This window comes from Pseudophryne corroboree, chromosome 3, assembly GCF_028390025.1.
Source record: "Pseudophryne corroboree isolate aPseCor3 chromosome 3, aPseCor3.hap2, whole genome shotgun sequence".
NCBI lineage: Eukaryota > Metazoa > Chordata > Amphibia > Anura > Myobatrachidae > Pseudophryne > Pseudophryne corroboree.
The window spans coordinates 323,492,081-323,626,926 of record NC_086446.1 but is presented as its reverse complement, the minus strand read 5'-3'; the positions used below and the strand labels follow the sequence as shown (position 1 = coordinate 323,626,926).

At 47.8% G+C, this 134,846-nt stretch overlaps 2 protein-coding genes across 2 annotated transcripts in view; both read left to right on the top strand.

Moving 5' to 3' along the window:
- The first annotated feature begins 30,426 nt into the window (after positions 1 to 30,426).
- On the top strand, positions 30,427 to 90,017 carry LOC135055442 (translational activator of cytochrome c oxidase 1). Its single transcript, XM_063959540.1, has 6 exons — positions 30,427 to 30,554; positions 51,484 to 51,759; positions 53,456 to 53,562; positions 79,428 to 79,561; positions 88,617 to 88,794; positions 88,884 to 90,017. Exons 1-6 carry the CDS (start codon positions 30,434 to 30,436, stop codon positions 89,082 to 89,084), a joined length of 1,017 nt encoding a protein of 338 aa, XP_063815610.1. The 5' UTR covers positions 30,427 to 30,433; the 3' UTR covers positions 89,085 to 90,017.
- A 20,480-nt stretch (positions 90,018 to 110,497) lies between these two features.
- The window catches only part of MAP3K3 (mitogen-activated protein kinase kinase kinase 3), a 117,213-nt gene continuing 92,864 nt past the window's right edge, over positions 110,498 to 134,846 (top strand). Inside the window, exon 1 of the mRNA XM_063959539.1 lies at positions 110,498 to 110,796. Within this exon, the coding sequence (XP_063815609.1) occupies positions 110,793 to 110,796 (4 nt within the window). The 5' untranslated portion in view covers positions 110,498 to 110,792. The remainder of the gene's footprint in view (positions 110,797 to 134,846) is intronic.

The window sequence follows — 134,846 nt, the reverse complement described above, 5'->3', positions numbered from 1 at the left end:
GCGGGAGAATGGCGGGGAGCCACGGGTTCTATTCCCACTCTATGGGTGTCGGGGACACCCATGAGTGGAAATAGTCCCTGTTGGTCGGCATGCCGACCATCGGGATAGTGAGGGGGTGGGATTTTGGGGGAGGTCATGTGACCGTCTGTCTGCTGAGCGCCGGTCACATGAATACCACCCCTTGTCTAGGGATAGATGTCAAATGATGAGAGGGAGGTGATATACTCCTTAACCAGTGTCTTAACTGAAGATATTTATAAAAGTCTCTCTGTGGTATCAAGAATTTAGATTGAATTTGAGAGTACGAATGTAGGGTACCCAGATCCATTATATCCTGCAACTTCACTATGCCCTGGGATGACCAAGAGTCAAAATTTAAATTGGGAATCAAACACGCTAAACCTTTTAATGAGAGCTGCACATAAGGGAGGGAGAACTCCTCTGTTTGTGCACCAGGACTAACCAAGCCTTACGGGATGCCTTTATTGACGTAGAGAGGGCCTCAATATGTTTCCCCTCCGTAAATGGTAGCCATAGGATATCTAGTAGGGGGAAAGGGGAGATGAGGCCACGCTCAAGCTGGATCCATGCTTTAGGGTTATCTGTCTCTGTCCACGCCCCCAAAGAGGAAAGAAGACAGGCAGCTTGATAGAGCTGTAGGTCTGGAAAGGACAAAACCCCATGTGATTTGGGAAGAGCCAATGTACGCCGTGCCAGTCTTGGTTTCTTCCCTTTCCAAACATAACTCACCAGTACCTTATAAAATTTAGCAAGAAGAGAGTTAGATAAGAATATAGGGATGGTTCTAAATAAATATAACAATTTGGGAAGCAGGGCCACTGTATGGCCTAACCATGAGACATTTTGCATCATCCAATCATTCATAAAACAAGAAAATTTGTGTAATAAGAGGGGATAATTGCAGGAGACTAAGTCAGAGACTTTCGGGGAGAGTTGGATTCCTAGATATTTAAGGCTTCTATCTTGCCAGGCATAATCATAACTGGATTTCAGTGTGTCAAATAGACTGGATGGGAAGTTGATATGGAGAGCCTCAGTTTTAGAGTAATTCAGCTTGTAAAATGATACAGAGGAGTATTCTTCTAATATGTCATGCAGTTGCTGGAGGGAAAAACAGGGTTCGTCAGAGTCAGGAGCACATCATCCGCGAGTAGGCAGATTTTGTAAGGGTGGTCAAATAGAATTGGGCCTGTTATCACAGAGTCCATTCTAATGCATTCAGCTAGGGGTTCTAGCGCAAGGGCGAAGACTAAGGGGGACAGAGGGTATCCCTGGCGAGTACCATTCGTGATTAAGAAAGGAGCCAAGAGCATACCATTAACATATACTGAAGCCGATGGATTAGAGTATAATGCAGCGATTGCGAACAGGGCTCTGCCAATAATCCAAAAATTAAGTAATACTGCTTGTAGGTAACCCCAGTGCAACCTATCAAATGCCTTCTCTGCTTCCAATGAAAGCATCAGTAAAGGGTCAGTCGATGCAGAGAAGGCATCCAGAATATCAATCACCCTCCTGGTATTATCCGGGGCCTGACGTCCTCGAATAAACCCCACCTAGTCCTGATGAATTAAAGATGGTAACAGGGACTTCCGGTGGGCGGTGCATCTGGATGGCCGCATTTTAGACCAGCTCCGTTCCCCCTCTCTATAATCCGACTGCATCCCTCCACAATATTGCTGAATAGGGGATATATCCTCCCCAAGAGAAAAGAGGAGACCCCGCTGTTCCAGTGGAGCCAAAAATCGGGAACTTTGGAGCCGAATTGCCACCGGAGTCGAGCCTGCAGTGAATCAGGCTTCCCCAACACCCAGTGGCGTGGCGTGACGCCGGACGTCGCGGTGCTACTTGAAGGGGAGCTGCTGCATCTTTTGCCCTGCCCTACTGCCGCCGAGGCTCGGAGTGGACTGCTGAGGACACAACAGAAGAGGGGTGCCTGTATCGGTGTGCCGCCGTGACAAGAGCGCTGCCTTGCCGGGGACACGACGTGGCTGCGCTGGGTGATTATCTCCCTCTGGGCCGCTTATCCCCGCTTGCCAGACCTTCTACCCGAGACTCACCTGCATCGGAGCCCAGACCTACAGGTGCACACGTCGGCGGGTGCTGTGCGACCCGTTTCTTGCCCCCGTGGTGCCGTGTGGCGTGGTTGGAGAAGCTGGAGGCCTAGGCCGGGGACGACGCCGGAGCTGTTCACCACGCTGCCCCGGAACTAACTTCACGCAAGAAGGAGCTGACGGAGCGGCTCTGTCCCGGCGGCCCTGTGAAACAGCAGTGGAACCTGTGGCGGATGAGAGGTGGCCTCCGGGATCTCTGGATGTATCGTGCTGGTGGCCCTGCAGGCGGATCTTCATGGCGGTCCTAGGACTGTTGGCGTGCTGAAGCGGAGGAGGGAGGCTGCACACCTTTATCCGGACCCCAGTCTGAATTATTCTCCGGACTCGTACCGCTGGAACTCAGGGAGCAGTGCAGCTGGATGCAAGACGGACCCTGATCACCTGGCCGCATCTCCCCCCCTGCAGGGTACTAATATTGTCTGTTTATCCCCACTCTCTCATCTAACACCCTTTCTTTAACTTCCCCATTTCTTTGAGCCTCCCCACCTATTGTGTTTCCCTTACCCCACCCTGTACCCCCCTACCATACATTCTATTTTCCCTCCCTGCTGCCCTTTCCTCTAAGGTCTCTGGATGGTGTGCATTGCTACCACGGGACACATTACAGAATCTGGACACAAACTCAAGCTTTGATGGCACAACTGTGCACCGGAGCTAGTGTGATTGTTAGGCCTTTGGCCCTACTTGTGCTATAGAGTTTGCTTTATAGGTTGTGCAGATAGTGCATATAGTTTATATAACAGTGACATCTAGTGTCCTTTTGACGTATAGCTGTGCATATCACTTAATTCAGATTGAAACACAACACAACTGCGGTGTGATTGCACAGTGTTACTGCTTTTCCATTAAGGGCTATTTCTCACTCAGTGTATCCTTCGCACAGCAGGCAGTCCTGTTTTGACCTATAGAGTGGCCTGCTTCAACAATCCACTCATCATATCACTAAGAGTATCTAGTATGGTTGCAGGTTTGAACTATATTGGTGCTTGGAAACTTTTTATATAGGATGAGCAGGTGATACACTTGGCTTAGGTAACGGTGACATCCAGTGCCTCCCAGACAAATAGCAGGGTACATTGCCTGATTGATCTTGAAACATAACACAACCACAGTGTGATTTCACAGTCTTATTGTTTTAACATTGGGAGGTATTTCTGGCTCAATATATCTTTCATTAGACATATAGGTTTAACTTAATTTTTTGAAGGATCTTTTTCAAGCCTGCACACAAGTGATGCACAAGTGAATAACCTTTTCGCTCAGATCACCAGTAGGTGGTGACTCAACTGTTGTGTGCGGATAATACTTTTTGGGAGACTGTATACAATCTATTTTTCTGTGTACCTAGCATTCTAAGAATTCAGGCAAGCCACTCATTGATTTACTATAGGCTGATGTTAAAAATGTATGCTTGAATTGGAGAAATGCCATAAAAGTGACCAAATAGCATATATAGATAGAGCACGCAGTTTAGGTAACAACGACACCTGGTGCCACTCTGACAAATAGCAGTGTACACTACCTGACTAAGTTTGAAACATAACATAACAGCAGTGTGACCTTACAGTCTTAGAGTTCTTCCACTAAGAGTTTTTCTTTTTTTTCTTTTTTTTTTTTTTTTTTTTTTTTTTTGTGTTTCTCCTACTTAATATATCCTTTAAATAGCATGTAGGCCAGATCCTACCTTTCGAGTAGTCTTTTTCAAACCTGCGAACATCTACTGCAAAGGCAGATACTCTTTTTGCCCAATCTAACAGCAATTAGTGACAGAGATAGAGAAAAATGGACAAATACTATAATAGAACAAATTCCCAAAAATCCCACCAATCCTCTACGAACACAAGGACGGGGAAATCCAAAAATAACCAAGGAAGAGCTACTGCTCCTTCCTCCCCAGTGCACAATTCGGAAGAGGATGATTCTTTAAGCGCCCCCTCCTCTCCCACTCCGGTCCCCAGAGCTCCCTCGGCCATAGAAACGGCCCAGGAAATCTCGAAAATTATCATGCCATTAATTGATAAAAAACTGGAAACCTTACAAACTGCATTCGATGCAGCCTTGGCTAAAATAGATACCAATACTACCCGTATTGCTTCCTTGGAGCAACGGACCAGTGATTCGGAGGACCGTGTAGACTCACTACAACGACTAGTAGATACCCAGACCTCCTCCATCCAAAACCTCCAATCTAAGGTTGATGATATGGAAAATCGCCATCGACGAAGTAATCTTCGTTTCATTGGCATCCCCGAAACAGTTAAGGGCCCTAAACTGCTTGAGTTCCTCACAGTTGACCTCCCCAAAGAATTGGGTACCCACGATTCCCCTTTTCTAGCACATATTGAACGGGCACACAGATTGGGACCAGAAAGACCCGAGTCCGCGGCTAGACCAAGGCCTGTTATAGCCAAATATTTAGACTACCGTATGAAAGAGGCAACTCTGGGTGCTTATCGCAAAATCTCAAGGTTAGAGGTAAATGGGTCAAAGATTCTAATCTTCCAGGATTTTTCGGCCTCTGTTTCCCAAAAAAGGAAAGAATTTGGAGAAATATGCAAACTACTCCATGACAGCGGTACACGATTCCAACTATTGTACCCGGCTAAATTGCGGGTGCAAGATAATGGCCGCGACGTATTTTTCTCTGACCCGAAATTGGCCAAAACACATTTTGACAAGGTATTCCATACAGAGGGTCCATCTAATCGCTAAATATAAAATAGTTGACCCAACCATGTACGTCAAGAAATAATGCCAGCAGATACTACAAGGCTACTCGAGATGATAAGATGTTTGATTTTGATTATGTTTTTGTTCTTATATCCCTCATTTTTTTGTGGTATATGTTCATGGGTGTCAATACTTTAAACGTATTGACTACTCTTAAAATGTTTAGTTATGGAAAATTTAGAAAATGTGAATTGAAGCATTGTTTGTATGTTAAGTCGAAGCTGCCGGGGCCTACACCCTCCCCCTGTCCCCCTAGATACCCGACCCCTTCCGATGGCTGGGACGGAGGGGTCTTTCCAACACGCACATACCACATGGCAAGAAGGTTTCCCAAAATGGGTGTTGGATAATGCAATCTAACCCTCAACCTATCCCTTCTTTGAATACCCCTGCCCCTCTGAAGCTAATATCCTGGAACGTGGGAGGCCTCAACTCTCCCATTAAGAGAAGGAGAGTGGTGAACCACCTACGTAAATTTCATCCAGAAATTATTTTTCTGCAGGAGACCCATTGGGAGACGGGAAGCGAATCGACACTGCGGGCTCCATGGTTGGGCGAGTGCGTCTCATCTAAATATCGCAATAAAACTAGGGGAGTGTCGATCCTATTTCAAAAAGATGTTCAATACTCTATCACTAATTCGGTACTCGACTCAGAAGGAAGATTTATAATCTTAGACGTAATCATATGGGGAACAAATTATACACTAGTTAATATCTATGCACCAAATGTATCAACTTCTGAGTTTTTACAATCTTTAGCTCAAACCCTGGCGCAACGACAAAATGGTCTCCTAATACTTGCGGGTGACTTTAATTCGGTAGATGACCCAAACATTGACAAACAGCCAGTCCCACAGAATCCTTCGTCAGCCTCTTACACACAAAGACATTTCCTCAAGACAACATTACAACTTAGCGACATTTGGAGACTCTTTAACCCTACCGATCATTCCTTTACCTTTTTTTCAGCAGTACATGGCTCATGGTCTAGAATAGACTCCTTTCTCATAGCTGATCCCTTGGTGTCGCGTGTTTTAAAAGTTGACATCCACAATATCCTGGTCTCTGACCATGCCCCAATTACACTTCATCTTACTAGATCTTCGTCAGCTGGGAACTTTAGGCCCTGGAGATTCCCGACTTATCTATACAATTCGGAAGACTTCCGTCTTTTCCTAACAAATAGCTGGATGACTTTCACTGACGACAACATAGACTATTGGGAGAAACCAACTATATTCTGGGGAGCATCTAAGGCTACTATGAGAGGGAGCATAATGGAGTATATCTCCAAACGAAAAAAAAAAGTCTCCGCGCAATATCAAGTTCTTCATGCCTCATTAGCGGCTGCTTTGCGAACATACATAGATTCCCCTTCTCCAGAAAACAGACAAGAATACACACAGGCAAGACAGATGTTAGATGACTTTCTGCTGTCCCAGGCACAGCGCGACTTGACTTTTTCAAAATCTAAATACTTTCGGTGGGGCAACAAAACTGGACGACTGTTAGCCACCATGTCCAAATTGAGCGCCCCAAAGCGATTGATCACCGCCATTAAAGATCCGAACTCGTCTTCCATTGAAACAACAACCTCACGTATCCTAACACACTTTGAAACATACTTTTCTAATTTGTACGATGCACGTCCATTTGATCAGACATTACATGAAAATATCTTGTCTGAAGCAAATCTTCCCAAATTGTCCAGCTCACAAAATGAAGTATTCAAACAAGATATCACTCTTGAAGAAATAACTAATGCTATTTCGAAATTAAAATTACATAAATCACCAGGCCCAGATGGACTATCCAACGAATATTACAAAATACTTCAGGGACACATAGCACCTGCTTTAGGGGAATTGTTTAATGAAATTCTACACAATAACACAATTTTTCCCCATTTCAATGACTCACACACAATCCTGATCCCCAAACCACAGCGTGATCCCCAGCAAATTGATTCATATAGACCAATTACGCTACTCAATACGGACATTAAAATACTAACCAAAATTATGGCGGATAGACTCCAGTTGCTGCTTCCGCAGATTCTCACTGACCATCAGTTGGGATTTGTACGACAAAAACACCTAGTTAAAGGAATTCGAACAGCGATAGCAGCGGTGGTAAAATCTCATGGAGAACCACATACCCAAAATATTCTCTTAAACCTGGATACGACCAAAGCATTCGACACTGTGTTATGGCCACATTTGTTTGGAACTCTTAACGCACGGCAATTTGACCCAATGTTCATTAACCTTATAAAATACATCTATACAAATCCCTCCACCTCCCTACTAATAAATGGATACAGTAGCAACACCATAGTGATGTCTAGGGGTACAAGACAGGGTTGCCCCCTTTCCCCTATTTTATTCAATTTAGCTATAGACCCATTACTTAGACTTCTTCAAGATGGAGATTACTTTAAGGGGATCCAAATTGGTCAAAAAGAAATAAAGTTGACCGCTTTCGCGGATGACATTTTGTTGTTTGTTGGGGATCCAGCAAAATCCCTGGATAGGATATTCTCTCTTCTAACTAAGTATGGACAGGTGTCCGGCTTCGAAGTCAATACGTCTAAATCGGTGGCGCTTCGTCTTGGAACTCCCTCCTCTCGAGTTTCTTTTAAATCCACCATCCCAATAATGTGGTCACATCAACACTTTACTTACCTGGGGGTTAAAATCTCACACAACCCTTTTCTCCTCTACAGTCTCAACTTCTCCAATGTTATTCGCTCTATAGCAACAGAATTGGACGGGTGGAAGGGACTGTGGTTGTCATACTTAGGCAGAGCAAACCTGATTAAAATGATTTCATTCCCAAAATTAATGTTCTTAATACAGGCACTTCCCTATGTGATCTCGAACAAAGACGAAAAGTCGATTAATCGTAGTTTTAGACAATTTATTTGGAAGGGAAAACATCCAAGGATAGGGCTAAACAAATTACAACAGATGAAACATAATGGGGGGATAAACTTTCCTGATGTCCAATTATACTCATATGCAGCTCATACTAGATATATTAAAGATTGGCTAATCGGCCGGGATCTTTATGCGAACACATCACTAGAAAGGGAATTCTTGGAAGGAACTAATCTCACAAGTTTCCTTCATGTACATGACTGCGAAATCTCACAGGAAATACGGGATAACCCATTGCTTTGGCACACTAGGAAAACCTGGCATGTACTAAGACACAAATTTGGATTAAATGCATACAAATCTCTTTTTCTCACCTTTGTAGATAATCCTGAATTTCAGAATGGACAGGCTTCCCACCCATTTGTTAGTTGGCAGACACAGGGTGTGAGGACTGTGAGGGATTTGGTCTCTACGTCGGCAAAGAGGCCTTCCACGTTCCAGGATGCTGGGGAACGCCATCCATGGATGGCGGCTCACCCTATTGCATTTTTACAGGCCCAACACTACATTAGCTCCATTATACGTCCCTTCACAATGTTGGACTGGAACAACCCACTAGACATACTACTCCAAAGTCAAAGCTTGACACAAAAAGCCATATCCTTAACGTACAATTGCATACGGCAAGTGTTTATACCAGACAAATCTTCCACGAACTTAGCTCCTTGGCTTTCACGACTCCCAAACACATCATCAAATGATATACTTCGCTCACATACCAGAGCATGTGCACTATTGCCTTACTCTCCATATATCACTATGTTTCTAAATATACTGCACAGAGCCTACTTGTCCCCTAACAGGAGTTTCTTAATAGGTAATTCATCAAACTCCAACTGTTACAAGTGTGGAGCTAACTCAGCAGATTTATTCCACTGTCTTTGGGATTGCCCCGTAATCCGAGGTTTTTGGACTCAGGTCAGGAAATATGCTACCGACAGCCTGATCAGTTACATCCCCATGACACCTGAATGGGCCCTGTTTGGTATGCTTCCTCCCAATACTCGTACATCACATGGGGGCAAAAGGCTCCTGCTGGCTATAGGAGCAGCGGCCTGCAAAACCATCCTACAAACCTGGCTACAATCCTCTCAGCCACTGTTGGCACTTTTTAAAGCCAAATTACACTACCTATTTAGGATGCAGTGGGTGGAGGTGATACTGGATAGAGAAAATAAAGTTGAGAGGTTCTTTCTAACATGGGAGACATATATAGCTACTTTGTCACTTCCGTTAAGGACCCAAATTCACAATAGCTTCAAGGACACAGTTTGGTATATGTCTCAGATGGTCGCTAATGACCCTCCAATTCTCCTGTGACATTACACTTAGTTAATGTCAAATCTCAAATGGGGCATTTTGGTTATGCGTAAAACTTGAAGTGCCCGGGGGAAGGACGGGGAGGAAGGGTGGGGCTCTGGTGACACGGCAGGCATCCACATACATTAAGTTTAATTTGACTTTCATTCTCAATTAATGTGATTTGACGAATAAGAATATGTTTTACAACATTGATACGAAAACGTTTTATTTACTGATAACATGACAATGTGATGTATGTGGCACTGTATGATGATAGACCATCTTTCAAAAACGTTGTAATGTTTCACCACAATGTTGTTAAATTGACATGATGATGCTTCAATAAAAAACTTTTATTAAAAAAAAAAAAAGATGGTAACAGAGGATTGAGTCTATAAGCTATTAGTTTAGCATATATTTTCACGTCAGTATTTAGGAGGACAATCGGATGGTAATTAGCTAAGATAGTGGGGTTCTTCCCCGGTTTGGGGAAAGCTACTATTCATGCCTCAAGCATTTCCCGGGGGAAAGCACCTCCAGTAGAGGCCTCATCAAATACAGATTTTAGATGAGGAGAAAGAATATCTATAAAACATTTATAGAATGTGTTAGATTAGCCATCAGGACCAGGTGCCTTGTCCACCAGAAGCTTGCTAATGACCTCCTTGATTTCCTCAGTATTCCAGGGGCTTCTAATGATTGGAGGGCAGAAGCGTCTAAAGAAGGGAGATTAATGACCTTTAGAAAGGCTTTGATTCCATCAGCTGCGGGCTGTGGGGTCAAAGGATCATTAGTCAAGTTATAGTCAAGTTATATAGAGCAGAGTAATAATCGGCGAAGGCATTAGCAATGTCCAATGGGTCAGAGACTTTCGCTCCTTTCGAATTCGCTACTTCTCTGATACGCTCTTTAGCTATTTTACCTCTCAACTTCCTGGCCAGCATTCTACCCGCCCTGTCACCCTGAACATAAAATTTCTGTTTAAGTTTAAAAAGATTTTTGTGGACCTCCTGTAGAGTTACAATGTTCCATTTCTCTCTAGTTTTAAGAAGGTCCCTGTAAATCAACTTATTAGAAGCAGAAGACTTAAGTTGGGATTCCAGGACACCTAAACAGGTTTCAATATCCATGTGGAGTTTTCTCCTTGACCTACGATGGCGAGCAGCTGCTTGAATTTTAGAGCCTCGTACCACCGCTTTCAAAGTGCACCAATGATTAAGTACTGATGTATCAATGGGTCATTAGCAGCTAAGTATAGAGAAAGTGATTGGGAAATGCTAGTCCTGGACTCCAAATCATCTAAAAGATACTTGTCAAGGCGCCAATGTCTGGGAGAGTGTTTCACAGGGTTTAAGTTCCATCGAAGACTTAACGCGGAATGATCGGACCATGAGACTGGCAAGATAGAAGCCCTTTTTACTTGCTGGAGAGTCCATTTATCGGAAATGGATACATTAATTCAGGAAAAGGACCTATGTACTGGGGAAGAGAATGTATAATCTCTACAAGTAGGGTTCCTAGCACGCCATACATCGTACAAATCGTATTCGGCCAGGATTTGCCTGAACGATTTGGATCGATCTCCAGCGGTGGGTATCCTATGAGGAGTGCAGGGAGTTGACTTATCTAAATGAGGATCCAATACTAAATTGAAATCTCCTAATATCAATACCGCCCCAGAGCAGTTAGCTTGAAGGACAGTACAAAATTTTCTGATAAACGTGATCTGTTTCGTATTAGGGCCATATACTACTGCTAATGTAACCTGTTTGTCTTCCAATTTACCAATGAGTATTAAGTAACGACCTTCAGAATTGGTCACCTGTTTCTCTAATATCAGGTTGCAGGAGTGAGAAAGAAGAAGGGATCCGCTTGCCTTTTTCTTAGGACCATTAAACATAAAACAATGAGGGAACTTATAATTTGAAAACTGGAGTTGATGAGGATACAAAATGGGTCTCTTGGAGAGCTATGATATGGGACTTGAGTTTGGCAAAGTGGCACAATGCAAGTTTCCGTTTATTTGGCAAATGTAGTCCTTTTACATTAAATGACACAACATTAACCATGAGGCACGAAAAAAATCTTGGCTAATAAAACAACTGGACTTCACACGATTACTGCTGTCAAAATATGTGTACCATGGCTGAAACAGAATAAACAGTCGGATGAGGGGGATATTGAGACGATGTACCCAGAAATGTATCTCTAAAAAATTATAAAAAAGGGGAATAGAAAATAAAAAAACAAAAAAGAAGAAATAATACCTTAGAGGTACTATTTCCAATGACCGCCAACTGCGGAGGCACATATGGGAGTGTGTAATCAGAATCAGAATCAGCTTTATTGGCCAGGTGTACTCACGTACACTAGGAATTCTTTGTGGTACAATGCATCGCCAAGCAGCAACATGAAGGGGGAATACATAGCATACGAAGGGGGAAGAACATAGCATACATTACACACATTACACGTATGAGTTGATACTGCACATTGCAACTGTACAATAGACTCAACATATTAGACATATTATACATGTAAGACTAAACACAAAGGCTACTTGGCAGAGCAGCACCGAGGCAGCCATCCGCGGCGCCAACTAGAACTCAAACAATGCACATAATACAGAAGATTTAAGTATTACATCAAAAGATAAACCACACAGACAATAAAGACAGAAAGCATAATGCAGGGTTGGTGTAAGCATTTTGGGTAATAACCTCCAGGGGTTGTGTATTCCACCCTCACAAGGTACCAGGTGCGGCAGCCATCTTAGGCGCTCTGCGTAGGATTACCCAGGGTGGAATAGTCCACCCCTAGAAGAGAACACAAAACGGGGAGATTGCAGAGTCCTTAGGTTCAGAGTAGGGTTCCAGTAAAACCATGAGGTCCATGTATTTTTCATCCCATCCACAAGTTTACCAGATAAGGCAGCCATGTTGGGCGCACTACGAAGGTTACACAGTGGGAGATGAGCCATACAAGGGCCAAATGCATTCACGGGAAAGCTGACACGAGTGTAGGAGCATGCTATACCCTGCATGGAAAGATCCAAATGAAGCACACCCTGCCCATGGAGGAACCATCCGAGGCAGCCATGTGAGGCGCACTGTGTAGGTTACTGCTGGCAGGGTGTGCAACCAATGGAGGTACACATTACAGGAATAGCACACAGTGGGGGGAAAGTACCCTGTAAGAAGAAAGAAGAGAAAGACACATTTGCAGGAAAACATTAATTTGTGAAAATGATAAATGTCCTGGTCTCATGAGAGCAGTGCGGGGGTGTGTGAGAGTGTGGGGAGCAGTGCGGGTGGGTGTAAGAATGTGGAGTGCACACTAATGTCCAATGGAACTGACCCAGCAAAATCTGGTCCTGATGCGCACGCCCCTCAGTTCCCTGCTCAGCTTGAGGGGTAGTCTTGGGGGCAGTCATGATGTTCTTGGACAGAGAAGTAGCAGGCATTGGTCCTGGTGTTCTCAAGGCAGAGGTGAGGAGAGGCCACATGATGGTCCCGAGTTGCATTGTTTGGGGAAATTGTATTTTTCGAGATTTTAGCGTAGTCCAAATCCAGTTCAAACTCCGGTTCTAACTCCATTCTTAAATCATATTCTTAACAATTGCATTCTTCACAATTGCAAGCATGCATCAACCTCCACTACTCTCTTTATTTTTATTATTATTATTATTATTATCATCATTTATTTATATGGCGCCATGAGGGTTCCGCAGCGCCCAATTACAGACTATATAAACAAATAATCAAAACAGGAAAACAGCAACTTACAGCTGAAGACAATATAGGACATGTACAGGGTAAATAAACATAGCTACATCAGCAGATAACAATGAAATAAGTATCAGGTGGCAAAGGACTGCTGGAGTTGATGCAGTTGAAGATTATTAAAGAAAGAGAAAGGATAAGCACATGAGGGAAGAGGGCCCTACTCGTGAGAGCTTACATTCTAAAGGATCTGAACCTAATGTAACATATTGGGGTATATTTACTAAGGTCCCGATTTTGACCGAGATTACGTTTTTTCTTCAAAGTGTCATCTCGGGAATTTACTAAGCAAAAATCTCGGCAGTGATGAGGGCATTCGTAATATTTTGGAAGTCCTTGGAAAAAATCACGAATCAATACACCATCGGTCAAATACGCCTGGAATTTGGTAGAAATCGGTAGTTTACTAAAAAGTGCAAATCACAAACACTGCCGACAATAGCCAAACACTGCCGTGCTGAAATACAATTCATGAAAAAGTGCTAAAAATAAACAGACCTGCTTTTTCCCCCCGTGTTTGGATAGGCATGCACGGATCCATGAGATCCGTGCATGTTTATCAGTGGGAAGGGGATTGGAAAGTGTTTTTTTTATAAAAAAAAATTGCGTGGGGTCCCCCCTCCTAAGCAAAACCAGCCTCGGGCTCTTTGAGCCGGCCCTGGTTGATAAAATATGGGGGAAAAAATGATAGGGGTTCCCCCATATTTAAACAACCAGCACCGGGCTCTGCGCCTGGTCCTGGTTCCAAAAATACGGGGGACAAAAAGCGTAGGGGTCCCCCGTATTTCTGAAACCAGCACCGGGCTCCACTAGCCAGATACATAATGCCACAGCCGGGGGACACTTTTATATAGATCCTGGCGGCCCTGGCATTACATAATCAACTAGTCACCCCTGGCCGGGGTACCCTGGAGGAGTGGGGACCCCTTCAATCAAGGGGTCCCCCCCCTCCAGCCACCCAAGGACCAGGGGTGAAGCCCGAGGCTGTCCCCCCCATCCAAGGGCTGCGGATGGGAGGCTGATAGCCTTTTTGACAAAAAATGAATATTGTTTTTAGTAGCAGTACTACAAGTCCCAGCAAGCCTCCCCCGCAAGCTGGTACTTGGAGAACCACAAGTACCAGCATGCGGTGGAAAACCGGGCCCGCTGGTACCTGTAGTACTACTACTAAAAAAATACCCCAATAAAAACATAAGACACACACCTTGAAAGTAAAACTTTAATACATACATCCACACCTCCATATACACATACTTACCTATGTTCACACGAGGGTCGGTCCTCTTCTCCATGTAGAATCCATGGTGTACCTGTTGAAAAAATTATACTCACAAAATCCAGGGTAGATGGCTCCTCTTTTAATCCATTTGTAATCCAGGTACTTTGCAAAATAACAAAACGGACACCCGACCTCGCACTGAAAGGGGCCCCATGTTTTCACATGGGACCCCTTTCCCCGAATGCCAGGAACCCCCTCTGACTTATGTCTAAGACGGTTCCATCAGCCAATCAGGGAACGCCACGTTGTGGCATCCTCCTGATTGGCTGTGTGCTCCTGTACTGTATGACAGGCAGCACACGGCAGTGTTACAATGTAGCGCCTATGCGCTCCATTGTAACCAATGGTGGGAACTTTGTGGTCAGCGGTTGACCGAAAGTAACCTCACCGCTGACCACAAAGTTCCCACCATTGGTTACAATGGAGCGCATAGGCGCTACATTGTAACACTGCCGGGTGCTGCCTGTCATACAGTGCAGGAGCACACAGCCAATCAGGAGGGTGCCACAACGTGGCGCTCCCTGATTGGCTGATGGAACCCTCTTAGACTTAAGTCAGAGGGGGTTTCTGGCATTCGGGGAAAGGGGTCCCATGTGAAAACATGGGGCCCCTTTCAGTGCGAGGTCGGGTGTCCGTTTTGTTATTTTGCAAAGTACCTGGATTACAAATGGATTAAAAGAGGAGCCATCTACCCTGGATTTTTTGAGTATAATTTTTTCAACAGGTACACCAGGGATTCTACATGGAGAAGAGGACCGACCCTCGTGTGAACATAGGTAAGTATGTGTATATGGAGGTGTGGATGTATGTATTAAAGTTTTACTTTCAAGGTGTGTGTCTTATGTTTTTATTGGGGTATTTTTTTAGTAGTAGTACTACAGGTACCAGCGGGCCCGGTTTTCCACCGCATGCTGGTACTTGTGGTTCTCCAAGTACCAGCTTGCGGGGAGGCTTGCTGGGACTTGTAGTACTGCTACTAAAAACAATATTCATTTTTTGACAAAAAGGCTATCAGCCTCCCATCCGCAGCCCTTGGATGGGGGGGGGGGAACAGCCTCGGGCTTCACCCCTGGCCCTTGGGTGGCTGGAGGGGGGGGACCCCTTGATTGAAGGGGTCCCCACTCCTCCAGGGTACCCCGGCCAGGGGTGACTAGTTGGTTATGTAATGGCAGGGCCGCAGGGACCTAGATAAAAGTGTCCCCCGGCTCTGGCATTATGTATCTGGTTAGTGGAGCCCGGTGCTGGTTTCAGAAATACGGGGGACCCCTACGCTTTTTGTCCCCCGTATTTTTGGAACCAGGACCAGGCGCAGAGCCCGGTGCTGGTTGTTTAAATATGGGGGAACCCCTGACATTTCCCCCCCCCATATTTTTACAACCAGGACCGGCTCAAAGAGCCCGAGGCTGGTTTGGCTTAGGAGGGGGGACCCCACGCAATTTTTTTATTTTATTTTAACACTGATTTCAATTTTTAAAAAGGTGCACAATGAAGCCCAGCACGGATCTCTCAGATCCGGCCGAGATTCATTGTATTAAAGTCGGCAGTGTTTTACAAGTCTCTCACGTAAAACACTGCAAAAAAAAAACGAATGACATCGACATCGGTAAATCCGAAAATGCAGAATACGACAGCTTAGTAAATTAGTCGTAATAAATTAAAAAAGTTGCAACTTTACACTTTCGATGTCATTCGTGATTGAACTTTGACCTCAGACGGGAAAATACGAATTTTAGTAAATATACCCCATTGTGAGCAACGCATATTAAACACCAAATCTCACCTAAGCATGACATGGAACTATGGGAACATGAATTAAGATATAATGTCACAACTCAAGGGTATCCGAACTGAACGGTAGGAATAACTACCCCCCACGCACTTGCAAAATGTATCATAAAACTCAAAGCACAATAAATTCAGGGCCGTAGAGTGTGTCCTAATAATCCCATTGAACTCTAGAAGTACAGAAGAACCCTTGTTGTGATTAAACAGTGTAGATACCTTAATGAAACATATCTACCATAATTAACGGTGCATTAGTTCATAGTAGACCAGTCATTGGCGAGCTTGGGGCTCCTGGGAGATTTCGAAGGAATATCTTCTAATTTCTAAGCGACCAAAAGTTGAATACCAACAGTGGGCGTAGTCACAACCGTCGTGGTGCCATTTCGGCGTACAAGTAGCTTATTCGGAAAGCTTCACCTGGAGGGCCCTAGCGACTGGTGAGAAGGACCGGCAGAGAGCTAGTGCAGTAGCAGATAAATCACTGAAGATCTGGAGATGTCATAAAATGGGAGAAGCCGTATCCAAAGATCTAGCAGCTTTGGTCACCATTTCAGTAGTCTATGGTCACCATTTCTTTTATGTGGTACTAATGGAACCGTATGAGGGTGTCTCTAGGAGCAACGGAAGGTGCAGCTCTGGCCTTAGGCAGGCGATGTATACGGTCCAAGAGAAGGTCTTTGGCAGGAACATGCGGAAGCAACTTTTTGAAGATGTCCGTGATGTAATCATCCAATTTGGAGTTGGAAACGGATTCGGGAATCCCACGGACTTTAACGTTGTTAAGCTGTGACCTATCCTCCAAATCGCCGACCTTGCTACTTAGTGATACCACTTCCGTTTGAAGGTCCTCGTGCTGTGTTATAAGATCATTATGGTTTCGCACTATTTCTTCAAATTTAGTTTCAAGATAATCGGTTCATTGGCCAATATCGTTGATAGATTGTTTGCAGGATTGTAAAGCAGTTTTGAATTCCATGGAAATGTCAGGTTTTAAATGAGGCAAGTAGTTGTTTCATGGAACCGATGGTTAGTGGTGCATCGTCACCCAAGTCAGGCGCCAAAACAGATGGTAGCATTGAGGGTTGGGATGGTGTTGTTAGCGCTAGCGTAGTTTGTGATTTTTTTCACTGGAAGTAGAAGGTTTAAGCCCCCGTGTGGGAAACAGATTCTTGAAAAAGCTCACTGGGGGAATTCCAGAGTGTTCCTTCTGACGTTTGGGAGGCATGCTGACTCGAGGCAGGCAACCATTCCAAAAGGAGGAAAAGTTGAATTGTAGCTCTTAAATCGGAACAGATCCGTGCTGGAAAACCCTCAAATCATACGTAATTGAGTAGAGTGGTGGGGAGGGATGGGAATATTTAAAGCATGGGTGAACCCTCTATAGATATGGTTGCGCAGCTGTGAAGATGTGCTCTGTAGACCAGCATAAACAGTTGCAACATGGACGCACAAAGCATATAGAAGTTATGTCTCAATGCCACAGGTAAAGACACAAATGAGAGGTGTTGTCAGCTTTGTGTTGTATGTGATACCAGCAATTGAACAGAAGGGGGATCCCCTGCACTGCAAGCACAACTGAGGTATGCAATCCAAGTAGGCAAGAGACAAGAAGGGCAATTCAATGTGGGCTGAGGAAATTACTAAAACAAAATAAACAAAAACTTTATTGCCTTCCACTCCTCACTGACCCCACCTGTGCATATGGCAGCAGAGCACACAATAAACGTCAGTATGGAGCTGTGAGCTTTATGCCAGACTCAACCTCCTGTAATACGTCCTGGGCTCACTGATTTTGGGCTCCCTTGTTGCTGCAATCAGGTGAGGGGCACCGGACACGGACCTGCCACTGACCATGCACCCCCAGTAATCACCAGCCAGCAGCTCAATCCCCACATACAGCAAGTTGAAGCCCCAACTAATATGGCTGCTGGGAGCAGTCGCTAAACTCTGAGGAGGGGAGAGAGTTATACACACCCGCTCCCGCGATGCAGGCAGCAGTGAGCAGCATTCCCGGGCAGCAGCAGCCAGATGATCTTCACCGCAGTTAGAGAGGGAGAGGAGATCAGCCGGTAAATCATTTCTTATTGCCACGAAATTCTAATTATTGGGTAAAAAATCCCAAAATTTATAATTTGGACAGTTAATGCTTTTGCATACAGCCAAAATCAAAGGAAACAAGTGTTCAACAATTAAACATCGATACACGATCATAGAATTGTCAAATCTTGAGTGCAGCCTGGCTGCAAACTTGGGGTAGGATTACCAAAGGATAACGGGCAGCATGATAAGACCAAAAGTGTGAAAGATGATCTGCTGTATTTACTATACTAGATATGTTCTGTAGTTTATGTGAGCCAGACAACTTCTGTAATTGATTTAAGAATAGGACATAAGCTGTAGTCTTACATTAGTTGTGATTACATGTGCTAATGCTGTAGCCGCCTAGCAGTGGCGTAAGTTCGTCGCAGTTGCCCGGAGGCAAGATAAATATTGGTGTCCCCCTATTTCCTATATCAAGATAAGTGTGTGTGTGTGTGTGTGACAGCAGACACTTTACTGATGGAGCTATTTGCTCCTGTAGAGGAAGCATGAGAATTGTAACTATATGAAGTTACGTGTAATTGTCAGAGAAGTATCTTCCTCAGTACCGGATCTTGCCACGGGCAAGCAGTACTTTTGCCCGGGGCGCCGCCTTCCGGAGGGCGCCGGCGCCCTCCGGAGGGCGCCGCACCATGGCAAGATCCGCCACTGTGCCCTCTGCAGTGCCCCCCGCTGTGCCCGCCGCTGGTCCCCCGCTTTGAAGGGAACCAGACACTAAGCGTCTAGTTTCCCTTCATGGAGAGGACTGTGCTGTGCGGTGCGCGATGACGTCATCGCGCACCGCACAGCAAAGGTCCTCTCCATGAAGGGAAACTAGATGAAGCGTCTAGTTTCCCTTCATGGAGAGGACCTTTGCTGTGCGGTGCGCGATGACGTCATCGCGCACCGCACAGCATAGTGGCAGAGACACTAGGGGTCATAATTGACCTCTAGTGTCTATGCTGTGCTATGGGAGAGACGTAATGACGTCTCTCCCATAGATCCGAGGACAGACACAACCATCCGAGTCCAGGAGAAGAGCGGCGCCGGCGGAGGAGGAGGTCTGGAATCAGGAGCGGGGATTGTAAGTATACTTTTATTTATTATTAATTTTTTTTCAGCTGCGCTACAGGGGGCACAAATGGGGGCGTAACTGACCACGCCCCCATATGAAGCCACGCCCCCATTTTTGCCCGGGGCGCCACAAGGGCAAGATCCGGCCCTGATCTTCCTATAGTTAAAATTCTCATATTTCCTATACAGGAGCAAACAGCTTCATCAGTAAGGTGTCTGCTTCCAGTGTAATAGGTTGTGGTTTCTAATCCTGGGTGTGACACTTGTAAAATGTGTATAATAAAGAGGGTGTGATTTGTAAGGTGCAGGGACTAGTGAGGAAGTCGGCCACTGAAAAGATAGCGGCAGCTATCAATTAACTTAATTCACTGGTGTCACAGAATGGGAGCAGAGGTGCCCCCTTCAGAGCAGGAGCCCGGCGGCAGATGACTCCGTTGCCTCCCAGAGTTCTGCCTCTGCCGCCTAGACATGTACTGACAGCCGCCTTAGTTTCAGCGTTTAGTTACGCAGTGGTTGCAGATCCTTCGATGATGGACTCCCCGAGTAACCCTGTGGTGGCGTAGAGTGGCTGCGGGATCTGAGATGCTGGCATCATGTTTTATGCATACGAGATCGCAGTTGCAGGTTGAGACACTGCGTTTTTGCCACTACTCCCCATCAATCACTTTGTGGAGAAATCCTCACTGCGAGCGACATCGCTAAGGTACCTTGGTGCTTGCGTAGTGCGACCGTCACACATGTGAAGTCTGTCAATAATAGCTCAACTCCCTAAATATCAGCATTGATTGTGGTGTAACCCTGGAAGCGCTCATTCCACCCTCATGAGTCACACATAACACAAGTCGATGCAGGGTACTGTCACACTGCACACAGTGTTCCAGCTCACATAAGGGAGGAGGCGAGCATATCAAGCACCAAGTTAAGCTGTGAGAAAAGGGGAGATGGAAAAGCAGTGTGTTCCGGCTTGTAAATAACTAACATCAAAGCAATGCAACAATAGGGAGAAAAGCGGCGTAGAAAAAAACACCATATAAATCACTTTAATGAACTTGTCCTTAAAAAGGAGATTTATGGAAGACTTGCTATGGTTAAATCTCTTTCTGCAAAGTACACTGGATTCCACAGGGAATACATCAGGGGTGAAGAGTTGGATCTTGATCCGAGGCACCAACAGGCTAAAGCTTTGACTGTTCCCAGGATGCACTGCAGACTGCACCGCCTCCTCTATAACCCCACCTCCAGGCACTGAAGCTCAGTTTCCTTAACCAGTCCAATGCAGTAGCAGGTAAAAGAGACGGCAGATGTTAGTCACATAGAACCACAGTCTCACGACAGGGAAGGTACCAGCGGCTAATGCCATACAAACCCAAAGAAGCTAAGTGCGTCAGGGTGGGCGCCCTGTGGAACCCAGTGTACCTTACAGAAAGAGATTTAACCATGGTAAGTCTACCATAAATCTCCTTTTCTGCAACGGGGTACACTGGGGTTCCACAGGGAATGTCCTAAAGCAGTTCCTCATGGGAGGGGATGCACCGTAGCGGGCACAAGAACCCGGCATCCAAAGGAAGCATCCTGGGAGGCGGAAGTATCAAAGGCATAAAAACTAATGAACGTGTTCACTGAGGACCACGTAGCCGCCTTGCACAATTGTTCAGCGGACGCGCCTCGGCGGGCCGCCCAAGAAAGTCCAACAGACCGAGTAGAATGGGCTTTGATAGCAGCAAGAGCTGGGAGTCCAGCCTGCGCATAGGTTTGTGCAATCACCATTCTAATCCATCTGGCCAAGGTTTGCTTATTTGCAGGCCAGCCACGTTTGTGAAAACCAAAAAGTACAAAAAGGGTATCTGACCTCCTGATAGAGGCAGTCCTCTCCACGTAAATATGGAGAGCCCGTACCACATCCAAAGACCGCTCTTTGGAGGACAAACCAGAAGAGATAAAAGCCGGAATCACAATCTCTTGGTTAAGATGTAAAGATGACACCACCTTAGGTAGATAACCGGGGCAAGTTCTAAGAACTGCCCGGTCACGGTGAAAAATCAGAAAGGGTGGACGACAGGACAAAGCGCCAAAGTCTGACACCCTCCTAGCAGAGGCAATAGCCAGCAGAAACAGGCATTTAAGGTCCACAGACTCAAGAGGTTCAAATGTTGACTCTTGTAGGGCATTTAAGACAACAGACAGATCCCATGGAGCCACAGGAGGGACATAGGGAGACTGAATCCGTAAAACACCCTGAGTGAAAGTATGAATGTCAGGAATAGACGCAATTTCTCTTACGTCCTAGAGGATGCTGGGGACTCCGTAAGGACCATGGGGTATAGACGGGCTCCGCAGGAGACATGGGCACTCTAAAGACTTTAGATGGGTGTGCACTGGCTCCTCCCTCTATGCCCCTCCTCCAGACCTCAGTTAGATCCTGTGCCCAGAGGAGACTGGATGCACTGCAGGGGAGCTCTACTGAGTTTCTCTGAAAAAGACTTTTGTTAGGTTTTTTATTTTCAGGGAGCACTGCTGGCAACAGGCTCCCTGCATCGTGGGACTTAGGGGAGAGAAGCAGACCTACTTAGCTCCAGAGGGTCAGAACACAGGTCTCACCCTCGTTGTTGGTCCCGGAGCCGCGCCACCGTCCTCCTCACAGAGCCGGAAGATAGAAGCCGGGTGAGTATAAGAAGAAATAAGACTTCAAAGGCGGCAGAAGACTTCTGATCTTCACTGAGGTACCGCGCAGCGGTACCGCTGCGCGCCATTGCTCCCACATTCACACACACTGACGGCACTGTATGGGTGAAGGGCGCAGGGGGGGGGGGGCGCCCTGGGCAGCAAACACTGGCATAGATATATATATACTGCGGAGGCAGTATATTACAGAAACCCCCGCCAGTATAAAGATTTGAGCGGGACCGAAGCCCGCAGTTGAGGGGGCGGAGCTTGATCCCCCAGCACTAACCAGCGCCATTTTCTCCACAGCACGCTGCAGAGAAGCTGGCTCCCCGGACTCTCCCCTGCTGAACACAAGTACTGAGGCCACAAAAGAGGGGGGGCACATTTATTTGGCGCAGTGAGCGTATTATTATATATATATATCTAAAAGCGCTGTACTGACTGGGATTTTATTCCAGTGTCCGGTGGCGCTGGGTATGTGCTGGCATACTCTCTCTCTGTCTCTCCCAAGGGCCTTATTGGGGGGCTGTCTCCATAGAGATATATATCCCTGAGTGTGTGGGGGTGTCGGTACGTGTGTGTCGGCATGTCTGAAGCAGAAGGCTCATCTAAGGATGAGGTAGAGCAGATGATTGTGGTGTCTCCGTCGGCAACGCCAACACCTAATTGGTTGGATATGTGGAATGTTTTAAATGCAAATGTGTCTTTATTACATAAGAGATTGGACAAAGCAGAGTCCAGGGAAGAAACAGGGAGTCAATCCATGGCTTTGGCTGTGTCACAGGGCCCTTCAGGGTCTCAGAAACGTCCCCTGTCCCATGTAGCAGACACTGATACCGACACGGATTCTGACTCCAGTGTCGACTACGATGATCCTTCTGATCGCAGACAGGAAACTACCTTAAAATCAATTTATACACATACGGGTGCCTTGCTCAGACCGGCAGTAGCGTCGGCATGGGTATGTAGCGCAGTAGCAGCATGGGCAGATAACTTGTCATCTGACATTGACACCCTAGATAGGGATAGCGTTTTATTGACCTTGGGTCACATTAAAGACGCAGCCTTATATATGAGAGACACTGCGAGAGACGTTGGGCTGTTAGGTTCAAGAGCCAACGCCATGGCTATTTCTGCTAGGCGAGCCCTGTGGACCCGCCAATGGACGGGTGATGCCGACTCAAAGAGACATATGGAAATTTTACCTTACAAGGGTGAGGTCTTATTTGGGGAGGGTCTCGTGGACCTTGTTTCCACGGCTACCGCGGGTAAATCTTCTTTTTTGCCTTATGTTCCCCCACAGCAAAAGAAAACACCTCAATATCAGATGCAGTCCTTTCGGTCGCATAAGTCCAGAAGAGGTCGGGGCTCTTCCTTCCTCGCCAGAGGTAAGGGTAGAGGGAAAAGAATGCCTGCTATGGCTAGTTCCCAGGAGCAGAAGTCCTCCCCGGCTTCTACTAAATCTACCGCATGATGCTGGGGCTCCACTGAGGGAGTCCGCGCCGGTGGGGGCATGTCTTCGACTCTTCAGCCAGGTCTGGGTTCTGTCAGACGTGGATCCTTGGGCGATGAAAATTATATCCCAAGGCTACAAACTGGAATTCGAAGAGGTGCCTCCCCGCCGATTTTTCAAGTCGGCTTTGCCAGCTTCTCCCCCAGAGAGGGAAATAGTTTTAGCTGCAATTTTAAAGCTGTATCAACAGCAAGTGATTTACAAGGTTCCCCTAGTCCAACAGGGGAAAGGGTACTATTCAACCCTGTTTGTGGTCCCGAAACCGGATGGCTCGGTCAGACCCATTCTGAATCTAAAATCCCTAAACCTGTACTTGAAAAAGTTCAAATTCAAGATGGAATCACTCCCGGCAGTTATCTCCAGCCTGGAAGGGGGGGATTTTATGGTGTCACTGGACATAAAGGATGCATACCTTCATGTCCCCATATATCTTCCTCATCAGGCGTACCTGAGATTCGCTGTACAGAACTGTCATTACCAGTTTCAGACGTTGCCGTTTGGGCTTTCCACGGCCCCGAGGATTTTCACCAAAGTAATGGCGGAAATGATGGTGCTCCTGCGCAGGCAGGGAGTCACAATTATCCCATACTTGGACGATCTCCTGATGAAAGCGAGATCGAGAGATCAATTGCTGAAAAGCGTGTCGCTTTCCTTGAGAGTGCTGCAGCAGCACGGCTGGATTCTAAATCTACCGAAGTCACAGTTGATTCCAACGACTCGGCTATCTTTCTTAGGCATGATTCTGGACACGGAACAGAAGAGGGTTTTTCTCCCAGTGGAAAAAGCCCAGGAACTCCAGAACATGGTCAGGGACCTGCTAAAACCAAAAAGAGTGTCAGTCCATCAATGCACTCGAGTACTGGGAAAAATGGTGGCGGCCTACGAGGCCATCCCCTTCGGCAGGTTCCATGCGAGGACATTTCAGTGGGACCTTCTGGTCAAGTGGTCGGGGTCCCATCTACAAATACATCAGAAAATAAGCCTGTCCCCCAGGGCCAGGGTGTCTCTCCTGTGGTGGCTGCAGAGTGCTCACCTTCTCGAGGGTCGCAGGTTCGGTATTCAAGACTGGGTTCTAGTGACCACGGATGCGAGCCTCCGAGGATGGGGAGCAGTCACACAAGGAAGAAATTTTCAGGGACTATGGTCAAGCCAGGAGGCTTGTCTACACATCAACGTACTGGAATTGAGGGCCATATACAATGGCCTACGGCAAGTTGAGAATCTTCTTCGCGACCTACCGGTTCTGATTCAATCAGACAACGTCACAGCCGTGGCTCATGTAAACCGCCAAGGCGGGACAAGGAGCAGAGTGGCAATGGCGGAAGCCACCAGGATTCTTCGCTGGGCGGAAAATCACATAAGCGCTCTGTCAGCTGTCTTCATTCCGGGAGTGGACAACTGGGAAGCAGACTTCCTCAGCAGACACGATCTCTATCCAGGAGAGTGGGGACTTCATCAAGAAGTTTTGGCAGAGATAACAAGTCATTGGGGACTTCCTCAAATAGACATGATGGCGTCACGCCTCAACAAGAAGCTTCGGAGGTATTGTGCCAGGTCAAGGGACCCTCAGGCAGTAGCGGTGGACGCCCTGGTGACACCATGGGTGTTTCAGTCGGTCTATGTGTTCCCTCCTCTTCCGCTCATCTCAAACATATTGAGAATCATAAGACGAAAAAGAGGGCAGACAATACTCATTGTTCCAGATTGGCCTCAAAGGGCCTGGTATTCAGATCTTCAGGAAATGCTCACAGAAGATCCGTGGCCTCTTCCTCTCAGGGAGGACCTGTTGCAGCAGGGGCCCTGCGTGTTCCAAGACTTACCACGGTTACGTTTGACGGCATGGCGGTTGAACACCGAATCCTAGCTGGGAAAGGTATTCCGGAGGAAGTCATCCCTGCTCTGATAAAGGCTAGGAAGGAGGTGACGGCGAAACATTATCACCGTATCTGGAGGAAGTATGTATCTTGGTGTGAAGCCAAGAATGCTCCTACTGAAGATTTCCATTGGGGACGTTTTCTCCACTTTCTACAGACAGGAGTGGATATGGGCCTAAAGTTAGGCTCCATGAAGGTACAGATTTCGGCCCTATCAATTTTCTTTCAGAAGGAATTGGCTTCTCTCCCAGAAGTCCAGACTTTTGTAAAGGGAGTGCTGCACATCCAGCCACCTTTTGTGCCCCCAGTGGCACCATGGGACCTTAACGTGGTGTTACAGTTCCTAAAATCTCACTGGTTTGAACCTCTTCAAACGGTTGAATTAAAATTTCTCACTTGGAAGGTAGTCATGTTGTTGGCCTTGGCATCTGCAAGGCGGGTGTCCGAATTGGCGGCTTTATCTCACAAAAGCCCCTATCTGATTGTCCCTTGATGTAGTCAGGGCCTTAAAAATGTATGTAGCCAGGACGGCTCGGGTTAGGAAAACAGAGGCATTGTTTGTCCTGTATGCAGCCAACAAGGTTGGTGCTCCTGCTTCTAAGCAGACTATTGCTCGCTGGATCTGTAACACGATTCAGCAGGCTCATTCTACGGCTGGATTGCCGTTACCAAATTCGGTAAAGGCCCATTCCACTAGGAAGGTGGGCTCTTCTTGGGCGGCTGCCCGAGGCGTCTCGGCATTACAGCTGTGCCAAGCAGCTACTTGGTCGGGTTCAAACACTTTTGCAAAATTCTACAAGGTTGACACCCTGGCTGATGAGGACCTCGTGTTTACTCAATCGGTGCTGCAGAGTCATCCGCACTCTCCCGCCCGGTCTGGAGCTTTGGTATAATCCCCATGGTTCTTACGGAGTCCCCAGCATCCTCTAGGACGTAAGTGAAAATAAGATTTTAAACCTACCGGTAAATCTTTTTCTCCTAGTCTGTAGAGGATGCTGGGCGCACGTCCCAGTGCGGACATATTTCTGCAAGGCTTGTATATAGTTATTGCTTACATAAGGGTTATGTTACAGTTAAGATCAGTCTTTGGCTGATGCTGTTTTGTTCATAATGTTAACTGGTTGTGTATATTCCATGTTATATGGTGTGGATGGTGTGGGCTGGTATGAATCTTGCCCTTAGATTAACAAAACTCCTTTCCTCGTACTGTCCGTCTCCTCTGGGCACAGTTCTTTAACTGAGGTCTGGAGGAGGGGCATAGAGGGAAGAGCCAGTGCACACCCATCTAAAGTCTTTAGAGTGCCCATGTCTCCTGCGGAGCCCGTCTATACCCCATGGTCCTTACGGAGTCCCCAGCATCCTCTACGGACTAAGAGAAAAAGATTTACCGGTAGGTTTAAAATCTTATTTTTTCTCTGAAACCACACCGACAAGGCAGATATATGAACCATGAGGGAGGCCAGACGAAGGCCTAAATCTAGGCCTTGTTGCAGAAAGCCAAAAGCCTGGAACTTCTGAACGAATAGGCATCATAAGTCTTAGCAGCACACCATGTAAAGTAATAGTTCCAGACCCTGTAATAAATCCGTGCAGAATCCGGTTTGTGGGCCTTCAACATAGTTTGAATAACAGCCTCAGAAAATCCCTTGGACCTCAGGAGTGAAGATTCAAGAGCCACGCCGTCAAAGCCAGTCTGGCTAGGTCCGAATAGAAACAAAGGCTCTGAACGAGGAGGTCTGAGCGTTGAGGAAGTAGAAGAGGACGCTCTATCGATAGACCATACAGGTCTGAGAACCAATGCCGTCTGGGCCACGCTGGAGCGACTAGTAGTATTATTCCTCTTTCTTGCTTGAACTTCCGTAGTATCCTCGGCAGGAGTGACACTGGCGGGAACACGTATGGCAGCCAAAAGTTCCATGGAATTGCCAGTGCGTCCACGAATGCTGCTTGAGGATCCCTTGTCTTTGATCCGAAGACCGGAACCTTGTGATTGTGTCGAGACGCTATCAGGTCTACATCTGGTAGGCCCCACTTGTGCACTAGGAGTTGAAAGACTTCTGGATGAAGACTCCACTCTCCAGCGTGAACGTCCTGACGACTGAGGAAATCCGCTTCCCAGTTGAGGACTCCGGGAATGAACAGAGACAGGGCCAGTGTCAATGCATTGAACACTGCCCGCAATTCCAGAATGTTTATTGGGAGGAGAGATTTCTCCTTGGTCCACCGACCCTGGAGAGAGTGTTGCTCTCATCTCTTGGGTGAGAGAGGAAGTATCTGATCCTGTCCTGAAGTTTCAGGACTTTCTCTGGAGACAGAAACAATCGCTGGCTGTGTGTTTCCAGCAGTGCCCCCAGGTGTACCATGCTCCAAGCAGGGACCAGCAAGGACTTTTTCCAGTTGATGAGTCACCCGTGGGCTTGTAGGAAATGACTGAGAACATCTTGGGAGTTCGCCAGGATCAGCAAGTCATCCAGATACAGAAGGATCCTGATTCCCTGACGGCGGAGAAGGGCCGTCATCACGGCCATGACCTTGGTGAAGATCCAAGGGGCTGTGGCCAGTCCAAATGGCAGACCCTGGACTTGATAATGTAGGTCGCCAATAACAAACCGCAGATATTGCTGTGATATGGCAGTAGGTATGTGCAGGTAAGCATCCTGTATGTCCAGGGATACCATATAGTCTTCGGGTTCCATAGCTAGTACAACAGAGTGCAGAGTTTCCATACGGAATTTGGACACTCTCACAAATTTGTTCAATGATTTGAGGTTGAGTATAGGCCGGATGGACCCATTTGGCTTCGAAACTAGAAACAGGGTCGTAGAGTTTCCCCTGCCTCTCTGGGACAGAGGTACCGGCACAACCACTCCTGTGTCCAGGAGGGATTGTACAACCAAGTTTACAACTTGCTCTTTCAACGGATCCGAAGGGATAACCGTTCAGCAAAACTGGCGAGGGGGACGTCTCTTGAAAGAGATTGCGTACCCGTGAGAGACAACTTCCCGCACCCAGGCATCCGAAGTGGTCTTTAACCAGGCCTGGGCGAACTGCAGAAGTCGGCCTCCCACTCTGGGGTCCCCCAGGTGGAGGCCCGCCCCGTCATGCAGCAGGCTTGTCTTGTTTGGAAGCAGGCTGACGGGTGGCCCAGGATTGTTTAAGTTTGGGCTTAGTGGTTTAGGAAACACGAGCCTGTCTCGGGTACACCTGACCTTTTGCTTACCCTTGAGGTCGAAAGGAACGGAAAGTGGTACTCTTAGCCTTTGGAGCAGAAGGATTAGTACTTGAGAGAAATGCAGTCTTAGCAGTCGCCAAGTCAGTCACAATCTTGTTGAGATCCTTCCCAAATAGGATGTCTCCCTTAAGAGGGAGTACCTCCAAGGTCTTTTTGGAGCCCAGCTTCACCTTCCAGGACCTCAACCAAAGAATTCGGTGAGCCAGGAGAGACGTAGTAGACGCCTTGGCTGCCATAACACCGCCTCAGAGGCCGCCTCCTGAATATAGTGGGAGGCTGTGGTAATATAAGACAGATATTGTCTGGCAGTGTCAGAAAATTCCTGAGGCAGCTCATCCTCAATTGCCTGAACCCATGCTTCAATTCCTTTCGCAGCCCAGGAGGCTGCCATAGTGGGTCTATGTACAGCACCGGTAAGAGAGTAAATAGACTTCAGGCACGCTTATCCATCAGTTCCTTCAGTGAGGTGACAGGCAGAGTAGATGACACCACAAGACGGGTGACATGAGAGTCCACCGGCGGTGGAGTTTCCCACTTGTTACTCAACTCCGCAGGGATAGGATAACGAGCTAGTATCTTTTTAGACAAGGAAAATTTCTTTCCTGGAGACGACCAGGATTTCTGACGTATGTCAATTAAATGTTCAGAATGTAGTAAGACTACTTTAGTAACCTTCTGACGTTTGAACTTATTAGTTTTTTTAGATGCAGTAGTGGGATTGAGTACACTTGTTCTTAACTAACACTGTCTAAAATGACATGTTGAATACTTAAGTGTCTGTAAATGCACAGCGCTGATGAGACAGGCAGCTTTACAGAGGAGACAGTGCCCTGCAGTCCCGGAGATCAGCTCAGCAGTTAGTGAAGATGGCGCCAAAATCTCTGCCATGGAGTGAGGGAGAGTGAAATGCAGCTCCAGGGCAGGAACACCAGCAGTAGATGGCGCCCGGAGCTGGGGGAGGGGCTACAGGTTATCCATCACCACCGGGTACTGTGGAGCCTATGTAAAACAGATTTTAGTAAATCCGACCTGAGCTCCCTGCCCTGGTGGATATAGTGAGGTCCCTGTGCAGTACAGTGTCCACGCCAGCGGCGCGGTCCGTCTCCTGGGACTGCAACCGGACTGCGATTTACCGGCGGGTCCCATCTGGGGCACCCTCTTACCTCCTCCCTGATGTGCAGCCACGCGATCCTGGAGAGCGTCAGTGGTGGTGTGCCTGATGACCGGTGCGCCACTGCTGCAAGTACCCGGGAACATGGCAGCGGGAGTATGCAGCGCTGCTGGGGAGGTGATGGAGCCGCAGCACAGCATGTTATAATGACATAAACAGTGCTACGGCCCTTGAAGTCTTCTTAAAAAGCTCTTTTCAGGGCTGCCTAGCGCAACCCCACCTTTTAAGTGACCTGCTCTGCAGGCACCAGCTTACAAACTGAGCTCCAGTGCCTGGAGGCGGGGTTATAGAGGAGGCAGTGCAGTGAATCCTGGGAACAGTCAAAGCTTTAGCCTGTTGGTGCCTCGGATCAAGATCCAACTCTACACCCCCAGTGTATTCCCTGTGGAATCCCAGTGTACCCCGCTTCAGAAATATAATTACACACAATTTATTAAAATACACACACAGGACAAAACATTGAATATAAAATAAAGTATAACAAAAATAATGTATGGTTGCCAATCCAGATACCAGATTTCTATGGATATATAACCCTACAATCGAAGAAAACACAGGCTTATGCCGGATAACATGGTATGCCTGCTTACAAGGGCTAGTGCTCAAGTGTTGCTGCTGCAGAAAATCCAGCTGCCATGATAAATGGTCCCAGCACATAATATTCACTTTGAGAAAAAGCAGCAATGTCATATGCACTCACTCTGATGCAAACAACCTCTGTTCATGAATAATAATAAAAAATGCTAGTCTGTGTGTTACTGATCTCTTCCTTGTCGGTAGAACTCTGCATGCACTCACACTCTGCATGCACTCACACTCCACTTCAAAATTATAGAGAGTGCGCCTGCAAAAAAAAACAGCTCTGATAGTGTATGCACGGAACTATGAAGCAGCATCTTGTTTCCGGAGGAACAGTGCAACGGCTGCTCAGTTCCCCCATGTGTGACCCACACTCTAGCTTGATACTAGGGAAAATAACATGTGAAGCTGGAGGTCAGTGAGTGTCTGTGTTATCGATGAATTATATGGTTTATTTGCTACAACACATCGGTTATTGTGTATCAGCATGCATATAAGCAGCATGCATTGTATCATATGCGGTGTGTAATGTAGGCAAGGCTTCATTCAAACAATGACAGCTTGCCAGCTTACATTTGATTAATTATGGCTACTAATTAACAGCAGTATTAATGAGCACAAAGTATGCATATAATGGGGTTTATTTTTTGCACCAGGCTAAATCTATGAAAAAGCTGTAATTAATGCTGGGCATACACTATCAGATAAAATGCCTGTCAGACCGACTGGCATTTTATCTGACCCTGCAAATTATTCATTTGGAAGTTCCCAGACTTTGTAGGCTTGTTCTGTAGAGAATATGAGTAGTACAAAAGATGCAGTTGCATACCTTCCAACATGACCCATTCCAGGAGGGATAACATACTCCGTTCCTGGACTTCCCTCTTAATTTATGATTGTCAGGTGACTGTACGCTAGTACTATAAGTGTGTGTCCGTCCTGACTGTACTTATAAAAGTAAGGCAGGTAAATTATTAGAGAACAGTCTATTTAAAATTATAAATAGTTAATAGTTCCCATTGGGGGCATTGGTGACGGTCTTCTTTTGCAAATATAATTTTTTTTATTGGTTATTGCACTAATCTGACTTTTACTTTTTATTTTATTTTACATGCCCTGACTTAAGCCGTCTATGCCTCTCCTCTCAATTGTTCATTCTCCATATCTATCAACAAACACGAACCAAGTGGGGTACAGCACACACTACAATTTGTACAAAAAATGTACCACATACAGTACAGTGTCACCATGTGTGTAGTCAGAGATAATCTAACACAACGGTTTACTTTCACCTACAGTGTCACACGATACATGTATGAGTCAGAAATAATAATCTGCAGTTTAATTTCACCAACAATGTCTCACAATACGTGTATGAGTACGAAATAAAATGTATTACTGTGGTACCACCTTCAGCCACAGTGTCACACAATACGAGTAGGAGTTTGAAATAGTAATCAAACACTGCAGTTTAATTTTCACCAACAGTTTCGCACAATACGTCTATGAGTACGAAAATATATTACTGTGGTACCACCTTTACCGGCACAATACGTGTATGAGTCAGAAATAGTAATCAAACACTGCGGTTTAATTTTCACCAACAATGTCGCACAATACGTGTATGAGCATGAAATATTAATATACCAGCAGTGTCACAGTACTTATAAAAATAAAATAAAAATTGTATAGTACACTGGGGTACAGCACAAACAATTTAAAAAAAAAAACATTTTTATAATTATATTTTAGGCTTTTTAGCTTTATTATTTTAATTTCTCTAACGTCCTAGTGGATGCTGGGGACTCCGTAAGGACCATGGGGAATAGACGGGCTCCGCAGGAGACATGGGCACTTTAAGAAAGAATTTAGATTCTGGTGTGCTCTGGCTCCTCCCTCTATGTCCCTCCTCCAGACCTCAGTTTGAGACTGTGCCCGGACGAGCTGGGTGCTGTTCAGTGAGCTCTCCTGAGCTTGCTGTGAGAAAGTATTTTGTTAGGTTTTTTATTTTCAGGGAGCTCTGCTGGCAACAGACTCCCTGCATCGTGGGACAGAGGGGAGAGAAGCAGCCCTACTCTCTGAAGCTAGGTCCTGCTTCTTAGGCTACTGGACACCATTAGCTCCAGAGGGATCGTACACAGGATCTCACCCTCGTCGTCCGATCCCAGAGCCGCGCCGCCGTACCCCTCGCAGAGCCGGAAGACAGAAGCCGGGTGAGTATGAGAAGCAAGAAGACTTCGAAACCGGCGGCAGAAGACTCCGTTCTTCACGGAGGTAACGCACAGCAGCTGTGCGCCATTGCTCCCACACACCTCACATACTCCGGTCACTGTAAGGGTGCAGGGCGCAGGGGGGGGCGCCCTGGGCAGCATATGGACCTCTTTTGGCAAAAGTACACATATATACAGTTGGGCACTGTATATATGTATGAGCCCCCGCCAAGAAAATGTATATTTAAGCGGGACAGAAGCCCGCTGTCGAGGGGGCGGGGCTTCTTCCTCAGCACTCACCTGCGCCATTTTTTCTCCACAGCTCCGCTGAGAGGAAGCTCCCCAGGCTCTCCCCTGCAGATACACAGTAGAAGAGGGTAAAAAGAGAGGGGGGGGGGCACATAATTAGGCGCAAAAATCTATATAAACAGCAGCTACTGGGTTAACATTAAGTTACTGTGTTATTCCTGGGTTTATAGCGCTGGGGGGTGTGCTGGCAAACTCTCTCTCTGTCTCTCCAAAGGGCCTTGTGGGGGAATTGTCTTCAGATGAGCATTCCCTGAGTGTGTGGTGTGTCGGTACGTGTGTGTCGACATGTCTGAGGTAAAAGGCTCCCCTAAGGAGGAGTTGGAGCAAATGTGTGTGTGAGTGGTGTCTCCGTCGACAACGCCGACACCTGTTTGGATATGTGAAATTAAGTGCTAAGGTAAATTTATTGCACAAAAGATTAGAGAACAGACAGGGAATCTACCCATGTCTGTCCCTATGTCGCAGAGACCTTCAGAGTCTCTCAATGCTCACTATCCAAAATAATAGACACTGATATCGACACGGAGTCTGACTCCAGTGTCGACTACGATAATGCAAAGTTACAGCCAAAATGGCAGGAAAGTATTCAATATTGTAATAAAAAATGTTTTGCATATCACTGATGACTCATCTGTCCCTGACACAAGGGTACACATGTTTAAGGGGAAGAAAGCTGAGGTAAATTTCCCTCCTCTCATGAAGAAAAAGAGCGGGAATCTCCAGACAAGAGACTGCAGTTTCCCACAAAGAATTCTCAGGGAGTATCCTTTCCCTATTAGGGCCAGGATACGATGGGAATCTTACCCTAGGGTGTCACGTTTGCCCAAAAGGTAGCGCTGACTTAACAGCTATCCTCAGGGATCCTGCAGATAGCATGCAGTAAAAGTACTTTGAAGTCCATTTACACACATTCTGGTACTCTACTCACACCGGCGATTGTGTCGGCGTGGGTTTATAGCGCTGTAGCAGCGTGGACACCTTATCAGCAGAGATTGAGACCCTAGTATGTATGTATATATATATATATGTATATATCCCACGTAGAACCTCCGGCACTCCACAGGTGGCAAATAAAGACCTTGCTCCTGTGCCTTCCTCCCTGGGGGCTAACCCACAATACTGATACAGACAAAAATGAGGCGGCACTTGGAGACTGACGTAAATGGTGAAAAGTTGTATTAAACAGACAGGTTAACGTTTCGGGGACGTGCTCCCCTTCCTCAGAACAATCTGTGCATAGCAAAGTGTGAACATTAAATACCCAAAACTTACCCCAGAGACCTCACCCACCGGCGTGCATCCTCGGCACGTTGCCCGCGGCTCCAGACTGACGTATCCGACATCCGACGGCGGGGCGGAAGTGACGCGACGGGACCCGGCCTAGCGACCATGGCAACACAGTGCGTGACCGCCCACTCTGCTCCCGTGGCCCGTTCGGCTGCCCACAGCCGGGCGGATATGTCATAATGAAACCCGGCTCGGTTGTCGAGGAGACACTAAAACAAAAACACACAAATAATGATACATGTATACTACCCCTAAAATCCTCACAATACATTATGTATTCTACTTAACAAGATAACATCATATTATAAAACCCAAACCCAATTGAACTCATGGAATAATTGATGAGTTCAATTGGGTGAGGTCTCTGGGGTAAGTTTTGGGTATTTAATGTTCACACTTTGCTATGCACAGATTGTTCTGAGGAAGGGGAGCACGTCCCCGAAACGTTAACCTGTCTGTTTAATACAACTTTTCACCATTTACGTCAGTCTCCAAGTGCCGCCTCATTTTTGTCTGTATATATATATATAGATATATAGAAAACCAATATAGAGGGGCACTCACCAGAAATTTGCATTTAAAACAAGCATTGAATTTTAATGCATACTCATCAGAATATTGTTTCAAGCGAATAATTCAATTGTAATTCGACGTTTCGATCCCTCAGGATCATCATCAGGAAATTGCAACAGATACAGCATACACAGCAGGTTACATCTGTTCATATGCACCAACATCAAGTGATCAATGCCTAGCAGGTCTCCTAAATACCCCCAGTGACTTCATAATAGCCAGCATTTCCAATTAGTTAATTAACTCCATGGAACATTCCAATATTGGGAAGGGGCATTTTGCACCATAAACCCAATACATCTACTTCACTCATAGGGACAAAACAGCAAACATACCCCCATGCCTATAGCACTTACCAGTGACCGGACTGATCAATAATCCAACATGGAGAGCAGCTGGGGATATATCAATGTGCGTTACATTCTGTTTACCCGGAGCGCACTCTGCTTTACCCGATGTGTGCAAGGACACCCCATAGCACACCATCTCCCACGTGTTGCGCCGACACGCTCCAGCTACAGCCCGCTCGCGTGCGTTCCACCAGACGTAGATGGAACGCACATTGCTTCCGCATCGTCTCTCCGCGTCACTTCCGGTTGCGGCCGTACTCTATTCCTGGGCACTAACGAACACCATGGCAACGATTGCCCTGGATACGAGACGAGAGAGTACTGTGTCAATCTTCACAGCCACTTTCAAACGTACTATGGCATAGGGATTATGTGTACAGCGCTCGTAGCATATATACAGCGCTGCTGGGAAGCAATACCTAGAGAATAAAAACTTTTTTGTTCCATAATTAATGAATTGATATTCTAAAGCCTTAACGCAATTTATTATTTTATATTTTAAATTTTTTCTACAGACACCATGGACCACACGGGTGTAGTGATACTAGTAGAAGTATAAATAATGGTAACGATTAACCATTAAAGGCATATATAACTCGGACAGAAGGCACTGACAGTGTCAGGAGACCCGCTAGTAAGAAGTTACCACAAAATAGTTAAGTATACATAGACTTACATGCAAACATAAACAAAAAATCTTCCTATTACACACAGTGTGTGTCTAAAGAAACTGGACACACCACCAAATGTGCAACAAAATTTCTCTAACGTCCTAGTGGATGCTGGGGACTCCGTCAGGACCATGGGGAATAGCGGCTCCGCAGGAGACAGGGCACAAAAGCAAGCTTTTAGGATCACATGGTGTGTACTGGCTCCTCCCCCTATGACCCTCCTCCAAGCCTCAGTTAGGTTTTTGTGCCCGGCCGAGAAGGGTGCAATCTAGGTGGCTCTCTTAAAGAGTTGCTTAGAAAAAGTTTTTAGGTTCTTTATTTTCAGTGAGTGCTGCTGGCAACAGGCTCACTGCATCGAGGGACTTAGGGGAGAGATTTTCAACTCACCTGCGTGCAGGATGGATTGGATTCTTAGGCTACTGGACATAGCTCCAGAGGGAGTCGGAACACAGGGCTCGCCCTGGGGTTCGTCCCGGAGCCGCGCCGCCGACCCCCCTTGCAGATGCTGAAGATGAAGAGGTCCGGAACCAGGCGGCAGAAGACTCTCAGTCTTCATCAGGTAGCGCACAGCACTGCAGCTGTGCGCCATTGTTGTCAGCACACTTCACACAGCGGTCACGGAGGGTGCAGGGCGCTGGGGGGGGGGCGCCCTGGGCAGCAATGTATAATACCTGTATGGCGAAAAATACATCACATATAGCCCTTGAGGCTATATGGATGTATTTAACCCCTGCCAGATATCTAAAACTCCGGAGAAGAAGCCCGCCGAAAAGGGGGCGGGGCCTATTCTCCTCAGCACACAGCGCCATTTTCCCTCACAGAAAGGCTGGTGGGAAGGCTCCCATGATCTCCCCTGCACTGCACTACAGAAACAGGGTTAAAACAGAGAGGGGGGGCACTGATTTGGCGATATGTATATATATTAAAATGCTATAAAAGGAACACTTATATAAAGGTTGTCCCTGGATAATTATAGCGTTTTGGTGTGTGCTGGCAAACTCTCCCTCTGTCTCCCCAAAGGGCTAGTGGGTCCTGTCCTCTATCAGAGCATTCCCTATGTGTGTGCTGTATGTCGGTACGTGTGTGTCGACATGTATGAGGAAAATATTGGTGAGGAGGCGGAGCAAATTGCCTGTAATGGTGATGTCACTCTCTAGGGAGTCGACACCGGAATGGATGGCTTATTTATGGAAATTACGTGACAATGTCAACACGCTGCAAGCCGGTTGACGACATGAGAGGGCCGGCGAACAAATTAGTATCTGTCCAGGCGTCTCAAACACCGTCAGGGGCTGTAAAATGCCCATTTACCTCAGTCGGTCGACACAGACCCAGACACGGACACTGATTTCAGTGTCGACGGTGAAGAAACAAACGTATTTTCTTTTAGGGCCACACGTTAAGGGCAATGAAGGAGGTGTTACATATTTCTGATACTCCAAGTACCACAAAAAAGGGTATTATGTGTGAGGTGAAAAAACTACCTGTAGTTTTTCCTGAATCAGATAAATTAAATGAAGTGTGTGATGATGCGTGGGTTTCCCCCGATAGAAAATTATTGGCGGTATACCCTCTCCCGCCAGAAGTTAAGGCGCGGTGGGAAACACCCCTCATGGTGGATAAGGCGCTCACACGCTTATCAGAACAAGTGGCGGTACCATCTACGGATAGGGCCGTACTTAAGGAGCCAGCTGATAGGAGGCTGAAAAATATCCTAAAAAGTATACACACACATGCTGGTGTTATACTGCGACCAGCGATCGCCTCAGCCTGGATGTGCAGAGCTGAGGTGGCTTGGTCGGATTCCCTGACTAAAAATATTGATACCTTTGACAGGGACAGTATTTTATTGACTATAGAGCATTTAAAGGATGCATTTCTATATATGCGAGATGCGCAGAGGGATTTCTCTATCGTCCTAGTGGATGCTGGGGTTCCTGAAAGGACCATGGGGAATAGCGGCTCCGCAGGAGACGGCACAAAAGTAAAGCTTTCCGATCAGGTGGTGTGCACTGGCTCCTCCCCCTATGACCCTCCTCCAAGCCAGTTAGATTTTTGTGCCCGGCCGAGAAGGGTGCAATCTAGGTGGCTCTCCTAAAGAGCTGCTTAGAAAAGTTTAGCTTAGGTTTTTTATTTTACAGTGAGTCCTGCTGGCAACAGGATCACTGCAACGAGGGACTTAGGGGAGAAGAAGTGAACTCACCTGCGTGCAGGATGGATTGGCTTCTTGGCTACTGGACATCAGCTCCAGAGGGACGATCACAGGTACAGCCTGGATGGTCACCGGAGCCTTGCCGCCGGCCCCCTTGCAGATGCTGAAGTAAGAAGAGGTCCAGAATCGGCGGCAGAAGACTCTTCAGTCTTCTAAAGGTAGCGCACAGCACTGCAGCTGTGCGCCATTTTCCTCTCAGCACACTTCACACGGCAGTCACTGAGGGTGCAGGGCGCTGGGAGGGGGGCGCCCTGGGAGGCAAATGAATACCTATTTTGGCTAAAAATACCTCACATATAGCCTCCGGAGGCTATATGGAGATATTTAACCCCTGCCAGAATCCGTTAAGAGCGGGAGACGAGGCCGCCGAAAAAGGGGCGGGGCCTATCTCCTCAGCACACAGCGCCATTTTCCCTCACAGAAAGGCTGGAGGGAAGGCTCCCAGGCTCTCCCCTGCACTGCACTACAGAAACAGGGTTAAAACAGAGAGGGGGGGCACTAAATTGGCGTTAGAAATATATAAAAAAGATGCTATAAGGGAAAACACTTATATAAGGTTGTCCCTATATAATTATAGCGTTTTTGGTGTGTGCTGGTAAACTCTCCCTCTGTCTCTCCAAAGGGCTAGTGGGTCCTGTCCTCTATCAGAGCATTCCCTGTGTGTGTGCTGTGTGTCGGTACGTGTGTGTCGACATGTATGAGGACGATGTTGGTGAGGAGGCGGAGCAATTGCCTGTAATGGTGATGTCACTCTCTAGGGAGTCGACACCGGAATGGATGGCTTATTTAGGGAATTACGTGATAATGTCAACACGCTGCAAGGTCGGTTGACGACATGAGACGGCCGACAAACAATTAGTACCGGTCCAGACGTCTCAAAAACACCGTCAGGGGTTTTAAAACGCCCGTTTACTTTAGTCGGTCGACACAGACACAGACAGGGACACTGAATCCAGTGTCGACGGTGAATAAACAAACGTATTCCTTATTAGGGCCACACGTTAAAGGCAATGAAGGAGGTGTTACATATTTCTGATACTACAAGTACCACAAAAGAGGGTATTATGTGGGATGTGAAAAAACTACCGTAGTTTTTCCTGAATCAGATAAATTAAATAAAGTGTGTGATGATGCGTGGGTTCCCCCCGATAGAAAATTAGGGGCGGTATACCCTTTCCCGCCAGAAGTTAGGGCGCGTTGGGAAACACCCCTTAGGGTGGATAAGGCGCTCACACGCTTATCAAAACAAGTGGCGGTACCGTCTATAGATAGGGCCGTCCTCAAGGACCAGCTGACAGGAGGCTGGAAAATATCATAAAAAGTATATACACACATACTGGTGTTATACTGCGACCAGCGATCGCCTCAGCCTGGATGTGCAGAGCTGGGGTGGCTTGGTCGGATTCCCTGACTAAAAATATTGATACCCTTGACAGGGACAGTATTTTATTGACTATAGAGCATTTAAAGGATGCATTTCTATATATGCGAGATGCACAGAGGGATATTTGCACTCTGGCATAAATAAATGTAAATGCGATGTCCATATCTGCCAGAAGATGTTATGGACACGACAGTGGTCAGGTGATGCAGATTCCAAACGGCACAAAGGTGTATTGCCGTATAAAGGAAGAGGAGTTATTTGGGGTCGGTCCATCGGACCTGGTGGCCACGGCAACTGCTGGAAAATCCGCCGTTTTTACCCTAAGTCACATCTCTGCAGAAAAAGACACCGTCTTTTCAGCCTCAGTCCTTTCGTCCCTATAAGATCATATCTGCCCAGGGATAGAGGAAAGGGAAGAAGACTGCAGCAGGCAGCCCATTCCCAGGAACAGAAGCGTTCCACCGCTTCTGACAAGTTCTCAGCATGGCGCTGAGACCGTACAGGACCCCTGGATCCTACAAGTAGTATCCCAGGGGTACAGATTGGAATGTCGAGACGTTTCCCCTTCGCAGGCTCCTGAAGTCTGCTTTACCAAGGTCTCCCTCCGACAAGGAGGCAGTATGGGAAAAAATTCACAAGCTGTATTCCCAGCAGGTGATAATTAAAAAGGGGTATTATTCCACACTATATTGTGGTACTGAAGCCAGAAGACTAGGTGAGACTTATTCTAAAAAATTTTTTTGAACACTTACAAAGGTTCAAATCAAGATGGAGTCACTCAGAGCAGTGATAACGAACCAGGAAGAAGGGGACTATATAGTGTCCCGGGACATCAGGGATGCTTACCTCTATGTCCCAAATTTGCCCTTCTCACTAAGGGTACCTCAGGTTCGTGGTGCAGAACTGTCACTATCAGTTTCAGACGCTGCCGTTTGGATTGTCCACGGCACCCCGGGTCTTTACCAAGGTAATGGCCGAAATGATGATTCTTCTTCGAAGAAAAGGCGTCTTAATTATCCCTTACTTGGACGATCTCCTGATAAGGGCATAGTCCAGGGAACAGTTAGAGGTCGGAGTAGCACTATCTCGGATACTGCTACAACAGCACGGGTGGATTCTAAATATTCCAAAATCGCAGCTGATCCCGACGACACGTCTGCTGTGCCTAGGGATGATTCTGGACACAGTCCAGAAAAAAGGTGTTTCTCCCGGAAAGCCAGGGAGTTATCCGAGCTAGTCAGGAACCTCCTAAAAACAGTGCATCATTGCACAAGGGTCCTGTTAAAAATGGTGGCTTCCTACGAAGCAATTCCATTCGGCAGATTTCACGCAAGAACTTTTCAGTGGGATCTGCTGGACAAATGGTCCGGATCGCATCTTAAGATGCTCAGCGGATAACCCTATATCCAAGGACAAGGGTGTCTCTCCTGTGGTGGTTATAGAGTGCTCATCTTCTAGAGGGCCGCAGATTCGGCATTCAGGATTGGATGCTGGTGACCACGGAGCCCAGCCCGAGAGGCTGGGGAGCAGTCACACAAGGAAAAAATTTCCAGGGAGTGTGATCAAGTCTGGAGACTTTTCTCCACATAAATATACTGGAGCTAAGGGTAAATTTATAATGCTCTAAGCTTAGCAAGACCTCTGCTTCAAGGTCAGCCGGTATTGATCCAGTGGGAAAAACATCACGGCAGTCGCCCACGTAAACAGACAGGGCGACACAAGAAGCAGGAGGGCAATGGCAAAAACTGCAAGGACTTTTCGCTGGGCGGAAAATCATGTGATAGCACTGTCAGCAGTGTTTCATCCCGGGAATGGAAACTGGGAAGCAGACTTCCTCAGCAGGCACGACCTCCACCCGGGAGAGTGGAAACTTCATCGGGAAGTTTTTTCCACATGATTGTAAACCGTTGGGAAATACCAAAGGTGGACATGATGGCGTCCCGTCTGAACAAAAAACGGGACAGGTATTGCGCCAGGTCAAGAGACCCTCAGGCAATAGCTGTGGACGTTCTGGTAACACCGTGGGTGTACCAGTCGGTGTATGTGTTCCCTCCTCTGCTTCTCATACCTAAGGTGCTGAGAATTATAAGACGTAGAGGAGTAAGAACTATACTCATGGCTCCGGATTGGCCAAGAAGGACTTGGTACCCGGAACTTCAAGAGATGCTTACAGAGGTCTTATGGCCTCTGCCGCTAAGAAGGGACTTGCTTCAGCAAGTACCATGTCTGTTCCAAGACTTACTGCAGCTGCGTTTGTCGGCATGGCGGTGGAAAGCCGGATCCTAAGGGAAAAAGGCATTCCGGAAGAGGTCATTCCTACCCTGGTCAAAGCCAGAAAGGAGGTGACCGCACAACATTATCACCACATGTGGCGAAAATATGTTACGTGGTGTGAGGCCAGGAAGGCCCCACAAAGAAATTTCAACTCGGTCGTTTCCTGCATTTCCTGCAAACAGGAGTGTCTATGGGCCTCAAATTGGGGTCCATTAAGGTTCAAATTTCGGCCCTGTCGATTTTCTTCCAGAAAGAATTGGCTTCAGTTCCTGAAGTCCAGAAGTTTGTCAAGGGAGTATTGCATATACAACCCCCTTTTGTGCCTCCAGTGGCACTGTGGGATCTCAACGTAGTTCTGGGATTCCTCAAATCACATTGGTTTAAAACCAGTCAAATCTGTGGATTTGAAGCATCTCACATGAAAAGTGACCATGCTCTTGGCCCTGGCCTGGACCAGGCGAGTGTCAAATTGGTGGTTTTTTCTCAAAAAAGCCATATCTGTTTGTCCATTCGGACAGGGCAGAGCTGCGGACTCGTCCCCAGTTCTCTCCCTAAGGTGGTGTCAGTGTTTCACCTGAACCAGCTTATTGTGGTGCCTTGCACCTACTAGGGACTTGGAGGACTCCAAGTTGCTAGATGTTGTCAGGGCCCTGAAAATATGTTCCAGGACGGCTGGAGTCAGGAAAACTGACTTGCTGTTATCCTGTATGCACCCAACAAACTGGGTGCTCTTGCTTCTAAGCAGACTATTGCTAGTTGGATGTGTAATACAATTCAGCTTGCACATTCTGTGGCAGGCCTGCCACAGCCAAAATATGTAAATGCCCATTCCACAAGGAAGGTGGGCTCATCTTGGGCGGCTGCCCGAGGGGTCTCGGCTTTACAACTTTGCCGAGCAGCTACTTGGTCAGGGGCAAACACGTTTGCTAAATTCTACAAATTTGATACCCTGGCTAAGGAGGACCTGGAGTTCTCTCATTCGGTGCTGCAGAGTCATCCGCACTCTCCCGCCCGTTTGGGAGCTTTGGTATAATCCCCATGGTCCTTTCAGGAACCCCAGCATCCACTAGGACGATAGAGAAAATAAGAATTTACTTACCGATAATTCTATTTCTCGGAGTCCGTAGTGGATGCTGGGCGCCCATCCCAAGTGCGGATTATCTGCAATACTTGTACATAGTTACAAAAATCGGGTTATTATTGTTGTGAGCCATCTTTTCAGAGGCTCCGCTGTTATCATACTGTTAACTGGGTTTAGATCACAAGTTGTACGGTGTGATTGGTGTGGCTGGTATGAGTCTTACCCGGGATTCAAAATTCCTCCCTTATTGTGTACGCTCGTCCGGGCACAGTACCTAACTGGCTTGGAGGAGGGTCATAGGGGGAGGAGCCAGTGCACACCACCTGATCGGAAAGCTTTACTTTTGTGCCCTGTCTCCTGCGGAGCCGCTATTCCCCATGGTCCTTTCAGGAACCCCAGCATCCACTACGGACTCCGAGAAATAGAATTATCGGTAAGTAAATTCTTATTATTTGCACTCTGGCATCAAGAGTAAATGCGATATCCATATCTGCAAGAAGATGTTTATGGACACGACAGTGGTCAGGTGATGCAGATTCCAAACGGCACAAAGATGTATTGCCGTATAAAGGGGAGGAGTTATTTGGGGTCGGTCCATGGGACCTGGTGGCCAGGGCAACTGCTGGAAAATCCACCGTTTTTTACCCTAAGTCACATCTCTGCAGAAAAAGACACCGTCTTTTCAGCCTCAGTCCTTTCGTCCCTATAAGAGTCATATCTGCCCAGGGATAGAGGAAAGGGAAGAAGACTGCAGCAGGCAGCCCATTCCCAGGAACAGAAGCCCTCCACCGCTTCTACCAAGTTCTCAGCATGACGCTGGGACCGTACAGGACCCCTGGATCCTACAAGTAGTATCCAAGGGGTACAGATTGGAATGTCGAGAGGTTTCCCCCCTCGCAGGTTCCTGTAGTCTGCTGTACCAATGTCTCCCTCCGACAGGGAGGCAGTATTGAAAACAATTCACAAGCTGTATTCCCAGCAGGTGATAATAAAATTACCCCTCCGACAACAAGGAAAGGGGTATTACTCCACACTATATGGTGGTACTGAAGGCTAGGTGAGACCTATTCTAAATCTGAAAAATTTGAACACTTGCAAGGGTTCAAATCCAGATGGAGTCACTCAGAGCAGTGATAGCAAAGAACAAGGGGACTATATGGTGTCCCGGGACATCAGGGATGCTTACCTCCATGTCCCAAAATTTGCCTTTTCTCACCAAGGGTACCTCAGGTTCGTGGTACAGAACTGTCACTATCAGTTTCAAGACGATGCCGTTGGATTGTCCAAGGCACCCCGGGTCCTTACCAAGGTAATGACCGAAAGGAGGATTCGTCTTCAAAGAAAATGGACGACCTCCTGATAAGAACAAGGTCCAGAGAACAGTTGGAGGTCGGAGTAGCACTATCTCAAGTAGTTCTACGACAGCACGGGTGGATTCTAAATATTCCAAAACCGCAGTTGTTCCGACGACACGTCTGCTGGTCCTAGGGATGATTCTGGACACAGTCCAGGAAAAGGTGTTTCTCCCAGAGGAGAAAGCCAGGGAGTTATCCGAGCTAATCGGGATCCTCCTAAAACCAGGAAAAGTGTCAGTGCATCATTGCACAAGAGTCCTGGTAAAAATGGTGGCTTATTACGAAGCGCTTCCATTCGGCAGATTTCACGCAAGAACTCTTCAGTGGGATCTGCTGGACAAATGGTCCGGATCGCATCTTCAGATGCATCAGCGGATAACCCTATATCCAAGGACAAGGGTGTCTCTCCTGTGGTGATTACAGAGTGCTCATCTTCTAGAGGGCCGCAGATTCGGCATTCAGGATTGGATGCTGGTGACCACGGAGGCCAGCCTGAGAGGCTGGGGAGCAGTCACACAAGGAGTGTGATCAAGTCTGGAGAATTCTCTCCACATAAATATACTGGAGCTAAGAGCAAATTTATAATCCTCTAAGCTTAGCAAGACCTCTGCTTCAAGGTCAGCCGGTATTGATCCAGTGGGATAACATCACGGCAGTCGCCCACGTAAACAGAAAGGGCGGCACAAGAAGCAGGAGGGCAGTGGCAAAACTGCAAGGATTTTTCGCTAGGCGGAAAATCATGTGATAGCACTGTCAGCAGTGTTCATTCCGGGAGTGGACAACTGGGAAGCAGACTTCCTCAGCAGGCACGACCTCCACCCGGGAGAGTGGGAACTTCATCGGGAAGTTTTCCGCATGATTGTGAACCGTTGGGAAAGACCAAAGGTGGACATGATGGCGTCCCGCCCGAACAAAAAATGGGACAGGTATTGCGCCAGGTCACGAGACCTTCAGGCGATAGCTGTGGACGTCCTGGTAACACCGTGGGTGTAACAGTCGGTGTATGTGTTCCCTCCTCTGCTTCTCATAACCAAGGTATTGAGAATTATAAGACATAGAGGAGTAAGAACTATACTCGTGGCTCCGGATTGGCCAAGAGGGACTTGGTAACCGGAACTTCAAGAGATGCTCACAGAGGACTAATGGCCTCGGGAGCTAAGAAGGGATTTGCTTTCAGCAAGTACCATGTCTGTTCCAAGAGGAACCGTGGCATCGGCCTTTAAGAAAGGACCTGCTCCAGCAGGGACCTTGTCTGTTCCAAGACTTACCGCGACTGCGTTTGACGGCATGGCGGTTTTGAACGCCGGATCCTAAGGGAAAAGGCATTCCGGAAGAGGTCATACCTACCCTGGTCAAAGCCAGGAAGGAGGTGACCGCACAACGTTATCACCACATGTGGTAAAAATATGTTGCGTGGGTGAGGCCAGGAAGGCCCCACGAAAAAATTTCAACTAGGTCGATTTCTGCACTTCCTGCAAACAGGAGTGTCTATGAGCCTCAAATTGGGGTCCATTAAGGTTCAAGTTTCGGCCCTATAGATTTTCTTCCAGAAAGAATTGGCTTCAGTTCCTGAAGTCCAGACGTTTGTCAAGGGAGTATTGCATATACAGCCCTTGTGTGCCTCCAGTGGCACCGTGGGATCTCAACGTAGTGTTGGGATTCCTCAAATCATATTGGTTTGAACCACTCAAATCTGTGGATTTGAAATATCTCACATGGAAAGTGACCATGCTGTTGGCCCTGGCCTCGGCCAGGCGATTGTCAAAATTGGCGGCTTTGTCTTACAAAAGCCCATATTTGATTTTCCATTCGGACAGGGCAGAACTGCGGACTCGTCCCCAGTTTCTTCCTAAGGTGGTGTCAGCGTTTCACCTGAAACAACCTATTGTGGTGCCTGCGGCTACTAGGGACTTGGAGGACTCCAAGTTGCTAGACGTTGTCAGGGCCCTGAAAATAAATATATATATATATATATATATATATATATATATATAATTCCAGGACGGCTGGAGTCAGAAAGTCTGACTTGCTGTTTATATTGTTGGCACCCAAAAAGCTGGGTGCTCCTGCTTCTAAGCAGACTATTGCTCGTTGGATTTGTAGTACAATTCAGCTTGCACATTCTGTGGCAGGCCTGCCACAGCCAAAATCTGTAAATGCCCATTCCACAAGGAAGGTGGGCTCATCTTGGGCGGCTGCCCGAGGGGTCTCGGCTTTACAACTTTGCCGAGCAGCTACTTGGTCAGGGGCAAACACGTTTGCAAAATTCTACAAATTTGATACCCTGGCTGAGGAGGACCTGGAGTTCTCTCATTCGGTGCTGCAGAGTCATCCGCACTCTCCCGCCCGTTTGGGAGCTTTGGTATAATCCCCATGGTCCTGACGGAGTCCCCAGCATCCACTAGGACGTTAGAGAAAATAAGATTTTACTTACCGATAAATCTATTTCTCATAGTCCGTAGTGGATGCTGGGCGCCCATCCCAAGTGCGGATTGTCTGCATTACTTGTACATAGTTATTGTTACAAAAAATCAGGTTATTATTGTTGTGAGCCATCTTTTTTAGAGGCTACTTCATTGTTATCATACTGTTAACTGGGTTCAAATCACAAGTTGTACGGTGTGATTGGTGTGGCTGGTATGAGTCTTACCCGGGATTCAAGATCCTTCCTTATTGTGTACGCTCGTCCGGGCACAGTACCTAACTGAGGCTTGGAGGAGGGTCATAGGGGGAGGAGCCAGTACACACCATGTGATCCTAAAAGCTTGCTTTTGTGCCCTGTCTCCTGCGGAGCCGCTATTCCCCATGGTCCTGACGGAGTCCCCAGCATCCACTACGGACTATGAGAAATAGATTTATCGGTAAGTAAAATCTTATTATATACAATGAACAACAGACAACATATATAATATTGGATATCAATGTCCAATAATTGAAGATTAAAAAGAGCGTGTTGGCAAGCATGCTTAGATTTGGAAAAAACCTTATAACTAGAATATCCAGATCAAAATCAGATCAAATCCATATTCAACGTAAAAAAATATTGAAAGAATTATTCTCATTCAGACCCTTCGGAGAAATTGTCCCCAAGCGATAAATCCATCTTGATTCCAACTTCTTAAGTATAAGGCTCCTATCGCCACCCCGTATATAGATATATATATATATAAAGATGCTGTCTTAGATATATATATATATATATAAAACATGCCCAAAGAGACATTAGTCTACTGGGTTCTAGAGTCAACGCTATGTCGATTTCTGCTTGACGTGTCCTGTGGAACATGCAATGGACAGGTGATACCGACTTAAGAGGCATATGGAAGGTTTACCTTACAAGGCTGAGGATTGTGTGGAGAAGGGATCTCTGACCTAGTCTCCACAGCTATAGCTGGTAATTCTGATCTTTTGCCTTTTATTCCAGCACAGCCTAGGAAAGCACGACATTATCAAATGCAGTCCTTTCGATCACAAAGAAACAAGAAAATCCGAGGTGCGTCCTTTCTTGCCAGAGGCAGGGGCAGAGGAAAGAAGCTGCACAACACAGCTAGTTCCCAGGAACAGAAGTCCTCCCCGGCCTCTACAAAATCCACCGCATGTCGCTGGGGCTCCACAGGCGGAGCTAGGCCCGGTGGGGGCACGTCTTCGAAATTTCAGCCACAAGTGGGTTCACTCCCTGTTGGATCCCTGGGCAATAGATATTGTGTCTCAGGGATACAAGCTGGGCTTCGAGGAGATGCCCCCTCACCGACGGCCCTGCCGGCTTCCCCCCACAAGAGGGAAATAGTGTTAACTGCAATTCACAAATTGTATCTTCAACAGGTGGTGGTCAAGGTCCCCTCCTTCAACAAGGAGGGGGTTATTATTCGACCATGTTGTAGTCCCGAAACCGGACGGTTCGGTCAGACCCATATTGAATTTAAAATCCCTGAACATATACCTGAAAAGGTTCAAGTTCAAGATGGAATCGCTGAGAGCGGTCGTCACAAGCCTGGAAGGGGTGGATTTTATGGTGTCTCTGGACATAAAGGATGCATGCCTTCATGTCCCCATTTATCCACCTCGTCAGGCGTACCTCAGATTTGTGGTACAGGATTGTCATTACCAATTTCAGACGTTGCCGTTTGGTCTCTCCACGGCACCGAGAATATTTACCAAGGTAATGGCGGAAATGATGGTACTCCTGCGGAAGCAAGGGGTCGCAATTATCCCATACTTGGACGTTCTCCTCATAAAAGCAGGATCAAGAGAGCAGTTGCTGATCAGCGTAGCACTTTCTCTGGAAGTGTAACGGCAACACGGCTGGATTCTAAATATTCCAAAGTCGCAGTTGGTTCCTACGCTCGTCTGCCTTTCCTAGGCATGATTCTAGACACAGACCAGAAAAGGGTTTATCTCCCGATAGAGAGAGCTCAGGAGCTCATGACACTGGTCAGGAACCTATTAAAACCAAAACAGGTGTCAGTGCATCACTGCACTCGAGTCCTGGGAAGGATGGTGGCATCATATGAGGCCATTCCCTTCGGCAGGTTCCATGCGAGGACCTTTCAATGGGACTTACTGGACAAGTGGTTCGGATCACATCTTCAGATGCATCGGTTAATCACCCTATCCCCCTGGGCCAGGGTGTCTCTCCTGTGGTGGCTGCAGAGTGCTCACCTTCTCGAGGGCCGCAGATTCGGCATTCAGGACTGGGTCCTGGTGACCACGGATGCAAGCCTCCGAGGGTGGGGAGCAGTCACACAGGGAAGAAATTTCCAAGGTCTGTGGTCAAGTCAGGAGACTTGCCTTCACATCAACATCCTGGAACTAAGGGCCGTATACAACGCCCTACGTCAAGCGGAGACCCTGCTTCGCGACCAACCGGTTCTGATTCAGTCAGACACCATCACCGCAGTGGCTCATGTAAACCGACAAGGCGGCACATGGAGCAGGGTAGCGATGGCGGAAGCCACCAGAATTCTTCGCTGGGCGGAAAATCACGTAAGCGCACTGTCAGCAGTGTTCATCCCGGGAGTGGACAGCTGGGAAGCAGACTTCCTCAGCAGACACGACCTCCACCCGGGAGAGTGGGGACTTCATCAGGAAGTCTTCGCACAGACTGCAAGTCGGTGGGTACTGCCACAGGTGGACATGATGGCATCCCGCCTCAACAAAAAACTACAGAGGTATTGCGCCAGGTCAAGAGACCCTCAGGCGATAGCTGTAGACGCCCTGGTCACACCGTGGGTGTTCCAGTCGGTCTATGTATTTCCTCCTCTTCCTCTCATACCCAAGGTGCTGAGAATAATAAGAAAAAGAGGTGTGAGAACGATATTCATTGTTCCAGATTGGCCACAAAGGACTTGGTATCCAGATCTGCAAGAAATGCTCACAGAGGACCCGTGGCCTCTTCCTCTAAGACAGGACTTGTTGCAACAGGGGCCCTGTCTGTTCCAAGACTTACCGCTGCTGCGTTTGACGGCATGGCGGTTGAACGCCGGATCCTAGCGGAGGAAGGCATTCCGGAGGAGGTCATTCCTACGCTGATAAAGGCTAGGAAGGACGTGACAGCTCAACATTATCACCGTATATGGCGAAAATATGTTGCTTGGTGTGAGGCCAGGAATGCCCCTACGGAGGAATTCCAGCTGGGCCGTTTCCTTCACTTCCTACAGTCAGGAGTGAATTTGGGCCTAAAATTGGGGTCAATTAAGGTCCAGATTTCGGCCCTATCCATTTTCTTTCAAAAGGAGTTGACTTCTCTACCTGAAGTTCAGACGTTTGTAAAGGGAGTGCTGCATATTCAGCCCCCTTTTGTGCCTCCAGTGGCACCTTGGGATCTTAACGTGGTGTTGAGTTTCCTGAAATCCCACTGGTTTGAACCACTCAAAACGGTGGAGTTGAAATATCTCACGTGGAAGGTGGTCATGCTATTAGCCTTGGCTTCGGCTAGGCGTGTGTCAGAGTTGGCGGCTTTGTCACATAAAAGCCCCTATCTGGTTTTCCATGCGGAGGGAGCAGAATTGCGGACCCGTCCACAATTTTTGCCGAAAGTTGTTTCATCCTTCCATATAAACCAACCTATTGTGGTGCCTGTGGCTACTACGGACTTGGAGGATTGCGACTTGCTTGATGTAGTCAGGGCTTTGAAGGTTTATGTAGCCAGAACGGCTAGGGTCAGGAAAACAGAGTCTTTGTTTATCCTGTATGCTTCCAACGAGCTTGGTGCTCCTGCTTCAAAGCAGAATATTGCTTGCTGGATCTGTAACACGATTCAGCAGGCTCATTCGGCGGCTGGATTGCCGCTGCCAAAATCAGTTCAGGCTTATTCCACTAGGAAGGTGGGCTCTTCTTGGGCGGCTGCCCGAGGGGTCTCGGCATTACAACTTTGCCGAGCAGCTACTTGGTCAGGTTCAAACATTTTTGCAAAGTTCTACAAGTTTGATACCCTGGCCGAGGAGGACCTTGTGTTTGCTCAATCGGTGCTGCAGAGTCATCCGCACTCTCCCGCCCGTTTGGGAGCTTTGGTATAATCCCCATGGTCCTTACGGAGTCCCCAGCATCCACTAGGACGTTAGAGAAAATAAGATTTTACTTACCGGTAAATCTATTTCTCGTAGTTCGTAGTGGATGCTGGGCGCCCGTCCCAAGTGCGGACTTCTTCTGCAATGCTTGTAAATAGTTATTGCTTAAATAAGGGTTATGTTATGGTTGCATCAGGGTTGACCTGTTGCTCTGTTGTTGTTCATACTGTTGACTGGGTATGTTTATCTCAAGTTATACGGTGTGATTGGTGTGGCTGGTATGAGTCTTACCCTGGATTACCAAAATCCTTTCCTTGTACTGTCAGCTCTTCCGGGCACAGATTCTAACTGAGGTCTGGAGGAGGGACATAGAGGGAGGAGCCAGAGCACACCAGAATCTAAATTCTTTCTTAAAGTGCCCATGTCTCCTGCTGAGCCCGTCTGTTCCCCATGGTCCTTACGGAGTCCCCAGCATCCACTACGGACTACGAGAAATAGATTTACCGGTAAGTAAAATCTTATTTTTACACTAGGGCGGAGACCCTGGATAGACAGACAGAACACTCCTTGGTAGACAGAGTACCTCTTGCTAGTTACACCAGACAACAGACAGAGCACCCCTGGACTGATACTGATAGGACACACCAGCCCCTGGATGTACACACAGTATACTAGGTTTTAACACTGGGGCAGAGCCCCTAGACGTATATGGATAGATCATCCTTGTCAGATACACCATACCATAGACAGAGCACCCCTGAACTGATACACCAGCCCTACAGCAGCCACACGCCCCATGCCACATGCCACACAACCCAGTACTGAGACGGGCACGTCTGTTCAGTGCACTCTCCACAGCCGGAGTGAAAATGGTGCCGATCATTGGGACTTTTCTAGAATCCAAAACCTTGCGAGAATCTGACAGCAGGATGATGATGTTTTGCCTCGTTTTGGGATCTGAGTCTGGCGGGAAAGTAGATATTTAAGACCTATTGAATGAAATCCAGGGATAGTTCAATTATATGATAGATTTTAAAAAAAAATAAAAAAAAATCTTTGACCTTGTAAGACAGTGCTGTGGGAATGAGTGTTGTTCAGACTGTATAAACCATATTTCTTCCTCATCTGCAGAGCCTGGAAGTAGGGGCGCTATGTCTCTGGCTTTAAGCAGGATCTGCTCATCCTACAGGAATAGTCTTTGGAGGTCATTGCTGGGCTGTCAGGAAGCCTTGGACAAAGTAAATTACATCTGCTTGAGAGCCCAGGAGACAACTTTTCATACATCTACGCTAGCTTCAGCTGGACATAACAAGTGGTCTAAAGTGAAGCATATAAAGGGTCCAAAGGATGCAGCCAGGGCTCAAGTGTTCGCCAAGCTGACGATGATGATCAAAGTGGCTGTGAGAGGTATGAGTTGGTGACATCCCATATGGAATTGGTAGAAAAATATGGTGCAGTAATTAATAATACCCCTTTTCAGACATAAATCTAGCTTAAACCTGGCTTGGACCCAGGACACTGAGCACAGGTTGAAGCCGGGGGTTTTCTGTACTGGGCCTTTTCACACATGGATGACGACCAGGGTTATTCCCAAGTCTTCACCCTTCACACCAGAGCCAGGTCTTCCAGTGACCCGGCTCTTCTGGATCACAGTGAATGCTTGGAGATGATGTCATCTACAAGCGCTACTGTCCCCACCAATGACTTTCTTTTGGTTATGGCTAAAACCAAGTTGGGTAAAGGACCTCTGACGTCACCAGGAGGAAGCACAAGCTCCGCACAGGGTACCCAAAATGTACGATTGCCACGCTTCAGGCTTGGTGGCTTTCTTCCCTTGCCACCGGGTTACTAAAGGGAGTCGTTGGTGGCATGGATAATGAAAGTGCTATCCTAACGGCCTAGCTCCTCCCCCTGACGTCAGAGGTCCTTTAGCCCACTTGATTCTAGCATCTACCCTTTCTTTTAGGCATGACCTGGGTCATACCTTTCACACACAAGACAGGGCACTGACCTGGGATGCAGGTCAACCCGGACCAGACACGAGCAGGACCCAGGTTGATGCACGTGCACCAGAAAAAACAACAGGTTTTTGCTTATGTCTGTAAGTGTATTATAAGCCTATGCTGGCCATACATAGGAACGATATCCTTACAACCAACCAACTAGTTGGCTGGTTGGAATGATAATCTGGCAGTGTGTTGGAGCAAACGATCATCAGGTTTGATTTTTTCCCCAACTAATTGCTGTCGTGTAGCGGAAACTTTTCCTCTCAACTGAACTATAAGTAGGCGGGCTGGCAGTGCTGCCCCTGTCAGTCTCCGGGATCCCTGTCACTGTCGGGATCAGTGACTGAGTAGACACCCACCTCCCTATAGCATCACCTGTCCTTCGGGCTCTGCTGCCCGCTTCCAGCACGCTTACCTCCACGATCACCAACCCACAGCAGCACCTTCACCTTCCACTGCCTGCACCTCTCACAATCACCAGTCTCACCCCCCTGAAACTGCTGCTGCTTACCAGCATAAACATAAACAAGCTACGAGGGCAGCGATACATTGCGGGGCACCATGGACACCTGAATCCCTCAGACAAACGTATCTATACCCCTCCCCCACTCTCACCGGTATTTATAGGAGGATGAGGCTGGGTGATTGCTGCCAGCTGCGAGTGGGGGCGGAGGTGGGGATGTGCACGGCAGTAGAGCTCAAGCTCCGCTCTCTCTCTCTCACAAGTGAGTGACATCTGTCATACACCAGTACAGGGACACAGTCAGCATAATAAAGTGCTAGGAAATGCATGTGTCCTCAGGTGCAGTATGGGTTGTACTTATTGCATATACAAAGAGTTGTCTCCTGGAAAGAGGTACTGGTATAAAAGAGCATATAAGAAACACATTTAGTATTGTGATTTGCCGCAACTGATCAGAGAGCAGGGATAAGTATGACACACCGGGTCGGTGCTGGTTGCTATCACCATGTTAAACGATCAGCACATGTGAAGAACATGTCCTGCACAGTTCAGGGAATTAGCACAAAAGTTGCATTATTAGTGGAGATTTGTGCCTATAAGCAGTTGTTCATAAATACGTGTCTCTTCTTTTCAGAGGGCGGTCCAAACCCTGATTTCAATGCACAGTTGTACCAGCTGGTTGAGCAATGCCGACAAAAGAACATGCCAAAGTCCTCAATCGAGGCAGCTATCAAAGGAGCGGTATGTCTGAAACCAGAGTCAGGCACAAACTGTTGCTCACTTTCAGTCTACTAAATTCTTTAATAATCCATATGATCACCAAAGAGCAAATTCATTTACGAGGAGAACCTACATCAAGTAGTAGTACATATACGCAGTCATAAAGATGCAATAGTATAATAGTACATGTAGGCCTGCAATGAAAGGATAACTATAAACACATTACTGATGCATTTCTCACTAATTTATGAGCACTGTCATCATTTTAAAGAGCCATTTTTTAAATGCTTACACTTTACGTTCTCCAGCTTGATTTGCAATAATTAAGAGGGCACCCACATTTGAAAGAGGTGAGTCCCCTGTTTTAATTGATTATGCCACTTAGTAGGTATTGTCTGGTGTTTATCTGTTATCACCAGACAATATTACCCTCTGCTGAGAAAAACATACACTTTTCATATATGCAGACAAACAGTGGTAGTTGCTCAATCATTCCTGGAGATAATTATATATCAGGTGCTAGAAAGGGGGAGGGGTCACAAACAGCAGACAGAGAGGGGAAGGGGGTGCTTTTTCCCGCTCTGGTAACCCCCCAGCACACTAAAAATTACATGTGACTATACCTGAATCTATTTGGTAATAGAATTTCAGATAAATTGGTCACATGCATTTGCAAAGACATGTTTAGCTGCTGGCTGCGTCAAGGCTTCTCCGATATCAGCAGTCTTAACACTACATAATGGCAGTGCCTACAAAGGGCCATGTGATTTGTCAACAGTAAGGTCTCATGATAAAGGCTCATACTAAAACGCATCCAGACAGAGGGATAACTTACCTGGGAGCCGCCCCCAGGATCTCCCACTAGCACTACAAGGAACAGCATACCTTCCAAATGCTGCTCCCATTGCATGTGACCAATTTCTCTGAAATTCTATTAGCAGATAGAGAAAATTACCTGTGACAATACCTGAATCTAACGTCCTAGAGGATGCTGGGACTCCGTAAGGACCATGGGGATAGACGGGCTCCGCAGGAGACATGGGCACTTTAAGAAAGACTTTGGATCTGGGTGTGCACTGGCTCCTCCCTCAATGCCCCTCCTCCAGACCTCAGTTTGATACTGTGCCCAGTGGAGACTGGGTGCTTTCAGGGAGCTCTCCTGAGTTTACTGTAAAAGAAAGTATTTTAGTTAGGTTTTTTATTTTCAGGGAGCCTGCTGGCAACAGACTCCCTGCATCGAGGGACTGAGGAGAGAGAAACAGACCCACTTCTCTGAGTTTCAGGGCTCTGTTTCTTAGGCTACTGGACACCATTAGCTCCAGAGGGATCGGTACGCAGGTCTCACCCTCGCCGTCCGTCCCAGAGCCGCGCCGCAGTCCTCCTCGCAGAGCCGGAAGAGAGAAGCCGGGTGAGTATGTGAGGAAAAGACTTCAGAGGCGGCAGAAGATACCTTGATCTTCATAGACACACACATCGGTCACTGTAAGGGTGCAGGGCGCAGGGAGGGGCGCCCTGGGCAGCAATAAAAACCTCCTGTGGCAAATACACATATATACATGTACAGCTGGGCACTGTACATGTATAAAAAGAGCCCCCGCCATGTTATTAAGAAATTTGAGCGGGACAGAAGCCCGCCGCCGAGGGGGCGGGGCTTCTCCCTCAGCACTCACCAGCGCCATTTTTCTCCACAGCACCGCTGAGAGGAAGCTCCCCGGACTCTCCCCTGCTTGACACACGGTGAAAGAGGGTTTTAAAGTAGAGGGGGGGCACATAATTGGCGCATATACATGCTACAAAAGCGCTACTGGGTAAACATTCTGTGTTTTTTCCTGGGTCATATAGCGTTGGGGTGTGTGCTGGCATACTCTCTCTCTGTCTCTCCAAAGGGCCTGGTGGGGAACCTGTCTTCAGAAAAGAGCTTCCCTGTGTGTGTGTGGTGTGTCGGTACGCGTGTGTCGACATGTCTGAGTTTGAAGGCTCACCTAAGGAGGAGGGGGAGTGTATGAATATTAGGTCTCCGTCGGCAGCGCCGACACCTGACTGGATGGATATGTGGAATGTTTTAAGTGCTAATGTTAATTTATTGCACAAAAGATTAGACAAAGCTGAAGCTAGGGTACAGTCAGGGAGTCAACCCATGTCTGTCCCAATGTCGCCGGGACCTTCGGGGTCTCAGAAGCGCCCACTATCCCAAATAGTTGACACAGATACCGACTCGGATTCAGACTCCAGTGTCGACTATGATGATGCAAAATTGCAGCCAAGGGTGGCTAAATGTATTCGATATATGATTATCGCAATTAAAGATGTTTTGCATATCACTGAGGAACCCCCTGTCCCTGACACGAGGGTACACATGTATAAGGGAAAGAAACCTGAGGTCACCTTTCCCTCCTCACATGAGCTGAACGAATTATGTGAAAAAGCGTGGGAAACTCCAGACAAAAAACTGCAGATTCCCAAAAGGATTCTTATAGCGTATCCTTTCCCGCCACAGGACAGAATACGGTGGGAATCCTCCCCTAGGGTAGACAAAGCTTTGACACGCTTATCAAAAAAGATAGCGCTCCCATCCCAAGATACGGCTACCCTCAAGGATCCTGCTGACCGCAAGCAGGAGGTTACCTTGAAGTCCATTTACACACATTCTGGTACGTTACTCAGACCGGCAATTGCGTCGGCCGGGGTTTGTAGTGCTGTAGCAGCATGGACAGATTCCTTATCAGCGGATATTGAGACCCTTGATAAGGATACCATTTTAATGACCCTAGGGCATATAAAAGATGCTGTCTTATATATGAGGGATGCTCAAAGAGACATTAGTTTACTGGGTTCCAGAATAAGCGCTATGTCTATTTCTGCTAGGCGAGTCTTATGGACCCGACAGTGGACGGGTGATGCCGACTCAAAGAGGCATATGGAGTTTTTGCCTTACAAGGGTGAGGAATTGTTTGGAGAGGGCCTCTCGGACCTCGTCTCCACAGCTACGGCAGGTAAATCGAATTTTTTGCCTTATATTCCCTCACAATCTAAGAAAGCACCTCATTATCAAATGCAGTCCTTTCGTTCAAATAAAAGCAAAAGAGTACGTGGATCGTCCTTTCTTGCCAGGGGTAAGGGCAGAGGAAAAAAGCTGCACAACACAGCTAGTTCCCAGGAACAGAAGTCCTCCCCGGCCTCTGCAAAATCCACCGCATGACGCTGGGGCTCCCCTGAGGGAGTTCGCTCCAGTGGGGGCACGCCTTAGACTTTTCAGCCACATCTGGGTTCACTCACAGGTGGATCCCTGGGCAATAGAAATTGTTTCCCAGGGATACAAGCTGGAATTCGAAGAGGTGCCTCCTCGCCGGTTTTTCAAATCGGTGCTACCAACTTCTCCCCTGGAAAGGGAGATAGTGTTACATGCGATTCACAAATTGTATCTTCAACAAGTGGTGGCCGAGGTTCCCGTGCTTCAGAGAGGGAAGGGGTACTACTCAACCCTGTTTGTGGTCCCGAAACCGGACGGTTCGGTCAGACCCATTTTGAATATAAAATCCCTGAACCTTTACTTAAAACGGTTCAAGTTCAATATGGAATAGCTCAGAGCGGTCATCGCCAGCCTGGAAGGGGGGGATTTTATGGTATCTCTGGACATAAAGGATGCATACCTGCATGTTCCCATATATCCTCATCAGGCGTACCTGATATTTGCGGTACAGGATTGTCATTACCAATTTCAGACGTTGCCGTTTGGGCTTTCCACGGCCCTGAGAATTTTCACCAAGGTAATGGCGGAAATGATGGTGCTCATGTGCAAGCAGGGTGTCACAATTATCCCGTACTTGAACGATCTCCTCATAAAAGCGAGATCACGGGAGAAGTTGCAGAACAGCGTATCCCTTTCACTGAAGGTGTACAGCGACACGGCTGGATTCTCAATATTCCAAAGTTGCAGCTGAATCCTACGACTCGCCTGCCCTTCTTGGGCATGATTCTGGACACAGACCAGAAAAGGGTTTTTCTTCCGATAGAAAAAGCGCAGGAACTCATGACTCTAGTTAAGAACCTGTTGAAGCCGAAACAAGTGTCAGTACATCATTGCACTCAAGTCCTGGGGAAAAATGGTGGCGACATACGAAGCCATTCCCTTCGGCAGGTTCCATGCAAGGACTTTCCAATGGGACCTATTGGACAAATGGTCCGGGTCACATCTGCACATGCATCAGCGGATCACCCTGTCCCCCAGGGCCAGGGTATCTCTCCTGTGGTGGCTACAGAGTGCTCACCTTCTAGAGGGCCGCAGGTTCGGCATTCAGGATTGGATCCTGGTGACCACGGACGCGAGCCTCCGAGGTTGGGGAGCAGTCACACAGGGAAGAAATTTCCAAGGCCTTTGGTCAAGTCAAGAGACTTGTCTTCACATCAACATCCTGGAACTAAGGGCCATATACAACGCCCTACGTCAAGCGGAGACCTTACTTCGCGACCGACCAGTTCTGATCCAGTCAGACAACGTCACCGCAGTAGCTCATGTAAACCGCCAAGGCGGCACAAGGAGCAGAGTGGCCATGGCGGAAGCCACCAGAATTCTTCGCTGGGCGGAGAATCATGTAAGCGCACTGTCAGCAGTGTTCATTCCGGGAGTGGACAACTGGGAAGCAGACTTCCTCAGCAGACACGACCTGCATCCGGGAGAGTGGGGACTTCATCAGGAAGTCTTCGCACAGATTGCAAGTCGGTGGGGACTGCCCCAAATAGACATGATGGCGTCCCGTCTCAACAAAAAGCTACAAAGGTATTGCGCCAGGTCAAGAGACCCTCAGGCGGTAGCTGTGGACGCCCTAGTGACACCGTGGGTGTTCCAGTCGGTCTATGTATTTCCTCCTCTTCCTCTCATACCCAAGGTGTTGAGAATAATAAGAAAAAGAGGAGTGAGAACAATACTCATTGTTCCAGATTGGCCACGAAGGACCTGGTATCTGGATCTGCAGGAAATGCTCACAGAAGATCCGTGGCCTCTCCCTCTAAGACAGGACCTGTTGCAACAGGGTCCCTGTCTGTTCCAAGACTTACCACGGCTGCGTTTGACGGCATGGCGGTTGAACGCCGGATCCTAGCGGAAAAAGGTATTCCGGATGAGGTCATTCCTACGCTAATAAAGGCTAGGAAGGACGTGACATCTAAACATTATCACCGAATATGGAGAAAATATGTTTCTTGGTGTGAGGCCAGGAATGCTCCTACGGAAGAATTCCATCTAGGCCGTTTTCTTCACTTCCTATAAACTGGAGTGAATTTGGGCCTAAAATTAGGCTCCATTAAAGTTCAGATTTCGGCCTTATCTATTTTCTTTCAAAAGGAATTGGCCTCTCTGCCTGAAGTACAGACTTTTGTGAAGGGAGTACTGCATATTCAGCCTCCTTTTGTACCTCCGGTGGCGCCTTGGGACCTTAACGTGGTGTTAAGTTTTCTTAAGTCACATTGGTTTGAACCACTTAAAACAGTGGAGTTGAAATATCTCACTTGGAAGGTGGTCATGTTGTTAGCCTTGGCTTCGGCTAGGCTAGTTTCGGAATTAGCGGCTTTATCACATAAAAGCCCCTATCTGGTTTTCCATATGGATAGAGCGGAATTGCGGACCCGTCCTCAATTCCTACCTAAGGTGGTCTCATCCTTTCATATGAACCAACCTATTGTCCTGCCTGTGGCTACACGTGACTTGGAGGATTACGAGTCCCTTGATGTGGTCAGGGCTTTGAAGATTTACGTGGCCAGAACGGCTAGGATCAGAAAAACAGAAGCACTGTTTGTCCTGTATGCAGCCAACAAGGTTGGCGGCCCTGCTTCAAAGCAGACTATTGCTCGCTGGATCTGTAACACGATTTAGCAGGCGCATTCGACGGCAGGATTGCCGTTACCAAAATCGGTTAAGGCCCATTCCACTAGGAAGGTGGGCTCATCTTGGGCGGCTGCCCGAGGGGTCTCGGCACTACAGCTGTGCCGATGTGCTACTTGGTCGGGGTCAAACACCTTTGCAAAGTTCTATAAGTTTGATACCCTGACTGAGGAGGACCTCCTGTTTGCTCAGTCGGTGCTGCAGAGTCATCCGCACTCTCCCGCCCGTTTGGGAGCTTTGGTATAATCCCCATGGTCCTTACGGAGTCCCAGCATCCTCTAGGACGTTAGAGAAAATAAGATTTTAAACCTACCGGTAAATCTTTTTCTCGTAGTCCGTAGAGGATGCTGGGCGCCCGTCCCAAGTGCGGACTACTTCTGCAAGACTTGTATGTAGTTATTGCTTTCATAAGGGTTATGTTATAGTTTAGTCGGTTTTGGACCGATGGTATGTTGTTGTTTCATACTGTTAATTAGATAGTATATCACGGGTTATACGGTGTGATTGGTGTGGCTGGTATGAATCTTGCCCTTAGATTAACAAAAATCCTTTCCTCGTACTGTCCGTCTCCTCTGGGCACAGTTTCTCTAACTGAGGTCTGGAGGAGGGGCATAGAGGGAGGAGCCAGTGCACACCCAGATCCAAAGTCTTTCTTAAAGTGCCCATGTCTCCTGCGGAGCCCATCTATCCCCATGGTCCTTACGGAGTCCCAGCATCCTCTACGGACTACGAGAAAAAGATTTACCGGTAGGTTTAAAATCTTATTTCTAGTGTGCTAGGGGGGATACCAGGGGGGAAAAAAATCCCCTCTCCCCCCCCCCCCCCCCCCCCCACCCTCTCTGTCCACTTTTCATATTTGGCAGGAGGGTACTATAGTATGTCACCTATCACCCTTATAATTGCACCTGCACTCATAGGAGTAGCCACGTGTGAAAGAAGGGAATCCCCTCTTTCCAGTGATAAGACCACTAGTAGCCATTGCCTGGTGACTGGCAGACCGTATATTCCATAAATGGGGAGCGGGACTGCGTGCCATATCTCTCCACTTCTTACCATAACTCACGTGGAGGCACAGTTGTTTGAAAAAGGAGAGTCCCCTATTTAAAAAAAATGTGTCCCCTAGTAAAAACAAAAACAAAAAAAAGTGTTATATATATATATATATATATATATATATATATATATATATATATATATATACAAATGTGCAAATAGGCGGCACTCACGGACTTCTCAGTAATAACACTCGAGATCACTCAAGGTCAAATGGCTTTACGTTTCGGTTTATTAAACCGTCATCAGAAGATAAGGTATCTTCTGATGACGGTTTAATAAACCGAAACGTAAAGCCATTTGACCTTGAGTGATCTCGAGTGTTATTACTGAGAAGTCCGTGAGTGCCGCCTATTTGCACATTTGTATATGATCTGATATCTGGAGGGCACCCGGCAGGCTGTTTTTCTTCATCTCAGTGGAGTGCCGAATACCTCTTTCTATATATATATATATATATATCTATATATATCTATATATATATATATATATATATATATTTCTCATACGTCCTAGAGGATGCTGGGGTTGCTTCAAGAACCATGGGGTGTAGACGGGATCCGCAGGAGACATGGGCACTTTAAGACTTTGAATGGGTGTGAACTGGCTCCTCCTTCTATGCCCCTCCTTCAGACTCCAGTTTAGATTCTGTGCCCAGTGAGACTGGTCACACACAGGGGAGCTCTACTGAGTTTCTCTGAAAAGACTTAATGTTAGGTTTATTATTTTCAGGGAGGACTGCTGGCAACAGTCTCCCTGCATCGTGGGACTTAGGGAAGAGAAGCAGACATACTTCTTTGAGTTTCAAGGCTCTGCTTCTTTGGCTACTGGACACCATTAGCTCCAGTTCCCAGAGCCCGCCGTCACCCCCCTTGCAGAGCCAGAAGTCAGGTGAGTAGAAGAAGATCAGAAGACTTCAGTGACGGCTTTGATGTACCGCACAGCGCCCGCGTAGGGCGCAGGGGGGGGGCGCCCTCACCAGCATATAAATCCTCAACAGAGACTGGCAATTGACTATATAAGTGCCTAGACACTATATTTAACCCCCACCAGTATAAATATATGTAAGTAATAGCGGGGTTGAAGCGCGCCATTAAGGGGGTGGGGCTTCCCCCTCACAGCTCATTTCAGCGCCATTTTCTCCTCACAGAGAAGCTGGTCCTTCCAAAGCACTGCTGTACAGATCAGAGTGAAAAACGAGGGGGGGGGGCACAGTTGTTTGGTGCAATATTAGTTAAAAATAAAAGCACACTATATCATGAGCACTGTGGAAATGAGCTGGTAAACTCCTTCTGTGTTTCCATGACAGTATGTACTGGGGTCTATCCCTTATAGCCGGTGTAATGTCGGTGGGTGTTTGGTACACGTGTGTCGGCATATGTGAGGCTGACTGCTCTGCCACAAAGGGAATGACTGTCGGCGCTGTCGACTTCTAATGGTACTTGGTACATGTAAATAAATGTCAACATGTCAGTAGAGGTATATTTTTCCTAAGAGAAAACTATATGGGAGACACAGACGTGTGGGGTGACCCTGTCGACACCAACAATATCTGACTGGGTGAAAATTGGCATGATAATGTGATGCATATCAGAAAGAGCTATACCTATATGTATGTATAGTAAGGTTACATAGGTCTGTGGCACGATTACAGACGTGATAATATTTATGGAGGGAGTCATATTCATAGAATAGATTTCTCTCAGACCCCTCGGGATCGCAAAAATTTTATTTTGCCCAGTTACTACTCCCTGAGATCGACTCGAATAATGTTTCTTAAGTCGACCATAATGTTTCCTGATTAGATCCACAAAATCGGCATTCAGTACCTGTTCATACACATTAGAACGTATTAACGTCACTAGGGACCCTGCTGTTCCTGACAAAAGGATATATGTATACGTGTTCGATATATATAGATATGTGTGTATAGGTGTATATATATATATATATATATATATATATATATAAATAAATTTATAATGAATGCTGAGGTAAAGTTATTCCTTCTCATGTGCTGAGCGCTCTGTTAAAAAAGCTCTGGGTCAAGGATTCCAATTGTTTATTCTTTTCCCGCCGTGGATAGAATAAAGTGAGAGTCACCCCCTGTTCTGCACGGGGCCCTGTCACAAAGGATCGTATGCAGGAAGATATGTGATGATCTAATTATGTGTCCGCATGTACGTTGATTATACTTGCATTACATGCACATGGGGGAGTAGTATGTAGGGTACTCTTTATGTTGGGTCATGTCTATATCATTGCAGCATACTGCCGTGCGACTACAAGGGATATAGGACTCTTGGGTTCGCGGGCCAATTCCATGGCGGTCTCGACTAGGAGGGCGTTGTGGATTCACCAATGGAATGCTGAGGCTGACTCCGAGAAGAACTGGAGTCTCTTCCCTATGAAGGTGAAACCTGGTTTGGGGATGGCTTTGTTAAGTTGATCTCGGCAGATACCACTGGTAAGTCTACCTTCTTGACCTATGTTTCCTTACAACGGTTGGTGACGCATTTTTGTAGGATGCAGTCATTTCAACCGAATGGATACGGTTTTCCCTTTCTTTGAAGGTAGAGGAAGGTGAAAAGGTAAGAGGTCAGCAGCCTTTTCAAGTTCGCAGAAGCAGAAATCATCCTCTGTTTCTGCCACATCCACCGCATGACGCTGGGTCTATCTTGCGGGAGCCCACACCGGTGGGACCATGTCTAATACTCTTCAGTCAGTCCTGGAATGGACATGGACCAGTGAGTTTAAGAATAGAGTCCCAAGGGGGACATACTGGAGTTCCCAGACGATTCTCCTCTGGACGGGGAGGTAGTATGCAACGCCATACAAGAGTTGTGTCAGGATCAGGTCATTGTCCTGCTGTCCCGGTCACAAAAAAAAAAAAAAGCTGTTATTCAAGCTTTTCGTGCTTCTGAGGCCGGAAGAAAGAGGGTCTAAGTACGGTTTCTTCCGCATTAGGCTTACCTGGGTTTGCTATTCAGGATTGTCATTATCAATTCACCGGAGTGATGGCTGTATGATGGTTTTCCTTTGATAGTAAAAGTCATTATTCTGTACTGGGACGCTCTCCTGAGTACTGCGAGGTCAAGAAACAAGTGGTGCAAAACGTTGCTTTCTCCCTGACAGTTCTTTAACAAAGTGGTTGGCTCCTGAACTTGCCAGAATCACTGTTGATCCCAACGACGCGGTTGTCGGCGTTGGGAATAATGTTAGATACACAACTGTTGAGAGTTTGTTTCTTCCAGCGGAAAAAGCTCTGAGGATCCAGAGTCGGGTCAGATCTGCAACAGTGTCAATACGTTCCGTTGATGAAAAAGATGGTTGCGGCCTACGAGGCCATTCAGTGAGCAGGTTAAATGCCAGAGTGGTTTTAGCGGGACCAGTTGGACATGTGGTCCGGGTCTCACCTGCACATGCACCGGAAACTAATCCTATCTTTCAGGACCAGAATCTCTCTCCTGTGGTGGCTGCACAGTTCTCACCTCCTAGAGGGACGAAGGTTCGGGATCCAGGATTGGATCCTTGTGTCCATGGATGCAAGTCTCTGAGGCTGGGGAGCAGTCATTCAGGGGGGAAAATTTCCAGGGAAAATGGTCAAGCCAGGAAGCTTGTCTGCACATAAACATTCTGGAATTAAGGGCTATTTACAACGGCCTTCTGCAAGTGGAACATCTTCTTCGCGATTTGCCCATCTTAAGTCAGTCGGACAACATAACAGTGGCGTACGTAAACCGCCAGGGCGGAACGAAGAGCAGAGCGGCAATGGCAGAAGCCACAAAAGTTTTCCGCTGGGCGAAAAGGCATGTAAACGATCTGTCAGCGATCTTCATTCCGGGTGTATTCGACTGGGAAACAGACTTCCTCAGCAGACACGATCTCCATCCAGGAGAGTGGGGTCTTCATCAAGAGGTCTTTGCAGAAGTGACAAGTCGTTGGGGAATTCCTCAAATAGACATGATGGCGTCTCGCCTCAACAAGAAACTTCCGAGATATTGTTCCAGGTCGAGGGACCCTCAGGCAATAGCAGTGGACGCCCTAGTGACACTGTGGGTGTTTCAGTCGGTATATGTGTTCCCTCCGTTTCCACTCATTCCAAAAGTGATAAAAGATCATAAGAAGAACAAGGGTTCAGGTAATCCTCATTGTTCCAGATTGGCCAAGTAGGGCTTGGTATCTTCAGGAATTGCTCATAGGAGATACCTGGCCTCTTCCTCTACGAGAGGATCTGTTACAGCAGGGGCCGTGCGTGTACCAAGACTAACCGCGGCTTCGTTTGATGGCTTGGAGGTTGAGCGAAGGATCCTAGCCCGAAAGGGTATTCCCGGTGAAGTAATTCCCACACTGCTTCAGGCTAGAAAAAAGGTAACGGCGAAACATTATCACCGTATTTGGAGAAAATATGTGTCTTGGTGTGAATCCAAGGAGGCTCCTACGGAAGAATTTCAGCTGGGCCATTTTCTCAATTTTCTGCAAGCAGGGGTGGATGCAGGCCTAAAGTTAGGCTCAATTACAGTACAAATTTCGGCCTTGTCAATTTTCTTTCAAAAAGAATTGGCTTCCCTTACGGAAGTTCAGATTTTCGTGAAAGGCGTGCTGCACATCCAATCTCCCTTTGTGCCCCCGGTGGCACCATGGGATCTTAACGTGGTGTTGCAGTTCCTGCAATCTCATTGTTTTGAACCTTTACGCAAGGTAGAGTTGAAATTCGTCACTTGGAAAGTGATCATGCTGTTGGCCTTGGCCTCTGCAAGGCGCGCTTTGTCTCACAAGAGCCCCTATTTGATCTTCCATGAAGATGGAGCGGAGTTGAGAACTCGTCAGCAATTTCTGCCTAAAGTGGTGTCATCGTTTCACATGAACAGTCTATTGTGGTGCCAGTGGCTACTGACGCCTTTGAGGAATCGAAGTCTCTAGATGTCGTCAGAGCTTTAAAATTTTATGTAGCCAGAACGGCTCAGATTAGGTCAATGGAGGCTCTGTTGTCCAGTATGATCCCAACAAGATTGGGACTCCTGCGTTCAAGCAGACTATTGCATGCTGGATCTATAATACGATTCGGCAAGTTCATTCTACGGCTGGATTGCCGTTACCGAAATCGGTGAAGGCCCATTCTACCAGAAAGGTGGGCTCATCCTGGGCGGCTGTACGAGGGGTCTCGGCATTACGGCTTTCCCGGGCAGTTACTTGGTCGGGTTCAAACACCTTTGGGAAGTTTTACAAGTTTGATACCCTGGCTGTTGAGGACCTCTTGTTGGGTCAATCGGTGCTGCAGAGTCCTAAACGAGGTGTATGGGTGTAGGAAGTTGGCGCTGGAATAGGGGCAAGTAATAAAGCTGATGATTCAGCTGGGGGTTATTGTTTTTAAGTGAAGGAAATGAATAAGTACTTATCTTGATAATATTCCAGTAGGTTCCTGGTCCCTAATAGGGAGATGTTTTCTTCCAGTAAAAATGGGATCATGCAACGGGGTGGTATGAAAAACACAAAACAATAACAGCGTTTTGAGTTGAAAATCCTTAGTAGGATCTTATATATGGAATATGCATTTATGCTAATAGGTATGTAGATAGATTTCTACGGATAAAATGATCATACCGTACTTACGTAAAGTGAGTGAGGTTTAAAGCGTATACAGGTTTCTTTTATATACTGATACTGTAATCTTCAGCGTACCTAACTTACAATAAAAAGTATGGATATAAACTCATCAAGGTATCTTTTTAAGCTGAGTTGCGTACCGGTACTCACTGGTAAAGGCATTTTCAGTCTGCACATCAAGGTATCTTTATCCAATCGGCATTCTTAATAAACCACCCATATAGAAAAAGGGATTTATTGGATAAAAACAAATAAAAGGTTTACACACAAATGGAGTATTGACCACGAGGAAAGAGAGCTGCCAGACAGAGGAACATGTACGACCATCTACAATCCAGTCCAAATGGCCCGGTAACAAGGGAACTTTAAAAAATAAATTATGAAGGTCGTACCTTTCCCCAGCTGTGCAGAAACCAGTCCAAGCGGGCAAAATCCTCCTCCCAGCCAACGCGTTTCGAGTGAATTCTCTTTATCAAGGTGCTGCAGAGTCATCCGCACTCTCCCACCCGTTCTAGAGCTTTGGTATAAACCTCATGGTTCTTGAAGCATCCCCAGCATCCTCTAGGACATATAAGAAAATAGGATTTTAATACCTACCGGTAAATCCTTTTCTCTTAGTCCGTAGAGGATGCTAGGCGCCCGTCCCAGTGCGTACTGTATCTGCAGTTATTGGGTATGTTTACACATATGGTGTTTTGCGTTTAAGTCAGCCTGTTGCTGACGATATTCATGCCATGGCATGCGTTAAATGCTGTTTGGTTGTGTTTACACACAGGTGGTGTTACGCTTTATGTCAGCGTATTGCTGCATATTCTTCATGCCGTCGGCTGGTGTTCTATTGAAGGCCACGTTCTGCGGCATACTGGAGGTATGAGCTGGTAAGATGCTCACCGTGGTTTAACAATAAATTATTTCCTCTAAATGTCCGTCTCCCTGGGCACAGTTACTTAAACTGGAGTCTGGAGGAGGGGCATAGAGGGAGGAGCCAGTTCACACCCATTCAAAGTCTTAAAGTGCCCATGTCTCCTGCGGATCCCGTCTATACCCCCTGGTTCTTGAAGCATCCCCAGCATCCTCTACGGACTAAGAGAGATGGATTTACCGGTAGGTATTAAAATCCTATTTTCTCTGACGTCCTAGTGGATGCTGGGTACTCCGTAAGGACCATGGGGAATAGACGGGCTCCGCAGGAGACTGGGCACTCTTAAAAGAAAGATTAGGTACTATATCTGGTGTGCACTGGCTCCTCCCTCTATGCCCCTCCTCCAGACCTCAGTTAGAATCTGTGCCCGGCCAGAGCTGGATGCACTCTAGGGGCTCTCCTGAGCTTCCTAGAAAGAAAGTATTTGTTAGGTTTTTTTATTTTCAGTGAGATCTGCTGGCAACAGACTCACTGCTACGTGGGACTTAGGGGAGAGAAGCAAACCTACCTGCTTGCAGCTAGCTTGTGCTTCTAGGCTACTGGACACCATTAGCTCCAGAGGGATCGAACACAGGGCCCGACCTCGATCGTCCGTTCCCGGAGCCGCGCCGCCGTCCCCCTTGCAGAGCCAGAAGACGGAAGAAACCGGAGGAAATCGGCGGCTGAAGACTTCGGTCTTCAATAAGGTAGCGCACAGCACTGCAGCTGTGCGCCATTGCTCCCACAGCACACCACACGCTCCGGTCACTGGTGGGTGCAGGGCGCTGGGGAGGGGGGCGCCCTGGGCTGCAATTTAATATACCTTTTGGCAATAAAAAGCACATAATACAGTGTTTAACACTGTATATGTGCAAAAACCCCCGCCATTAACGTTATAAAAAGCGGGAGAAGCCCGCCGTTGAAGGGGCGGGGCTATCTCCCTCAGCACAGCCAGCGCCATTTTCTCTTCACAGCTCCGCTGGAAGAACGCTCCCCAGGCTCTCCCCTGCAGTATACACTACAGAAAGGGTAAAAAAGAGAGGGGGGGCACATAAATTTAGGCGCAAATTGTGATATAAGCAGCTATAGGGGGAAAATTCACTTTGTGTATAGCGTATATCCCTCTGTTATATAGCGCTCTGGTGTGTGCTGGCATACTCTCTCTCTGTCTCCCCAAAGGACTTTGTGGGGTCCTGTCAGAGCATTCCCTGTGTGTGCGGTGTGTCGGTACGGCTGTGTCGACATGTTTGATGAGGACGCTTACGTGGAGGCGGAGCAGGTGCCGATAAGTGTGATGTCGCCCCCTGCGGGGCCGACACCTGAGTGGATGGATATGTGGAAGGTATTAACCGACAGTGTCAACTCCTTGCATAAAAGGTTAGATGACGCAGCTTTGGGACAGCTGGCATCTCAGCCCGCGCCTGCCCAGGCATCTCAGAGGCCGTCAGGGGCTCAAAAACGCCCGCTACCTCAGATGACAGACACAGATGTCGACACGGAGTCTGACTCCAGTGTCGACGAGGATGAGACAAATATACAATCCACTAGGGCCATCCGATGCATGATTACGGCAATGAAAAATATGTTGCACATTTCTGACATTAACCCGTTACCACAAAAAAGGGTATTATGTTTGGGGAGAAAAAGCAGCCAGTGACTTTTCCCCCATCTGATGAGTTAAATGAATTGTGTGAAGAAGCGTGGGGTTCCCCAGATAAGAAACTAGTAATTTCTAAGCAGTTACTAATGGCGTACCCTTTCCCGCCAACGGATAGGTTACGCTGGGAGACATCCCCTAAGGTGGACAAGGCGCTCACACGCTTATCAAAAAAGGTGGCACTGCCTTCTCAGGATACGGCCGCCTTAAAGGAGCCTGCAGATAGAAAGCAGGAGGCTATCCTGAAATCTGTGTATACACACTCAGGTACTATACTAAGACCTGCTATTGCTTCAGCATGGATGTGTAGTGCTGCAGCAGCGTGGTCTGATTCCCTGTCTGATAACATTGATTCCCTTGACAGGGACACTATATTGCTAACCATAGAGCATATTAAAGATGTAGTCTTATATATGAGAGATGCACAGAGGGACATTTGCCGGCTGGCATCTAGAATTAATGCAATGTCCATTTCTGCCAGGAGAGTATTATGGACTCGGCAGTGGACAGGTGATGCTGATTCTAAAAGGCACATGGAAATTTTGCCTTATAAGGGTGAGGAATTGTTTGGGGACGGTCTTTCGGACCTCGTATCCACAGCAACAGCTGGGAAGTCGACTTTTTTACCTCAGGTTCCCTCACAGCCTAAGAAAGCACCGTATTATCAAGTACAGTCCTTTCGGCCTCAGAAAGGCAAGCGGGTTAAAGGCGCGTACTTTCTGCCCAGAGGCAGGGGTAGAGGGAAAAAGCTGCACCATACAGCCAGTTCCCAAGAACAAAAATCCTCCCCTGCTTCCACTAAGTCCACCGCATGACGCTGGGGCTCCACATGTGGAGCCAGGTGCGGTGGGGGCCCGTCTCCGGAACTGCAGCGACCAGTGGGTTCGCTCACAGGTGGATCTCTGGGTTCTACAAGTGGTATCTCAGGGATACAAGCTGGAGTTCGAGACGTCTCCCCCTCGCCGTTACCTCAAATCAGCCTTGCCAGCTACTCCCCAGGACAGGGAGGTAGTACTGGCGGCAATTCACAAGCTGTACCTCCAGCAGGTGATAATCAAAGTTCCCCTCCTTCAACAGGGACGGGGTTACTATTCCACAATGTTTGTGGTACCGAAACCAGACGGTTCGGTGAGACCCATTCTAAATTTGAAATCCTTGAACACTTATATAAGGAAGTTCAAGTTCAAAATGGAATCGCTCAGAGCGGTTATTGCAAGCCTGGAAGAGGGGGATTACATGGTATCACTGGACATCAAGGATGCTTACCTACATGTCCCCATTTACCCACCTCACCAGGTGTACCTCCGTTTTGTGGTACAGGACTGCCATTACCAATTCCAGACGTTGCCGTTTGGTCTGTCCACGGCACCGAGGGTATTTACCAAAGTAATGGCCGAAATGATGATACTCCTTCGGAAGAAGGGAGTTATAATTATCCCGTACTTGGACGATCTCCTTATAAAGGCGAGGTCCAGGGAGCAGTTGTTGGTCGGAGTAGCACTATCTCAGGAAGTGCTACAACAGCACGGCTGGATTCTGAATATCCCAAAGTCGCAGCTGGTTCCTACGACGCGTCTGCTGTTCCTGGGTATGATTCTGGACACAGAACAGAAGAAGGTGTTTCTCCCGGAGGAGAAGGCCAAGGAGTTGTCATCTCTGGTCAGAGACCTCCTAAAACCAAAACAGGTGTCGGTGCATCACTGCACGCGAGTCCTGGGAAAGATGGTAGCTTCTTACGAGGCAATTCCATTCGGCAGGTTCCATGCAAGGATCTTCCAGTGGGATCTGTTGGACAAGTGGTCCGGATCACTTCCTCAGCAGGCACGACCTCCACCCGGGAGAGTGGGGACTTCATCCAGAAGTCTTCCAGCTGATTGTAAATCGTTGGGAAAGGCCACAGGTGGACATGATGGCGTCTCGCCTCAACAAAAAGCTAAAAAGATATTGCGCCAGGTCAAGGGACCCTCAGGCGATAGCTGTGGACGCTCTAGTGACACCGTGGGTGTACCAGTCGGTTTATGTGTTCCCTCCTCTTCCTCTCATACCAAAGGTACTGAGGATAATAAGAAAGAGAGGAGTAAGAACTATACTCATCGTTCCAGATTGGCCAAGAAGGACTTGGTACCCGGAACTACAAGAGATGATTTCAGAGGACCCTTGGCCTCTGCCTCTCAGACAGGTACTGCTACAGCAGGGGCCCTGTCTGTTCCAAGACTTACCGCGGCTGCGTTTGACGGCATGGCGGTTGAACGCCGGATCCTGATGGAAAAGGGCATTCCGGTTGAAGTCATTCCTACGCTGATAAAAGCTAGGAAGGATGTGACAGCAAAACAGTATCACCGCATATGGCGAAAATATGTTGCTTGGTGTGAGGCTATGAAGGCCCCAACAGAAGAATTTCAGCTGGGTCGATTTCTGCACTTCCTACAGTCAGGAGTGACTATGGGCCTAAAATTGGGATCCATTAAAGTCCAGATTTCGGCCCTGTCTATTTTCTTTCAAAAAGAACTGGCTTCACTGCCTGAAGTTCAGACGTTTGTTAAGGGAGTGCTGCATATTCAGCCTCCTTTTGTGCCTCCAGTGGCACCTTGGGATCTCAACGTTGTGTTGGATTTCCTAAAATCACATTGGTTTGAGCCACTTCAGACCGTGGAGTTGAAATATCTCACGTGGAAAGTGGTCATGCTTTTGGCCTTGGCTTCGGCTAGGCGTGTGTCAGAATTGGCGGCTTTGTCATGTAAAAGCCCTTATCTGATCTTCCATATGGACAGGGCAGAATTGAGGACTCGTCTCCAATTTCTCCCTAAGGTGGTATCAGCGTTTCATTTGAACCAACCTATTGTGGTGCCTGCGGCTACTCGGGACTTGGAGGCTTCCAAGTTGCTGGATGTAGTCCGGGCCCTGAAATCTATGTTTCCAGGACGGCTAGAGTCAGGAAAACTGACTCGCTGTTTATCCTGCATGCACCCAACAAGCTGGGTGCTCCTGCTTCTAAGCAGACTATTGCGCACTGGATCTGTAGCACGATTCAACTTGCACATTCAGCGGCTGGACTGCCGCATCCTAAATCTGTCAAAGCCCATTCCACGAGGAAGGTGGGCTCTTCTTGGGCGGCTGCCCGAGGGGTCTCGGCTTTACAACTTTGCCGAGCTGCTACCTGGTCGGGATCAAACACGTTTGCAAAATTCTACAAGTTTGATACCCTGGCTGAGGAGGACCTTGCGTTTGCTCATTTGGTGCTGCAGAGTCATCCGCACTCTCCCGCCCGTTTGGGAGCTTTGGTATAATCCCCATGGTCCTTACGGAGTACCCAGCATCCACTAGGACGTCAGAGAAAATAAGATTTTAGTCACCGGTAAATCTATTTCTCGTAGTCCGTAGTGGATGCTGGGAGCCCGTCCCAAGTGCGGAATTCTGCAATACTTGTATATAGTTATTGCTTAACTATAGGGTTTTTTGTTCTGAGCCATCAGTTTAATGAGGCTCAGTTGTTGTTCATACTGTTAACTGGGTATAGTTATCACAAGTTGTACGGTGTGATTGGTGTGGCTGGTATGAGTCTTACCCTGGATTCCAAATCCTTTCCTTGTAATGTCAGCTCTTCCGGGCACAGTTTCCCTAACTGAGGTCTGGAGGAGGGGCATAGAGGGAGGAGCCAGTGCACACAAGATATAGTACCTAATCTTTCTTTTAAGAGTGCCCAGTCTCCTGCGGAGCCCGTCTATTCCCCATGGCCCTTACGGAGTACCCAGCATCCACTACGGACTACGAGAAATAGATTTACCGGTGAGTAAAATCTTATTTTCTCATACGTCCTAGAGGATGCTGGGGACGACAGCAAGACCATGGGGTATAGACGGGATCTGCAGGAGACATGGGCACTCTAAAGACTTTTCATTGGGTGCGAACTGGCTCCTCCCTCTATGCCCCTCCTCCAGACCTCAGTTTTAGAAATGTGCCCAGGTCGACTGGATGCATTCTGAGGAGCTCTATTGAGTTTCTCTGATAAGACTTATATTAGGTTTTTTATTTTCAGGGAGATCTGCTGGCATCAGACTCCCTGCTTCGTGGGACTGAGGGGGCAGAAGCAGAACCAACTTCCTCAGAGTTTCATGGCTCTGCTTCTGGCTGACAGGATACCATTAGCTCCTGAAGGGAACTGAACGCTAGCTGTGTCTAGATGCTCACTCCCACAGCACCCCGTCACCCTCCTCACAGAGCCAGAAGACAGGTGAGTATAAGAAGAATGATCTTCTATCAAGTAAGTGACGGCTGAGGTGCGGCGCGGCTGGCGGGAGTGCAGCGCGCCATTGCTGCCCACACACACAGGCACTACAGGGTGCAGGGCGCGGGGGGGCGCCCTGGGCAGCAAGAAAAATACCTCAAACTGGCTAAAAAGGGGCATAAGTTGCCGCTGGCACAGCCCTACCCCCGCCAGTATAAATATTACAGTGTTTGTATGAGTGTAAGAACGCGCCATTGCGGGGGCGGAGCTTCTTCCTCAGGCAGCCAGCACACTACTCAGCGCCATTATCTCTCTCCTCAGGCTGCAGAGAACACGCTGGTCCTCTCCTCCACTTCTGACAAGTACAGGGTGCTATTAAGGGGGGGGCACAAAGCGATTGTGGTGCATTTGATAGTGTATATTACTATTTAAATAGCGCTGTTAGGCTGTGGACATACTGTGTTCACAGGAAATACTGGCGCTGGGATTGTGAACTGGCTGCTCCTATCCTGTGTCCCTCTGACAGATTTTACTGTGGGTCTGTCCCCAAAATAAGTCCCAGTGTTGTCTGTTGGTGTGCTGTACACGTGTGAGGCATGTCTGAGGCAGGGAGTTCCTCCCCGGAGGAAGCCATTTTAGGGACACAGAGCTGTCATGTGGTGGCGCTACCGGCGCACCAAGAGCCTGCATGGATGAAAGAGTTACATGACAGTATGCATCTGATTAACCGTAGATTAGATAAGTCTGAATCTAAGGCTGCATGCTGGAGAAAATCTGTGGAAGATGTGATTTTTCAGGATACTGTTATTCCTTATGCGGGCGGCCCCTCTGGGTCACATAAGAGACCATTTGCAAATGTTGTAAACACTGATATCGACACGGATTCTGACTCTTGTGTCGACGATAGTGAATCCAGAGAGATAGATCATAAATTGGCAAAAAATATACAATACATGATTGTGGCTATAAGGGACGTGTTGAAGGTTACGGAAACCACTCCTGTACCTCAGGAGAAGGCGTATTTATGTAAGGAAAAGAAGTCCAAAGTCACGTTCCCCCCTTCACACGAACTAAATGCTCTGTTTGAAGGGATGTGGGTGAATCCTGATAAAAGATTTCGTATTCCCAAAAGGATTCACATAGCTTACCCTTTCCCGGCTGAGGACAGGAAAAAGTGGGAGTCACCCCCTGTGTTAGACAGTGCACTTTCCAGGTTGACAAAGAAGGTAATTCTCCCTGCTCCTGGCACGGCTTCTCTTAAAGAGCCGGCAGACCGCAAAATGAAAACGACATTGAAATCCATTTATGTTACCAATGGTACACTGATTAGGTCCACTATTGCCTGCGCATGGGTGAGTCGCGCTATTGAAAAATGGTCAGAAAGCGTATCATCAGAAATTAACACGATTGATAAAGATGAGATACTCCTTAAGTTGGGGAATATCAAGGACGCTGCCGCCTACATGCTGGAAGCAATGAAGGATATTGGACTCTTGAGTTCACAGGCCGCTACCATGGCAGTATCGGCTAGGCGGGCGTTGTGGATTCGCCAGTGGAATGCGGATGCAGATTCCAAAAGAAACATGGAGGCTCTCCCATATAAAAGTGAGGCTTTATTTGGCGATGGCCTGGATGCGTTAGTCTCGGCGGCTACCGCAAGTAAGTCAACAGTTTTGCTCTCTGCGCCTGCGCCTGCAAAAAAGACCTATCACCCGCAAATACAGTCCTTTCTGCCCAATAAATACAAAAAGACGAGAGGTTCCCCCTTCTTTGCAGGTAGGGGAAGGGGAAAGAAGCCCACAGCGGATCCAGGTTCCCAAGAGCAGAAGTCTACTCCTACTTCTGCCAAATCCCCAGCATGACGCTGGAGTTCCCTTGCGGGAGGCCGCTCGGGTGGGGGCACGTCTCAGACTCTTCAGCCAGGATTGGATTCTGTCTGGCCTGGATCCCTGGGTGTTGCAAATAGTATCCCAGGGGTACAAGCTGGAGTTTCAAGACGTTCCCCCATGCCGATTTTTCAAATCGACCTTCCCAGTTTCTCCGTAAGAAAGAGAAGCAGTAACAGCGGCAATCCAAAAATTATGTCAAGACCAGGTCATAGTCCTGGTACCGTTGTCACAACAAGGGAGGGGTTTTTATTCAAGCCTCTTTGTTGTTCCGAAGCCGGACTGCTCGGTCAGACCGATCCTAAATCTAAAGGATCTGAATTGTTACCTAAAAAGGTTCAAGTTCAAGATGGAATCACTTCGGGCAGTGATTGCCAGTCTGGAGGAGGGGGACTACTTGGTGTCAGTGGACATAAAGGATGCTTACCTGCATATTCCTATTTATCCTCCTTCCAGATTTATCTGAGATTCGCGATTCAGGATTGCCATTACCAATTTCAGACGTTACCTTTCAGTCTCTCCACGGCGCCGAGGGTATTCACCAAGGTGATGCCGGAGATGATGGTTCTCCTTCGTCAGAAAGGAGTCAATATAATTCCTTATCTGAACGACCTCCTGATAAAGGCGAGATCCAGGGAGCAGTTGTTACGAAACATATCACTCTCTCTGTCAATACTCCAACAACACGGGTGGATCATAAATGACCCAAAGTCACAGTTGGAACCGACGACTAGGTTGTTTTTCCTCGGGATGATTCTGGACACAGAAGTTCAGAGAGTATTTCTTCCGCTGGAAAAGGCTTTGGAAATCAAGAAAATGGTAAAACAGATATTGAAACCATCAAGTGTGTCGATCCATCAGTGCATTCGGTTGTTGGGGAAGATGGTGGCGGCCTACGAGGCCATACAGTTTGGCAGGTTCCATGCCAGGGTATTCCAGTGGGACCTGTTGGACAAGTGGTCGGGGTCACACCTACACATGCACAGAAAGATAATCCTGTCGTCAAAAACCAGGATTTCGCTCCTGTGGTGGTTACACAGCTCTCACCTACTAGAGGGACGCAGGTTCGGATTTCAGGACTGGGTCCTGGTAACCACGGATGCAAGTCTCCGAGGCTGGGAAGCAGTCTCTCAGGGAGAAAACTTCCAGGGACGTTGGTCACAACAGGAAGCCTGCCTTCACATAAACGTTCTGGAGCTAAGAGCCATTTACAACGGCCTTCAACAAGCGGTACATCTTCTTCAAGACCGTCCCGTGCAGATCCAGGCGGACAATGGCCCTCATTCCGAGTTGTTCGCTCGCAAGGCGAATGTAGCAGAGTTACACACGCTAAGCCGCCGCCTACTGGGAGTGAATCTTAGCTTCTTAAAATTGCGACCGACGTACGCGCAATATTGCGATTACAAACGAGTTAGCAGTTTCAGAGTAGCTCCAGACTTACTCTGCCTGTGCGATCATTTCAGTGCTTGTCGTTCCTGGTTGTCGTCACAAACACACCCAGCGTTCGCCCAGGCACTCCCACCGTTTCCCCGGCCACTCCTGCGTTTTTTCCGGAAACGGTAGCGTTTTCAGCCACACGCCCCTGAAACGCCGTGTATCCGCCCAGTAACACCCATTTCCTGTCAATCACATTACGATCGCCGGAGCGAAGAAAAAGCCGTGAGTAAAAATACTTTCTTCATAGTAAAGTTACTTGGCGCAGTCGCAGTGCGAACATTGCGCATGCGTACTAAGCGGATTTTCACTGCGATGCGATGAAAAATACCGAGCGAACAACTCGGAATGAGGGCCAATGTAACAGCAGTCGCATACATAAACAGGCAGGGCGGAACAAAAAGCAGAGCGGCACTGGCAGAGGCGACAAAAATCCTCCACTGGGCAGAAAAACATCTACAAGCTCTGTCGGCAATATTCATACCAGGAGTAGACAACTGGGAAGCAGACTTCCTCAGCAGACACGATCTCCATCCAGGAGAGTGGGGCCTCCACCAAGAAGTCTTCGCAGAGGTGACAAGTCTTTGGGGAGTTCCTCAAATAGACATGATGGCGTCTCGTCTCAACAAGAAGCTTCAGAGATACTGTTCCAGGTCGAGAGACCCTCAAGCAGTAGCAGTGGATGCGCTGGTGACCCAGTGGGTGTTTCCGTCAGTGTATGTCTCCCCTCCACTTCCGCTGATCCCAAAAGTTCTCAGTATCATAAGAAAAACAAGGGTTCGAGCAATCTTCAATGCCCCAGACTGGCCAAGGAGGCCTTGGTACCCAGATCTTCAGCAGTTACTCATAGGAGATCCTTGGCCTCTTCCTCCTCGGGAGGACCTGCTGCAGCAGGGGCCGTGTGTGTACCAAGACTTACCGCGGCTACGTTTGATGGCATGGCTGTTGAGTGCCGTATCCTAGCCAGGAAGGGTATTCCCGAGGAGGTCATCCCCACCCTTATTCAGGCCAGAAAGGGAGTAATGTCGAAACATTGCCACTGTGTTTGGAGAAAATATGTATCTTGGTGTGAATCCAAAAAAGCTCCTACGGAAGAGTTTCATTTAGGACGTTTTCTCCATTTTTTGCAGGATGGTGTGGAGGCGGGCCTCTGATTGGCATCAATCAAGGACCAGATTGCGGCCTTGTCAGTGTTCTACCAGAAACAATTGGCCTCTCTTCCAGAGGTTCAGACCTTTGTGAAAAGGGTTTCTGCACATCCAGCCTCCATTCGTGCCTTCAGTGGCACCATGGTACCTTAACGTGGTATTGCAGTTCCTTCAATCGGATTGGTTTGAGCCTCTACAAAAGATAGAGTTGAAATTTCTCACTTGGAAAGTGGTGATGCTTTTGGCTTTGGCATCCGCAAGGCGGGTGTCTGAATTGGGGGCCTTGTCTCACAAGAGCCCTTACCTGATCTTCCATGAAGATAGGGCAGAGTTGAGGACTCGTCAACATTTTTTTCCGAAGGTGGTTTCATCTTTCCACATAAAACAACCTATTGTTGTGCCAGTAATTACTGACACATTCACTGATTCAAAATCTCTAGATGTGGTTAGAGCTTTGAAAATCTATGTTGCTAGAACGGCTCGTATACGGAAAACAGAGGCTCTGTTTGTCCTGTATGATCACAACAAGATTGGCTGTCCTGCTTCCAAGCAGACTATTGCACGTTGGATTAGAAATACGATTCAGCAAGCTCATACTACGGCTGAAAAGCCGTTACCGACGTCGGTAAAGGCCCACTCCACTAGGAAGGTGGGCTCATCCTGGGCGGCTGCCTGGGGGGTCTCGGCATTACAACTTTGCTGAGCAGCTACTTGGTCAGGGTCAAACACATTTGCTAAGTTCTACAAGTTTGACACCTTGGCCGATGAGGACCTCAAGTTTGGTCAGTCGGTGCTGCAGGGTCATCCGCACTCTCCCGCCCGTACTGGAGCTTTGGTATAGACCCCATGGTCTTGATGTCGTCCCCAGCATCCTCTAGGACGTATGAGAAAATAGGATTTTGATAACCTACCGGTAAATCCTTTTCTCCTAGTCCATAGAGGATGCTGGGCGCCCGTCCCAGTGCGTACTTTACCTGCACGTTAGTTATTAGAGTTACACAAGTTGTGTTTTCTTGGTTTCAGCATGTTGCTGCAATTGGTTCATGCCTGTTGGCGTGTGTTATGTTGAATGCCATGTGTGCGGCATGGTTGAGGGTGTGAGTTGGTAGATATCTCACCGCTAGTTAAGTAATTCCTTTCCTCGAAATGTCAGTCTCCCTGGGTACAGTTCCTACAACTGAGGTCGGGAGGAGGGGCATAGAGGGAGGAGCCAGTTCGCACCCAGTGAAAGTCTTTAGAGTGCCCATGTCTCCTGCGGATCCCGTCTATACCCCATGGTCTTGATGTCGTCCCCAGCATCCTCTACAGACTAGGAGAAAAGGATTTACCGGTAGTTTATCAAAATCCTATTTTTTTTTTGCGCAATTTTGATGTGTTAGAAGGCGCAAATAGACTAATTATGTTCTGGATTTAAAATACCTTTAATGCCTTATGTCCTCCTCTCTCCATTAACCACACTTTTCACGCAGAATATTATGTTACTATGCTAATCCTGTCGCAAACCACAATATAATGCCACTGCCCTACACAATCTGTTACCACCTAAATATGTGTAAAGGGCCCATTTGCAGCTTATTCCCCGGAAACACCCATTTTTGGGGGGTAACCACAAATATTTAGTATCCCCTAAATTAATGACTGAGGGACTGCAGCAGATATCTCTGATACTTCCTGTGATCCCTCCACCCCCGACTGCAGCCGCAACCCCAATAGATTTCTACTGGGGATGTGATTCTGCCAGATTTACCAAGCAGATTGGCCCCAGCAGCTAACCCAATCTGAGGATGCCTTTAGCCCATTGTAGCCTGTGGGCTACAGATTGCAAAGATCACCAGGAGAGGGATTTTTGATAAATGGCCCTCTGAATCTTTTTGTTTTCCCAGAGTGTCTTAGATATAAGGAAATAAGTTTCTCAGGGATTTTGTGAAGAACTCTTTCTGAGTCTCTGCTATCCCTAGGCATGAAACATTTCTCAGCCCAATGTTAAATCGGGACCAATGGAAAAATGTTGAGTAGTACTTTGCATAATGATATTGTTATGGTATTTTTCTAGTTTCATAGGTTGTATAACATACATGCATTATTTTTCTGTTTCAGGATAAATCTAAGCCCACTTCTTATACACTGTTTCAGGCAAGAGGGCCTGGTGGCTCTGCCCTTCTTATTGAGCTCCTGACGGATAATAACAATCGGTCTTTTGCGGATCTAAGATTTCTTCTGAATAACAATGGGTAGGTGCTGTAGATGAAGCTGGAACTGTAAATACAGTCATTACTACAACATAACAACTAAAACATCTGACTTCTTGGAGGCAGCCGTGTTATGGCTGAGGTAATATATTATGACCACACAGAATATCAATTTAATAGGAACCAGTAACATCACTTATACCCCTTTCATATCAAAATCCAGTGTCCCGCCTGTGTCACTGAACACAGGTTTCAAGCGACTTGAAACCTGTACAGTGTTAGCGGGACCTGGGTCGGATGACCCTGGTTACCCGTTCACACTGCCCCATAACCTGGGTCGTCCGGTGTCCAACTTTGGTGGGGGGGTTGTTGGTGTTTCGGGGTCCCTTTCACACTCAGCAGTGACTTGGGTTACCCCAGCTATAATTTGGGTTGCAGCGGTGGTGTGAAAGGGATATTAGAGGACTTTGTACCTCATATACAATAGGACACTTTCTTGCAGTACTAAAGGTTAATATGAATTTAAATTGGTTGAAAGAGCTGCACGTGTTTTAACGGGAAGCGGGTAAAATACTACCAGTCAGGATTGCCCTGGTCACAATACCGATGTCTGAATCCCGTCAGGCAGTGAAATCCCGCCGCCGGAATACCGGCGACACAGGCTATTCTCCCTCTGTCGGTGTCCGCACACCCATAGAGGGAGACTATAACCTGTGGCAAGCGCATCTAGCCACTGTGCCCGCAATGTGGCGAGTGCAGCAAGCCTGCAAGGGGCTTTCTAGCGCTCACCCCGCTGCCGGCATTCTGGCGGACGGGATCCCGCTGCCGGGTGACAGCAGGCACCCCGTCTGCTGGGAAATCGTATGTATTCCGTTTTAATACTGTAGCAGTACAAATAATATGATATTTTATTAATTTCTCTATCGTCCTAGTGGATGCTGGGGTTCCTGAAAGGACCATGGGGAATAGCGGCTCCGCAGGAGACAGGGCACAAAAAGTAAAGCTTTATGATCAGGTGGTGTGTACTGGCTCCTCCCCCTATGACCCTCCTCCAAGCCTCAGTTAGGTTTTTGTGCCCGTCCGAGAAGGGTGCAATCTAGGTGGCTCTCCTAAAGAGCTGCTTAGAAAAGTTTAGCTTAGGTTTTTTATTTTACAGTGAGTCCTGCTGGCAACAGGATCACTGCAACGAGGGACTTAGGGGAGAAGAAGTGAACTCACCTGCGTGCAGGATGGATTGGCTTCTTTGGCTACTGGACATTAGCTCCAGAGGGACGATCACAGGTACAGCCTGGATGGTCACCGGAGCCTCGCCGCCGGCCCCCTTGCAGATGCTGAAAAGAGAAGAAGGTCCAGAATCGGCGGCAGAAGACTCCTCAGTCTTCTTAAGGTAGCGCACAGCACTGCAGCTGTGCGCCATTGCTCTCAGCACACTTCACACGGCAGTCACTGAGGGTGCAGGGCGCTGGGGGGGGGCGCCCTGGGAAGCAATGTAAACCTATTTTTTGGCATAAAATACCTCACATATAGCCTCCGGGGGCTATATGGAGATATTTAACCCCTGCCAGAATCCGTTAAAGAGCGGGAGACGAGCCCGCCGAAAAAGGGGCGGGGCCTATCTCCTCAGCACACAGCGCCATTTTCCTCACACAGCTCCGCTGGTCAGGAAGGCTCCCAGGCTCTCCCCTGCACTGCACTACAGAAACAGGGTAAAACAAGAGAGGGGGGGCAAAATTGTGGCAAAATTATATATATTAAAGCAGCTATATAGGGAGCACTTATTATAAGGCTATCCCTGTCATATATAGCGCTTTTGGTGTGTGCTGGCAAACTCTCCCTCTGTCTCCCCAAAGGGCTAGTGGGGTCCTGTCTTCTTTAAGAGCATTCCCTGTGTGTCTGCTGTGTGTCGGTACGTGTGTGTCGACATGTATGAGGACGATATTGGTGTGGAGGCGGAGCAATTGCCAAATATGGGGATGTCACCCCCTAGGGAGTCGACACCAGAATGGATGGCTTTATTTATGGAATTACGGGATAGTGTCAACACGCTAAAGCAGTCGTTTGACGACATGAGACGGCCGGACAATCAATCAGCACCTGTCCAGGCGCCTCAAACACCGTCAGGGGCTGTAAAACGCCCGTTACCTCAGTCGGTCGACACGGACCCAGACACAGGCACTGATTCCAGTGGCGACGGTGACGAATCAACGTATTTTCCAGTAGGGCCACACGTTATATGATTTTGGCAATGAAGGAGGCGTTACATATTGCTGATACTACAGGTACCACAAAACAGGGTATTATGTGGGGTGTGAAAAAACTACCTATAGTTTTTCCTGAATCAGATGAATTAAATGAGGTGTGTGATGAAGCGTGGGTTGCCCCCGATAAAAAACTGCTAATTTCAAAGAAGTTATTGGCTTTATACCCTTTCCCGCCAGAGGTTAGGGCGCGCTGGGAAACACCTCCTAGGGTGGACAAGGCGCTCACACGCTTATCAAAACAAGTGGCGTTACCCTCTCCTGAGACGGCCGCACTTAAAGATCCAGCAGATAGGAGGATGGAAAATATCCAAAAAAGTATATACACACATACAGGTGTTATACTACGACCAGCTATAGCGACAGCCTGGATGTGCAGTGCTGGGGTAGCTTGGTCAGAGTCCCTGATTGAAAATATTGATACCCTGGATAGGGACAATGTTTTACTGTCTTTAGAGCAAATAAAGGATGCGTTTCTTTATATGCGTGATGCACAGAGGGATATTTGCACACTGGCATCACGGGTAAGTGCTATGTCCATTTCGGCCAGAAGAAGTTTATGGACGCGACAGTGGTCAGGTGATGCGGACTCAAAACGGCATATGGAAGTTTTGCCGTATAAAGGGGAGGAGTTATTTGGTGTTGGTCTATCGGATTTGGTGGCCACGGCTACAGCCGGGAAATCCACCTTTTTACCTCAAGTCACTCCCCAACAGAAAAAGACACCGACTTTTCAGCCGCAGCCCTTTCGTTCCTTTAAAAACAAGAGAGCAAAGGGATATTCATATCTGCCACGAGGCAGAGGAAAGGGGAAGAGACTGCAACAGGCAGCTCCTTCCCAGGAACAGAAGCCCTCCCCCGCTTCTACAAAAGCCTCAGCATGACGCTGGGGCTTCTCAAGCGGACTCGGGGGCGGTGGGGGGTCGTCTCAAGAATTTCAGCGCGCAGTGGGCTCACTCGCAGGTGGATCCCTGGATCCTGCAGATAATATCTCAGGGTTACAGGTTGGAACTAGAGACGTCTCCACCTCGCCGTTTCCTGAAGTCTGCTTTACCAACGTCCCCCTCCGACAGGGTGACGGTCTTGGAAGCCATTCACAAGCTGTACTCTCAGCAGGTGATAGTCAAGGTACCCCTTTTACAACAAGGAAAGGGGTATTATTCCACTCTATTTGTGGTACCGAAGCCGGATGGCTCGGTAAGACCTATTCTAAATCTGAAATCCTTGAACCTGTACATAAAAAAGTTCAAGTTCAAGATGGAGTCACTCAGAGCGGTGATAGCGAACCTGGAAGAAGGGGACTTTATGGTATCCTTGGACATCAAGGATGCGTATCTCCACGTTCCAATTTACCCCTCACACCAGGGGTACCTCAGGTTCGTCGTACAGAACTGTCACTATCAGTTTCAGACGCTGCCGTTTGGATTGTCCACGGCACCTCGGGTCTTTACCAAGGTAATGGCCGAGATGATGATTCTTCTTCGAAGAAAAGGCGTATTAATTATCCCATACTTGGACGATCTCCTAATAAGGGCAAGGTCCAGAGAACAGCTAGAGATGGGACTAGCACTGTCTCAAGAAGTGCTAAAGCAGCACGGGTGGATTCTGAATATTCCAAAATCCCAGTTAATTCCGACAACACGTCTGCTGTTCTTAGGGATGATTCTGGACACGGTTCAGAAAAAGGTTTTTCTCCCGGAGGAAAAAGCCAAGGAGTTATCCGAACTTGTCAGGAACCTCCTAAAACCAGGAAAGGTGTCTGTACATCAATGCACAAGAGTCCTGGGAAAAATGGTGGCTTCTTACGAAGCAATTCCATTCGGCAGATTCCACGCAAGAGTTTTCCAGAGGGATCTGCTGGACAAATGGTCAGGGTCGCATCTTCAGATGCACCAGCGGATAACCCTGTCTCCAAGGACAAGGGTATCTCTTCTGTGGTGGTTGCAGAGTGCTCATCTATTGGAGGGCCGCAGATTCGGCATACAGGATTGGATCCTGGTGACCACGGACGCCAGCCTGAGAGGCTGGGGAGCAGTCACACAAGGAAGAAACTTCCAGGGCGTGTGGTCGAGCCTGGAAACGTCTCTTCACATAAACATTCTGGAACTAAGAGCAATCTACAATGCTCTAAGCCAGGCAGAACCTCTGCTTCAAGGAAAACCGGTGTTGATCCAGTCGGACAACATCACGGCAGTCGCCCATGTAAACAGACAGGGCGGCACAAGAAGCAGGAGTGCAATGGCAGAAGCTGCAAGGATTCTTCGCTGGGCGGAGAATCATGTGATAGCACTGTCAGCAGTGTTCATCCCGGGAGTGGACAACTGGGAAGCAGACTTCCTCAGCAGACATGACCTTCACCCGGGAGAGTGGGGACTTCATCCAGAAGTTTTCCACATGCTTGTAACCCGTTGGGAAAGACCAATGGTGGACATGATGGCGTCTCGCCTCAACAAAAAACTGGACAGGTATTGCGCCAGGTCAAGAGATCCGCAGGCAATAGCTGTGGACGCGCTGGTAACGCCTTGGGTGTACCAGTCGGTGTATGTGTTTCCTCCTCTGCCTCTTATACCAAAAGTATTGAGAATTATACGGCAAAGAGGCGTAAGAACGATACTAGTGGCTCCGGATTGGCCAAGAAGGACTTGGTACCCGGAACTTCAAGAGATGATCACGGAGGATCCGTGGCCTCTACCTCTGAGAAGGGACCTGCTTCAGCAGGGTCCCTGTCTGTTTCAAGACTTACAGCGGCTGCGTTTGACGGCATGGCGGTTGAACGCCGGATCCTAAAGGGAAAAGGCATTCCGGAAGAAGTCATTCCTACCTTGATTAAAGCAAGGAAGGAAGTAACCGCGCAACATTATCACCGCATTTGGCGAAAATATGTTGCTTGGTGCGAGGATCGGAGTGCTCCGACGGAGGAATTTCAACTGGGTCGATTCCTACATTTCCTGCAATCAGGATTGTCTATGGGTCTCAAATTGGGATCTATTAAGGTTCAAATTTCGGCCCTGTCGATTTTCTTCCAGAAAGAATTGGCTTCAGTTCCTGAAGTCCAGACCTTTGTTAAGGGAGTACTGCATATACAGCCCCCTGTGGTGCCTCCAGTGGCACCGTGGGATCTCAATGTTGTTTTGGACTTTCTCAAATCTCATTGGTTTGAACCACTAAAAAATGTGGATTTGAAATATCTCACATGGAAAGTGACCATGCTACTAGCCCTGGCTTCGGCCAGGAGAGTGTCAGAACTGGCAGCTTTATCTTACAAAAGCCCATATCTGATTTTCCATTCGGACAGGGCAGAACTGCGGACTCGTCCGCATTTTCTCCCTAAGGTGGTGTCAGCATTTCATCTGAACCAGCCTATTGTAGTGCCTGCGGCTACAAGCGACTTGGAGGACTCCAAGTTGTTGGACGTTGTCAGAGCTTTAAAAATATACATTTCAAGGACAGCTGGAGTCAGGAAATCTGACTCACTGTTTATACTATATGCTCCCAACAAGTTGGGCGCTCCTGCGTCTAAGCAGACTATTGCGCGCTGGATTTGTAGTACGATTCAGCTTGCACATTCTGTGGCAGGCCTGCCACAGCCAAAAGAACACGTTTGTAAAATTCTACAAATTTGATACCCTGGCTAAGGAGGACCTGGAGTTCTCTCATTCGGTGCTGCAGAGTCATCCGCACTCTCCCGCCCGTTTGGGAGCTTTGGTATAATCCCCATGGTCCTTTCAGGAACCCCAGCATCCACTAGGACGATAGAGAAAATAAGAATTTACTTACCGATAATTCTATTTCTCGGAGTCCGTAGTGGATGCTGGGCGCCCATCCCAAGTGCGGATTATCTGCAATAATTGTACATAGTTATTGTTACCTAAATCGGGTTATTGTTGTAGGGAGCCATCTTTCAGAGGCTCCTCTGTTATCATACTGTTAACTGGGTTTAGATCACAGGTTGTACGGTGTGATTGGTGTGGCTGGTATGAGTCTTACCCGGGATTCATAAATCCTTCCTTATTGTGTACGCTCGTCCGGGCACAGTATCCTAACTGAGGCTTGGAGGAGGGTCATAGGGGGAGGAGCCAGTACACACCACCTGATCATAAAGCTTTACTTTTTGTGCCCTGTCTCCTGCGGAGCCGCTATTCCCCATGGTCCTTTCAGGAACCCCAGCATCCACTACGGACTCCGAGAAATAGAATTATCGGTAAGTAAATTCTTATTTTCACAATCTTTTTTTTAATTTATTTCTAGTGGTTTATTCAATTTTAGCATGTTTTTACTTTATTTAGGAAAGTGTAAACCAACAATAGCAATATTTATTGTGATTACGATATTGTCAGCAGCAATGCTTATTCTGACAAAGAGGACAAACTGTGATTGTATGCAAGCATCCCGTTATTTGGTCCCATTTCCTATCTTGAATGCACTCTTCTGACAGATACTGTGTGCTTCTGAAGAGCCTCTCAGCCAGTCGTGATAAATAATTGTGAATTTTGCTAGATCCTAGTGAAGATGTGCCCCTTGGCTATCACTGACTTGAAGTGACTCGGCAGGGAGGTTTTTCCAAACATCTTGAAGAACTAACCACATGTCTTTTGTGGATGTAGGCTTGCTCAAATCCTTCTGTCTTTTCATGTATGTCTCTTCATGTAATCCCAGACAGACTGATGTCGAGATCAGGGCTCTCTGGGAGCCATATAATCACTTCCAGGACTCATTGCTCTTATTTACACTGAAGATAGTTCTTAATGACATTGGCTGTATGTTTAGGGTTGTTGTCCTTCTGCAGAATAGATTTGGAGCCAATCAGACTCCTCCCTGATGGTATTGCATGATGGATAAGTATTATGTTGCCTGTATTCCTGGGGCAGATGTATTAACCTGGAGAAGGCATAAGGAAGTGATAAACCAGTGATATGTGTAAGGTGATAAAGGCACCAGCCAATCAGATCCTAACTGTTAATTTACATATTGGAGCTGATTGGCTGGTGCCTTTATCACCTTGCATATTTCACTGGTTTATCACTTCCTTATGCCTTCTCCAGGTTAATACATCTGCCCCTCAGTGTTGAGAAAGCGAATGTGAAATGAACATTGAGTTCTAAGAGTCATGCTGTACACAGCAGAACTCTGCTTCATTCCTGGAGACACACGGGCAAGGCTGCACTGTACACCTGCCCGCAAAAGCTCCTTTTTATCTATCATGCCCTCTTATTTCTCCCTACAACACTTTCACGCTGACCTCCCTATCCCAACTTCACTACAATGTTATATTAAGACACCAGTGCGAGTAGATCGAGTGTGGAAAGGCGCAGCAGAAGTGTTATACACTTTTTTTCTACAGCAGTAAGTCCCCAGGCCTCACCCTCACGCCCCATTCACTGTTTTCACATGAGGGAATAGCAGGAGTTACCACAGGGGACTTTGGGGCAGATGTATTAACCTGGAGAAGACATAAGGAAGTGATAAACCAGTGATATGTGCAAGGTGATAAAGGCACCAGCCAATCAGATCCTAACTGTTAATTTACATATTGGAGCTGATTGGCTGGTGTCTTTATTACCTTGCACATATCACTGGTTTATCACTTCCTTATGCCTTCTCCAGGTTAATACATCTGCCCCTGAATCTGAACCTCTATTTTTCTGTCTTGCACAAACAGCCCTACACACATTACTTTCGTTAAGGACTGTTACCAAAACTGTGCAAGCTTGCTTATAAATGGTTCTCTTCAAACTAGGGAACAAGAGTGATAAGAGAGAAGTGAGCCAGTGCAGAAGTTACCCATGGCAACCAATCAGCTGCTCTGTATCATTTTATAGTATAAATATTAGAAATGTTACTTCAATGCTGACTGGTTGTCATGACCAACTTCTCCACTGGCTCATGTCTCCACTCTTATCACTGCTTTATACATTTACCCCAATATTTAATATTTACATGTAAATATAATCTGTTGTAAAACTGGGTTTGTAATACAGGGTAGAACTTTTACTAATGGACCTGTTGGAAAGAGGGTGTCCTATGACTGCCATGCAGAAAGTCACTGAGCTGTCCACTACAACCTATTCTACTGCTGATGTTTGACTGTGGCTGCATACTTGATTTTGTGCACCTGTCAGCAAAGGGTGTGGCTGGAATGGCCAAACTAATTTTTCAGGGGTGTCCACATACTGTTCTTTTGGTCATGTAGTATATTGAGCAATCTTCTGTTTACATCTAACATTGCTGAATGCATATATCAGGAATTGTGGTCCTAATTCAGAGATGTACGCAAATGCCTTTGCCGCTGTGCAATTGTATGCTGCGAAAATACGCAATTGTCGCTGCTGTCGGGATTTGTACTGAGACGCCTAACATAGGAACATAGAATTTGACTGCATATAAGAACCACTTGGCCCATCTAGTCTGCCCCTGCTGGCTGTGTCTCTGAACCGTTACTTGCCTAAGAGTAGGACGCACATTTGTCAAACTGTGGCCTTTAAGAGTAACCCTATGGTTGCACAGTGTGGCCACTGGCAGTCTGACATCAGAGCCATTGTAACTGCGTACATGAGCGTTGTCACAAACAGTAATACGCCCTTGAAACGGTGTCAACATGCCTGTGTTTCAGTCACCACTGCCATTTTACCTTCCTCAAACTGTCCCTTACTGTCAGTCAATTTGCAAATAAATCCACATGTGACCGTTGTCACAAGACCATCACAGTGTGACTTATACGCATATGTGGTGCCAAATAAATCGCTCTACTGCATATACTGTAAAATTCACATTGTGTCTGAATCAGGTCCTGTCTGTGGGTTCAGATTGCTATGATAACAAATTGTCTTTGTGGCCTACAGAGGGACACCAACTGATGGAGCCCGCCACTGCTTCACTAAAAAAGGGGTGGTGACTGTGCAGACCTGTGACCTAGATGGCAGCCATTTGCAACTGGAGCAGGCACTTGATTTAGCAATTCAGGCTGGAGCTGAAGATGTGCAAGAGGTGCAGGATGAGGAGGAGAGGGACATGTACAAGGTGTGCTGCAGATGCTTTATAATATGAAGACATTTTAAAGAGCCTGTCTATCAACACTGACTTCAGTCTTCTCATTTCTCTCTTTCCAGTATATCTGTGATTTTTCCTCATTGCGGGAGGTCCGCTCCCAACTAATATCTTTGGGATTAGTTCCAATCTCTTCTGGACCTGAATACTTGCCAACCATTACTGTACAACTCTCGGACGATGACAAGGAACGGGCTTTCCGGCTCCTGGAATTGATCAATAACCAGCAAGACGTCATGCATGTTTATGACAACATCGAATAACAGCATCTGCCATGCTCCTGAACTTGCTGCACCAAACGCCTTTTATCTTTTATATATATATATATATATATATATATATATATATATATATATATATAAATAAATAAATAAGCAAAGTGTGAGGAACTTTCATACTCCTAACTTATAGGGATCCAGCAATGAACTCTAATTTATTTTCCATGTAAATGTGCTATTTAATGTGCTTTATTAGATGTTCACATTGCTGGTGATCTAAAATTGCACTTTATAGTAACAGGACATGCTAAAGATACAGCTTTGACTTAAAATTCTTATAGATTAAAGGAGTTATTTGAAGGAACACATTTGCTGTAGATATGAAAATAAGAATTAAGACCAAGTGAAAATGGTATTAACAAATTGAGTTTAAAAAACTTACAGATTTTAATGTCAGGAGGACTATAATAATGTTGGCCGTGCAATTTCATAATAGCTCCCTTCAGCTGCCTAAGTGGAATCTTTAAAACATTATACAAATAGTTCTTATTTCGATTAATACTCCTGGCCTCATATTATAATCTAGCGACCCCTAATTACAATTTGCATACTAATTAAAAGTATGCAAATTGTATTCAAAATAATAAACGTTTAGGAAAAGGTTGTATCATAATTATACATGGCCTAAAATGTAATCAGTTCACTTACTACTAAATTATGTCAAACTAATATATTAACTGTATATATAAAGTTAAGAATATACATTTGAGGTGGAAGAAAAAACTGCCATCAGACAGCAGAATACAAGTCCCTTTTATATTCCACACATCCAGGGGCGGATTTAGGGGTGAGACCACCTCTAGGCACAACAATTAAGGCGGCCGCCTGCCTAATTTTACTATTTTTATTGATTGGTTACAAGCTTTTATTTGATGATAGCCAATTTAATGGAATAAAAAACCAAGCCATTAACTATGACATGTATTTTCTTTTTTTTTTTTAATCTATACATATTTATTAAGTAGGACCACTTACAGGGTCAGTATGTGCATGTCCTACCCGTTTACACTGCATTCAAGATGACATGTGGAAGACCATGCAGTGAGGTGTAACCATGGGAAAACAAACAGTCTTCCTCCAGCCCTCTCTGGACAACAAAGCTCCCCGCTGGCTCTAACCCACTGTGACCTCCTCTGTTATATAGAGCAGGAGATCACATCAGTGACATGTAGTGTTGCCACCTCATCCCTTTAATTCTGGACACATAAATTACACAGGTTTTGTGGCTGATTAAAACCAGGTGAAATGGAGTCTTGAAGTCAACCAGCCACAGAACCTGTGTAATTAATGTGTCCAGAATTAAAGGGATGAGGTGGCAACCCTAGTGACATGCCTGTAACGCAGGTCTCCTCCATCTAGCCACTGCTGCTCTGCTCCCTGCCGTGCCATTTAAAGTTGCTGACCTGAGCCACATAGTGCAGGTGGGAGTGGGTCACTTGCATGCTGTTCAGGAAAAAACATGGCCGACCATACTAAATTGCCTGCCGGGCCATATTTTCCCCACTGCTGGTATAGATAGTAACCATCTATATAGTGTTTGTATTAAATAATATTTGTGGGATATGCCCGCAAATATAAAGTATCCCCAGGATGTAAGAAGGAGGGACTGCTGCAGTGCCAATAGATTTTGTAAATATTACCAGATATCCTCCGGATTGCTCCCTTACGGACCATGCTGCTGTATGCTCAGTGCTATGGCTGTACATGTGCATTAGGCCTATATCGTCTGAACCCAGAAGCATAGTCACAGTGGATAGCATTATGCTTCTAATCCTTTGTAGGGCTTGCCATTGGCATGGTCTCCATCGATGGTAGTATACTATTCTATGGCACACCATTGATGGTTGTAACATGCACAGAAGAAATGTGCATTAATCCAGACACAATGTAGGCATCAGAGCTGGGAGTAGCGGTGGCTGCTGACTGACAGCTGAGCTCAGCCTGTCATGTCAGTGAGGCAGGCCTTCCGTCCCGGCCAACACACTCCCTGCTTTATGTGTGCGGATGGTAGGACTGGTCTGCTGACTGACAGCTGAGCTCAGCCCGTCAGGTCAGGGAAGCAGGTAAGCACATCCGGGCACACACACTGAGTGTACTGTGTGTGTGTGTGTGTGTGTGTGTGTGTGTATGTATGTATGTATGTATGTATGTATGTATGTATGTGTATCTATATATATATATATATATATATATAGTGTGTGTGTAAGGCTGTGCACCACAGGGCTGCTAGACTGTCTGACAGCCTTGCAGCCCTGCACAGCAGATGCAGCACTGTTTCTGCAAACATTAACAATAACAAAACAAAAAAATGGTAAAATGAACCCAGTTGCCATTGATGATTTCTAATTTGTTTATGACCATCCCTAAATTCCTTTGCCGAGACAGAGCTTTCCCGACCAAAGCGTGATACTTGCAATTGGGAAATACTGATGTATTCCAAGGGTTTTGTGGCTTTTTTTCAATTGTGCGCTGGTGACTTCCTCTTTGTGGCTGGATAATTAGCCCATCTGTTTTCCCAGACAGGCACCCTGTGCTGGGGGGAAGGGTGTGGTATAGTAGGCCGACACAAGCAAAAGGTTGACATCTGAAAAGGATGACATAAGTTTTTTTAGGGTTTTTTTGGTGTCAATTTGTCGATTTAATCACAGGGACCCCCAATTCGTACACTGTGTCCTTTTGCATGATGAGCAAACATGCTCCGCATGGCACAGGTTACCTTTCTGAATTCTAGTCCAGGTTGTTAGGTAAAAAAGTATAAAATAGCCCTGAATATTAAAAACAAAACAAAAAACTAATCTCGACTACTTGCTTTGTCATGTTGACTATATACTGTGTCATGTCAACCATTTGGATGTGTTGACCTTTTGACTGTGGACCTAATAACTGTCAACCTATCATCCTGATCCACTGGGGGACAGATAGGATTCGGCTGCCACAACTATAAACATAAGCAGGGCCATACGCCATCGGTTGTGTCTATTTCTCATACGTCCTAGAGGATGCTGGGGTCACATTAGAACAATGGGGTATAGACTGGATCCGCAGGAGACATGGTCACTTTAAGACTTTGAAAGGGTGTGAACTGGCTCCTCCCTCTATGCCCCTCCTCCAGACTCCAGTTTTAGAATTGTGCCCAGTGAGACTCGACGCACTACAGGGGAGCTCTACTGAGTTTCTCTGAAACAGACTTTTGTTAGGTTTTTTATGTTCAGGGAGACTGCTGGCAACAGTCTTCCTGCTTCGTGGGACTTAGGGGAGAGAAGTATGACCCACTTCCAGTGAGTTCAATGGCTCTGCTTCTGGGTACAGGACACCATTAGCTCCTGAGGGTGCTGATCGCTGGGTACGCCTAGATGCTCACTCCCGCAGCCGGCCGTCACCCCCTTTCAGAGTCAGAAGACAGGTGAGTAACAGAAGAAAAGAAGACTTCTTCTTCAGTGACGGAATTTTCTGAGGTACCGCGCAGCGAACGGATGCTGCGCGCCAAGTTCCCACACACAGCACTACAGGGTGCAGGGCGCGGGGGGGGGGGGGGGGGCGCCCTGGGCAGCTAAAAAAATCCTCAATCTACCACTGGCAAGAGGGGACACTAGTGCCAAGGCACTGTCCTAACCCCCGCCAGTATAATTAAAAAAGCGGGACCGAAGCGCCCCATTAAGGGGGCGGAGCTTCCTCCTCACGGCGCCATTTCCTCTCCGCAAGCTGCAGAGACGCTGGTCCTCCTCACACTGACAAGTATCAGGGGTGCAAAACATGGGGGGGGGGAGGCACAGTATAAATTGGTGCAATATACGTGATAGTTAAAGCGCTACAGGTCTGAGGCAATTTCTTAGGGGTTTCAGACCCGTTGATTTGGCACTGGGTTGTGAGCTGGCAAATCCCTTCTGTGTGTCTCTGACAGACTTTACTGTGGGTCTGTCCCCTATATGCCCGGTGTGTCTGTGGGTGATTGGGTGCACGTGTGTTGACATGTCTGAGGCTGGAGGCTCTTCCCAGGAGGAGGCTGTATTAGGGACACAAACGGCTGCGGGGGTTACCCTGTCGGCACCGCCGACGCCTGACTGGGGAAATGTGTTGAACGCCTTGAATGCTAATGTGGCTCTTATTAGTAAGAGGTTGGATAAGTCTGAGTCCCAGACCCAGGCATGGAAGAAATCTGTGGAAGATATGTTATTGCAAGTTCAGGTCCCCTCAGGGTCACAAAAACGTACGTTGGCCCAGTTGGCAGACACTGATACCGACACGGACTCTGATTCCAGTGTCGACTATAGCGATTCCAGATTAGATCCAAAATTGGCAAAAATCATTCAGTACATGATTGTGGCAGTTAAAGAGGTATTGCATATCACTGAGGACCCGGCTGTCCCTGATAAAAGGGTCTGTATGTATAAGGAAAGGAAAACTGAGATAACATTTCCTCCCTCTCATGAACTGAACACGCTATTTGAAAAAGTCTGGGAAAGTCCTGACAGAAAGTTTCAGATTCCCAAAGAATTACGGTAGCTTATCCATTTCCCTCTGCAGATAGGGAAAAGTGGGAGTGCCCCCCCCCCCCACTGTAGACAAGGCCCTGTTACGTTTGTCTAAAAAGGTGGCTCTCCCGTCACCTGACACGGCAGCCCTTAAGGATCCTGCGGATCGTAAACCGTAAACTACGTTAAAGTCCATTTATGCGACCACAGGTACGCTACTCAGGCCTGTCATTGCATCTGCGTGGGTAAGTAGTGCTATCGAAAGGTGGGCAGACAGCTTGTCTTCTGATGTAGATACCCTAGATAGGGATAGCATCCTCTTGACGCTGGGTTATATCAAGGACGCTGCAGCATACCTAAAGGAAGCTGCGAGAGATATTGGCCTTTTGGGATCAAAGGCCAATGCCATGGCAGTCTCAGCTAGGTGAGCATTGTGGATTCACCAATGGAATGCTGATGCTGATTCCAAGAAAAGTATGGAATCTCTACCATATAAAGGTAAGGCCTTGTTTGGTGACGGCCTCGATGATTTGGTATCTACGGCTACCGCGGGTAAGTCATCCTTTTTACCTTATGTTCCTCCACAACAAAAGAAAACGCACCACTATCAGATGCAGTCCTTTCGGCCCAATAAGTACAGAACGGGCCGAGGTTCTTCCTTCCTTTCTACTAGAGGAAGAGGTAAGCGATCACCAGCCTTGTCGGGCTCCAAGGAGCAGAAGTCCTCCCAGGCTTCTGCCAATTCCACCGCATGACGTTGGGCCTCCTATGTGGGAGTCCGCAATGGTGGAGGCACGTCTCAAACTCTTCAGTCAGTTCTGGGTTCGTTCGGACCTGGACCCATGGGTTTTACAAATAGTATCCCAAGGGTACAAACTGGAGTTTCAAGACGTTCCCCCTCGCTGTTTTTTTCAAATCGGCCTTACCAGCTTCTCTTCCGGACATGGAGGTAGTTTGCGACGCAATACAAAAGTTGTGTCAAAATCAAGTTATCGTCAGGGTTCCCCAGTCACAACAGGGAGAAAGCCTGTTTGTGGTCCCGAAGCCAGAAGGCTCGGTCAGACCAATCCTAAACCTAAAATCCCTAAATTTCTACCTAAAGAAATTCAAATTCAATATGGAGTCTCTCCGAGCAGTGATCTCCAGTCTGGAGGAAGGGGATTTTATGGTGTCGGTGGACATAAAAGATGCCTACTTGCATATTCCCATTTATTCTCCGCATCAGGCTTACCTGAGATTTGCAATTCAGGATTGTCATTACCAATTTCAGACGTTGCCGTTTGGTCTGTCCACGGCTCCGAGGATTTTCACCAAAGTGATGGCGGAGATGATGGTTCTCCTTCGCAAGCAAGGAGTCACGACTATCCCATACTTGGACGATCTCCTGATAAAGGCGAGATCCAGGGACCAGTTGGTGCAAAATGTTGCACTCTCCCTGACAGTTCTTCAGCAACATGGTTGGCTCCTAAACTTGCCAAAATCACAGTTAAATCCGATGACGCGGTTGTTGTTTTTGGGAATGATATTGGACACAGAACTACAGAGTCTTTCTTCCAGTGGAAAAGGCTCAGGAACTTCAGAGCCTGGTCAAACAAATTCTGAAACCAGCAAGTGTGTCAATCCATCAGTGCATTCGGTTGCTGGGGAAGATGGTTGCGGCCTACGAGGCCATTCAGTTTGGCAGGTTCCATGCCAGAGTGTTCCAGTGGGACCTGTTGGACAAGTGGTCCGGGTCCCACTTACACATGCACTGGAGGATAATCCTGGCTTCCAAGTCCAGGGTCTCACTCCTGTGGTGGCTGCACAGCTCTCACCTCCTGGAGGGGCGCAGGTTCGGGATCCAGGACTGGATCCTGGTAACCACGGATGCAAATCTCCGAGGCTGGGGGGCAGTCACGGTGGGAGAAAACTTCCAAGGAAGATGGTCAAGTCAGGAAACTTGTCTCCACATAAACGTTCTGGAGTTAAGGGCCATTTACAACGGCCTTCTGCAAGCGGAACATCTTCTTCGAGATCTGCCCGTACTGATCCAGTCGGACAATGTAACAGCAGTAGCGTACATAAACCGTCAGATCGGAAAGAAAAGCAGAGCGGCGATGGCAGAAGCCACAAGGATTTTCCGCTGGGCGGAAAAACATACAAGCGCTCTGTCAGCGATCTTCCTTCCAGGAGTGGACAACTCGGAAGCAGACTTCCTCAGCAGACACGATCTCCATCCAGGAGAGTGGGGCCGCCACCAAGAAGTCTTCGCAGAGGTGACAAGTCGTTGGGGAGTTCCTCAAGTAGACATGATGGCATGTCGTCTCAACAAGAAGTTTCAGAGATATTGTTCCAGGTCAAGGGACCCTCAAGCAATAGCAGTGGATGCACTGGTGACACCGTGGGTGTTTCAGTCGGTGTATGTGTTTCCTCCACTTCCTCTCATTGTCCCAGACTGGCCAGGGAGGGCTTGGTATCCAGATCTTCAGGAATTACTCATAGGAGATCCCTGGCCTCTTCCTCTGCGCGAGGACCTGTTACAACAGGGGCCGTGCGTGTATCAGGACTTACCGCGGCTACGTTTGACGGCATGGCGGTTGAGCGCAAAATCCTAGCCCGAAAGGGTGTATTCTCAGTGGTCATTCCCACACTTATTCAGGCCAGAAAAGGGGTAACGTCTAAACATTACCACCGTATTTGGAGAAAATATGTTTCTTGGTGTGAATCCAAGAAGGCTCCTACGGAAGAGTTTCAGATAGGACGTTTTCTACATTTTCTACAAGCAGGTGTGGATGCAGGCCTAAAATTGGGCTCAATTAAGGTACAGATTTCAGCCTTATCTGTTTTCTTTCAGAAACAATTGGCCTCCCTTCCAGAAGTTCAGACTTTCGTGAAGGGCGTGTTGCACATCCAACCTCCATTTGTGCCTCCAGTGGCACCATGGGATCTTAATGTGGTGTTGCAGTTCCTTCAATCACATTGGTTTGAACCTTTACAGAAGGTGGAGTTGAAGTTCCTCACTTGGAAAGTGGTCATCCTGTTGGCCTTGGCAATCTGCAAGGCGGGTGTCTGAGTTAGCGGCCTTGTCTCACAAGAGCCCTTATTTGATCTTCCATGAAGATAGAGCTGAATTGAGGACACGTCAGCAATTTCTACCAAAGGTGGTTTCCTCTTTCCACATGAACCAACCTATTGTGGTACCTGTGGCTACTGACGCTTTCGCTGAGTCAAAGTCTCTGGATGTGGTCAGAGCTTTGAAGATTTATGTCGCCAGAACGGCTCAGATTAGGAAAACAGAGGCTCTGTTTGTCCTGTATGCTCCCAACAAGATTGGGTGTCCTGCTTCCAAGCAGACCATTGCGCGCTGAATCTGTGGTACGATTCAGCGTGCTCATTCCACGGCATGATTGCCGTTACCGAAATCGGTGAAGGCCCATTCTACTAGAAAGGTGGGCTCGTCCTGGGCGGCTGCCCGGGGGGTCTCAGCATTACAGCTTTGCCGAGCAGCTACTTGGTCGGGATCACTTTTGCTAACTTTTAAAAGTTTGATACCTTGGCCGATGATGACCTCAAGTTTGGTCAATCGGTGCTGTAGAGTCATCTGCACTCTCCCGCCCGTTCTAGAGCTTTGGTATAACCCCATGGTTCTAATGTGACCCCAGCATCCTCTAGGACAGGGGTGGCCAACCAGTCGGAGACAAAGAGCCAAAAAAATGTGTTAGGTACGTCAAAGAGCCGACATCGAGCCAAAGGCGCACATGCAAAAATGGGGTGTGACCTTATGCCTTCTAGGCCACGCCCCTGGTATAAAATACATTGAAAAAGCCAGATCCACATAAAATATATTGAAAAATCCATATTCACATAATACACTCAGCTCCCCCATGTGTCACTTCAGCCAGCACCCTCAAGTGTCACTTCAGCCAGCACCCTCAAGTGTCACTTCAGCCAGCACCCTCAAGTGTCACTTCAGCCAGCACCCTCAAGTGTCACTTCAGCTTCCCCCAATTCATGCCATTGCAGCAGCCTGTTATGTGTCCTCTGTTTGCTGGTGGGTGTCTTATCTCTAGTATCTGGCTCCCTCAGTTCTAAGTACCCGTAGTGCTGCTGCGCGTTTTTCTGGAGAGCAGTGGTTACTGGATCTGTTGTGGTCATGTGACTTCGTGTTAGGAGCCACATTTGAAGAAAGAGCCACAGGTTGGCCACCGCTGCTCTAGGACGTATGAGAAAATAGGATTTTAATACCTACCGGTAAATCCTTTTCTCTTAGTCCGTAGAGCAGCCGTGGCCAACCTGTGGCTCTTGAGCCACATGTGGCTCTTTCTTTACTCAAATGTGGCTCCCAACACTCAAAGTCACGTGACCACAACAGATACAGAAACCGCTGCACTCCAGCCAGACACGCAGCAACACTATAGGGACTGAAAACTGAGGGAGCCAAATACTATAGGTGAGACATCCACTGGCAAATTGGGGACACATAAGGGGCTGCTGCAATCACAGGCTTGGCAACCTTTTGCCTGGGGGTCAGACTCAAGCAAGCGGCCCCATTTTTTTATAGGGAATCTGCAGTCAAGTGGCCCTGGAACACTTATATCGCACTGGCCCAGGGGTCAGAGACACAATGGGAGAGCTGACTAGTGACATACTGTAGGAGGGTGCTGGCTGGAGTGACATATGTTGGAGCTGGTTGGAGTGACACATGGGGGAGTTGAAGTGTATTATGTGAATCTAGCTTTTTCAATATATTTTATATGGATTTGGCTTTTTCAATTTTATGTGAAAGTGACTATTTCAATGTATTTTATGTTGGATCTGGCTTTAAAATGTATCTTATGCTGGATCTGGCTTTTTCAATGTATTTTATACCAGGGGTGTGTCCTAGCTGGCATAAAGTCACACCCCATTTTTGCACACGCGCCTTCGGCTCGATATCGGCTCTTTGACGTACCTAACAAGATTTTTTGGCTCTTTGTCTCTGCCTGGTTGGCCACCCCTGCCGTAGAGGATGCTGGGCGCCCGTCCCAGTGCGTACTGTATCTGCAGTTATTAGTTGTGGTTGCACACATGTTGTGTTACGTTTATTGTCAGCATGTTGCTTTAATTGTTCATGCTGTTGGCTTATGTTTTGTTGAATGCCACGTTGTGCGGCATGCTTGAGGTGTGAGCTGGTATGAATCTCACCTTAGTTTAACAATAAATTCTTTCCTCGAAATGTCCGTCTCCCTGGGCACAGTTCCTATAACTGGAGTCTGGAGGAGGGGTATAGAGGGAGGAGCCAGTTCACACCCTTTCAATGTCTTAAAGTGCCCATGTCTCCTGTAGATCCCGTCTATACCCCATGGTTCTAATGTGACCCCAGCATCCTCTACGGACTAAGAGAAAATAAGAATTTACTTACCGATAATTCTATTTCTCGTAGTCCGTAGTGGATGCTGGGGACTCCGTCAGGACCATGGGGTTTAGCGGCTCCGCAGGAAACAGGGCACAATAATAAAAGCTTTAGGATCAGGTGGTGTGCACTGGCTCCTCCCCCTATGACCCTCCTCCAAGCCTCAGTTAGGATACTGTGCCCGGACGAGCGTGCATAATAAGGAAGGATATTGAATCCCGGGTAAGACTCATACCAGCCACACCAATCACACCGTACAACCTGTGATCTGAACCCAGTTAACAGTATGATAACAACGAAGGAGCCTCTGAAAAGATGGCTCACAACAAGAATAACCCGATTTTTGTAACAATAACTATGTACAAGTATTGCAGACAATCCGCACTTGGGATGGGCGCCCAGCATCCACTACGGACTACGAGAAATAGAATTATCGGTAAGTAAATTCTTATTTTCTCTAACGTCCTAAGTGGATGCTGGGGACTCCGTCAGGACCATGGGGATTATACTAAAGCTCCCAAACGGGCGGGAGAGTGCGGATGACTCTGCAGCACCGAATGAGAGAACTCCAGGTCCTCCTCAGTCAGGGTGTGCCCCTGACCAAGTAGCAGCTCGGCAAAGTTGTAAAGCCGAGACCCCTCGGGCAGCCGCCCAAGATGAGCCCACTTCCTTGTGGAATGGGCTTTTACTGATTTTGGCTGTGGCAAGCCTGCCACAGAATGTGCAAGCTGAATTGTACTACAAATCCAGCGAGCAATCGTCTGCTTAGAAGCAGGAACACCCATCTTGTTGGGTGCATACAGGCTAAACAGCGAGTCAGATTTTCTGACTCCAGTCGTCCTGGAAACATATATTTTCAGGGCCCTGACAACGTCAAGTAACTTGGAGTCCTCCAAGTCCCTAGTAGCCGCAGGTACCACAATAGGTTGGTTCATGTGAAAAACAGAAAACACCTTAAGGAGAAATTGAGGACGAGTCCTCAATTCTGCCCTGTCAGAATGAAAAATTAAGTAAGGGCTTTTATATGATAAAGCCGCCCATTCTGACACACGCCTGGCTGAAGCCAGGGCTAATAGAATCTTCACCTTCCATGTGAAATATTTTAATTCCACAGTGGTGAATGGATCAAACCAATGTGACTTTAGGAAACTCAAAACAACATTGAGATCCCAAGGTGCCACTGGGGGCACAAAAGGAGGCTGTATATGCAGTACCCCTTTTACAAACGTCTGAACTTCAGGCACTGAAGCCAGTTCTTTCTGGAAGAAATTTGACAGGGTCGAAATTTGAACCTTAATGGACCCTAATTTTAGGCCCATAGACAGTCCTGTTTTCAGGAAATGTAGGAAACGACCCAGTTGGAATTCCTCTGTAGGGACCTTCTTGGCCTCACACCACGCAACATATTTTCGCCAAATGCGGTGAAAATGTTTTGCGGTTACATCCTTCCTGGCTTCGACCAGGGTAGGGATGACTTCATCTGGAATGCCCTTTCAGGATCCGGCGTTCAACTGCCATGCCGTCAAACGCAGCCGCGGTAAGTCTTGGAACAGACAAGGCCCCTGCTGGAGCAGGTCCTTTCTTAAAGGTAGAGGCCACGGTTCTTCCTTGAGCATCTCTTGAAGTTCCGGGTACCAAGTCCTTCTTGACCCATCCGGAACCACGAGTATCGTTCTTACTCATCTCCTTCTTATGATTCTCAGTACTTTTGGTATGAGATGCATAGGAGGGAACACATACCCTGACTGGTACACCCACAGTGTTACCAGAGCGTCCACCGCTATTGCCTGAGGGTCCCTTGACCTGGCGCAATATTTGTCTAGTTTTTTGTTCAGGCGGGACGCCATCATGTCCACCTTTGGTTTTTCCCAACGGTTTACAATCATGTGGAAGACTTCCCGCTGAAGTCCCCACTCTCCCGGGTGGAGGTTATGCCTGCTGAGGAAGTTTGCTTCCCAGTTTTCCACTCCCGGAATTAACACTGCTGAGAGTGTTATCACATGATTTTTCGCCCAGCGAAGAATCCTTGCAGTTTCTGCCATTTCCCTCCTGCTTCATGTGCCGCCCTGTCTGTTTACGTGGGCGACTGCCGTGATGTTGTCCCACTGGATCAATACCGGCTGACCTTGAAGCAGAGGTCTTGCTAAGCTTAGAGCCTTGTAAATTGCCATTAGCTCCAGTATATTTATGTGGAGAGAAGTCTCCAGACTTGATCACACTCCCTGGAAATTTTTTCCTTGTGTGACTGCTCCCCAGCCACTCAGGCTGGCATCCGTGGTCACCAGGACCCAGTCCTGAATGTCGAGTCTGCGGCCCTTTCATAGATGAGCACTCTGCAGCCACCGCAGAAGAAAACACCCTTGTCCTTGGAGACAGGGTTGTCCGCTGATGCATCTGAAGATGCGATCCGGACCATTTTCCCAGCAGATTCCACTGAAAGGTTCTTGCGTGAAATCTACCGAATGGGATCGCTTTGTAAGAAACCACCATTTTTCACAGGACCCTTGTGCAATGATGCACTGATACTTTTCCTGGTTTTAGGAGGTTCCTGACTAGCTCGGATAACTCCCTGGTCTTCTTCTCCGGGAGAAAACATCCTTTTCTGGACTGTGTCCAGAATCATTCCTAGGAACATTAGACGTGTCGTCGGAAAAAGCTGCGATTTTGGAATATTTAGAATCCACTCGTGCTGTCGTAGAACTACTTGAGATATTGCTACTCCGACCGCCAACTGTTCTCTGGACCTTGCCCTTATCAGGAAAGCGTCCATATTTCTTTTAGGAAGAATCATCATTTCGGCCATTACCATGGTAAAGACCCGGGGTGCCGTGGACAATCCAAACGGCAGCGTCTGAACTGATAGTGACAGTTCTGTACCACGAACCTGAGATACCCTTGGTGAGAAGGGCAAAATTTGGACATGTAGGTAAGCGTCCCTGATATCCAGTGACACCATATCGTCCTGGTTCGCTATCACTGCTCTGAGTGACTCCATCTTGATTTGAACCCTTGTATGTAATTGTTCAAATCTTTTAGATCTCACCGAGCCGTTTGGCTTCAGTACCACAATATAGTGTGGAATAATACCCCTTCCCTTGTTGTAGGAGGGGTACTTTGATTATCACCTGCTGGGAATACAGCCTGTGAATTTTTTTCCAATACTGCCTCCCTGTCGGAGGGAGACGTTGGTAAAGCAGACTTCAGGAACTTGTGAGGGGAAGACGTCTCGAATTTCCAATGTACACCTGGGATACTACGTGTAGGATCCAGGAGTCCACTTGCGAGTGAGCCCACTGCGTGCTGAAACTCTTGAGATGACCCCCCACCGCACCTGAGTCCGCTTGTATGGCCCCAGCGTCATGCTGCGGACTTGGCAGAAGCTGTGGAGGACTTCTGTTCCTGGGAATGGGCTGCCTGCTGCAGTCTTCTTCCCTTTCCTCTAACCCTGGGCGGATATGACTGGCCTTTTGCCCGCCTGCCTTTATGGGTACGAAAGGACTGAGACTGAAAAGACTGTGTCCTTTTCTGCTGAGATGTGACTTGGGGTAACAAAAGTGGATTTTCCAGCTGTTGCCATGGCCACCAGGTCCGATGGACCGCCCCTTTATACGGCAATACTTCCATGTGCCGTCTGGAATCTGCATCACCTGACCACTGTCGTGTCTATAAACATCGTCTGGCAGATATGGACATCACATCTACTCTTGATACCAGAATGCAAATATCCCTCTGCGCATCTCGCATATATAGAAATGCATCCTTAAAATGCTCTATAGTCAATAAAATATTGTTCCTGTCAAGGGTATCAATATTTTTAGTCAGGAAATCCGACCAAGCCCCCCCAGCGCTGCACATCCAGGCTGAGGCGATTGCTGGTCGTAGTATAACACCAGTATGTGTGTATATACTTTTTAGGATATTTTTCAGCTTCCTATCAGCTGGCTCTTTGAGGGCGGCCGTATCTGGAGACGGTAACGCCACTTGTTTTTATAAGCGTGTGAGCGCCTTATCCACCCTAAGGTGTGTTTCCCAACTCGCCCTCACTTCTGGCGGGAAAGGGTATACCTCCAATAATTTTCTATCGGAGGAAACCCACGTATCATCACACACTTTAATTTATCTGATTCAGGAAAAACTACAAGTAGATTATTCCCACCCTACATAATACCCTTATTTGTGGTACTTGTAGTATCAGAAATATGTAACACCTCCTTCATTGCCCTTAACATGTAACGTGTGGCCCTAAAGGAAAATACGTTTGTTTCTTCACCGTCGACACTGAAGTCAGTGTCCGTGTCTGTGTCGACCAACTGAGGTAAATGGGCGTTTTTACAAGCCCCTGACGGTGTCTGAGACGCCTGGACAGGTACTAATTTGTTTGCCGGCCGTCTCATGTCGTCAACCGACCTTGCATCGTGTTGACATTATCACGTAATTCCTAAATAAGCCATCCATTCCGGTGTCGACTCCCTAGAGAGTGACATCACCAATACAGGCAATTTGCTCCGCCTCCTCACCAACATCGTCCTCCTACATGTCGACACACACGTACCGACACACAGCACACACACAGGGAATGCTCTGATAGAGGACAGGACCCCACTAGCCCTTTGGGGAGACAGAGGGAGAGTTTGCCAGCACACACCAAAAACGCTATAATTATACAGGGACAACCCCTTATACAAGTGTTTTCCCTTATAGCATTTTCACATATGTAATCATATCGCCAAATAAGTGCCCCCCCTCTCTGTTTTAACCCTGTTTCTGTAGTGCAGTGCAGGGGAGAGCCTGGGAGCCTTCCTCACAGCAGAGCTGAGCAGGAAAATGGCGCCGTGTGCTGAGGAGAATAGGCCCCGCCCCCTAAAACGGCGGGCTCTTCTCCCGGAGTTTGTGAGATCTGGCAGGGGTTAAATACATCCATATAGCCTCAAGGGCTATATGTGATGTATTTTAGCCATAAAAAATAAGAATTTACTTACCGATAATTCTATTTCTCGGAGTCCGTAGTGGATGCTGGGGTTCCTGAAAGGACCATGGGGAATAGCGGCTCCGCAGGAGACAGGGCACAAAAGTAAAGCTTTTACAGGTCAGGTGGTGTGTACTGGCTCCTCCCCCTATGACCCTCCTCCAGACTCCAGTTAGGTACTGTGCCCGGACGAGCGTACACAATAAGGGAGGATTTTGAATCCCGGGTAAGACTCATACCAGCCACACCAATCACACCGTACAACTTGTGATCTAAACCCAGTTAACAGTATGATAACAGAGGAGCCTCTGAAAGATGGCTTCCTAAACAATAACCCGAATTAGTTAACAATAACTATGTACAAGTATTGCAGATAATCCGCACTTGGGATGGGCGCCCAGCATCCACTACGGACTCCGAGAAATAGAATTATCGGTAAGTAAATTCTTATTTTCTCTATCGTCCTAAGTGGATGCTGGGGTTCCTGAAAGGACCATGGGGATTATACCAAAGCTCCCAAACGGGCGGGAGAGTGCGGATGACTCTGCAGCACCGAATGAGAGAACTCCAGGTCCTCCTTTGCCAGGGTATCAAATTTGTAAAAATTTACAAACGTGTTCTCCCCTGACCACGTAGCTGCTCGGCAGAGTTGTAATGCCGAGACCCCTCGGGCAGCCGCCCAAGATGAGCCCACCTTCCTTGCGGAATGGGCCTTAACAGATTTAGGCTGTGGCAGGCCTGCCACAGAATGTACAAGTTGAATTTTGTTACAAAACCAACGAGCAATCGACTGCTTAGAAGCAGGTGCACCCAACTTGTTGGGTGCATACAGTATAAACAGCGAGTCAGATTTTCTGACTCCAGCCGTCCTTTAAATGTATATTTTTAAGGCTCTGACAACGTCCAACAACTTGGAGTCCTTCAAGTCGTCTGTAGCCGCAGGCACTACAATAGGCTGGTTCAGGTGAAACGCTGATACCACCTTAGGGAGAAAATGCGGACGCGTCCGCAGCTCTGCCCTATGTCAAATGGAAAATTATATAAGGGCTTTTATAAGACAAAGCCGCCAGTTCAGATACTCTCCCGGCCGAAGCCAGGCCCAGTAACATAGTCACTTTCCATGTGAGATATTTCAAATCCACATTCTTTAGTGGTTCAAACCAATTGGATTTGAGGAAATCTAAAACTACATTTAGATCCCACGGTGCCACCTTAGGCACCACAGGAGGCTGTATATGCAGTACTCCTTTGATAAAAATCTGGACCTCAGGGACTGAGGCCAATTCTTTGTGGAAGAATATTGATAGGGCCGAAATTTGAACCTTAATAGATCCCAATTTGAGACCCATAGACAATCCTGATTGCAGGAAATGTAGGAAAACGACCCAGTTGAAATTCCTCCATCGGAGCACTCCGCTGCTCGCACCACGCAACATATTTTCGCCAAATACGGCGATAATGCTTCGCGGTGACTTCCTTCCTTGCCTTTATCAAGGTAGGAATGACTTCTTCTGGAATGCCTTTTCCTTTTAGGATCTGGCATTCAACGCCATGCCGTCAAACGCAGCCGCGGTAAGTCTTGAAAAAGACAAGGACCCTGCTGAAGCAGGTCCCTTCTCAGAAGTAGAGGCCACGGATCGTCCGTGACCATCTCTTGAAGTTCCGGGTACCAAGTCCTTCTTGGCCAATCCGGAGCCACTAGTCTTACTCCTCTTTGCCGTATAATCCTCAATACCTTTGGTATGAGAGGCAGAGGAGGAAACACATATACCGACTGGTACATCCAAGGTGTTACCAGCGCGTCCACAGCTATTGCCTGCGGATCTCTTGACCTGGCACAATACCTGTCCAGTGTTTTGTTGAGGCGAGACGCCATCATGTCCACCATTGGTTTTACCCAACGGTTTAATAGCATGTGGAAAACTTCTGGATGAAGTCCCCACTCTCCCGGGTGAAGGTCGTGTCTGCTGAGGAAGTCTGCTTCCCAGTTGTCCACGCCCGGGATGAATACTGCTGACAGTGCTATCACGTGATTCTCCGCCCAGCGAAGGATCCTGGCAGCTTCTGCCATTGCCCTCCTGCTTCTTGTGCCGCCCTGTCTGTTTACATGGGCGACTGCCGTGATGTTGTCCGACTGGATCAACACCGGTCTTCCTTGAAGCAGAGGTTCCGCCTGGCTTAGAGCATTGTAGATTGCTCTTAGTTCCAGAATGCTTATGTGAAGAGACTTTTTCAGGCTCGACCACACTCCCTGGAAATTTCTTCCCTGTGTGACTGCTCCCCAGCCTCTCAGGCTGGCATCCGTGGTCACCAGGATCCAATCCTGCATGCCGAATCTGCGGCCCTCCAATAGATGAGCCTCCTGCAACCACCACAGAAGGGATACCCTTGTCCTCGGCGACAGGGTTATCCGCAGGTGCATCTGAAGATGCGACCCTGACCATTTGTCCAACAGATCCCTTTGCATGGAATCTGCCGAAAGGGATTGCTTCGTAAGAAGCTACCATTTTTTCCCAGGACTCTTGTGCATTGATGTACAGACACCTTTCCTGGTTTTAGGAGGTTCCTGACCAGGTCAGATAACTCCTTGGCTTTTTCTTCGGGAAGAAAAACCTTTTTCTGAACTGTGTCCAGAATCATCCCCAGGAACAGCAGACGAGTTGTCGGCATTAATTGGGATTTTGGAATATTCAGAATCCATCCGTGCTGCTTTAGCACCTCTTGAGATAGTGCTAAACCCATCTCTAGCTGTTCTCTGGACCTTGCCCTTATTAGGAGATCGTCCAAGTATGGGATAATTAATACGCCTTTTCTTCGAAGAAGAAATATTATCTCGGCCATTACCTTTGTAAAGACCCGAGGTGCCGTGGACAAACCAAACGGCAGCGTCTGAAACTGATAGTGACAGTTTTGTACAACGAACCTGAGGTACCCCTGGTGTGAGGGGTAATTGGAACGTGGAGATACGCATCCTTGATGTCCAAGGATACCATAAAGTCCCCTTCTTCCAGGTTCGCTATCACTGCTCTGAGTGACTCCATCTTGAACTTGAACTTCTTTATGTATAGGTTCAAGGACTTCAGATTTAGAATAGGCCTTACCGAGCCATCCGGCTTCGGTACCACAAATAGAGTGGAATAATACCCCTTCCCTTGTTGTAGAAGAGGTACCTTGACTATCACCTGCTGAGAATACAGCTTGTGAATGGCTTCCAAAACCGTCTCCCTTTCTGAGGGGGACGTTGGTAAAGCAGACTTCAGGAAACGGCGAGGTGGCTCTGTCTCTAATTTCAACCTGTACCCCTGAGATATTATCTGCAGGATCCAGGGATTTACCTGCGAGTGAGCCCACTGCGCGCTGTAATTTTTGAGACGACCGCCTACCGCCCCCGAGTCCGCTTGCGAAGCCCCAGCGTCATGCTGAGGCTTTTGTAGAAGCCGGGGAGGGCTTCTGTTCCTGGGAAGGAGCTGCCTGTTGCTGTCTCTTCCCTCGTCCTCTGCCTCGTGGCAGATATGAATAGCCCTTTGCTCTCTTATTTTTAAAGGAACGAAAGGGCTGCGGTTGAAAGGTCGGTGCCTTTTTCTGTTGGGGAGTGACTTGAGGTAGAAAGGTGGATTTCCCGGCCGTAGCCGTGGCCACCAAATCCGATAGACCGACCTCAAATAACTCCTCTACGCATCGCCTGTCCACTGTCGTGTCCATAAAGCTCTTCTGGCCGAAATGGACATAGCACTTACCCGTGATGCCAGTGTGCAGATATCTCTCTGTGCATCACGCATATAAAGAAATGCATCCTTTATTTGTTCTAACGACAGTAAAATATTGTCCCTGTCCAGGGTATCAATATTTTCGATCAGGGACTCTGACCAAACTACCCCAGCACTGCACATCCAGGCAGTCGCAATAGCTGGTCGTAGTATAACACCTGCATGTGTGTATATACCTTTTTGGATATTTTCCATCCTCCTATCTGATGGATCTTTAAGTGCGTCCGTCTCAGGAGAGGGTAACGCCACTTGTTTTGATAAGCGTGTTAGCGCTTTGTCCACCCTAGGAGGTGTTTCCCAGCGCTCCCTAACCTCTGGCGGGAAAGGGTATAAAGCCAATAACTTCTTTGAAATTAGCAGTTTTTTATCGGGGCACCCCACGCTTCATCACACACGTCATTTAATTCTTCTGATTCGGTAAAAACTACTGGTAGTTTTTTCACACCCCACATAATACCCTGTTTAGTGGTACCTGTAGTATCAGCTAAATGTAACATCTCCTTTATTGCCAAATTCATATAACGTGTGGCCCTACTGGAAAATACGGTTGATTCGTCACCTTCACCACCGGAATCAGTGCCTGTGTCTGGGTCTGTGTCGACCGACTGAGGCAAGGGACGTTTTACAGCCCCTGACGGTGTTTGAGGCGCCTGGACAGACACTAATTGAGTGTCCGGCCGCCTCATGTCGGCAAACGACTGCTTAAGCGAGTTGACGCTATCCCGTAATTCCACAAATAAAGGCATCCATTCTGGTGTCGACCCCCTAGGAGGTGACATCCTCATATTTGGCAATTGCTCCGCCTCCACACCAATAACGTCCTCATACATGTCGACACACACGTACCGACACACAGCAGACACACAGGGAATGCTCTATACGAAGACAGGACCCACTAGCCCTTTGGGGAGACAGAGGGAGAGTCTGCCAGCACACACCAAAAAGCGCTATATATGACAGGGATAGCCTTATGATTAAGTGCTCCCTTATAGCTGCTTTTATATTAATATATTGCCATTTATTCTGCCCCCCCTCTCTGTTATACCCTGTTTCTGTAGTGCAGTGCAGGGGAGAGACCTGGGAGCCTTCCTGACCAGCGGAGCTGTGACAGAAAATGGCGCCGTGTGCTGAGGAGATAGGCCCCGCCCCTTTTTCGGCGGGCTCGTCTCCCGCTATTTAGTACATTTAGGCAGGGGTAAATATCTCCATATAGCCTCTGGGGCTATATGTGAGGTATTTTTAGCCTTTTTAAAGGTTTTCATTTGCCTCCCAGGGCGCCCCCCCCCAGCGCCCTGCACCCTCAGTGACTGCCGTGTGAAGTGTGCTGAGAGGAAAATGGCGCACAGCTGCAGTGCTGTGCGCTACCTTAAGAAGACTGCAGGAGTCTTCAGCCGCCGATTCTGGACCTCTTCTTGCTTCAGCATCTGTGAGGGGGCCGGCGGCGTGGCTCCGGTGACCATCCAGGCTGTACCTGTGATCGTCCCTCTGGAGCTTCATGTCCAGTAGCCAAGAAGCCAATCCATCCTGCACGCAGGTGAGTTCACTTCTTCTCCCCTCTGTCCCTCGTTGCAGTGATCCTGTTGCCAGCAGGAATCACTGTAAAATAAAAAAACCTAAGCTAAACTCTCTAAGCAGCTCTTTATGAGAGCCACCTAGAATTGCACCCTTCTCGGCCGGGCACAAAAATCTAACTGGAGTCTGGAGGAGGGTCATAGGGGGAGGAGCCAGTACACACCACCTGACCTGTAAAAGCTTTACTTTTGTGCCCTGTCTCCTGCGGAGCCGCTATTCCCCATGGTCCTTTCAGGAACCCCAGCATCCACTTAGGACGATAGAGAAAAGGTATAATACATTGCTGCCCCGGGCGCCCCCCCCAGCGCCCTGCACCCTCAGTGACCGCTGGTATGAAGTGTGCTAACAACAATGGCGCACAGCTGCAGTGCTGTGCGCTACCTTATGAAGACTGAAAGTCTTCTGCCGCCTGTTTCTGGACCTCTTCAACTTCGGCATCTGCAAGGGGGGTCGGCGGCACGGCTCCGGGACGAACCCCAGGGTGAGACCTGTGTTCCGACTCCCTCTGGAGCTAATGGTGTCCAGTAGCCTAAGAAGCAAATCCATCCTGCACGCAGGTGAGTTTACTTCTCTCCCCTAAGTCCCTCGTAGCAGTGAGCCTGTTGCCAGCAGGACTCACTGAAAATAAAAAACCTAACTTAAACTTTTATTCTAAGCAGCTCAGGAGAGCCACCTAGATTGCACCCTTCTCGGCCGGGCACAAAGATCTAACTAACTGAGGCTTGGAGGAGGGTCATAGGGGGAGGAGCCAGTGCACACCACCTGATCCTAAAGCTTTTATTATTGTGCCCTGTCTCCTGCGGAGCCACTAAACCCCATGGTCCTGACGGAGTCCCCAGCATCCACTTAGGACGTTAGAGAAATGGATTTACCGGTTGGTATTAAAATCCTATTTTTTAGTGGGCTAAGGGACATTTGACCCACGTGACACGCAAGAGAAGGGGAGGAGCAAGTTCGGCAAAGGGTCCAGAAAAGGACCCTCGCGGGCACGGGCTTTGCTCGCCACCTAATTACTAAAGGTAATAGTAGGTGGCGTGGATACTGGAAGTAGTATCCTGCCGTCCTTGCTCCGCCCCCTGACGTCACAGGTCCCTTAGCCCACTAGGATTTAGCATCTACCATACGTATGCCATCGCTTCTGTTGTTACTATGGCGACATACGCACTGCCCCGCGTCAGTGACAGCTGTCACCGTAAGCCCCGCCCATCTGCAGCTCTGCGTTCCACGAACGGATCTGTTTCCCTATTGGCTACTGGGTGTCCCGCCCAGCGCTGACTGGCAGCTGTACTGTCTTGTGTGCAGTGTGGAGTTGCGCCTGCGTGCGTCCTGGGGCGCTCGAAGACCGAGGACACCCGGATATAAGGTGACCCGGAGACGCCTGCGGGGCAGTGCGGGCATGACAGGAGACCCGGGGAGGAGGAGGGGGAGTGTAGGCCTTGGACGTCAACGTAACGGGAAGCGACTGGAGTAGAACTGGGACCGCCCAGTGAGGGCCTGAGGCGCCGGGACACGGACAAAGCCCGGGACCGCTTCCCCTGTGCCGCCATGGGTGAGTGCGAAGCTTCCCTGGGAGCAGCGTGCCCGTTACCTGCCGGGTTATTTAGTTTGCGCTGCGCCTCTGCTTTCCGCGTGGTCCTGCGCCGGCCGGGCACTGCAGGACGCTCTGCGCTGCGCCGGCCGGGCTCAGTAGCGGGACACTTCCATGTTCTGCATGTCATTTATGGACTGGTGCATCCCTGTACCATACCTGAGAGCAGCAGCGCAGCCTGTATGGGAGGCTGGGGTAGGTTAGTTCCTGCAGAAGACGGCTATGCTACTGTGTGTACAGTACCTGTCTTTAAGGCTCTAGACTGCTTTCAGATCACAGATTTATACATGTATGCGACCAGTCCCGCATCTTTAGCTGCAGCTATCAAATAAAATTGAGTAGAAATACAGGTGTCTCATTAGCTATTATGTATAAGTATAAATCTCTGCAGCGCCCTACAGTACAACATACAAAGCAGAGTACACAGAATAACACATCCAGCTTTACAGATGTGGCCAGTAGGTTGAGGTAGTGTATCTATGGGACAGGAAGAAACACTAGGAGGGCCCTGCTTGCCAGAGCTTACGTTCTAAAGGTACACAGATATTGCCCAAATTCTTCTCATTGGGTGATCATTACCAACCAGGCTTTCTCAGACAGTGCTGGTAGATTGTATCAGTAACACATACTCTAGACACATTTTAGTAATTCATTATTAATGTAGTTTACATGTACTGTAGGGGTAGCAGTTGATTTACTGATGGACACAATACCGACAGTCAAAATACTGACATTCATTATACCGTCATGTTCAAAATGCCGACATGCGTTTTTAAGGAGTTTGTGCTCAAAAACAGACTTGTTCATACTTTACCATCCCAGTGGAGGGGGAATATAATAGTCTGCTGAGCACAGCGAGGCACCGCACCCAAAGCATGGTGAGTGCAGCGGTACACTTGCACTGTGTCCATGTTGACCTAAGTCCACAATAAAACAACCCCCCCTCCCTGGAAAACTCATGTCGGTATTTTGAAATGTCGGCATTTCAAATGTCTGTATTCTGACTGTCGGCATTTTGAACATGTCAGCATAATGAATGTTGGTATTTTGACTGTCGGTCAATGGCTGTTGGGATTATGACCGTCAGTATTGTGTCCGTCGGTAAATCATACTGAACCCGTACTGTAGCTAGCACTTCTATTGTATGCACTCCTGTGAGGGATTTTGTGTTCCCAGCGTGCTGCTGTACCATCGTTCCAGCAGTGCTCCCATTTGGTCCCTAAAAGATTAAATGTAGTGTTGGCTATTTGTGGGGGGGGGGGGGGTGTTTCGATTCCTGGTGATGTACAGCCAAGTGTCTCCACGGTTCTCGCTACTCACACAGGCAGATACAGTAACGCCAGTATCACAAGTTTTCCTCCACACTTCTATGGGGTGTCAGGTAAAACCTGCGTTGTGCTGTTCCATCCATCATGTGAAAATTAATTTCTAACTAATGCACCCTACACACTGCGTGATATTAGTGAAAGATATGAACGATCTTGTTCATTAATGAACGAGACACCGTTCATATCTTTTAGTGTGGAGGCAGCAGCGATGAACGATGCGCGGCCTCGTTCTCATTCATCGCTGGTGCCCCGTTGCCTGTGCATGTGCACCACACCCATGTCCCGCAGGGGACACAGGCGCTCTGGCTGCTGCAGCTGGAATGTGTCCTGTAAAACAGGACACATTCCCACACATGCAGGCCAATATGGACGATCTCGTCCATATTTGCCTGCACTTCTATGGAGATGGGGGGGGAGTGAAGAAACTTCACTCCCCCCGTCACTGCCCTCTCCGCCGTCGGGCAGCTCGGCGGCGTATCGCTCAATGTGTAGGGCCCATAAGTACATAATGGTGTAAGTCCAGGAGAAAGCATTAATTCTCTTTATAAAGTGGGTTTCACTTGTTAGCGACTGAAAAGTAAATGTGAACAAACCCTCAAGCTCCCTAGATGCCACACTTATTATGGCAGAGCCAGAAGCAAGAAGATGGTCCTGGAAATCGGCGGCAGAAGACTTGATGGGTGCAGGGCGCTGGGGGGGGGGGGGGGGGCGCCCTGAGCAGCAATATTAAACACCTTGCTGGCATAAAACTCACATAATATAGTCTTAGAGGCTATATATGTGAAAAATACCCCTGCCAGATATCCATAAAAAAGCGGGAGAAGTCAGCCAAAAAAGGGGCGGAGCTATCTCCCTCAGCACACTGGCGCCATTTTTCCCTCACAGCTCCGCTGGAAGGATCGCTCCCAGGCTCTCCCCTGCAGTTTCAAGACTACAAAGGGTAAAAAAGAGAGGGGAGGCACTAAATTTAGGCGCAGTAGTATACATATAAGCAGCTATAAGGGAAAATCACTCAGTTATAGTGTTAATCCCTGTGTTATATAGCGCTCTGGTGTGTGCTGGCATACTCTCTCTCTGTCTCCCCAAAGGGCTTTGTGGGGTCCTGTCCTCAGTCAGAGCATTCCCTGTGTGTGTGCGGTGTGTCGGTATGGCTGTGTCGACATGTTTGATGAGGAGGCTTATGTGGAGGCGGAGCAGATGCCGATAAATGTGATGTCACCCCCTGCGGGGCCGACACTTGAGTGGATGGACTTGTGGAAGGAATTACGTGAAAGTGTCAACTCCTTACATAAAAGGTTTGACGACATAGCAGATGTGGGACAGCCGGCTTCTCAGCTCGTGCCTGCCCAACTGTCTCAAAAGCCATCAGGGGCTCTAAAACGCCCGCTACCTCAGATGGCAGACACAGATGTCGACACGGATACTGAATCCAGTGTCGACGACGATAAGACTAATGTAACTTCCAATAGGGCCACACGTTACATGATTGATGCAATGAAAAATGTGTTGCACATTTCTGATGTTACCCCAGGTACCACAAAAAAGGGTATTATGTTTGGGGAGAAAAAACTACCAGTGGTTTTTCCCCCATCTGATGAATTAAATGAGGTGTGTGAAGAAGCGTGGGCTTCCCCCGATAAGAAACTGGTAATTTCTAAAAAGTTACTAATGGCGTACCCTTTCTCGCCAGAGGATAGGTCACGTTGGGAAACATCCCCTAGGGTGGATAAAGCGCTCACACGCCTGTCAAAGAAGGTGGCACTACCGTCTCCGGATACGGCCGCCCTGAAGGAGCCTGCTGATAGGAAGCAGGAGGCTATCCTGAAGTCTGTATATACACACTCGGGTATTATTTTAAGACCGGCTATTGCTTCAGCATGGATGTGCAGTGCTGCAGCTGCGTGGTCAGATTCCCTGTCGGAAAATATTGATACCCTTGACAGGGACACTGTATTGCTAACCATAGAGCATATAAAAGACGCAGTCTTATACATGAGAGATGCACAGAGGGATATTTGACGGCTGGCATCTAAAATAAGTGCAATGTCCATTTCTGCCAGGAGAGGGTTATGGACTCTGCAGTGGACAGGGGATGCAGATTCTAAAAGGCATATGGAAGTTTTGCCTTATAAAGGTGAGGAGTTGTTTGGGGATGGTCTCTCGGACCTCGTTTCCACAGCGACAGCTAGGAAGTCAGCTTTTCTACCCCATGTTCCCTCACAGCCAAAGAAAGCACCGTATTTTCTCTATCGTCCTAGTGGATGCTGGGGTTCCTGAAAGGACCATGGGGGATAGCGGCTCCGCAGGAGACAGGGCACAAAAAGTAAAGCTTTAGGATCAGGTGGTGTGCACTGGCTCCTCCCCCTATGACCCTCCTCCAAGCCTCAGTTAGATTTTTGTGCCCGGCCGAGAAGGGTGCAATCTAGGTGGCTCTCCTAAAGAGCTGCTTAGAAAAGTTTAGCTTAGGTTTTTTATTTTACAGTGAGTCCTGCTGGCAACAGGATCACTGCAACGAGGGACTTAGGGGAGAAGAAGTAAACTCACCTGCGTGCAGGATGGATTGGCTTCTTGGCTACTGGACATTAGTTCCAGAGGGACGATCACAGGTACAGCCTGGATGGTCACCGGAGCCTCGCCGCCGGCCCCCTTGCAGATGCTGAAACGAGAAGAGGTCCAGAATCGGCGGCAGAAGACTCCTCAGTCTTCTTAAGGTAGCGCACAGCACTGCAGCTGTGCGCCATTTTCCTCTCAGCACACTTCACACGGCAGTCACTGAGGGTGCAGGGCGCTGGGAGGGGGGCGGCCTGGGAGGCAAATGAAAACCTTTTTTGGCTAAAAATACCTCACATATAGCCTCCGGGGGCTATATGGAGATATTTAACCCCTGCCAGAATCCGTTAAGAGCGGGAGACGAGGCCGCCGAAAAAGGGGCGGGGCCTATCTCCTCAGCACACAGCGCCATTTTCCCTCACAGAAAGGCTGGAGGGAAGGCTCCCAGGCTCTCCCCTGCACTGCACTACAGAAACAGGGTTAAAACAGAGAGGGGGGGGCACTAATTTGGCGTTAGAAATATATAAAAAAGATGCTATAAGGGAAAACACTTATATAAGGTTGTCCCTATATAATTATAGCGTTTTTGGTGTGTGCTGGCAAACTCTCCCTCTGTCTCTCCAAAGGGCTAGTGGGTCCTGTCCTCTATCAGAGCATTCCCTGTGTGTGTGCTGTGTGTCGGTACGTGTGTGTCGACATGTATGAGGACGATGTTGGTGAGGAGGCGGAGCAATTGCCTGTATTGGTGATGTCACTCTCTAGGGAGTCGACACCGGAATGGATGGCTTATTTAGGGAATTACGTGATAATGTCAACACGCGCCAAGGTCGGTTGACGACATGAGACGGCCGACAAACAATTAGTACCGGTCCAGACGTCTCAAAAACACCGTCAGGGGTTTTAAAACGCCCGTTTACTTTAGTCGGTCGACACGGACACAGACAGGGACACTGAATCCAGTGTAGACGGTGAATAAACAAACGTATTCCTTATTAGGGCCACACGTTAAGGGCAATGAAGGAGGTGTTACATATTTCTGATACTACAAGTACCACAAAAGAGGGTATTATGTGGGATGTGAAAAAACTACCGTAGTTTTTCCTGAATCAGATAAATTAAATGAAGTGTGTGATGATGCGTGGGTTCCCCCCGATAGAAAATATGGGCGGTATACCCTTTCCCGCCAGAAGTTAGGGTGCGTTGGGAAACACCCCTTAGGGTGGATAAGGCGCTCACACGCTTATCAGAACAAGTGGCGGTACCGTCTATAGATAGGGCCGTCCTCAAGGAGCCAGCTGACAGGAGGCTGGAAAAATATCATAAAAAGTATATACACACATACTGGTGTTATACTGCGACCAGCGATCGCCTCAGCCTGGATGTGCAGAGCTGGGGTGGCTTGGTCGGATTCCCTGACTAAAAATATTGATACCCTTGACAGGGACAGTATTTTATTGACTATAGAGCATTTAAAGGATGTATTTCTATATATGCGAGATGCACAGAGGGATATTTGCACTCTGGCATCAAGAGTAAGTGCGATGTCCATATCTGCCAGAAGATGTTTATGGACACGACAGTGGTCAGGTGATGCAGATTCCAAACGGCACAAAGGTGTATTGCCGTATAAAGGAAGAGGAGTTATTTGGGGTCGGTCCATCGGACCTGGTGGCCACGGCAACTGCTGGAAAATCCACCGTTTTTACCCTAAGTCACATCTCTGCAGAAAAAGACACCGTCTTTTCAGCTTCAGTCCTTTCGTCCCTATAAGAGTCATATCTGCCCAGGGATAGAGGAAAGGGAAGAAGACTGCAGCAGGCAGCCCATTCCCAGGAACAGAAGCGTTCCACCGCTTCTGACAAGCTCTCAGCATGACGCTGAGACCGTACAGGACCCCTGGATCCTACAAGTAGTATCCCAGGGGTACAGTTTGGAATGTCGAGACGTTTCCCCTACGCAGGCTCCTGAAGTCTGCTTTACCAAGGTCTCCCTCCGACAAGGAGGCAGTATGGGAAAAAATTCACGAGCTGTATTCCCAGCAGGTGATAATTAAATTACCCCTCCTACAACAAGAAAAGGGGTATTATTCCACACTATATTGTGGTACTGAAGCCAGAAGGCTAGGTGAGACCTATTCTAAATCTAAAAAAATTTGAACACTTACAAAGGTTCAAATCAAGATGGAGTCACTCAGAGCAGTGATATCGAACCGGGAAGAAGGGGACTATCTGGTGTCCCGAGACATCAGGGATGCTTACCTCCATGTCCCAAATTTGCCCTTATCACTAAGGGTACCTCAGGTTCGTGGTACAGAACTGTCACTATCAGTTTCAGACGCTGCCGTTTGGATTGTCTACGGCACCCCGGGTCTTTACCAAGGTAATGGCCGAAATGATGGTTCTTCTTCGAAGAAAAGGCGTCTTAATTATCCCTTACTTGGACGATCTCCTGATAAGGGCAAAGTCCAGGGAACAGTTGGAGGTCGGAGTAGCACTATCTCGGATACTGTTACAACAGCAGGGGTGGATTCTAAATATTCCAAAATCGCAGCTGATCCCGACAACAAGTCTCCTGTGCTTAGGGATGATTCTGGACACAGTCCAGAAAAAGGTGTTTCTCCCGGAAGAGAAAGCCAGGGAGTTATCCAAGCTAGTCAGGAACCTCCTAAAATCAGTGCATCATTGCACAAGGGCCATGGTAAAAAAATGGTGACTTCCTTCGAAGCAATTCCAGTCGGCAGATTTCATGCAAGAACTTTTCAGTGGGATCTGCTGGACAAATGGTCCGGATCGCATCTTCAGATGCATCAGCGGATAACCCTATATCCAAGGACAAGGGTGTCTCTCCTGTGGTGGTTACAGAGTGCTCATCTTCTAGAGGGCCGCAGATTCGGCATTCAGTTTTGGATGTTGGTGACCACGAAGGCCAGCCCGAGAGGCTGGGGAGCAGTCACACAAGGAAAAAATTTCCAGGGAGTGTGATCAAGTCTGGAGATTTTTCTCCACATAAATATAGCTAAGGGTAAATTTATAATGCTCTAAGCTTAGCAAGACCTCTGCTTCAAGGTCAGCCGGTATTGATCCAGTGGGATAAAACATCACGGCAGTCGCCCACGTAAATAGACAGGGCGGCACAAGAAGCAGGAGGGCAGTGGCAAAAACTGCAAGGACTTTTCGCTGGGCGGAAAATCATGTGATAGCACTGTCAGCAGTGTTTCATTCCGGGAATGGAAACTGGGAAGCAGACTTCCTCAGTAGGCACGACCTCCACCCGGCAGAGTGGGAACTTCATGGGGAAGTTTTCCACATAATTGTAAACCGTTGGGAATTACCAAAGGTGGACATGATGGCGTCCCGTCTGAACAAAAAACGGGACAGGTATTGCGCCAGGTTAAGAGACCCTCAGGCAATAGCTGTGGACGTTCTGGTAACACCGTGGGTGTACCAGTCGGTGTGTGTGTTCCATCCTCTGCTTTTCATACCTAAGGTACTGAGAATTATAAGACGTAGAGGAGTAAGAACTATACTCATGGCTCCGGATTGGCCAAGAAGGACTTGGTACCCGGAACTTCAAGAGATGCTCACAGAGGACTTATGGCTTCTGCCGCTAAGAAGGGACTTGTTTCAGCAAGTACCATGTCTGTTCCAAGACTTACCGCAGCTGCGTTTGACGGCATGGCGGTGGAACGCCGGATCCTAAGGGAAAAGGCATTCAGGAAGAGGTCATTCCTACCCTGGTCAAAGCCAGAAAGGAGGTGACCGCACAACATTATCACCACATGTGGCGAAAATATGTTGCGTGGTGTGAGGCCAGGAAGGCCCCACGAAGAAATTTCAACTCGGTCGATTCTTGCATTTCTTGCAAACAGGAGTGTCTATGGGCCTCAAATTGGGGTCCATTAAGGTTCAAATTTCGGCCCTGTCGATTTTTCTTCCAGAAAGAATTGGCTTCAGTTCCTGAAGTCCAGAAGTTTGTCAAGGGAGTATTGCATATACAACCCCCTTTTGTGCCTCCAGTGGCACTGTGGGATCTCAACGTAGTTCTGGGATTCCTCAAAACACATTGGTTTAAAACCAGTCAAATCTGTGGATTTGAAGCATCTCACATGAAAAGCGAACATGCTCTTGGACCTGGCCTGGACCAGGCGAGTGTCAAATTGGTGGTTTTTTTCTCAAAAAAGCCCATATCTGTTTGTCCATTCGGACAGGGCAGAGCTGCGGACTCGTCCCCAGTTCTCTCCCTAAGGTGGTGTCAGTGTTTCACCTGAACCAGCTTATTGTGGTGTCTTGCGCCTACTAGGGACTTGGAGGACTCCAAGTTGCTAGATGTGGTCAGGGCCCTGAAAATATAGGTTCCAGGACGGCTGGAGTCAGGAAAACTGACTTGCTGTTATCCTGTATGCACCCAACAAACTGGGTGCTCTTGCTTTTAAGCAGACTTTTGCTAGTTGGATGTGTAATACAATTCAGCTTGCACATTCTGTGGCAGGCCTGCCACAGCCAAAATATGTAAATGCCCATTCCACAAGGAAGGTGGGCTCATCTTGGGCGGCTGCCCGAGGGGTCTCGGCTTTACAACTTTGCCGAGCGGCTATTTAGTCAGGGGCAAACACGTTTGTAAAATCCTACAAATTTGATACCCTGGCTAAGGAGGACCTGGAGTTCTCTCATTCGGTGCTGCAGAGTCATCCGCACTCTCCCGCCCGTTTGGGAGCTTTGGTATAATCCCCATGGTCCTTTCAGGAACCCCAGCATCCACTAGGACGATAGAGAAAATAAGAATTTACTTACCGATAATTCTATTTCTCGGAGTCCGTAGTGGATGCTGGGCGCCCATCCCAAGTGCGGATTATCTGCATTACTTGTACATAGTTACAAAAATCGGGTTATTATTGTTGTGAGCCATCCTTTCAGAGGCTCCGCTGTTATCATACTGTTAACTGGGTTCAGATCACAGGTTGTACAGTGTGATTGGTGTGGCTGGTATGAGTCTTACCCGGGATTCATAAATCCTTCCTTATTGTGTACGCTCGTCCGGGCACAGTACCTAACTGAGGCTTGGAGGAGGGTCATAGGGGGAGGAGCCAGTGCACACCACCTGATCCTAAAGCTTTACTTTTTGTGCCCTGTCTCCTGCGGAGCCGCTATCCCCCATGGTCCTTTCAGGAACCCCAGCATCCACTACGGACTCCGAGAAATAGAATTATCGGTAAGTAAATTCTTATTATCAGGTACAGTCCTTTCCGCCACAAAAAGGCAAGCGGGTTAAAGGCGCGTCCTTTCTGCCCAGAGGCAGAGGTAGAGGGAAAAAGCTGCAGCATACAGCCAGTTCCCAGGAACAAAAGTCCTCCCCCGTTTCCTCTAAGTCCACCGCATGACGCTGGGGCTCCACAGGCGGAGCCAGGTACGGAGGGGGCCCGTCTCAAGAACTTCAGCAATCAGTGGGCTCGCTCACGGGTAGATCCCTGGATTCTTCAAGTGGTATCTCAGGGGTACAAGCTGGAATTCGAGACGTCTCCCCCTCGCCGTTTCCTCAAATCTGCCTTGCCAACAACTCCCTCAGACAGGGAGGCTGTGCTAGAGGCAATTCACAAGCTGTATTCCCAGCAGGTGATAGTCAAGGTGCCCCTCCTTCAACAAGGACGGGGTTACTATTCCACAATGTTTGTGGTACCGAAACCGGACGGTTCGGTGAGACCCATTTTTAAATTTGAAATCCTTGAACACTTATATAAAAAAATTCAAGTTCAAGATGGAATCGCTCAGGGCGGTTATTTCAAGCCTGGACGAGGGGGATTACATGGTATCACTGGACATCAAGGATGCTTACCTGCATGTCCCCATTTACCATCCTCACCAGGAGTACCTTAGATTTGTGGTACAGGATTGTCATTACCAATTCCAGACGTTGCCGTTTGGTCTGTTCACGGCACCGAGGGTATTTACCAAGGTAATGGCCGAAATGATGATACTCCTTCGAAAAAAGGGAGTTTTAATTATCCCGTACTTGGACGATCTCCTGATAAAGGCGAGGTCCAGGGAGCAGTTGTTGGTCGGGGTAGCACTATCTCGGAAGGTGCTACAACAGCACGGTTGGTTTCTAAATATTCCAAAGTCACAGCTGGTCCCTACGACACGTCTACTGTTCCTGGGGATGGTTCTGGACACAGAACAGAAAAAAGTGTTTCTCCCGGAGGAGAAAGCCAAGGAGCTGTCATCTCTAGTCAGAGGCCTCCTGAAACCAAAACAGGTGTCGGTGCATCACTGCACGCGAGTCCTGGGAAAAATGGTAGCTTCCTACGAAGCAATTCCATTCGGCAGGTTCCATGCAAGGACCTTTCAGTGGGACCTGTTGGACAAGTGGTCCGGATCGCATCTTCAGATGCATCGGCTGATAACCCTGTCTCCAAGGACCAGGGTGTCTCTGCTGTGGTGGCTGCAGAGTGCTCATCTTCAAGAGGGCTGCAGATTCGGCATACAGGACTGGGTCCTGGTGACCACGGATGCCAGCCTTCGAGGCTGGGGGGCAGTCACACAGGGAAGAAACTTCCAGGGACTATGGTCAAGTCAGGAGACTTCCCTACACATAAATATTCTGGAACTGAGGGCCATTTACAATGCCCTAAGTCAGGCAAGACCCCTGCTTCAAAACCAGCCGGTACTGATTCAGTCAGACAACATCACGGCAGTCGCCCATGTAAACCGACAGGGTGGCACAAGAAGCAGGATGGCGATGACAGAAGCCACAAGGATTCTCCGATGGGCGGAAAATCACGTGTTAGCACTGTCAGCAGTGTTCATTCCGGGAGTGGACAACTGGGAAGCAGACTTCCTCAGCAGGCACGACCTCCACCCGGGAGAGTGGGGACTTCATCCAGAAGTCTTCCAGCTGATTGTAAACCGTTGGGAACGGCCACAGGTGGACATGATGGCGTCCCGCCTAAACAAAAAGCTAGAAAGATATTGCGCCAGGTCGGGAGACCCTCAGGCAATAGCTGTGGACGCTCTAGTGACACCGTGGGTGTACCAGTCTGTTTATGTGTTCCCTGCTCTTCCTCTCATACCCAAGGTACTGAGGATAATAAGAAAAAGAGGAGTAAGAACTATACTCATTGTTCCGGATTGGCCAAGAAGAGCTTGGTACCCGGAACTTCAAGAACTGATCTCAGAGGACCCATGGCCTCTGCCGCTCAGACAGGACCTGCTGCAGCAGGGGCCCTGTCTGTTCCAAGACTTACCGTGGCTGCGTTTGACGGCATGGCGGTTGAACGCCGGATCCTGAAGGAAAAGGGCATTCCGGAGGAAGTCATCCCTACGCTGATTAAAGCTAGGAAAGAAGTGACCGCAAACCATTATCACTGCATATGGCGAAAATATGTTGCGTGGTGTGAGGCCAGGAAGGCCCCAACGGAGGAATTTCAGCTGGGACGTTTTCTGCACTTCCTACAGTCAGGGGTGACTATGGGCCTAAAATTGGGTTCCATTAAGGTCCAGATTTCGGCTCTGTCGATTTTCTTCCAGAAAGAACTGGCTTCACTGCCTGAAGTTCAGACATTTGTTAAGGGAGTGCTGCATATTCAGCCCCCTTTTGTGCCTCCAGTGGCACCTTGGGATCTCAACGTGGTGTTGGATTTCCTAAAGTCGCATTGGTTTGAGCCACTTAAAACCGTGGATTTGAAATATCTCACGTGGAAAGTGGTCATGCTGTTGGCCTTGGCTTCGGCCAGGCGTGTGTCAGAATTGGCGGCTTTGTCATGTAAAAGCCCTTATCTGATTTTCCATATGGATAGGGCAGAATTGAGGACTCGTCCCCAGTTTCCCCCTAAGGTGGTATCAGCTTTTCACTTGAACCAACCTATTGTAGTGTGTGCGGCTACTAAAGACTTGGAGGATTCCAAGTTGTTGGACGTAGTCAGGGCCCTGAAAATTTATGTTTCCAGGACAGCTTGTGTCAGGAAAACTGACTCGCTATTTATCCTGTATGCACCCAACAAGCTGGGTGCTCCTGCTTCAAAGCAGACTATTGCTCGCTGGATCTGTAGCTGGCACATTCTGCGGCTGGACTGCCGCATCCTAGATCAGTGAAAGCCCATTCCACGAGGAAGGTGGGCTTTTCTTGGGCGGCTGCCCGAGGGGTCTCGGCTTTACAACTTTGCCGAGCAGCTACTTGGTCGGGGTCAAACACATTTTCAAAATTCTACAAGTTTGATACCCTGGCTGAGGAGGACCTAGAGTTTGCTCATTCGGTGCTGCAGAGTCGTCCGCACTCTCCCGCCCGTTTGGGAGCTTTGGTATAATCCCCATGGTCCTTACGGAGTCCCAGCATCCACTTAGGACGTCAGAGAAAATAAGATTTTACTCACCGGTAAATCTATTTCTCGTAGTCCGTAGTGGATGCTGGGCGCCCATCCCAAGTGCGGATTGTCTGCAATACTTGTATATAGTTATTGTTTAACTAAAGGGTTATTGTTGAGCCATCTGTTGAGAGGCTCAGTTATATTTCATACTCTTAACTGGGTATAGTATCACGAGTTATACGGTGTGATTGGTGTGGCTGGTATGAGTCTTACCCGGGATTCAAAATCCTTCCTTATTGTGTCAACTCTTCCGGGCACAGTATCCTAACTGAGGTCTGGAGGAGGGTCATAGTGGGAGGAGCCAGTGCACACCAGGTAGTCCTAAAGCTTTCTTTAGTTGTGCCCAGTCTCCTGCGGAGCCGCTATTCCCCATGGTCCTTACGGAGTCCCAGCATCCACTACGGACTACGAGAAATAGATTTACCGGTGAGTAAAATCTTATTATTTGTCACTGTAAATTACAAATGTCTACTTAGTTTGAAAAAAGAATATTCCTGGTGTTATTATTTGTCTAACCAACCATATAAAACCATTACTTAAAGTGCATGTCCTGGTCAACTGTGAGTGCTGTTATTGGGAAGTTTTAACATCTTGGCGCAGCAAAAGCTCATCTGTGAAGCTTTGGGCCACAGAGGCTCACAAGATGATTTCCAAAGCACTTTAGCATTCAGCAGAATCTTTTTGGATATGGTTTCCTGGGCTGAGCAGCTACACACAAGCCACAGATCACCATACGTAAAGCCAAACACTGGCTGGAGTAGTGTAAGCACATCAACCAACCATTGGACCATGGAACGTGGAAATGCATTTGCAGTGTTGTGGAAGAATCTGGGTTTGATGGTTGCCAACAGAATGCTTCCTGCAAAAATGCGTACAGTCAATGGGATATGATGTGTTCCGTACTTTACCTTTGACGAGAAATCTTAATGCAATAGCATATGATATTACATTTGACGGAGCTAGTTACAATCTTTTGGCATCAAAACAAGGTACTTCTCTGTTTTAGCATGACCGTTCCTCTGTGCACAAAGTTTGGTCCATCCAACAATGGTTTGCCAAATCAGTTGTGGAAGAACTAGACTAGCCTTTACCCCTTCAAATATCTTTGCAATGTTGTCTAAGATGATGTCAGCTTGGACCATCAATGAAAAGCATAATCACCAAGGACAACAAATGGTAGTTGTCGTACCTCCACACAATGCTCTTCACACAAATATTATAATGCACTGGAGTGGTTTAGATGTGTCGTCAGTATACTGATGCCGGCATCCCGGCAGCGAGTCCCCTCGCTGCGCTCGCCACGCTTCAGGCCCGGTGGCTCGCTTCGCTGTGCTCGCCACAGGTTCTTTCCCACTCAGTTGGTGGCGTGGACCCACCAACCGAGTGTGTATACTGGGCAGCAGTCGGGATTTCGTATGTCGTTGTTTCATCGGCTGTTGGGATTCCAGTGTCGGTCTCCTGAACGACGGGATCCCGACAACCGGCATTTTAACTGCATCCCGTTTAGACAGTCTATTCTCTACCGTCTGTCAGCTTTTAGAGTTGGGGCTAGACTCTATTTAGTGTGGTAGCTGGCGGAACCAGGCATTGACTCACAGAAGACGGATTGTGCTCTCAGCCTATGGAGGTGCAAGCAAAATCGGGTGTGGATCATTAGATCGACAATGTTTAGGTCGACCACTATAGGTCGACAGTCACTAGGTAGACAGGGTTGGAAGGTTGACATGTGCTAGGTCGACAGGTCAAAAGGTCGACATGAGGTTTTTTTTGGGGGGGGGGGGTTGTGTTTTCTTCGTAGAGTGACCGGAAACCCCTATTAGTGCACCGTCTCCCCTCGCATGGCTCGCTTTGCTCGCCATGCTTTGAGCAGATTACCGTTCCAATCGTAGTCCACGTGGATCGTTAAGGATGAAAAAGTTCAAAAAAAGAAAAAAAAATTGTGAAAAACTCATGTCGACCTTTTGACATGTCGACCTAGAAACCTTGTCGACCTTCCAACCCTGTCGACCTATAGTGGTCGACCTAAACATTGTCGACCTAGACAGTGTCAATCTTCAGACCTGATCCCGCAAAATCTGACTACAGAAATGCACTGATAAATGCATATCGGCAGCTCGCGCTTAATTGATTCTGCCGCTTAGAGTGCTTATCTGTCATATGTGCCATCTTCTTCTACAGCTTTTGCAGAATTGGAGAACAACGTTCCTTGTTCTGTGTCCAGAAGTAGAGCATAATGGCAAAGAAAAGTACTGTCATACATCAACTCATCTGCAAGATATCCCATATGTGGGATTGTAAAAAAATGATGAACTTATTTCTTTATCTACTCTGTCTAGCCACGCTATAACATGGAGAGCTGCACAGACATATCTTTTTATGCTTTAATATTGGTTTCTGATAATGCTGCTGCCTTATAGCAGTTATAAATATTATAATTTCTCTATCGTCCTAGTGGATGCTGGGGTTCCTGAAAGGACCATGGGGAATAGCGGCTCCGCAGGAGACAGGGCACAAAAAGTAAAGCTTTAGGATCAGGTGGTGTGCACTGGCTCCTCCCCCTATGACCCTCCTCCAAGCCTCAGTTAGATTTTTGTGCCCGGCCGAGAAGGGTGCAATCTAGGTGGCTCTCCTAAAGAGCTGCTTAGAAAAGTTTAGCTTAGGTTTTTTATTTTACAGTGAGTCCTGCTGGCAACAGGATCACTGCAACGAGGGACTTAGGGGAGAAGAAGTGAACTCACCTGCGTGCAGGATGGATTGGCTTCTTGGCTACTGGACATTAGCTCCAGAGGGACGATCACAGGTACAGCCTGGATGGTCACCGGAGCCTCGCCGCCGGCCCCCTTGCAGATGCTGAAACAAGAAGAAGGTCCAGAATCGGCGGCATGAAGACTCCTCAGTCTTCTTAAGGTAGCGCACAGCACTGCAGCTGTGCGCCATTTCCTCTCAGCACACTTCACACGGCAGTCACTGAGGGTGCAGGGCGCTGGAAGGGGGGCGCCCTGGGAGGCAATGAAAACCTATTTTTGGCTAAAAATACCTCACATATAGCCTCCGGGGGCTATATGGAGATATTTAACCCCTGCCAGAATCCGTTAAGAGCGGGAGACGAGGCCGCCGAAAAAGGGGCGGGGCCTATCTCCTCAGCACACAGCGCCATTTTCCCTCACAGAAAGGCTGGAGGGAAGGCTCCCAGGCTCTCCCCTGCACTGCACTACAGAAACAGGGTTAAAACAGAGAGGGGGGGGCACTAATTTGGCGTTAGAAATATATAAAAAAGATGCTATAAGGGAAAACACTTATATAAGGTTGTCCCTATATAATTATAGCGTTTTTGGTGTGTGCTGGCAAACTCTCCCTCTGTCTCTCCAAAGGGCTAGTAGGTCCTGTCCTCTATCAGAGCATTCCCTGTGTGTGTGCTGTGTGTCGGTACGTGTGTGTCGACATGTATGAGGACGATGTTGGTGAGGAGGCGGAGCAATTGCCTGTAATGGTGATGTCACTCTCTAGGGAGTCGACACCGGAATGGATGGCTTATTTAGGGAATTACGTAATAATGTCAACACGCGGCAAGGTCGGTTGACGACATGAGACGGCCGACAAACAATTAGTACCGGTCCAGACGTCTCAAAAACACCGTCAGGGGTTTTAAAACGGCCGTTTACTTTAGTCGGTCGACACAGACACAGACAGGGACACTGAATCCAGTGTCGACGGTGAATAAACAAACGTATTCCTTATTAGGGCCACACGTTAAGGGCAATGAAGGAGGTGTTACATATTTCTGATACTACAAGTACCACAAAAGAGGGTATTATGTGGGATGTGAAAAAACTACCGTAGTTTTTCCTGAATCAGATAAATTAAATGAAGTGTGTGATGATGCGTGGGTTTCCCCCGATAGAAAATATGGGCGGTATACCCTTTCCCGCCAGAAGTTAGGGCGCGTTGGGAAACACCCCTTAGGGTGGATAAGGCGCTCACACGCTTATCAGAACAAGTGGCGGTACCGTCTATAGATAGGGCCGTCCTCAAGGAGCCAGCTGACAGGAGGCTGGAAAATATCATAAAAAGTATATACACACATACTGGTGTTATACTGCGACCAGCGATCGCCTCAGCCTGGATGTGCAGAGCTGGGGTGGCTTGGTCGGATTCCCTGACTAAAAATATTGATACCCTTGACAGGGACAGTATTTTATTGACTATAGAGCATTTAAAGGATGCATTTCTATATATGCGAGATGCACAGAGGGATATTTGCACTCTGGCATCAAGAGTAAGTGCGATGTCCATATCTGCCAGAAGATGTTTATGGACACGACAGTGGTCAGGTGATGCAGATTCCAAACGGCACAAAGGTGTATTGCCGTATAAAGGAAGAGGAGTTATTTGGGGTCGGTCCATCGGACCTGGTGGCCACGGCAACTGCTGGAAAATCCACCGTTTTTTACCCTAAGTCACATCTCTGCAGAAAAAGACACCGTCTTTTCAGCTTCAGTCCTTTCGTCCCTATAAGAGTCATATCTGCCCAGGGATAGAGGAAAGGGAAGAAGACTGCAGCAGGCAGCCCATTCCCAGGAACAGAAGCGTTCCACCGCTTCTGACAAGCTCTCAGCATGACGCTGAGACCGTACAGGACCTCTGGATCCTACAAGTAGTATCCCAGGGGTACAGATTGGAATGTCGAGACGTTTCCCCTGCGCAGGCTCCTGAAGTCTGCTTTACCAAGGTCTCCCTCCGACAAGGAGGCAGTATGGGAAACAATTCACGAGCTGTATTCCCAGCAGGTGATAATTAAATTACCCCTCCTACAACAAGAAAAGGGGTATTATTCCACACTATATTGTGGTACTGAAGCCAGAAGGCTAGGTGAGACCTATTCTAAATCTAAAAAAATTTGAACACTTACAAAGGTTCAAATCAAGATGGAGTCACTCAGAGCAGTGATAACGAACCGGGAAGAAGGGGACTATATGGTGTCCCGAGACATCAGGGATGCTTACCTCCATGTCCCAAATTTGCCCTTATCACTAAGGGTACCTCAGGTTCGTGGTACAGAACTGTCACTATCAGTTTCAGACGCTGCCGTTTGGATTGTCCACGGCACCCCGGGTCTTTACCAAGGTAATGGCCGAAATGATGGTTCTTCTTCGAAGAAAAGGCGTCTTAATTATCCCTTACTTGGACGATCTCCTGATAAGGGCAAAGTCCAGGGAACAGTTGGAGGTCGGAGTAGCACTATCTCGGATACTGTTACAACAGCAGGGGTGGATTCTAAATATTCCAAAATCGCAGCTGATCCCGACAACAAGTCTCCTGTGCTTAGGGATGATTCTGGACACAGTCCAGAAAAAGGTGTTTCTCCCGGAAGAGAAAGCCAGGGAGTTATCCGAGCTAGTCAGGAACCTCCTAAAATCAGTGCATCATTGCACAAGGGCCATGGTAAAAAAATGGTGACTTCCTTCGAAGCAATTCCAGTCTGCAGATTTCATGCAAGAACTTTTCAGTGGGATCTGCTGGACAAATGGTCCGGATCGCATCTTCAGATGCATCAGCGGATAACCCTATATCCAAGGACAAGGGTGTCTCTCCTGTGGTGGTTACAGAGTGCTCATCTTCTAGAGGGCCGCAGATTCGGCATTCAGTTTTGGATGTTGGTGACCACGGAGGCCAGCCCGAGAGGCTGGGGAGCAGTCACACAAGGAAAAAATTTCCAGGGAGTGTGATCAAGTCTGGAGATTTTTCTCCACATAAATATAGCTAAGGGTAAATTTATAATGCTCTAAGCTTAGCAAGACCTCTGCTTCAAGGTCAGCCGGTATTGATCCAGTGGGATAAAACATCACGGCAGTCGCCCACGTAAATAGACAGGGCGGCACAAGAAGCAGGAGGGCAGTGGCAAAAACTGCAAGGACTTTTCGCTGGGCGGAAAATCATGTGATAGCACTGTCAGCAGTGTTTCATTCCGGGAATGGAAACTGGGAAGCAGACTTCCTCAGTAGGCACGACCTCCACCCGGCAGAGTGGGAACTTCATGGGGAAGTTTTCCACATGATTGTAAACCGTTGGGAATTACCAAAGGTGGACATGATGGCGTCCCGTCTGAACAAAAAACGGGACAGGTATTGCGCCAGGTTAAGAGACCCTCAGGCAATAGCTGTGGACGTTCTGGTAACACCGTGGGTGTACCAGTCGGTGTATGTGTTCCATCCTCTGCTTTTCATACCTAAGGTACTGAGAATTATAAGACGTAGAGGAGTAAGAACTATACTCATGGCTCCGGATTGGCCAAGAAGGACTTGGTACCCGGAACTTCAAGAGATGCTCACAGAGGACTTATGGCCTCTGCCGCTAAGAAGGGACTTGTTTCAGCAAGTACCATGTCTGTTCCAAGACTTACCGCAGCTGCGTTTGACGGCATGGCGGTGGAACGCCGGATCCTAAGGGAAAAGGCATTCAGGAAGAGGTCATTCCTACCCTGGTCAAAGCCAGAAAGGAGGTGACCGCACAACATTATCACCACATGTGGCGAAAATATGTTGCGTGGTGTGAGGCCAGGAAGGCCCCACGAAGAAATTTCAACTCGGTCGATTCCTGCATTTCCTGCAAACAGGAGTGTCTATGGGCCTCAAATTGGGGTCCATTAAGGTTCAAATTTCGGCCCTGTCGATTTTTCTTCCAGAAAGAATTGGCTTCAGTTCCTGAAGTCCAGAAGTTTGTCAAGGGAGTATTGCATATACAACCCCCTTTTGTGCCTCCAGTGGCACTGTGGGATCTCAACGTAGTTCTGGGATTCCTCAAAACACATTGGTTTAAAACCAGTCAAATCTGTGGATTTGAAGCATCTCGCATGAAAAGTGAACATGCTCTTGGACCTGGCCTGGACCAGGCGAGTGTCAAATTGGTGGTTTTTTTTCTCAAAAAAGCCCATATCTGTTTGTCCATTCGGACAGGGCAGAGCTGCGGACTCGTCCCCAGTTCTCTCCCTAAGGTGGTGTCAGTGTTTCACCTGAACCAGCTTATTGTGGTGTCTTGCGCCTACTAGGGACTTGGAGGACTCCAAGTTGCTAGATGTGGTCAGGGCCCTGAAAATATAGGTTCCAGGACGGCTGGAGTCAGGAAAACTGACTTGCTGTTATCCTGTATGCACCCAACAAACTGGGTGCTCTTGCTTCTAAGCAGACTTTTGCTAGTTGGATGTGTAATACAATTCAGCTTGCACATTCTGTGGCAGGCCTGCCACAGCCAAAATATGTAAATGCCCATTCCACAAGGAAGGTGGGCTCATCTTGGGCGGCTGCCCGAGGGGTCTCGGCTTTACAACTTTGCCGAGCGGCTATTTAGTCAGGGGCAAACACGTTTGTAAAATCCTACAAATTTGATAACCTGGCTAAGGAGGACCTGGAGTTCTCTCATTCGGTGCTGCAGAGTCATCCGCACTCTCCCGCCCGTTTGGGAGCTTTGGTATAATCCCCATGGTCCTTTCAGGAACCCCAGCATCCACTAGGACGATAGAGAAAATAAGAATTTACTTACCGATAATTCTATTTCTCGGAGTCCGTAGTGGATGCTGGGCGCCCATCCCAAGTGCGGATTATCTGCAATACTTGTACATAGTTACAAAAATCGGGTTATTATTGTTGTGAGCCATCTTTCAGAGGCTCCGCTGTTATCATACTGTTAACTGGGTTCAGATCACAGGTTGTACAGTGTGATTGGTGTGGCTGGTATGAGTCTTACCCGGGATTCATAAATCCTTCCTTATTGTGTACGCTCGTCCGGGCACAGTATCCTAACTGAGGCTTGGAGGAGGGTCATAGGGGGAGGAGCCAGTGCACACCACCTGATCCTAAAGCTTTACTTTTTGTGCCCTGTCTCCTGCGGAGCCGCTATTCCCCATGGTCCTTTCAGGAACCCCAGCATCCACTACGGACTCCGAGAAATAGAATTATCGGTAAGTAAATTCTTATTTTCTCTAACGTCCTAGTGGATGCTGGGGACTCCGTCAGGACCATGGGGAATAGCGGCTCCGCAGGAGACAGGGCACAAAAGCAAGCTTTTAGGATCACATGGTGTGTACTGGCTCCTCCCCCTATGACCCTCCTCCAAGCCTCAGTTAGGTTTTTGTGCCCGTCCGAGCAGGGTGCAATCTAGGTGGCTCTCTTAAAGAGTTGCTTAGAAAAAGTTTTTAGGTTCTTTATTTTCAGTGAGTCCTGCTGGCACACGGAGGGTGCAGGGCGCGGGGGGGGGGCGCCCTGGGCAGCAATGTATAATACCTGTATGGCGAAAAATACATCACATATAGCCCTTGAGGCTATATGGATGTATTTAACCCCTGCCAGATATCACAGACTCCGGAGAAGAAGCCCGCCGAAAAGGGGGCGGGGCCTATTCTCCTCAGCACACAGCGCCATTTTCCCTCACAGAAATGCTGGTGGGAAGGCTCCCATGCTCTCCCCTGCACTGCACTACAGAAACAGGGTGAAAACAGAGAGGGGGGGCACTGATTTGGCGATATGAATATATATATTAAAATGCTATAAGGGAGGAACACATATATAAAGGTTGTCCCTGTATAATTATAGCATTTTGGTGTGTGCTGGCAAACTCTCCCTCTGTCTCCCCAAAGGGCTAGTGGGTCCTGTCCTCTATCAGAGCATTCCCTATGTGTGTGCTGTATGTCGGTACGTGTGTGTCGACATGTATGAGGAAAATGTTGGTGAGGAGGCGGAGCAAATTGCCTGTAATGGTGATGTCACTCTCTAGGGAGTCGACACCGGAATGGATGGCTTAATTATGGAATTACGTGATAATGTCAACACGCTGCAAGCCGGTTGACGACATGAGACGGCCGGCGAACAAATTAGTACCTGTCCAGGCGTCTCAAACACCGTCAGGGGCTGTAAAACGCCCATTTACCTCAGTCGGTCGACACAGACCCAGACCCAGACACGGACACTGATTTCAGTGTCGACGGTGAAGAAACAAACGTATTTTCCTTTAGGGCCACACGTTAAGGGCAATGAAGGAGGTGTTACATATTTCTGATACTACAAGTACCACAAAAAAGGGTATTATGTGGGATGTGAAAAAACTACCTGTAGTTTTTCCTGAATCAGATAAATTAAATGAAGTGTGTGAGATGCGTGGGTTTCCCCCGATAGAAAATTATTGGCGGTATACCCTTTCCCGCCAGAAGTTAGGGCGCGTTGGGAAACACCCCTTAGGGTGGATAAGGCGCTCACATGCTTATCAGAACAAGTGGCGGTACCATCTACAGATAGGGCCGTACTTAAGGAGCCAGCTGACAGGAGGCTGGAAAATATCCTAAAAAGTATACACACACATGCTGGTGTTATACTGCGACCAGCGATCGCCTCAGCCTGGATGTGCAGAGCTGAGGTGGCTTGGTCGGATTCCCTGACTAAAAATATTGATACCCTTGACAGGGACAGTATTTTATTGACTATAAGAGCATTTAAAGGATGCATTTCTCTATATGCGAGATGCGCAGAGGGATATTTGCACTCTGGCATCAAGAATAAATGCGATGTCCATATCTGCAAGAAGATGTTTATGGACACGACAGTGGTCAGGTGATGCAGATTCCAAACGGCACAAAGATGTATTGCCGTATAAAGGGGAGGAATTATTTGGGGTCGGTCCATGGGACCTGGTGGCCACGGCAACTGCTGGAAAATCCACCGTTTTTTACCCTAAGTCACATCTCTGCAGAAAAAGACACCGTCTTTTCAGCCTCAGTCCTTTCGTCCCTATAAGAGTCATATCTGCCCAGGGATAGAGGAAAGGGAAGAAGACTGCAGCAGGCAGCCCATTCCCAGGAACAGAAGCCCTCCACCGCTTCTACCAAGTTCTCAGCATGACGCTGGGACCGTACAGGACCCCTGGATCCTACAAGTAGTATCCAAGGGGTACAGATTGGAATGTCGAGACGTTTCCCCCTCGCAGGTTCCTGTAGTCTGCTGTACCAATGTCTCCCTCCGACAGGGAGGCAGTATTGAAAACAATTCACAAGCTGTATTCCCAGCAGGTGATAATAAAATTACCCTTCCTACAACAAGGAAAGGGGTATTATTCCACACTATATGGTGGTACTGAAGCCAGAAGGCTAGGTGAGACCTATTCTAAATCTGAAATATTTGAACACTTACAAAGGTTCAAATCCAGATGCAGTCACTCAGAGCAGTGATAGCGAACCGGGAAGAAGGGGACTATATGGTGTCCCGGGACATCAGGGATGCTTACCTCCATGTCCCAAAATTTGCCTTTCTCACCAAGGGTACCTCAGGTTCGTGGTACAGAACTGTCACTATCCGTTTCAGACGATGCCGTTGGATTGTCCAAGGCACCCCGGGTCCTTACCAAGGTAATGACCGAAATGAGGATTCGTCTTCAAAGAAAATGGACGACCTCCTGATAAGAACAAGGTCCAGAGAACAGTTGGAGGTCGGAGTAGCACTATCTCAAGTAGTTCTACGACAGCACGGGTGGATTCTAAATATTCCAAAACCGCAGTTGTTCCGACGACACGTCTGCTGGTCCTAGGGATGATTCTGGACACAGTCCAGAAAAAGGTGTTTCTCCCAGAGGAGAAAGCCAGGGAGTTATCCGAGCTAATCGGGATCCTCCTAAAACCAGGAAAAGTGTCAGTGCATCATTGCACAAGAGTCCTGGTAAAAATGGTGGCTTATTACGAAGCGATTCCATTCGGCAGATTTCACGCAAGAACTCTTCAGTGGGATCTGCTGGACAAATGGTCCGGATCGCATCTTCAGATGCATCAGCGGATAACCCTATATCCAAGGACAAGGGTGTCTCTCCTGTGGTGATTACAGAGTGCTCATCTTCTAGAGGGCCGCAGATTCGGCATTCAGGATTGGATGCTGGTGACCACGGAGGCCAGCCTGAGAGGCTGGGGAGCAGTCACACAGGGAAAAAATTTCCAGGGAGTGTGATCAAGTCTGGAGAATTCTCTCCACATAAATATACTGGAGCTAAGAGCAAATTTATAATGCTCTAAGCTTAGCAAGACCTCTGCTTCAAGGTCAGCCGGTATTGATCCAGTGGGATAACATCACGGCAGTCGCCCACGTAAACAGAAAGGGCGGCACAAGAAGCAGGAGGGCAGTGGCAAAACTGCAAGGATTTTTCGCTAGGCGGAAAATCATGTGATAGCACTGTCAGCAGTGTTCATTCCGGGAGTGGACGACTGGGAAGCAGACTTCCTCAGCAGGCACGACCTCCACCCGGGAGAGTGGGAACTTCATCGGGAAGTTTTCCGCATGATTGTGAACCGTTGGGAAAGACCAAAGGTGGACATGATGGCGTCCCGCCCGAACAAAAAACGGGACAGGTATTGCGCCAGGTCACGAGACCTTCAGGCGATAGCTATGGACGTCCTGGTAACACCGTGGGTGTAACAGTCGGTGTATGTGTTCCCTCCTCTGCTTCTCATAACCAAGGTATTGAGAATTATAAGACGTAGAGGAGTAAGAATTATACTCGTGGCTCCGGATTGGCCAAGAGGGACTTGGTACCCGGAACTTCAAGAGATGCTCACAGAGGACTAATGGCCTCGGGAGCTAAGAAGGGACTTGCTTCAGCAAGTACCATGTCTGTTCCAAGACTTACCGCGGCTGCGTTTGACGGCATGGCGGTTGAACGCCGGATCCTAAGGGAAAAGGCATTTCGGAAGAGGTCATACCTACCCTGATCAAAGCCAGGAAGGAGGTGACCGCACAACGTTATCACCACAT

What these genes read in the sequence shown, in the direction of transcription:
- LOC135055442 (XM_063959540.1), top strand. Translation starts at nt 30,434, where the DNA reads ATGCACGGAACTATGAAGCAGCATCTTGTTTCCGGAGGAACAGTGCAA. An exon ending in AATAACATGTGAAGCTGGAG is followed by an intron (nt 30,555 to 51,483) that starts GTCAGTGAGTGT and finishes CCTCATCTGCAG; the next exon opens with AGCCTGGAAGTAGGGGCGCT. An exon ending in GATCAAAGTGGCTGTGAGAG is followed by an intron (nt 51,760 to 53,455) that starts GTATGAGTTGGT and finishes TCTTCTTTTCAG; the next exon opens with AGGGCGGTCCAAACCCTGAT.